This window comes from Tinamus guttatus, unplaced genomic scaffold, assembly GCF_059628265.1.
Source record: "Tinamus guttatus ecotype Peru unplaced genomic scaffold, ASM5962826v1 Tinamus_guttatus_pri_ptg000056l, whole genome shotgun sequence".
NCBI lineage: Eukaryota > Metazoa > Chordata > Aves > Tinamiformes > Tinamidae > Tinamus > Tinamus guttatus.
Genome location: NW_028288590.1, coordinates 2,023,710 through 2,135,504, shown reverse-complemented (window position 1 = coordinate 2,135,504; position 111,795 = coordinate 2,023,710). Strand labels below are relative to the sequence as shown.

Below are 111,795 nucleotides of genomic sequence, written 5' to 3'. Positions count from 1 at the left end.
TGGGTACTTGGTTAGGGACGTTTCGCCCGTTGCCAAGATTTAAAGACAGGACTCTTAGGAGTGAAGTAAAAGCATATTGCTTACACCACTTTTACCTAATACAATATAGTCTATTCCCCAAGCCCTTGTAACCAAAAGAGGAAAAAACAAACAAAAAAACTGTGTTGTATGAAAGCAAACTAGATTTGCTGTAATTCAATACTGACAGCCTTTTCCTTGTCATTTTTGTACAAGGAATTAAAAAATAGAAACTGAGTACATTAATATCTCTCAAACAATAATGAGGATTCATGTAAGGTTTTAAGTGGTTAAACTAAATATATACTTCACAGAGACAAAAGTTGCTCCCATTTAAGGAGCTTATGCTCCAAATGTTTTATCAGTAGCTCCTACTTTTTTTTTTTTAATTCTAGGAGCAATATGCAGGTGTAGTTTTACTATTTTATACATATGTGTATTTAAATTTTATTACTGAAAGATAACATTTTTATAAATGTGTTTGTGTTCCAAAGGCATTAAAATAAGGATGTATTAATAAGGAAAACACCTTTTCAAATTCTTCAAACTACTCCTAGATTTTGGGCTTAGGAGCATATTATCTCAGTGTGGGCTTTTAGCTCTGCTTCAGGACTGCTTCCTCTGGTTTCTATGAAACAGATCGCTTGCTTGCTTACATCTTTAGTTGAATGATTCGTTCAATATTGCTTTTTTTTTTCTTGTCACCTTTCTAAAGGAAAGAAAAACGCAGACAAACAGAGCACAAGGCATATAGAATGTAATTCTGGTTTCAATCAGCAGCCGCACATGCACATAGGAGGAACCCGGGGTTTATTCTCGGGCTCTTGCGTCAGTTTGAGATGAAGGTGAAGGCACTTGGTTCCTCCGGTGGGACGTGTCCCGTGTGGAACTGAGCACCCGCGAGGGCCCTGGTGCCCGGGGCATCTCCCGCTTCGCCCGTGGTGCCGACGCTGCCGGCAGGGGAGGCGCTCGCGGCCTTGGTGGACGGGTTGTTTGCCGAGCGCCTCATGGCTGCCTGCGCGTATGTCCCTAATTTCAAACCTCTGGGGAGTTTCTGCCCTGGCGCAGAGGAAGTGACTTCTTTGAGCTGCAAGTTAGTTCAGTCTTTGCTGCCCCGGCCAGCGCAGGGTGCTTGGAGGGACGGATGGCCACGCGGCTGAGGGGATCTGATGGGTGTCCCTAGCGCTGAGCGCAAGGCCCTGCCATCCCATCGTCAGTCGCAGTTGCTGATTAGACTTGATCAAACACAACAAGCGACACTTTGCCAGCACCTGTTTCTTAGTACGTAGCCAGGATCTCTACTACTCTCTTAGTGCCTTAGCTTCCTGAAAAGGGATTGACATTTCACTTCGGAGTTAGACATTTCATTTCACTTGAGAAATAGGGACCTCAGACAAGATATTGAACCTCATTCAGTCAGGGCTTCAGGCGGCGGCTGCTGCGCGGCGGTGGCCTCTGTGCCGGGCCGTGTGCTCGCGTGGAAGCGGAGTGACACTGTAAGCAATATTAACACGTTCGTGCTTTCGGATTTCACTTGGGCAGAGGCGGTATTGGCCACTACTAAAATGCCGTGTTTTTTAAACCCTGTTTTCTAGATTTCGGATTGCCTCTTGGAGGGAGGGGGGAGGGCTGGCTGATCATGCACCACTCTTTGTGCAACTTCTAAACTTCTAGTAAGTTTTTTTTTTTTTTTTTTTAATATATATATTTTTGTGTACTTGTTGCTTGTGCTTTATTTAGTAGTTAAATTGTGGAATAGAGTGATTTATTGTTAATTTGGCAGTAGCGGTTTTTAAAAACCATATACTGACTGAAACATGAGCCAGAGCTGATTGCTTTATTAAGCTAATAATGAATGTTAAGAGTACATATTTTCAGGATCATTTGCCTAGTGAGCTAAACATGTATTATAGGCCAATATTTTTTAAAATAAAGCTTGGTCAACCTCTATGTTACACATATTACAAGATATAGCACTTTCAAAAAGAAAACCTAAACCTTTTAAGAAAATTTCTTACAGGTTATGCTTTTTATTATAAAACCTTTTATTATAATTTGTTTCAAGTGCCATTAGATTACATATATGTAGGCCTTTGGTATAATGCTTTGTGTACAAAATGGTAGACATTGTAATTTTAAACAGGTACATTTTTACAGTGTTTTCTTATCAATTTGCTATATTGCACAGAACCAGTGTGTCTTTCTTAAGGGTTTTACAATGGTTTTTACTAGGTTTACATGTTTCAAACTACACTGTCTTCTACTGCCATTTTGAATACCAGTCAAAAAAGAGAATAAGTTATTCATCCTCGCCAATTGTAAACTGTGTCCTCTGGAGTTTCGGATGATAAACCGCTGCAGAAATATTTAACATGCAGTATCCGACACGGATTTTTTAAAAAATCGTATCCTATCATTGCTATGCTGCTGTCTGAAGTTAACTTAGGGCCTGATCCTGCGCCCATAAGCATCAAGGGCAGCAGGATTGCATCCTTGGTTATGTCTGTCTCATACACTGGTTTAGCAGCTCCCCCCTCTCTTCTTCCCAGTCTATAGATATGTCTCTGAAATACATGTACTTACCTGCTAGGAAGTAAATTGCATAGACGTAGCTGCCCGTCCTGCATCCTCCCAGTGTACAGGTACAACCACAGCTTACTCAGCATTGCACCCAGCAAAGAAACATTGCCCCCCTAATTCAAAGTGTCTTTGGATAGTCCCAAAGTTTTAATGTAAGAAGGGTGTCTTATTTTGTTGGAAGGCAGTGTCTTTTGATAACAGTTATCTAGCCCTGGAAGTGACACAGAACTATTGCTAATCATATGTAAACACTTTTCAGTATAAGCTTCAGTGGTACAGTTGAACCAGAGTGAATGTTTATCTCCTCAGAAACACTCCTGCAATATTGTTATATTGGATCATGCTGCTAATGTAACTTGGGATAAAACTCCTCTCATGGTGCTACAAACCTCCCTGTCTCATTCAGATGTATTTTTACCCATAGAAAAAAGGACTATACTAGACCTATAGTTGTATGATATATTTTTATACTGTGACTTAATTTGTCATTAATGAACTTTGTACAACACCACAATGTATTCATATGCACTTGCAAAAGTAAAATTTTGGACATGCAAATTTAAACGCTGACAGCCCAGCTCTTGTTCACAAAAGTAGAAGATGACTGTTAGTTAAAATAAAATGTGGGCTTTTTATATGGTGTGGAGTGAAGAACATGCTATATGTTACTAAAAGCCTTTGACGTTACATAAAATCTGGGAAGGTATATGGGGAATGATGACACACCCAAACCCGACTCGGATTGCTGAAATTATATTTTTAGCTAGTGAAAAAATTGTTTGGACTTGTATGCTAAAATGTTTTAATGATAAAAGTTTTGAGTCAAAAATAGAGAAAAATGAACACAGAAAACCCTGCATTCCAGACTGAATTTGTATATGTTTCTTGCATTTAAAATTTGCTATCCTGTGATATGGGAAATCGAGTTGCTTATCATGTATATGTACTTTAAAATGTATTCACAAACTACTGTTGTATTTGTATAAAATATAGACAAAAAGATTGCATATATATTTTTGTGTATAAGCTCTGTAAAATAGCAATCACATTATGAAGCTGCAGCAGAACTTCATTTTAAACATTCACATCCAAAGAAACAGACTATTTATTGTCCACATACCCTGATTATAAAATATACCTTGCTGCTATTAAACAATAGTGCTGCAGCTTCTTGTGGCCTACAGTGTTATGTTTGCTGTACAAAAATATGTGAACTCCACAAAATATATCAATAAAATTACAGAATGGTTTTAGTTAATGAATAACTTATGCCTGGCATTTTAATAGATAATCGTGATCTGCATGTTTGGAAGTACATTAAGTAATTTTAGAATACAGGAATTACAGTAAGTAATAATAGACTACATCCAGTTTGCTGGGTGTAATTACTTTGATTTTGCAAAGATATAACAGTGTTTCTAATTTATGACTGGTAAAATGTCAATTTTTCAGAAAATCTTACAGCATAAGTATCTGCATTTCATGATTTCACCAAGGAACAAATTGGATGATGCTAATTTATCTGTGACAAGACAAATCTGAATTGAGAGACGCGATTGAGCTTGCCATCGAATTGCACTTTGGAACTTGCTGTGAGAAATTCTAAGGTGAGTTTTGGGGTTTTCGCGGTGGGATTGGTCATTTGGGAGAAGCAGGTGAGTGATTCTCCGTCATTTTACATTACTGGAAGTGACTTACGTTGATAGCTGCAGTTTTGTGGTAAGTTAAGGAGGGTGGCATGTGTGGGACAGCGTGTGCAGCTCTAAATGTTACTCTAAGAAACTTCTTTGCATTGCCTTGTCCCACAGAGCTGCTGTCTGCCGGGACCCGGGCGGTCGAAGCCTTTCTGCGAAGTCTGGATCCAGCACGGTGAGAGCAGAGCTGCCCATGCCGACCTGCGGGCTCTGTGCTGCTTCCATGCAGTTGTTTCACTAGCACAGGCTCCTTGCCAGGAAAGTAAGAGCCTGGCATTTGCCGTGTGGCTGCTTGGAAATGCTGTTTCGTTTGCTTTCATGACTGTATTTTGTTAATATCCTTAGCACTGTCTGTGTTTGCCTGATTTTGAGTTCTGCTCTTCAGATTCTTTAGATTTCTTCCTGTACCCCAGTCTGAGATAAATTATTGTTATAAGGAATTGTTGGATTTTGCCTTCTCCCCACAAGGATTTTTTCCTCTGAACAGACCACTTCTGTGTCGCAGGTGTCTAGCTTGTTGGGGAGGGTTGACCATACTATCTTCAACGTGAGCCACACGCTCTGTAGATGCAGGAGGATGAGGTTCCTGTTGTCATTGCTCCAAATTTGCTTGATTGGTATAGAAGGAAGATGAAGAAGAATCCACAGTAGACCATGGAGGTATTAGAGGCTCTGCAAAACCATTTATTTCCTCCACAGACAGAAAACCACCCCGTTGTCTTGTTATCATTGCTGGCCTTGTCCCCGTTGCTGAATTAGCACATCCTCCTTCCACACCAACAGCGCCTGGAAACCTCACCAGTCTCTGTGATAAGCAGAAAACAGCCACATGAATGGATGATACCTACGTTATATCGAGAGATAAATCTGGGCTGAGCCCCTCTAGAGCATCCCCTGTTACCTTCAAGGCTTTCTTCCAAGATGTAGAGGAGGATTTGAATATGGATTTTTGTTTTGTCCAAAAAATAAAATTCTAACCATGACTAGAACCTTGAGTCTTCTTGCCATCATGTGAACTAGCAGGATCCAACAAGGAAGGGTATTTCATGTATTTTCCTTTCAACTTAGTGTTACTGCTTCAAAGCACAACTAAATTCTTCCCTCTCTAGTAACCAAGTGGGTACAAAGTCCAGGTGTCCCATCTTTATTCCTGGAAGAGTAGAGACAATAAAATGGTAAGTTAAGGATTTTTCTTGTGTGATAAGGTCCTCTCAAGCTCTGTTGAGTTCATTTTCTCATCTTGCTTCTTTCCTAGGGAAGGAAAGGGGTTATGCAGTGTTGAAAAAGACAGCTGGAAAGATCAACGAAGTTGTACTGAACCGCAAGCATTTTCCCCCCTTTTCTCTCCCTTCTAGCCACCCTTCCAAAACTCACATTTGGAAATGCAGTACACAGGCGACGTCTTGAGTGAAGAATGAGACTCCAGTGTCCTTCAGGAATGGGAAAGACCACTCTAGTTTCCCCCTCACCTTGCTTTTTGCCTCTCAGATAGGAGCTATGCCTGGGATGAAGAGAATGGATCAGAGAAGCCTAAAAACAGTGATCCAGAGCTGCTGCCAGAGGAGCAGGAGCTGAGCAGCTACGTGGTCTTGACTTCCCTGCCTTGCAAATCAAAACATTCTGTTAAATCGGAGAGAAACTTAAGTTTTCCAAAGTGGCAGTTGCTGTAGTTAGCACAGCAAGACTTTATGACCATAAATAGGCAGCAAGCAGGTCAGGAGGATAAGCTCTATAATAAAATTTAGTCTGTGCTTAAAAGTGTTTTAGAGGATTATTTGCTGCATATCTTTATTAGCTACAGCATTTAGCAAAGAAACAGCAACTTTGTATTTCCATTTTCTGACACCAGTGGATATAGTGATATTAAGAGTGACAGACCATGGAGGTGGTAGGAAGTAATCTGTTCCAGCTCATATCCCAGGTAATTCAATACACACTTTATCTACGAGTAATCAGTACAGACTGTAACACCTTGCCTTGTATTTATATTTCACAAAAGTATACTTGTTGTAAAGGCCTGACAGTCTTCAAATAATGTTTTGAGGGGCACATGTATCTTAAAAATGTAATTAACAGTTGTGTACTCATTCTCACGCAACAACCTTGTCTCCTTCAGGGATGTTTGTGCCCTAAGATTACCAGCTAGTTTGCCTAAGAGCCGACTGAAAAAGACAGCAGCCATGGCTGAGCACTCGGAAGACAGGACTGTGCCCGTGCACCCTGTGGTCGGTGTAGAAATCATTTGCATGGAGCTTCCAGAACTCGGGCATGTCGCTAATTTTAACTGTTGCACTAAAGTGCAAGAGAAGAAGTGTTCAGAGAAGAATCTTTATTGTGTCATTTTCGTATAATCAATATGAGCTCTGCTTGACGCATGTAAAATAATGAAGAGCACTAAAATAGTGAGAGTTCCAGAAAATCCATATATTGCTTAAGCTTTTATATATTTATGTGCATGTATATATGTATATGGGGGAAGGCAAGCAATCAAAACTGTAAACGTTAAGAAATGGGTTTTGTTTACATCAAGTAGTTAAAAGTATTGGTGTTTTACAAATGCCAAAGTGGGTCATGTGCTTTACAAAGGTATCTCCCAGTTAACACAACATTTGGTTCCTCAAGCAAGTTGGAAGGGTTTCTCCCAAATACCTGATTAATCTACGAGGGACAGCAATTTATCTGCGGGGTGCACAGACTTCTGCAAGGAAGGTGTTTGTCAGCACTGCTTATGTACTCTTAGATACAATTTCAGTAGAGAAGTTTTGCCGGCGATGCAGTTGGAATCAAGCTCGTCTCAGGCTTACTGCTTTTTAAGTTGTGACGCACAAAGTCGTCGTTAATTCCCTAAGTTTCCTCACAAGTGCTTAAATTGAAGGTAAAAATAAAACAATCTTTATGGCTGGGGAGGGGGGAATGCCATAATCAAGCAATATCCAGGCTATAATGTAAGAATATCAAATATCAAACAAATACTAATGACAAGTAAGCATAGGCTAAAACCCCAAATGCGCTGATGTCCATTGCCAGCTAAAAGCTGTGTTTCCTCTGTGACTTTCTCAGCACGTGGCTTGTCATGCCAGGGAAGTGCTGCAGGATTTCCCGTAGGTTTCTGTGCGTCACTCAGCTTCGGCTTGGTGTAGTTCTGCAGTTGTTTTACGGCAAGCTTCTGCCTGCTCTCTGGTGCCAACCACATCACCACGTTGTCACACTGCACAAAACGTTAAGTATCCTCTCACTCATGGCAGCCTCTGATAATTTGCTGGCGCCAACAGGGTGCCCAGATTATTGTTTCAAAGCCAGTGAATTCAGGTGCCCTCCTGCTCTTCCCCCGCTCGCAGCGCCCTGGAGATGGGTTACAGGAAGCTGCGGTGCTTGTGGCAAATGTGTGTTTTAAAGAGAAGAGGACCTGCAGCTGGGTGTTCTCGGGGTCCCTGGGGCTGCAGGAGCATCCTGCCCTTCCGCACAGGAACCCAGCCCTGGGCAGCAGCATTAAGTGGGTTGTAGCTGGGGGAGCCACTGCCGCCAGCGCTGGCACCATCCCCCGGGCCCTCGGCTGCAGCAGGCCGTTTCTCTTACTAAACATTAAAGCTGTTTTCTAGTCCCTAAGCTGCAAGTCTCAAATTCCACCGTTACTCTTTATCTCCCTGTGACCCAGCAGAGGCCATTAATCAGCTTTGCTACGGGGGCAGGACTGCAGAAGCAGCCGCGGACAATTTTGGTGCACTCACTGCACGAGGGGCCCGTCGTACGTGAGCAGCGGCCCTGCCGGGGTGGCGACCTGCCTCGCGTGGCCAGAGAACATCGCTGGGCCTCAGAGCCTGCATTTCACCTTGCGGAATACTCAGGCGTCGCTTTGGGCTCCCGCAGCTCGTCTCGCAGTGTGTTTTTGTGAGTGTGATATTAATGCCCAGCAGCAGGGCCCACATTGTGATTGCTGGTGCCTGGGTGGTGAGGGAGGCCCCGAGACCCCGGCTGCCCTGCTAGGGCCCTCACATAAAACCCGGGCACGCAGCGCGAACGAGACCCGCTGCTTCCTCCTCCGCAACGCGCAGAGCGACCTCCCGGCGGAGGAAAAGAGTAACAGGCAACTGTTTGGCAATGTGTGTCGGAAACCTGATCTTGTTATTTATAAACTAGGGTTTAATCTTTGTAAGTGTTTGTTATTATGGCTCCGTTCTAAAGATCAGCTGTAAAATAGTGGCACAGTTCTTGCAGATTTGGTTGTTCTTTGCATTCTGACTCCTTTACAGAAAAATTGGTTGTATTTGCTACTCCAAAGTGTCACTTGTCCCACCAAAACAACCAAACTCTGCATATGAACTGGATTCTTTCCTGGCCTGTGCTTTTAGTCAAAAAAAAAAAAAAAGAGGTTTGTCAATGGCCTGACCTCAGAGCAAGCTGTGTATATGGACCAGCTTTACATAATGGTGCTGCTTCACATAATGCTGCTGCTTTCACCTGTGCAACTGATTGTATCGGAGCTGCTCCCATGCACCTCGGAGTATCGCCTGAGGTCAGTGAGGTGCGAGTGCAAGCAGCATTTGGACTGAAAAATGCTACATGAGCAAGAAAAAATGTAGCTTCATCATCAAATCCTAAACTGAGATCACAGGCTGACAGTAATTGGAGAAAAAAAGGAAAACTTTGATTTAAAACAGAGGAAAAAAGATCAGAAAACAGGCTGAGGAAGCTTTTTTTTTTTCTGTTTCTTTTTCAAAGTAGGACTGTAATTTAAGTACTTAGGAGATAAATTTGAGTCCTTTAGCAAGATTATAAAGTAATTTAGTAGAGGAACAATGCTACCTTTATACTGTAAAGAAGTTCCTAGAAGCCACTGAATGCCCAGACCTTGAAGGGTTTGCTGTATTATCCACTTCACAAATGCTCAAAGAAATAAAGCCGTGATTGGAAGAATACAATTATACACTCTTAAACTCTCCAAAATCAGTCCCAGATTCCAGTTCCGCTCGTTTCATGATTCAGGCAAAAAAAGCAGCAGTGTGCCGTGACCAAAATCAAATTGCACTTCAGGAGTAAGGCACATGGGTGTTCGCTGCGTATCCTTGTTGTGCTGTGTTATATCCCGATCAGTTTGTTTGGCTCCGAGTCCCTCGGCGCCTGGACCATCTTCTGTCATGCGAAGCAATGAACGATACGAGTAACCGGCAGTAACAGCCAACAAAGATCTCCTGATCCATGATTGAAATAAAAACAGGTGTGTGGGGCAGGAGTGGCTCTGCGCTCCTCTCAGCTCGGAGCGCAGACTGGGCTGAGCAGCTGCTGCAGCGTCAGGCTCACGGAGGGGTTTTTCTCGCAGAAACACGACACGCAGCCCTGCAGCACACCCCTTGCAGCCCCAGGTTGTTGTCGCTGGAACGGGCTGCAGCTTTGCGCCGTATCCCCCCATTGTCATTTTTAAAAGCCTCTGCTATACGTTTGTTCCTAGTGACCCTTTGGGCTGCCAGGGAGCAAAAACATGCCCCTGTTGCTGCTGAAGTGCTGTGGTTTGTGCAGCTCCCCTTGTCCTTGCGCTACTTCTATGGTGGTGGGGACACGGGAGCCGCCTGTTTGGAGGCATCTTTGGGTGCTGTGGGTGGCCCGGGAAGGGCAGCGTGAAGGGCCCCACGGGAGCCAAGCGCAGCCGTGAAGCACAACAAGGATGTCCCCCAGCGCCCACGCCACGTGGGATAGACTGGACCGTGTCACCGACTGCCTTGCAGGAGAGGCACGTTTATTACGAATGTAACTCTGGTTGGTTTAAAATGTGCTTTAATTGCAATCACATTGAGAGAAATTCCATGTCCCCCTGCTCCAGCCCTCAGCAACCAGCTTGAGAAAAAAGCATAAGTTGAATTAAGTTTCTTTAGATCCCAAAATATGTCCCTCTTGATGTTCAAAATTGAATTCAGTGGATTCCCCAAGAACAATGCAACAGCCGTGCCATGAATTCCTTGCTCTCTCCATGACATGGGTTTGGGAGTCAGCAATGCTATGGGCTGAAATATGAGATGGGAACAGAAAGGTTTTTAGCAGAAAAGGGTAACAAAATTACTAAGAAAAAAGGGACAACTAGAAAGAATGGGAGGATGTGGATTTGGGGGAAAAAAATGATATGAAAGGTCTACCTTATCCTCCCAAATGAGACTTCAGACAGAGAAATGTGGGAAGAGATCTGATAGTGACTCTCTGTTTTATGAGCTGGTGCTTGTTACTGCGTTGTGCAGCATTCAAAAGCCCTACACAGGCTCCTATAGCTGTCTGCTAGGGCCCTCTGTCCCCACATCCTTCTCCCCATTCCCTCAGCCAGCCCTCCCTTCCAAGCCTCCCAGCTACCTTGGTCTCATGAAAAGAGGCTGCAGCAGTTACACTTCTCCCACAAGAAGGCTGAAGTTCTTGGAGAATTTATAGCAGGTGCTCAGGCCTCTGCTGGCTTTATGTAGTACATGTAGGCACCGAAGCCTATGCAAGAACTATCCCCCCAATCATTCTCAGCTCACCTGCCGCAAATACATAGAATGAAAGAGGCACCTTCTGTTGTCTGGAAGTCCTGTGGTCTGAAAGTCCTGTTGACCCCTAGGTCTTTACACTCTACTAGCTGGCAACTCCTATAATGTATTCTTAACTCTTACTTATCTAAATTCTCCCAACTAATTTGTCTCGCATTAACAGGTGATAGCTCAGATTGCCTGTTCTCATTCATCTCTACTCCAAGTCATAAGTTTGCTTCCCTGTGAATCAATTAACAAACTTCTCTCCCGACAGACAGTCGGCATTTACTGTGTCCTGCAGAGGAAACGGAGCCATCATTTGGCTTCATCCTACTATTATGGCCAGACCGGAGCAGCTGAACTGGTCCCCCTTGTTCCAGCCATGCTTAACTGCAGTTCTCTGTGAAGGCTCTTTAGTACAGGTAGTCACCCTTGCCACAGGCTAATCAAGTACCAGCACTGAGCACTTCAGCTGCCACCTCTCACAACGACTTGAGCTGTTTGACACGTCCGACAGCAATGGCTCCTGCCCAAGCAGGGCGAAGCGCGTTCATCAGGCGCTGTGGGTGATGTGCTGCTGGGCATTTGCTGGAGGCATTCAACAGACAGAGTGTCTGTCTTTTTTCCGGAGCTGACAAGCTATGTAAAATACATGTGAGTTAATACATTTCGCTTTAGAAACCACTTGCCTCAACACTTGCCTTTAGAGATTTACTGAAGGACTGGAGAAGAATGTTTTCAGCTGAACCTGATTGGGATTACACTAGTTTTGACAGATGCAATTCATCTGGGAGATGGGAAGAGAGGTTAAAACAGCCTTGGAAGGTCCTGGAGGCTTCTTTTCTTCTTTCTGTCAGGGGGATTGTCTAGTCTTTTGTCTTAGTGACTGCCTTTTCTTCTCTGTGTTGTGTTATGCCATCACCTATACCTCTCAGTCGCTTTATTCCTTTGGAGTTTTCCCCATCCGTGGATTTACGACCCTGCAGCAGCCCTTTAGTGATCCCTGGTAAAGATGGAAAAAGCTTCTTAGGGGGAACCCCTTCACTCAGGACTCGCCGCCTGCCCCCACGCCTGGCCTGGTGCTCCATAGATTGGGACCAGCTCTGCCTCCTGCAGCCCCTCGGCTCTGGGGGCTTCGGCTCTGTCTACAAAGCCACGTACCACGGTGCAACTGTGGCTGTGAAGCAGGTGAAGAAGAGCAGCAAGAACAGGCTGGCATCGCGGCAGAGCTTCTGGGCTGAGCTGAATGTAGCCCGCCTGCAGCATGCGAATGTGGTGCGTGTGGTGGCTGCCAGCACGTGTGCTCCTGCCAGCCAGAACAGCCTGGGCACCATCATCATGGAGTATGTGGGCAACATCACCCTGCACCATGTGATCTACGGCACTAGCGACACGTGGACACAGGGAGAGGATGATGAAGGAGGGTGTGGAAGAAAGGGCCTGAGCATGGAGGAGACTGTGTTTTATTCTTGTGACATTTTGACTGGCTTAGCCTTTCTTCACTCGCAGAGTATCGTGCACTTGGACCTCAAACCTGCGAACATCTTCATCACTGAACAGGGAGTGTGCAAGATTGGAGACTTTGGGTGCTCCCAAAAGCTGGAGGACGGCTTGTCCCCGAGCCCCCAGGTTTGCCAGCAAGGGGGCACGTACACCCATCGCGCCCCCGAGCTCCTTAAGGGGGAGCGGGTGACCGCCAAGGCCGACATCTACTCCTTCGGCATCACCCTGTGGCAGATGGTCACGCGGGAGCAGCCCTACGAGGGAGAGCGGCAGTACGTGCTCTACGCTGTGGTGGCCTACGGCCTGCGGCCACCCCTCAGCGCCGCGGCCTTCCTCGGGGCCCCCGCGGGCCAGCGGCTGCGGAGCATCATCAGCTGCTGCTGGAAGGCCAACGCTGAGGAGCGCCTGAGCGCGGCCCAGCTGCTCCCCAGCCTCCAGGCCCTCCAAGGCAGCCGCTAGGGAAAATTCTCCCTTCTGAGTATCTATCACCGCTCTTTTATCGGTGATTTCTTTTTCTTATCCCCTTGGCCTGCTTGAACATAATGAATTTAGCTTCTGTGTGATCTAAAGGCTTTGTTGTAGCCCCTGCTTTTTTATATAAAGGAAAAAAAAATGCTTTGTTATGAGAAGATTATAAATAAAGAGATCTAACAAGAGTATGTTATTATTGTGAGAGGGGATAGAAGCGAGGATGAAGATGTTGGCAAATACAGCTTTATTTTTTTTTTTCTGGTTGTTCTGTTGTCTGCTGTTGTGCCCAGGAAAAAATGGGGAAGGTGACGTGCAAAAAAAAAAAAAAAAAAAAAAAAAAAAAAGCTGTTTTCAAGTAAGTGGTGAAGTACAAAAAAAGTGCTGCTTCTGAGAGGTTCTTGGTACAAAAGAACTTTAGTATTTTCAAAATATGAGGCATAAGCAGTGCTTTAGACTTGCTGCATTTGAGCCTTTCCTCTTTATTTTCCAGGAAAGTGTGCATCACAGAGCAGTGGATGCACCAAGACAAATAGAGACAGTCACTGTTTCTCTCCCGCTTTTAGATGTACTTAATTTCAGTAAGTATGTTGTTTCTGAAACGGAAAATGTAAACTCTCCAATCTCCCTTTTGAAATAAAGGACCTTTTCAGCTAAGGCTATTAGAGGTAAGCAGATGGATGAATAACATCTTGTGCTTATATAGAATTCCTGTGCTGTCAGGTGTCTGTCACAACTTGTTAGTTAGTCTACTAGATGCTGTTGTGAACTGGAATAGTGTCTGAAGTATCATAGAAGTATCTTGTATGAGTAAACTCTAGGTTTGGGAGAAAAAGAGGTGTTTAAAAAAAAAATCTGTAAAATTCATGAACTTGAAGTGAGATATGTAAACACAAACCCCTCAGCTCTTGGGGGCTGGGTAGGGGGAAGAAATTATTTTGCCTTTCTTAATCCAAGATCGCTACTACATAAGATACTCAAAGTAGTCAAATAGAAGATCAATTAAAGTACTAATAATTATATTCTGCCAGTGCTTAAAACATACACTAATGAACTATCCTCTGCTTGTGTCATTGTAACTATTAATGTTTTATCCACTTTGTCTTTTCTCGTCTGGCTGTAAAGTGTTTGAGACTGAATGCTCTAGGCAAGGCTGAAGAAAAAGCCTGATCCTTGATCTGTCAGAAATGATAATTACAGATTTGTCTAGATCTCATCCCTTATCTAGAACTGCAAAGATCTGGCTGCTGTAATTCATAATGCCACTCCTCAGACTCTGCTCCCTGATGGAGATGGGAGAAAGAGTGATGTTTCATTTAAGTTATTTTTCATCTTCATTTCCCACCTGATACTCTCATTCTGGGTGGAGGGGAAAAATCCTCAAAGAATTGAACCAGTTCCTTATTTCTGGCATGCATCTGTTCTAGTCCCATGAAATCCTGGAAATGAGTGACTGAATTTGAGATGATTCTATAGGTCTTTATGGTATTTAAGCTGCTCAAAGTTACTGCTTTATAAAGCTTAACTATTTCTTGCCTGCTGAAATAATAAAAAAGATATAAATGTTGGAATAGATGTATGCTCTTCCCTTTAAAATAATTATACTAGAGAACAAGATTTTTTTTTCACATTGCATAAATTCTTTCAGTACATCATGACTATCTTATAGTGTTATTATCTTAAGTCAGATGCCTTTAAAAATGATTAAGGGCATATAAGAAAATGTCGGGTAAAGTCTTGCCTTAAATCCTTAAACAATTTTTTTTGTTTTGTTAGTTGTACTTTGTCATTCTTGCCAACTGATTGCTTAAACTGCTAAAAACTTTGTATATTGGGGGCTTATCTGGGCATGTTTCTACTCTTCCCTGTAAGTGAATATTCTATCATGACGTATCAAAATGGATTCCTTGTGTCCTATGAAGGTATGTGGAAGACATGTTTATACTCATTGCTTCAAACTTGCATTGCTGGAATATTAGGTAAAAGACTAACAGGATCTTTCTCTGGAAATTCTTTTCTATTGCTGTATAGTCTATGCACTCAATGGATAGAATATTATAGCCGAAATAGTAGCGACAAACCCTTTCCCAATCTTTCCCAGTCTTCAAGAAGCTCTTGCAGCTATTCTCAAAACATCGCTTCAGAATGAAGTGTTACCTTGTTCATGGTAACTAACTGAGATTAGGAAGCCTAGGTGCATTTAATAACTATCTACCTCTAATATGACCTTGTATAGCACAACTGTTCAACTTTGAATATTCAGGAAATGCTTCAGCATCAATAAGTACTACTTGAGTCTCTGAAAAATCAAATTCCATTAAAATTTTGTTAACGCTTGGTCTGAAGAATATTGGGTGGCCAAGAGGCACCAGTCTTGCAGCGCACGCAGCTCTGCAGAGTCTCTGCCAGTTCTGCTGGATGCTCTTCTGAGAATTCTGCACAGAAGAACTGAAATACAGGCACATCATAACCTACTGTCACAACAGTGATCTTATTTTTTTTTTAATACCTTTGTTAAATTCTACTGTTTGATCTTTTTTGACTGCACCTGACCAATGGTTTCATACTAATAATCAAAGATCTCTGGCCTGATAGGTCAGAATCCATCCTTTTGTATGCAGTAAGGGCCATTTTGCCTGCTGGATCACTTAACACCAATCTATCTTGAATTTCATTCTGCCCATTTGTACTTGGACCTTGCCCTTACTGTCCTGAATAAATTTATATGCAAACTTTTTATGGCTCCCCCTTCTTGTTTAGCAGTGTGGTGAACAGCACAGAACCCTGTGAAACCCCAGCTGTGGATTTTACCTATGTGAAAGAAGGGGCATTTACTTTTATGCCGTCTTCCTATCTGCTAGGTTATGCAGTCCAGGATTTTTTCTCTTCGATATGTCCATTCCATTCCCCAGTGAAAGTTTCTTTTTTTTTTCTTTTTTTTTTCCAAAAGCCTTTTAAAATTCAAGGAGAATGTATCAACCAGCTCCAAATCTGCTTGCTATTGGCTCTCTCCCTCCTAAAAAACTCCAATACAATGCAACACAAGCGTGAAGCACAACTCCTTACAGCTAAAGCAATGCTGATGGCTCCTAAGCAGATCATATCTCTGTATGTGACAATTCTTTTAATATAGTTTCTACTAATGTACTTGATACAGACATCAGTTTAATGAGTTGATAGTTTTTGGTTCTCTCTAGAATTTAATAAACAAGAATATTAAAAAAAAAACATATTTGCTCAGTCCTTTGGTAACAAAGAAAATTCATTTCTTAAAATTTAAGTGAGGTTTCTCTATACTATTACTAAGACAGTATCTGTTTTACTCCCTTTGTTTATAAAAGCAAGGAGAATACTGCCTAGCACTGCCAATCTATTACTCTTCACTTTTTTTTTAGTTAGTCCCTAGGCAAGGGGAAGAAGTCTCCCACTTCCAGGCCCCAGTCCTAATGGTCCTAACTTTAACCACCTCAAAAGCTACTTGAACACAGCGGGGCACAAGCAGTCCAGGTGGTTTCTGGAATATGAGAACTTGCTGCCACAAGTGACTGAGAATGGGAGATGTTCTCCTGAACCTCATACTTAGGACCAAGGATGAACTGCTTGGGATGTGAAGGCTGGGAGCAACCTTGGTTGCATTGACAGCCCAGGATCCTGAGTAGAATATCCAGAAGTTCAGCAAGGAAAAACAGAGGAATAGCCCTAGGCACCAGGCTCGCAGCTGTATGGCATTGCAGAAAAGGTTCTGCGAGTTGCAGTGAACACAAAGTTAGCGTGACCCAGGAACATGTCCTTGCAGCAAAGAAGGCCAACAACCTGCTGGGCTGCATTAGGAAGCATGGCCAGAAGCCAGTATCCCCTCGACTCAGCACTGGTGAGAGGACATCTGGAGCACTGTGGCCAGTTTTGGACTCTGCTGGAACAAGCAATGCGTGGACATGCTGGGACAAGGGCAGCCAACAGCCGATGAGATGATCAAGGCCTGGAACATCCGTTGTATGAGGAGAGGCTCAGGGCTGGGGTGGTTCAGCCTGGATGGGGCTTGGTGGGGTGAGGGGGTCTTACCAATATGTATAAATAGGTATTAATGGGAATGAAGGGAGGTAAAAGACAAAGCCAGGCTCTTGTCAGCAATTTTCAGTCAATAGAGCCAGTAACCACAAGTGACCACACAGGAAATTTTATTTAAAAATAATTTAAAAAAAGTACTGTGAGATGGTTGAACACTGAAACAAGTTGCCCAGAAAGGCTGGTAAGTCTTCGTCCCTGCAGATGTTCAGAGCTTGCTTGGACTTGTTATTGAGCAACCTACTCCAGCTGCTTTGACAAGGGGGATTGGACTATATTCTGTGATTCTAAAGTAAAAGCAATAACTTTTTGAATTTTAGACAGAAAAACATTTCTAGCATGGGACTATTCTCCAGGAACAGCAAAAATGCAAGGAACAGACTTTGATTCTTTGCAATGACTTTGTGGTCTGGGGAGGGGGGGAAAGGAGGCGCCTGGCTCCAGCTCAGAATTCTGCATTCATTAGACTTTTCCTGAGTCTGTCTAGAAGCTACTTCTTGTTCATTAGCTCTTCTTCCTCCTATGTATTTAACACAGCTCCAGACGGGTAAGACAAGGTTGTAAGTCAGGAAAAGCTTTAAGGGTTACACATGCCTGATTTATCCTCTTCATTTCTGGGCTATCACTAGCAGGTGACCAGCCTAGACAGAGGAACTATTGAAGACCTGGAGACTGTGCTGCAACCAAGTATTTTATTAACATCTTCTAGTGCTTCCCAAGCCTGAAGTATTTGCAAAGCCCATGCTGCCCCAGTCATCCAGGCAACCATTGAGAGGCATCTGTTAGAAAAGATGCATAAGGGGTTTGGCTGGACCGACATTCTTGTCCTCATCAGCTCTGTGGGGTCCAGCAAATTCTCAAGCACGGGGCTCAACCTTGCACCGATTCGGGTGATGTAGCTTTGCTGTACATTTCGCACGGTGGTATTTTAATGTGTCTGTAAACAGTGCCCTCTAGCCCCTGCCAGTCGCATACACCTACTCAGTGTGCGAGTCCTCTGGCACTTGGGTTCTTCCCTGACTTAGTACTGGAGGACTTGAACAGTGGCAGGACTTCCTCAGGTAAGAGGGACGGTGTCTTGAGTGTGTTCTGGGGAAGGAACAAGGTCTCATTTGTCCTGGCTGGTGAAGGCCAAATCTCTTTGTGTCTCACAAATAAACTTGCTTTTGTAATCACCTAAGAGCCACCGTGTGTCTCAGCCCACCACCACATGTCCCTTCTTCCCCTCAGATGAGCGTGTGGGAAACTCCACAGGATGTTGCTAAGAAAGAGATTTTACCTAACACGGAAAGAACCGACGGACCAACTAAGAGCCTTCCTAGCTGGTGCTGAAATGGTTTTATATGAAAACTAAATTACTTCTTTTCTTCCTAACAAACAATTTCCATGTGCGCTCCAGAATTCTGGAAAGTTGTACAATTTCAAAATTACCTTAGCAGACAAGTGGTTAGAAGGAGTTAAGAAAAGACAGCCCCAAGCACGGAAACTGCATAACTGCAGTAACAAAAATACGTTTCCAGGATGACTAGGGAAAAGGAAGGAAAAGAAAAAGCAAGGATTTGAAAGTGCAATTTTATCATGTTGTATTACTTTTGATTTACTGTCCTATAGCTGTTACTGAAGGTTTAGTGTTTTTGGTTGCCAAAATCAAATATCAGTGGATTAAGAAATGAAAATTGAACATTCACTTTCCAATAATACTAATAAACAGTTAAAAGAAAATAATAAGTAAGCAGAAACTGGTCAGTCTTGGTTAATAAATGGCAAATTGACAAATTCTACATACTCTGTAAATTATTATCAACACACAAAATATCTGCAAGGTTTTTCTGTTTCTTGCCTTGCTGATTGCACTGTGTGTGAGTTATGATGATGATCAGATGTCTGGACGCAGCACTTGATTGCGATACCTTATGAGACAACACAAGGGATTGAACAATGTGTACTAATGCACACAGAATACTGTCTCTTTCACCGAAAAATAATTTTTCTGTTATATATGCAGAAAAACTTACAAGTTTGGAGCTCATTTCTCCCTTTCACAGCCATGCTTCTGTTTCCAAGAAATAGCAGAACCCAGTCCTGCATCCCTAGGTATTTCCGCAGGCGCCTGTGCGGGAGCGAGGGCTTCCCCTGCAGCAGAGCGCCCGCGTTGGGAAGCGCGGGAGAAGCGGCTCTCCCGCCGAGCCCCAAAGGGCTCCCCGCGCACAGAGGCACCTCGCGCGCGGAGCAGCAGGACAAAGTCCATGCTGGCTGCCTCAGAACGGCCGTCCCCTAATTAGACTGTTTCAATGCTTTTTGTTACGCAAGTATTTTGCACGTAAAATAAAAATCTGAGCTCGCAATGATGAAAAAGCACTGCTGGGAAATACCAGCAAAATAGGCAATTCTGCTGTGAATTTAGGCCACCGCTGAGGAGACTCGCTGTAGTCTCCCCCAAGTTCTTCTCTCAAAGAGAACGGCTGAATCTTTTGCAAAACCACAGCACAAACCCTGCAGTTGCTGTTCCTGCCACTCAACCACAACCTCTTCATTTCTAGTAGCGGGCTGCAGCTGCCGCTTTGGCCACATTAACTTTTTAGAGAAGTTAGCGAGCCCTTTGAAATCAAAACTTCTTAATATTTGATGCCTCTTGGATCAGTTTCCTGTTACATTGTGCTTCTGAGCAGCTGTTCTGAAAAATCATAGCATAATGATTTCTTCAGCAGCTCTTAATTCCCGCTTCTAACACACATCTTTAACACCAAAGCATCCCCTTTAGTTCCAGATCCTAAGTTTTATATAGTTATTCCTGTTTCCGTCAGTTTTTGAGTAATTTAACTTCCCTAGTTCACCCGGGATTAGGTCACAACAGGAGAAGCACCACTGAGCTGGTGTGAGGCTTTCTCCCCAAGCAGACTGCAGCGCTCAGAGGACACATCTTCGGCTGAAACCTATGTGTAGTCTAAAGAAAATTGTGGGACGCAACCACCATCCTGCTCTAATGGTCCCTTACTACCACGATGGTGATAATGTCTTTTACGAATCTCCCTCTTGCCATCTATAGAAGCACCTGCCAGCTTGTCCTAGTGCTCAGAATTATTCATCATCTAAAAAGCAGCTGGTTCAAGACCATCATGAGGAGGGACCTAATCTTTCTGGGATCAATATTTTTTTTTTAAAAAAAGGAAACACCTGATGCAGTGTCCTGCTCTGTATGTAGAGGATTGTCTTTTAACCAGAAGCCACTGTGAGGTCAGAATCATTCATTGAATTATCCCTGCTCCATAATGGAGGCCGTGCAAGCACCATGAAGCAGTTTGTTCCTCCTCCTTCTCACAAAAGAATTAGGTTAGATTGAAATTTTCTTTGGAAGAGAAGCTTGTGATCAGCAACTTCCTAACAAGGCTCTAAAATAGCAGACAAAGAGTCATGGGCAAAAATGTATGAGGACCTGGAGCACATATATCGACAGGCATAAATTACTGTAAACTGTATGTAATACGCTATAAACTACTTTTCCGTCTTCAAGGATGGACCTATAAAACCAAGCAAACACCCTGCTGTTAGTAGCTTTCCACGAAGCCTTTACAGGAGGCAGGCACAAGGAGGAAGGACAACTCCTGGAGCTTTTATTAGCACGTAATGTGCTGTAAGGGTTTGTAGGCTCTGCTATACACCGCTAGTTTCCAAGTGCACCATGTAGGAAGTGCCTGCAGAAGGCAGCGAGGGAAGCGCACCACGCTGGAGCAAAGCAGCAAGAGTCCCCGAAGCCATTTCCACTCCACCTGTTAAAAAACATTCAGTAAATTCAAATAGCCAATTGAATTTTAGTTGAACAGATGCAGCTTCACAACATGCTTCGAACTGTCACAGAATCTTCTTGAACTGCATTTTTCCAAAACAAAACATGCGATGCTGTGTGGTATTACCTGAAGTGGCAAGGCTGGATTAGAGAAATCTAGGTCGTTTGGAAAACTTTTTATATGATTGATCTTTATGCAAAGGAAATCATCCCAGGCGATTTCCAAAATGAAAGCTGGATGCCACAATACCACCTTAGCTTGTGCATCCACCTTTGCTGCCCTTATGTGACTGATGCGAGGGATTTTTTGTACAGGAATCACAGAGTCCCCCCTAGATAACGTGGCCTGGATAACAACAGATGATAGGGCAGGAATGTGAGTGTAAACAGTTTGTGTGAACAGGGTACCCTCACCTGGCTGTTCTGGGAGGATGTTTGCCAAAAGAACGATAATGCTAAGAAGAAATTAACAATGCTAAAGTTTGTTTAAAACAACTATCAGACAGATTAAAGAGTAACCAGGGGATTACCAGAGCCTTTTGAGAAAAAGAGCCTGCTCGAAGAGTAACGCGAGGGTGTGCGATTGCGAGGAGCAGCTTTGGAGTGGAAGAGCAGCAACAGGAGGGAGGTCCAGGCAGGCACCAGCCCTCCCGTGGGTCCGAGCGCTCCCTCTGCTCGGGGCCCGGCGGGAGCTCCCGCGCGTGTCCCCGCCAGCAGTGCGGGGATCGCGGGAACGCCGGGCCCGGCAGGGCTGCAGCTCCCGCGGGCAGCGAGGGGAGCGGCGCTCGCTGCGGAGGGCAGCGCTCCGTAAGCCACCCTTCCGCAGGGCACGACCCGTGCAGAGCCTTGGGCAAGTAGAACTTGCTAGGATTAGTTATAGAAAGCTGTTTAGGACATTTTGTCTGCGCTTTTTAACGTTTCTTCGGTTTCTAGTGTTGTATTTTATCTGCTGTATTGCAGATACCAATCTGCAATAGGTAGTTCTCCGAATGCTCACAAATTACGAGTTGCTAATCAATAAGCCACTTAAATCTTGCTTTGATTTAAATCATGTGAGTTGAGCATTTTTTCCCCTGGGGAGGAAAAAAAGTTCAGTATTGTCACCTTGGCAGTAACAAGTGTCACATTGGTAAAGCAAGGAATAGAGAGGTAAACCCCTTCTCAAAAAAGCAAGAGAGACAAAATTCCGCAATTTTAGAAGGTCTGAAGACCAAACTACTGAAATATTGAAACTATTTCAGAACGAATGCAAGTTATATACTCCTGAAAGCAGTCCAGATGCACAATTGTAAGTTCGAAGACGTATTGCGGTGACACACCACACGTTCAGCACGGCTGGAAGTGCTGCAGCGCGTCAGCAGCGAAGTCTCATGGCGCTGTAATTGGTGTCAAGAGAAGGCGGCAGCAAAGGCTCGGGAGAAGGTCCTGGGAAGCCAGGCTCTAAGCAGACCCACAAGCAGCAGCACACAAGATAACACACAGGAGTGTGTTATCTGCTGGGGGAAAAAGTACGTCTTTGTAAAGAAGGAGAGCTGGGAGGGTAATTGTGAGGCTGATTGTGCCCGTTTGAAAGAGACTATTAGCAATATTTGTGGTAACTTTTGTCAAGTGCGAAAGACTTCTTCAAACTCCAACCGCTCTTCTTTATTTTTCCTGAATCAGAGGTGTAGTCCACGGCTTCCTCAATTATGTAAGAAATGAAAGTTTCCTTATTTTTATAGGGTGAACTTTATGCTAGTAATAGGAAAACTTAGGAACGGACAGGCTAGATTAGACCTCCAGCTGTGGGCTTACGCACAACACATGCTACCCATCTACCTGCAAAAATAATGTAGTGACCAGTTAGCCACCCCACATTTAAAAAGGGGTATTTTCAGTTCAGCTGTGAGTTCCGGCAGAGTTCCAGTAGCTGAGGCAGCTGCGGACACAAACGCAGCTCGCTCCAACGTGGAAAGCACAACGGGACGTTACCTTAGCAGGTCCTGCCCTCCCTGAAGCAAGAACCCGCAGGAGACTCCAGAGTCACGGTGCCGCAGAAGAGCTGCAAGGTGACACAGAAAGATCTGTGAGGCAGGGGCCAAGCGGATCCCAAAGCCTTCCTGGAAGCCTCGAACAGAACTTCCAGTTGATTTATTTATTTAATTGGACATATCCTGTCAGCCTGCCAACGGCCTTAGGTTCTCCACCGCCTGACCATGATTCCGTGGGACTTCTCGATTTGCACAGCCTGTGCAACATGTTCGTGGTTAATGTGGCCCAGAGGGGCCACCAGAATTCAGCGTCCATGAGAGAACAACCCTTAAAAACGCTGAGGTGCAACGCGAAATGCACGCAGGCGGCCACTTCAAAAACAGTCAAGCGAGTATTGCAGCAAGTGCTGAGAGACAAGCAGCACATTCCCACTCGGGCAGGCTTCTACCTGGATCTCTGGGGAACTAGGACTCTAGCACTACACAAACATCTGGAAGATCTCCTCAAAGACCCTTAATGACATGACCAAAAGACAACAAAAAACTAATTAACGACAAGGCTAAATGGATTTAGGTTTGTGGGATACTGGGCCATCTTTATGGAGGTATAATTTGCTGCAGTCACAGGAGAGAGAAAAAATCCTTCATAGAATTTTAGAAAAATAGAAATAGAAAAATAACGAGATTAAACAAAAGGGCATTCAATAGCTAAACAACCAGACAATCATTCCTTTAGCACAAAATAAGGATACTCAGGCTAAAACTAGCAAAGGAAAAATAAATAAAATAAAATAAAATAAAATAAAATAAAATAAAATAAAATAAAATAAAATAAAATAAAATAAAATAAAATAAAATAAAATCTGTTGATCCATGTTTTTGATTTGGAAAAAAAAATGAATTGGCATTACTATAACCTAGCCTAGTGGAAAATACATGAATTACAAGATATCATTAATACTTACAGATTATTTCTGAAGGACCACCTGATCAAGGTGGAAGGACAGAAAACAGTAGGAATATATTAAAAGCAAAGTAGAAAAGGAGTCAGAAATGGTCATGAACACACACGGATCAATGTTCTGCATTAGAAATCATTAACTCACACAGAAACAGGATGCCTTGTTTCTTAATCTCCGTGTGATATGAGGAAAAAAATCCTGGAAGCTTCATCTAAAAAGCACATGCCAGGAGTGCATTACATGTCCGAAGTCACAATCTCAAAACTGAAGTAAAACGAATTGGGAATAAAAACCTGCACTGAAAATAACGCACAACCCAAGGCAAACAGGTACAGCACAAACCATGAATGGGAGGCTCCGAACTGCAGAAAATTCACAAGGAAACCAAGAAACTCTATTGGCCACAGGTATTTACCCATGTGAGGAAAAGGGAGGAGTCATCTTGTAGGTATACCACAGAAAGCATAAAGCTTAGATAAGTATTTCTGCTCTAGAAGAGATACAGTCATACCAAAAAACTCTAACAATAACAAAGTAAACCCTCAGCCACAGGAACTGAAGACTTTTTTATTATTATTTTTTTTTAATATATAAATCAGCAGCTCCAGGCTACTTGCTTCCAAATCTTTTAAGAGTTAGCAAAGGAGACTTCTGTACTGTTAATAGGGATTTTCTGTAAGTTTTGAGAAATGAGGAGAAGCTCAGGGAAAAAAAAAAAAAAGAGAGAGTTTCAAAGAAAGCCAAAGTGATGCCAGTATTCCTAATAAAATAAAATGGCAAGAGTTTTGGGAACTCACTGCCAATCCTGTAGTAATCCAAGGAAAACGTCTGACTGATGCCTTGATTCATGACCAGAAATAAGTGAGGAAATTATTGCTTAAATTACTCAAGTGTTAAAAAGAAAGAGAGAAAGACAAAGACCATTTTTCAGGTAATTAGAGCACAAGTTTGGAAGACCACATGAACAATGTGGATGTAGCAAACATTTTGTCAGCTGACTTGTTCTGTATGGAATCATGCAGTTCTCCAGTGTGGTGCACACAGGTCATGTTAAAGGAGTTAACATTAAGGTGACAGGTGTGTAACATTAGAAATAAATCAGATGCGTTTATAATTGAATCCTTCTGGGATCAGTTCTCAGCAAAATATTTAATGCTCTCATCAGTTTATCAAGAAGTAAGGTTTACTGAAAGAGTTCATAAAAAGCTCTAAGTAAATAACACAGAAAGATTGCCAGTTCAGAACCACGTAGATCACTGGAAAAATAAGCATTTCCCTGTGATCATATCACATATCTAAGAGTGATGAACAGAAACACTTATAGGATGAAAAACTTCCTCAGGAAGTAGTTGAAATAGCTGATAACAGAGTAAATGTTGGCTCCTTATACATAATTGAGTTCAAATGTGTTAATGGAGTTGTTAATCAGCTCAGGAAATAAACAATCAGAAAAAGATGGTGGTTTCAGTGCAGAAAGAGGCCAGGGAAATAGGACAGTCATCAAAACAGCTTCTTCAGCCCGTTCTCCTCTGGCAAAAGCAACCGCAACTTCCAGCCAGGCACAGTGGGATGACTACTTCTGAGTTCGTGCTTATTGCGGCTACTTTATTTATCACAGTAAAGCATCTCATTAAAAAGAAAAAAGTCATTAATACATTGGAGATGTCAAAGAGCAGATACAAATGCTGTTTAACACCAAGAGCTGCAATGTAATGCTTGGCACGTCAAGAAAATACCTTAAGGGCACAAGGTGTAAAGATCATAGAAAGACCTATAAAGTATTTGGTGATGGAAACAGAAATTTATGCGGGGGCAAAGGCAAATCTCATGCTGTTACCGCTGAATTACCATTTTTTTGAAAACCCGTGGCAGCCACTAAGCTTCCGAAGGCAGCTGCACTTTTGCCATCACCGTGTGTCTGTGACACACGAGACAGACCCACAAGCCGCCAAGCTAAAACGTTATTCCAAAAGCCAGAGCACGGCTGAACTAGGAGCTGGTCACAGTGACCTTACTAGAGGCCAAAATCACAGCATGGAGCTTTTCCTTCCCCCAGTTTGATAAAACTGGGAGGTAGCGACGCAACTAAAAGCGAGGATATTCACAGGAAGACGCTCCCGTGAGCGGCTGCTCGCAGCGCCGGGCCGCACCGCGGGCTGCCCCGCGACCGGCAGGGCCCCGGCGAAGCGCAGCGCCTCCCGCGCGCAGCCCGCGCTCTGCCCGGGCGCCCTCCCGCCGAGCCCAGGGCAGGACGGGGCACCGGGACGAGCCCGCCCGCACGGAGGAGCGCGACGCCACAGACCCCGGCCCGCCGCCAACGGCCGCGCTGCCCCGCGGCGCAGAGCCGCGGCCCGGGCCGCCCTCCCCGCGGAGCTTCCGCGTCCGGGCGTCGCGGCGGCACCCGGATGGAGGCGGCGCCCGCCCCGCCTCCTCGCGCCATATAAGCGCCCCGCGCGCGCCGCGGCCTCCTCTGGCCGCGCCGCCGCCGCCGCCTCCTGACTCACCGCTGTTCGCTGGGCCGCCCGGGAATAAGTCGGTCAGGAAGGGCCCGCGCCCGCCATGGTGAGTGAGGCGGCCGCCTCGCGCGCCACGGGGAAGGGGGAACGCGGGGCCGCGTGCGCCGCCGCCCCAGCGCGGCCTGCGGGCCCGGCCGCGGCCTGCGAGCGAGCGCGGCCCGGTCCGTGGCCTGAGTGGCCCCGCGTGCGAGGAGCCGCCGCGGCCTCGGGAGCGGCGGGGCCGGGGCGCCCCGCGCGTGGGGGACGCTCGTGCAAAGCGCGGGCGGGCGGCGGAAACGAGTGCGTGCAAATGAATATCCGTGCAAATGAATATCCGTGCAAATGAATATCCGTGCCGGCGTGTGGTGGGGTGGAAAGGAAGTCTGCGTGTCCTTAAAACCGGCTTTCCTTGGAGGAATGCGCATCGACGGTTACAACAGACGGATCATTTAGTCGGCCAGTGCACTACAACGCTCCAGCCACGCTGTCAGTGTTGTTTGTTATGAGGCTTGCCTCATTCCTCTGCCCCCATCGGTGCCGTCGGCCTGCGCTTGCACCCAGCTGCTTTTGAGCACTTAATGGCACAAGCTGCTCGCGTCAGGCCCAGTCAGCCCTGCTGGGCAGCTGCCCCTTCTCGGGCTCGCTCCTGGGTGACTCACACCGCTCCGTCGTTGTTCTGTGGGTGGCTCTGGCGCTTGGTTTATGGCGAGGTCAAGTTGCAAGGGTCTTCAAAACCCACCTGGATGCGACTGGGTGCTCTGTGCTCTGGGTGTCCCTGCTGGAGCAGGGGAGTTGGGCTAGATGATCTCTAGGGATCCCTTCCACCCTCAACCATTCTGTGATGCTGCGATGTAGAATCCTGTGTGTGTTTGGGTACAAGGAGGGCCAGTGTCCAGGTTGTTCCCCATACTGGAACATGGAGGGATGGATGGATGTGCTCGATGCTCCAAACTGCTCAGAAGGGCAGTTACCTCCATGTCGTTTGTACTTAGGCTAAATGCTGGGTCTAACTGCCCCTTCTGGCATGTTCCCAGCATTTCCTGCTATACCCCTTTGGTATAACTAGCAAGTAGAATAAGAGGTCTGAAGTGCCAGATTTTTTTTTAGTTTTTATTTTTAATGCTCTAGAGTTAGCTCTAGAGCATTAGAGTTACCTGTGTGTGTTAAGAGCTTGCATGTAGGGCTAGTGGTTGACCATGGCGTTTGATACTAATAGCTTCAATATTTTAGGCATTTAAAGATACCGGCAAAGCACCTGTGGAACAAGAAGTTGCAATTCATCGAATCAGGATTACTTTGACAAGTCGCAATGTAAAATCGCTTGAAAAGGGTGAGTGATACTTGTTTTTTTTTTTTTGTTTTGTTTTTTGTTTTTGTTTTTTATGGGGATAGGCTTTTAAGGTAATGAGTGATGCCAAATATAATGTGTTGAGATCAGTACTGACTGGCATTTACCTGTTTGCATTGCAGTCAGCTAGCAAAGCCACTCTAAAGGGTGTCATATGCTGATCAGTAAGTTCTAATTTTATTTTGAATAGAAACTGGCATTTGAGGTCTTCCATTGTGCTGGAAACTTCCTGTCATGGTTGCTAACTGTAGATAATGTACCCTGTGCCCTTTAGTTCTTGCAGGGGGTTTAAATGTTACTGTTTTGAAGTACGAAATCAGAAAGATACGATTTCTGGACTTGAACAAGTTGGTGTGACGTGTTCAGTTTATTACTTTAGCATTCTTTAAGCTCTTATTTAAACTTGCTTTGAAACTAGCTATGCCAGTGTTTTAATCATATATTGTAAATGTTACAGAATCATTGTTTGATGCAGGATCATCCATCTGATCCAGTTCAAATATAACTTAAACTTGTAGTAGTGACTTTTGCCTGTAGTAATGACTGTTGTAACATGGTTTTGTAAACCATGGGGTGACACTTTCACTGATTAATAGTTGGCTATGAGGATGATACTCTGACGTGAGTTACAGTGATCATTTTATACGCTATTCTGAGCCAACACCTCATCTGAAATCTTCTTTGCTTAAAACAACAACAACAAAAAACCATTAATGATCCTGAATCTCTGTTTTACAATTTTTAGTCTGTGCCGACTTGATCAGAGGCGCTAAGGAAAAAAACCTCAAGGTGAAAGGACCTGTTCGCATGCCCACCAAGGTACTTAAGCTCTCAAGGAAATGGGAAAAGCATGTTGTTTTTCTATATATGAGCACTTGGAATGTATTAAAAAAAAAAAAAAAAAAAAGGAAAATAGTTCTACTAAACTGAGGAGGGTGATGTATTTCATCTAGATCATGTACTAACAAATTTGACATGACTTAACACATTTGAGAAGAGTGATTAAGTGATGGCAACAAATATCGAAAACAGAAGTTTTTTGTCTTTATTTTTTTTTTTAATATGATTAAATTGAGTGTAGAGAATAGGCATTAAGAATCAACACCAGCGGAATATCTCTTTAACAAGTAACTCCCCAGTGATATTATAGATAGCGTGTAGTATTTTTAATTGGACTTATCTAGACAGTCCTCTGTGTACATCAGCTTAATATTGTGTGTTTATGATTTTGTTTCAGACTCTGCGAATTACTACCAGGAAGACACCTTGTGGTGAGGGCTCTAAGACCTGGGATCGTTTCCAAATGCGCATCCATAAGCGACTCATTGACTTGCACAGCCCCTCTGAGATTGTCAAGCAGATCACTTCCATCAGCATTGAACCAGGTGTAGAAGTTGAAGTCACTATTGCCGATGCCTAAGTGATGGTCATCCACTTTTAATAAAGTTGATTTGCAAATTTTTTTCACTGTGTATTTTATATTTGTGCCTGTGATGACTTTCATGAAGTCTGACTGAGATCATAATGAAAATGCATGGGAGGACTGTGTCTCAAAGAAGAATACTTCAATTCTGAACACGAAGAAGATGAAACCTGGGCATCATAGTTTCTTTAGAGATTGGTGATCACACAGACATGAATACATAAACAAAGGCAACACTTAAATGATTAAAAATAATTTTTCCTTATAGAGTTGGACTTTGGTTAAAACTTTAGTCTGTACCCAGACAAACAATAGCATTAAAACCAATGTCTAGATAACCTACAAGGTTTTGAATCCCTGTTTTTGCCATGCAAGGCTGAACTAACATCTAACTTGAAGGTGCTTTTTTGTTTTGTTTAGTTTTGTTTTTGTTTTTTAGCCTATCACAGTGGAGAGATCCTCAGGATGTTACTTATAAAGCTACGTGTGCAGAGAGCATGTTGAATTTGGCAATTTTCTTAAAAGACTTGTATAGAAAATCATAATTTAAGGTGTGGAGCTCTAGTTCTCTTACTAGGTTTAGATTTCTGCAGATGGTACTATTAAAGATGAAAGGTGAGCTAATTTCTTATGTCAAGTAACAAAACAGCTATTTTCTTCGAGACTACATAGGGAACTTAGGGGGAGTGTTGTGTTTTTTTGCTTCTTTTATTGTTGTTCCTTGAGGGAACTTACAAGAGGCGAAGCCCTGAAGTAAGCGGAAGATCACAGCTTCATTTCACGCATGAAGATGAGGTTGCCATCCTAGTTTCTGCTCCAAGCACAGGGGAGACCTTGAATTCTAAATGAGTAACAAACACTAGGAAACCTGGGTTTGTGTGAATATTGAAATTCCAACCACATTCTCCAAGACCTTAAAAGGTTGCCAAAGCTTGAGCTTCCTTCCTTCCTCATGGGTATTCAAGAATCTCATCTGCCCACTCATCTTCCTCCTGTTTAATTTAGGTCTTGGAAGGATTCTGCCCTGGCCAGCAGGTTGGGAAACTTTGGTGGGAGGGAGGGAAGAGTCGGGCTCCTATGCACTGAGATTGCAGTTTTCTTGGGAAATGGCTTAAAAAGATTTCCTCCCGAGGGACTGTGAGAAGAGAGAAAAAGGTGTTGGCTCTTGTGCTGAGTGTATCTGGGGCTGAGCTGCGCGCTCTTGGCATGTGCACGGTCACTCTGTGTTTTTATTTCACCTTTGCCAGATAGGCTCTGGGGGAGTCCGTGCTCCTTTGCTTGTTTGGTGATTCAAATTGCTCCTGTGGAGTCACTTCACTGGGGAAAACGGATCCTGTCTTTCCGCAGATGCAGTTTATCCCGACGGTGGGTGCACAGTTCGCTTAAACCACCCCAATCCGCCTGGCGTTATAACCAAAACTTTATAATTGCATTATAGCAAATACAACATGAACATTTTGTGATTTTTTAAAAAAAATGCAAAATAAGAATACCATGGGGTGTCGCAATAGTGGCACCACGGCAGTCACAATAACTTTATCTCACTCTGGTGGAAACACGGGTATATAATTTCTATATATATATATTTATATATATATATATGCATGTTCGCGCGAGGCGCGGCGCGTTGCGCTGTGCGGCGGCGCCCCCTGCCGGGCGGAGCGAGGCGCCGCACGGCGGCTCCGCTCCCCGCTCCCTCCCCCGGCGCCGCCCCTGGGCCAATCAGCGCCCGGCTCGGCGCGCTCAAGTTGTGCCCGCACCGGGCGTTCCCCGCGTTCCCGCGCGCGCCAAGGTAGCGGCCGTTGGCGCTCGCCTGCTGCTGGTGCCGCCGCCATCGCCATGTCCGCCCCGGCTGCCCCGGCCCCCCAAGGGCTGGGGGGTTGTGGCTAGAGGGGCTGCCGGGCGTAGCCGCGGGGGTCCGGGGCGCGGGGCCGTCTGGGGAGCGGGCTGTGTCCGCGCCGTTGGCGGCGCGCGAGGAGAGCGCCCCGCCGAGGCAGCCGGCGTGCGCCGGCCTCGCGTTCTTGGTGTGCCCCGCCTGTGGGGTCTGTAAGGGTCCTTTGTGCCCCCACAATGGGGGCCTTATTTTCTTATTTTTTTTTCTTGTTTGCATACAGGTTAACATGATCCCTGTTTCCGTCTGTGTGTGTTTTTGCCTGTTTTCTGAGAAAGCTGTGCCTTATTTTTTTCCCCCCTTACAAATTCCTCAGCCTAGAACCATGGATGATGAAGGGAAAAACTATGTCTCTGCTGAAGTATCAGATATCTTGGATTCTTTTCTGGATTTTGGGGGTAAACCCTCACCCATGGAGTCAACTGTGTTGCCTGTCACAGAGGAGCAGGAGGTGTGGAAGGGTTGGGGAATATGTCTTCTAATTATGGCTTTTTCCTCCCCTCCTCCTCAATTTTTACATGTGGAAAATAAATCTTCAGTAAGAACATATCTTTTCCCTTTGCGTTGAAGATATGATTCTTCTGTTTATTTCTTGTTATTTACAAATGGGTCATATCCGATAGCAACTTAATACTATTGGCCTTGGCTTTTAGGAAAGAAGAATTTCAGTACTTAAGACTGTTTGGACCCTGTTTTTTTCTGGCTAGCAAGTTAAAAAGCTTATAGGTCCTTGGTCCTTGCATGCTTGGGAATAAAAGTGTCTGGTACTATATACATGTTTCTGAAGATTAAAAAATAACCATTCTTTAAAGGCTTCCTTTTTTTTAGAATAGTAGGATTTTCTGTGTTCTCAGGTGACTCATTTTGTATGTTCAGGCACAGAAAGCTCTGGAAAAGTCAGGTTAAATTTGTCTGATAAGTGAACAAGTTGCCTAGGTGGAGATATCTGAGCTCTGAGAAAAGAAGGTTGTGGGTATGGCTGTAAAAATCTCCCACTGCTGTTGCTGCACCTAAATGGGGAGGGAGATCCATGTGCAACAGGAACAGGACAAGCGTCCAAGTTAGTAACCAGGAGCCATTTTGTGATTGCTGCTGTGAGAGATATGAGGAGATCAGTGACAGGATAGTAAAAAAGAAGTAACCTGAAGGCAGAAAGGTGTTGATCTGTTAACTGAACGTGCTCCTCACAAAATGGAAGTACAGAACTGCTAAGCAGCTCTTAGAAAATGCAGCTTAAGTTCAGTACACAGGGTGACCAGGAGGTGGAAGCAGTGCAGTTTAATCCTCCAACAACATGGTTTTTAAAAGTCATGGTGTTGGCTGGATTTACAGAAGAACCTTAATGGGGATGCTTGAAGGAAAAACACGTAACTTGAGGATGCTGGGTGGTCAAGAAACAGATGACAGCTTGAAGTTTATGTGGAAGGAGAAATGGAAGCAATAAGATAAATACTGTATCACAGGAGTATATGCCAATAAATGATTTTGAGGATGTTCATTTCTAAAAGTGATGATAATAACATTCTTTTTTTCTTTATGAATAGGCGTATCAACCTTTGAAAGTCTTCTTGAGAGTAAGGCCCTTTTCTATAGCAGAGCTTGAAAACAATGAATCTCAGGTCAGTTGTAGCATCAAGACCAATTATTCTTCTGCCCTGAAAAACTACTTGTAATGTAAAACGGGATTTTTCACTTGTAAAAGGTGTGTTTACCACTTCCAAATCAAATTAGTGGGCACCTGGGTAAATGACTTTTAAAATTAAATCTTGCAGTAATGTACTTGATGTACACATACTTGCACCTGCTCCCCCTACCTGTAGTTCTGCAAAACTGCATTGGTACCTTCTTCAAAAGTTGGTGTTACCCTTGGCTCTGTGCCGTGCTCAAGTAACAAAGGGGCATCATGCAAGAGGTGATGCCCTTTGAGGCAGAATTCAGGTTTTTGACCCTTGAGTTCTTTTGCAATGTTTGAAGGGGTAAATGCCCCGTGCTGTCAGTTTTGGATAGATGCTTCAGTGTTTTGTGCACACACAAATCTCCCACTGTGAGCCCTGATGAGTGATTTGTTTGTTTTTCCTCAGAATGCACGTCTGCTGCAGTGCATCTTCTCTCTATCAGTCCTGGTGTTGGAAGACCTCAGAGTCTTACTGATAAAATTTTTGCTGCTGACCCATTTGAAGAAGGATTTTAATATTGGTCTGATCTTTTAGCTGATTTGTTTTTCGAGGCTTGCTTAGCCTGTGGTGGATTTTTTTTTTTTTTTCATATGTAGTTCTCGTCTTGCATTTAATCTACCAAAACTGGAGCATTTTTATTTTCTTCACCTGCATGCCTCTTCCAGAATCTGCCTTTCTTCAGGCTTTTGTTGTTCTGCAGTATGGCCTGATACAGTGTTTGCCATGCGGAGTCATTCTGCAATCTGAGGTGACTGCAAGAATAAACTGAGCTGCAAAATCAATGTTCTATAGGTTGCCGCTTTTCCCTTTCCCCTTTGGAAAGGGAGACTTCCAAATACCCTGAAATTAATCAAGCTACTTGTGCAGTCCTCAAATCAGGGAGTGTAAATGTTGTGGTTTCTTAAAATTAACTATAACTAATCCTCTTACTGTTCTTGCCTTCATGTAGTTGTTCGTAAAATAGTTGATCTTTCTACATGTTAATTCTGTCTTGAAAGCTGTATGAAGGATTTCCTTCTCAGCCTCCAAAAACTCTGAATCAGTCTGCAAGAAATTTCATCTTTCATGTTTTTCATTACAGAATATCTTAACTATCAGTTGAATTTGTGAGAAAGGCACATGGTAACAGATTGAAAAAGCTTCTCACCTGTGTAATTGAGTTCTCAACTAAATTCTCTTGTTAATTTCTCAGGAAAACATCTTTCCTCCAAATACATAATACATTACAACCAAATTTTCATATATATATATATATTATATAACTTTTTTTAGGATTATGCTTATTTTTATATACACACCCTTTTTTAGGTTGATTTGACATGCTCTGAGTTAACTCACCTGTTGTTGCTTACAGAGACAGCAACTTAAACAAGGTTTAAGGCCAAAGATTAATTTTTTTAGGTTTTCTACAACTGTCAGCCTTATCTGGAGAGTATAAGGGATTAGAACATGATGCAGGCAAAGCAAGCGTTTGGTCTGAGTTTAGTATCCACTCTTAAAGCTTCCAAACCAATTGATTAAGCTGCCTTCTTGAAACTGCTGGTAAAAGTGGTATTTGCTATGTGCATGGTGCACACAGATTACCAGCTCTGGGTGGCCTCTAAAACTCAAGATTTGCTAGCAGTTGATAGTGTTTGATACTTCAATTTTTTTTTCTATTGTTTTGGTAGTTCAGGTTTTACTTCTGGCATCCCCTCTGCTGTATCTTAACTAGTTAAGTGAATGCTAGGTAATTGTATCTAACTTAGTTGAGAAATGGTGATCAAATAAGACTTGAAACTAATTCGTGTATCTTCAATACTGATGCCATCTTGTGTCTGTCAAAAGATTGTGCTTCAGGTCAGTTTTATTTTGTTAATGCTCTTCATAACTTGTTTCCTGAAAATTATTCAAGCGGGGAAACTAATAAATTTCTACGTATCTTTCTTTAGTTATAGAGTACTGTAAGCCAGAATCATAATGTGCTAGTATTCAAAAAGTGTCTGTAAGGAATTTTAGAAAAATGCTAGACCTCTCAGAAAACTTCAAACAATGGCTTTAACTTTGAATTCTTTCTTGTGAAATTACTATCTCTGCAGTTGTTGTGTAGCTCCAGTAAATGCATGGAAACACTCTTTTTTCCTAGGAAGAAAGTTATCTTAAATAACATAGTGTGATGTTTTGTTTTACTTTGCCTTTTTTTAAGGGTTGTGTAACTATTGAAGATTCTCAGACAGTAACTCTTCATGCACCCAAAGAGTCTTCTGCAATGAAAAACAGTGAAAGAGGGATTGGCCATTCTGTCCACAGATTCATGTTTTCTCAGGCAAGTCTTTATCATAACTTTACTTAGGACTTTTTTCTTTCCATTGTAATGATTAAAAATTGATTTTTTTCTAGTATGTCATACAAATGTGATCTTTCATCTTTGAATTATGTCTGGTACTTTTTGCCTTAAAAACAAAAATGCAGACTGCTGATTATTTACTTCTGGGTTGTTAAGGAAGCTGCATTACAATGGAGATGCCTGTTAGGTGAGACAAGGAAGCCTCTTGGAGTGTTCTGTTGTTTTTGATTAGACGCCACAGAAGTTTCATGAAAGCGCAGACTCGCTGTGGCACTGCTGTTTCTGCGTGACCTCATCTGGGAAGTGTTACATGAACTCAGATGCTCAAAGGACTCTCTGTGAGCATGTGCTTGGCGATGTAGTTCTTCACTGAAAGAACTAAACGCTTGCACATTTGACACTGGAAATATTTTTTTATAAGCTATTACCTATTGCAAAGCTGTTCTTCCAGTATCAAAAGATAAACTGCTCCATGCTTAGAGGGTCACTTAAACCATTGTAACTGCGGATCTTCTCTGCAACTGTGGATGAGTGTTACAGAGTTAAAAACATAGCTCTTGAAAATATCCCCTGAAAGGAATGTGTTCAATCACATTCTGAGCAGTTTGTTAGGAGCAGGGAGGTATTCAAGACTAAGTGCAAGGATGACTGCATCTCAGAATTAAGTAGGCATCCTATGGTAATCCAAAAGCAAACTTTGAATTAGAAGGAGTGCAGGCAAAAGGCAAAACTAAGCTGTTATCTCTTGCTCAGCTTGCTCTGAAAAACTGTACAGTATTATTCAGTGTTTAGTCCTATGATGTGTGTGTATACATACAGATGCATATATATGACTTTTTTAATACTCATTTTTTTCTTTCTCTGCTCTTTTTTTCTCACTCAAGGTTTTTGGACCAGAAACCACTCAAAGAGAATTTTTTGAAGGCTCAATGAGAGAAATAGTAAGAGCATATGTTAATGGAGCAAATGGACTTGTGTTTACCTACGGGGTTACAAATGCAGGCAAGACATTCACTATCCAAGGTATGAAATGCTTGCCAAAAAGCATATATAACAACCAAGTCAAAATCCATTGAGAAGTCATTGTCTAAATCTTACATTTTTATTGTCATTTTTAAGGGTCTTCAAAAGATCTTGGTATTCTGCCTCGCTCACTTGATGTAATATTTAATCATATAAAGGGGAGACAGTACTTGAAGATGAACTTTAAACCGTATTTGAGCAATGATGTTAAGAAACTGGAAGATGGACAAGTAAAACAAGAAGAAGCCATAAAAACTGCCATTCTTGCCTCGCTGAAAGAGGTCAGTGAGCAATACTCTACTACTTACCAAGTGGAGCTTCTTAAGCTGTTCCTTTCTAGCAATCAAATTAATCTTAAAACATCTGCCTAACTGTTTAAAGTCCTCTAGTTTTATCTTAATCTACAATATGCCTACTTTCTGAGCCTTGAAAAATAAGATAACTCCTCACCTCAGGTGAGCTCAGGGTAAATTGAAAGAGCTTTCTGCAGCCATCAGCACACAATTAAAAAGGCAAACAAAAAGATTCACTGAAAAAGCCAAAGCCTAAATTTCCATAGGGGAGCAGTTGTGATACTGATTTGATGCTATCCCTTGAAGAGAGCGAGACCTGTCTTAAAAACCAAGGGAATCTTTTGAATGAGTTCTTCAGGCTGGATCTCTAGATGGTTGCGCAAATTCTAATACTGATTAAGTGGAGATGGTGACGTCTTTTTAGCAGAGAAGACAAAGTCTCTTGTGGTGGAAAACAGCCTTAAATTAGAGGCTCACAGACTTTTAAATTTGCCTTAGTTCCATACAGATTTTTTTCCCCTAATACATCAAGCAAATGGAGATGTCACCAAATTACTTTCCTAAAAGGACTGCAGCCTGCTTCTGGGGATTGTATATATCTAATCAGTAATTCTAGTGTCCAGAGACTCCAGACAGAATAGAAGAATCTTTCCTTTAGCAGGCTTCTGTTTTCAGTATATCTAGTGTCAGGAAACACTCTATTGAATGTGTGACTCCAACTGGAGTCCACTGTGATCCCAGTTGCAAATTGTCACAAGATGTCACCTTTTGTCCTTGTAGTCTGAGTGCTTTTATTCTAGTAAGCCAGAAGTGTGGGCGCATGGGTTTAACCTAAAAATGCATTAGTTTCAGCTTATTATTCAAAGTAAGCCTGAATGATTCTGGGTAGTATAGAATTAATGATTGACTTTTTTTTTTGTGTAATCTTTATTACCAGCATTCTTAAAGCAGTCAAAGTTGCTCTCAAAAAATATTCTTCTGCAATCAAAATTATATGTGAGGTTCTGCTCTAAATTCTATTACTTAATTTAAGGTGTGAGCTGAACTTCATTTATTCTGAATCTAGTTAATGTTTTTGAGGAGAGGCCTCAGATGGAAAATGTAAGAATTTAAAGGTTGCATGTTTCTTTTCTGAGTGTCTAAAGCTTGCATGTGCTCTGCATGTGCATATAAGGGTAGGAATCATGAAGAAAAAAGAGTCAGTCAAGAGAGGCAGTGGGTAAATATTTTTAGATCCCTCAAGAAACCTATATGCTTTTAGGAAAGAAAGTAGCAGCTCAAGGTACAGGTGGTCAAACACTTTATTTTGAGTGTAACTCTTATTTCACACTTTCTTCTGTTAAATAACTGGCTTGATTAATAGTTCAGTTACTGAATGTTACAGTAAATGGTCTGATGCTGTACAGTGAAGAGCAAGCAAGCCTCAGTGTCAGGAAGGAAAACTAAAACGCATATAGGAAGTGATGTGGGACGAACTTGCCTATTTCGTCTGTGCTGATGCTTGTAGCATCTGTTCTGTGATGCTTCATGTCAATAGCTCAGCCATCGCCAGCACTGAAGCTGTGGTTCTTCATGGCTTGTGAATAGCAACACTGTTCTAATGCCCCTTTAAGCTTGTAATTTGAGAGTGGATAAGGCTTCATGGGATGGCTTTTGATTTGCATGGATTTCTGTAGGCCTTTTTCCCAGGTTCAACTTACATAGTGTTCAGAATGAATCCACTGTTTCTTTTGTTCTCTCAGCATAAATAGTTCTAAATTACTGCAGTATTTAATATTCTTTAATATTTTACTCTTCATGTTCACTTTCAAGGACTGCTGCAAGAGCTTGTCGTGCATACTTCACATCTTCCGTTTTACTAGTTCTTTTTACTGGATTAAACAATTCTTTTTTTTTCTCCTGGATTAAAAGCTGCTTTACTTGCAGTGCAATTCCCACCTCTCCTCTCTTATTCCCTGTCGATTGTCAGCTTCTGCCTCTGGCAAACAATGTCAGTTTTTGTTCCCACTTGTTTTTAGAGAGTTGTCTTAGTGGTATTTTCTATATTAAGTCTCATGATTTGAAGACTAGTAGAGTGACATACCTAATTCACTCAGTTTTGTTGAAATCTCTTTAGAATTACTTAATCTCTATCATGCACACAAGTATTTGTGGAATTGTTTTTATACTCCATTTTTGACATACCTGAGTCCCATACCCTGCTTTATAATTGTGCTCAGTGCTTGACAAACAGGACTAATAAAAGTCCCTGCTAGTGGTGTTGCTTGTAACCACTCTAGCAACATAAATAATTGAATATATTGCCAGTGCCTGTCTCTGCAAAATGGACACTTTTTAAAAAGAATGGCTACGAAATCTCATGTGATTTGCATCTAAAATGCAACAGCTGACTTCTGCTTATGAAAACTCAATTTTGGATATTGCAAGTGAGTAATTTAGGCTTACTAGGAATTGCCTAGTGCTGCCCATCTGCATTATAGTAGATGGAGTGTCATATCTGAGACTTACTGCTCTCTGAACATCTGACCTCTGCTGTACTGTAGGGTGACTCCCTCTCAGGATTGTTTTTTTTTTTCTTGTTATTTTTTAGAAATAAAGGTGAATGTCCTAACAAAAGTATACACTGGTGTATACAAAAGGGGATGGGGTGAGAGAGGAAGGTAGCAGCTGAAGAGGCAGGAGGTTTTTAAATAATTTTGTTGATGTAACAGAGTTCACGGAAGGGCTGTGCTCAACAAAACTGTGCTGTTGTCCATACAGGACTTCTTATGGCTTCTTCATTGGATCATAGGTATTGGCTTATCAGATCTTTAAGTACTTTGTAAAACAATCATTTTTCTTTGAGCTCTTCAAATAAGTTTGACTCACCCTGACAAGCCTGGCATGAGCCTATAATTTTTCAAAAAGTTATTTGTTCCAGGCAAGCAAATAAGAAATCTGATGCATTAGTCTCTTTTTCAACCTCTCCATCTTCCCCCTCCTGACTAGCCATCTGCCTCTGGAAGGCTCTTACTGCTCTAGCTCATCTGGTTTGTTGAAATACTGTTCAGATTTATGTAGTAGTTGATAAAGGTACTTTGGAAGTTATGGTCAGGTAGAGGGTCTATTTCCTTGTTTCTCCCTGAACTGTAAAGCAGGTCTCATGTTAGCAGCAATTAGCCTCCAAGACAGACCGCTAGGAGTAGCAGGAGGCAAAAATTCCTGTGAGGAAGGAGCCTTTGTGGAATTTAGGTTCATTTCACTTGGAGCAGAAGTAAGGCTGGCTTAATATTTAATGTTACTTGAATATTTAACTCTTGAATACTGGAGTTACTGTCATGTTTTATTTTTCTTCTGCTGTTCTCATAGTCTGTTCATCTGGGTGTAACAGCCTCTTATTTTCTTAAGGATACAGAAAGCCTCCTGAATACTATTACAGATGTGTCCAATTTGGAATCGGCTTCATCCACTTTGAAAAGGCTGCCTTCTGATTCTCTAGGTAAAAAGTGGAAAAATTCCAACACAAATATGAATAGAAATTCTGGAATTTAGGAATAGAAGTGGGTAACCCCAGTAGCAGATTTTAAAATTGCTATAGTATACACAAAGTGCAAGATAAGCTTGCTTTAAAAAAAAATATTTAAAGTGGTTAAACTTGGGAGAGAGAAAGAATGTAAGAAATATTTGATGTCTTTTGTGCCTTTTTGGGGGAACAGGGAGGTTTAGCTCTGCAAGGCTAATGGGCAAGCTGTAGAAGCTTGTGTGGGAGGAGGAGGGAATGGTTAAGAACTTCCTCTTGTGAATATTCTGGTTATGGATGGCTGTTGGCAAATACAACCTGTCTTCCATAAACTTGGAAGTTATGAGTACAGTGCATCTCTTGTGCAACACATGTATACTAGCCTACCCTTTTAAAGGGTTCTGCACACTGCTTTAGTATCAGAGTTTCTTGAATAAGATAAGGTTTATCAATAAGATGTTTGATCATTGAGCTCTTCTCTTTTGGTTATCAGAAACAAAGGGTGTTCCACTTGATGTATATAGGACATATATACCCCAAAGAATGCAAGCATCTGTGTGGATTTCCTTTTATGAAATTTATAATGAATATGTGTATGACCTACTAAATGTACTGTCTACATCAAAAAATCAGAAACGCAGAGTCTTAAGAATTTGTGAGGATCAAGGAGGAAATTCTTATGTTAAAGGTAATACTGCTCTATGACTTGGGTGGTTTCATAGGATTTTTACTGGTGATCAGAAGTGTCTGTAAAAGGTCTCTTTTCACAGACTTAAAGTGGATTAACATTCAGAGCACCGAAGAAGCCTGCAAAATACTAAAGATAGGAAACAAGAACCGAAGCTTTGCATGTACTAGAATGAATGAGCAATCAAGTAGGAGGTTTGTTCCTCTAATTCTGTGCATACTCTGCCTTTCAATGGGGAGAAGGGGGCAGGAGAAAGGGGGGGGGGGGAAGGGAGAAGATTTTAGAGCATCCTCTACAATGAGCAACTCCTCAATTTAAGGATTGTCTTAGTTTTCTTCCAGAAAGGAAATTTCTTAATAAAACTGGACTGATCAAGGTGGTTGTGAAGAGACTGGACAACTGTAACAGTAGCTGGAGTTCTGTTGCAGTTCCTGGCTTTGCACAACTAAGAACAGTCACAACACAGCTCCATTTTGGAGTGCCCCCATGGCTGCAGGGCCTGGCAAACACTAATGGAGCTGAGTGGCAAAGGCTGTGCAAGGGAGTAGCAAGAAAACCTGAACAATTCTAACTGCTGCCTTGGCAGGAAGGAAATCTAGAGTTTAGGCAATCTAAAGCCTGTCAGTAGGGATACAGGAAGCTGCAAGTCTTGCATTTTGTATTCCTTCTAATAATTTGTCCTTTAATGTGTGGGGGTGTCGTGTTGTTTTTTTTAGTTAATACAATCACACTGTTAAGGTTGCTCTGAAAAGGTAATACAGAAGGGTATGACTCCTGCTAAGGCAGCTGCCATTACATTTCATGTTATGCTTCCTCCTGAATTTCACTCAAGTATCAAGCATTGCAGAAAGGAAATCTGTGCTTTTCTGGTGGAATTTCATGCCTAGAATATTTTTACTTTTGCTCCAGAACCACTTCACTTCTAAATTGTATTTTTTTTATAAACTTCATTTGATTAAATTTGGCTTAGTGCTGTCAGCTAAAGCCCTGCTTTAAAACTATACTTGAAAACTATATCTTCTCCAGTATGTACTATATGGTTTACTGGATAAACTGAGGACAGAGCACTTTTATTTTTGGAAGTTTCTATTTGGTTTAATACAGCAAATGTCAATTCTTTTGTCCTTATAGCTTGGTGGTTAAAACAGAGCAACTATGTCTTAAGTAATAAAAATGCAGCCTGAAAACCTGAAAAATGTAAGAACGAAACATTTAAATGTGTGCAAGTTCTAGGCATAATTACAGCTTCTAGATTTCATGTGTTTTTTTTATTATTATTTTTTTCTTCTGTATAAAAAGAAACGAAGTTGCAAAGCATAACTCTTATTAATGGCTGGATGAATGCAAAGGTAACTAATGTAAACTAGTTAATGAATTGCTGTTAATTTTTCAGCAGTGAACTTTCTGTAGCCTACAAATTTTACTTTGCTTCAGTGACTGCTTAGTTTTCATAATTCTAGTCATTAACAAGGACCTCTTTGCATTCCAGTCACAGCATATTTTCAATCAGGCTACTGAAGTTAACTGATGAGCATCAGCCACGTGTTCTTGGAGTCTCAGAGTAAGTTAATGCTTTAGTTAATTGACAAAAGCTTTAGAAAAGTTGCTAAGACATAAACATACTAAGCTGGTGGGCTTTCTTTTAATAGACAATTCCTCTGAGAAGGAAGTCAGAAGTGCACTAGCTACATAAAGCTGACAGTAAACTTAATAGGCATGAGTAGAAGTGTTTTCCTACTCTTTTTCTTAAAGATTGATTGAAAGAACCTTGTTAGTAATTTGTAATTTGGGGGAGTGCATGTGTATAGTCTTAAATGATCAGAGAAGGCTCTGGGACAAAGCAGTGCTATGTAGTGTCACCCTATTTGGTTAAGTGGAGGCCAAATGACTGTCTGACAGAAGCTCAGCTCTAAAGCCAGAGTGCAGCAGCTAGTGCTGAAGATCTCGTGTGGATGCTAGGCCAGGACCAAGAGTGTCTTTGTGCTTTGGGACCAGGTTTTAGTTAGTTTATGGTTGAATGTTTGAGTCTGTTTGGTGTGCACCTGGAACACAGTTTCTAGCTGATATGCTCTGAGACTTCCTGGTGCTGCAATGAGTAGCACAGTAAAAGGCACCATCAAAAGATTTGCTTCAAAACTGCTCTTTTGACCCGAAATGCTGATGTGGGTGCTCCCTGAGAGCAGTGCTAAGTCCGTGCTGTTCCCTGGTCCCTTCTGATTTACAAGAAGTTACTTAATGATTTGGCCTGAAGCTGTCATAGCCCTCAGGGTGTTTTTGTGTATATTATTTTCTTTTTCTGATTAATCCATCATTTATCTTGAGATGGGGTAATGACTTCAGCTTTGATTCAGTATGTTTTAGTTCAGTCACAAAAGACAAATCTGAAGGAATTATATCTGTGGAGTAGAGCTGATGATAAATAAGCACCTCACAGTGAGATAATGGCTTTTAACGTCAGACATAAAGTGATAAATACTCAAAATCTGAGGAAGTGACTGCTGCTGTGTTCTCTGCCATTCCCTTTCCCATGTATTCCACTGGCAGAGCCAGCAGCAGCTGCTAATTGTAAGACAGAAAATTTGGATGTTGATCAAAAAAGGAAAAGCTCTTCATCTTGTTTTGAAAAGGATTGAGATCATATGATCATACCCTTTCACTTAGTTGAAATCATGCATTACTAGTATATATTAATATATACTTTTCAACTATGTGAAAGGATATGATCATATGTGCATGTTCTATATAAATCATATTTATAAGTATGTATAGGTACGTAACAGATTATGTAAGCTAACTAATTTCCGAAACTTCTTGTTTTTTTTTTTTTTTTTTTCCCTAAGAGCTCAGTTTATATTGAAAGCCAAGAATTCCCATTATTATTTGGGATAGTTTTCTCTGATCATAGTTAGAAAGCCTTGAGTAGCAATTCAGTGTCCTGAATTTAATAGCATGTAATTGCTGCAGCCAGATAAAGAGCTATAAGCTATAAGAGCTTAACTTCTGGCCCTGTACTGAAGTATATCATCTTCTGGCATTTGTTTCACTGCTGAAACTAATGAAGGTGAAAGTCAAAGTGCTTTTGTAGTGTAGCACAACTGAGCACAACTGTTTTGGAAATTCTTTTTGTCTTGGAACTGGTTAGCACTTGGGGTTGCATTAGAAGTTAAGTTCTTGACCCCTGCAGGGTTTTAGATGAAGTCTGAGCAGACTTCTTCAAATGCGCTAAACTGTTGTAGGAACCACAAATCTTCTCAAGAATAAACATGTGGGGAAAATATTTTGTGTGTTGATATTCTAAACACTTTGCATAATGCTTCAGAACAAAACTTCAACATTGAAGTGTAACTTCTTACATGATCTAGGTAGACTTGAAATGAGTCACTTGTTTATGCTTTAGACTTAGACACGCAGTTCCATTTTTCTTTTTTCATGTTGTTTAGAAACAGTTCGCATCAATTCTGGTTGATTCTTTCATGCAGGCTGTCCTTCTGTGACTTGGCTGGGTCAGAGAGGTGTAATAAAACACAAGCCTTTGGAGACAGGCTAAAAGAAGCAGGGAATATTAATAATTCTCTTCATATCCTTGGAAAATGTATTGCAGCATTGAAGCAGAATCAAAATCCAAAGTAAGTAACTAGTCTCAAACAGCACGCTTAACCTCCTAGCCTAAAACCTTGTAGTATGTTGTTTTTCTGGGCAAGATTTACAAGATGAGAGGAATGAAAATGCAAATCTATAAAATCTTATTGGCCTTCATTGCAGATATCAGTTGAATATCTGAAGTGAACATTCTTACTCTTACTGTTTGTGGAGAATGTGGAAGGGTAAATTGAAAACAATGGAGAGCTTCAGCAAAGCATTTAAAAACCACATGTATTCAGAGATGGGGCAATGACCTTGGTCTTTGGAACAGTTTAGGCTTGAATGTGAGAATCCTCTGATAGATTAAGCCTCCTTCTTCAAAGACACAAAGAGGACTAAGCAGACTTATGTTATCAGAGACCTTTCATATTTTTTTTGTTGGAATTCTATTATTCTTTTCTCTCTAAGGATGAAGCCAAGCTATATTCCATTCAGAGAAAGCAAGTTGACTCGCCTCTTTCAGCCCTTCTTCTGTGGGAAGGGCAAAGCTTGCATGATTGTGAACATTAATCAGCGGGCGTCCACCTACGATGAAACACTGCATGTCATGAAGTTTTCAGCTGTAGCCAAACAGGTAGGTGAGAATCTTCTTTTCCTGCAGTTCTGCCTTCTGTTCCTAGAGACTTGGGAAGTGATTGCATTGTGAGGACTTCAGTCATGGGAGCTTATGATGTGTCGCGTTAATTTTTCAGCATGTAGCTGTTTCTCCCTTTCGGTCTTTCTCCACCTCAAGCTTATTTCTTAGTGGTAAGATGAGATAGCCGCAGCTGTCTGTGGCTTGCTAAATTCTATACCACAGATGATTGCTTTTTTTTTTTTTTTAAAAAAAAAAAAAACTTTCAGATATGACTGGTTATACTATAGATTTTAGCAAATGCAAGGTCTTGGTGTCTGAAGTGCTGTGCACTTGGATATGTTTGATGAAGCTCAAAACTTGGACAATTAGCAGTGCTACCAAGAAGTGGCCTTTTTTTCTTATTTTGAAGTCTATACAAGATCTTTTGTGCTAAAGAGATTGTGTGAATGATCTCCTATGCTTTTCTTATTTGGCTAGGTGCAAGTTACTAATACCAAGCAAAAAGTAGTAGTTTTGTGTAAGGAAAGGTTTGAAGGTAGTGTGCTCCTCTGCTTCAGAGCTTTTATGCAAAAAGTAGCTCTGCTACATCTACATTTTTCTGTGCCTCCTGCAACCAGTCTCCCTTCAAGCTCATGATTTGGGAGTGATGTCTGATCTTAACCTTTTTGAGTTTCTCTGGAATCTACTGCTTGGAAAAGCTAACTTAGTGGGGTGGAGGGGAGAGGTGAAGCTGGTGTGCTTACCAGCAAAAATGTCCATTTCTAATTGAAAATTGTGGATTCACTCTAAAACTTTTCAAGTCCGTAATGACATGTCTAATCTCAGAAGTAGCCTTTTATTTATTTATTTATTTATTTATTTTAACCATCGCTAGCTGCAAATTCCATCATAAGAGCATGCAAGCTTCTCTGATTTGTTTTATGGCAAACTTTAAAATCCTTACTTACTAGAGTGACTTGCGGGGTCCTTGTCCTACCATTTTAGGGAGCAAATGTTTTAAACTGAGAACAGGTTTTTTCCACTGATCTTTCAGGAAACTACACCAAAACCTGGCCCTGCCTATCTGTAGGGGAGATAGCAGCTTTCTAGATGTCCATATTAATTTTGTCAGTGTGCATTCTTTCTAGCTACCCTGCTGTTAGAGTATTGGAGCTTTATATCGATAGCAATAGATTTTTGTTTGCTAAAGGCAGATTGAGTTTTGTTAACGTTCTTGTAATCATTAAACAAAATGTAAATACAACAGTACCTTCACACCACTTCTTCCCTGTGTCAGAAGTACTGACAGCACCGATAACAAACCAGAGCTGACCACGTGGATTTGTGGGGTTTGTTTATTTTTTCAGGTAATCCAGACAATCCTACCCCAAAGTTTTGGCTACTTTGCCCCCAGGCTGATGGGAAATGATGGCAAACCTATCATGAACTTTGATGTTAACACCCCTGTAGAAGATCTCCCTGGCAGTACTGACCCCTCTGAGGACGAGGAAGTGGACATCACCATTCTGAGCCATGAGGTAGGTAGCATCTACACAACTGCACACAGGAGAGTCCCTGGTATTGGCTCTTATATTAAGAACCTCTACTATCAGATGTTCTGTAAGCTCTCCCATGAAATCGGTAAACTTCTGTTTGTTGTTAGAGCCAGACTTAGCAGCTTAGCTGTGAAGGAGCAAATGTAATTCTGGGAGGCCTTTTTCAGCTTGTAGTCACATGGGGTGCTAAAACCTGGACTTGGCTCCTTGCTCAACAAGAAACATAAGGAAGCAGTAAGTCTGTTCAAGGCACAACATTACCTAGCTGCTCACAGTCTAGGGATCTCGGGGACAAGTGTTAAACTGTGGCATTTTAAAAACAAATGTATACAATCTAATGGCAATGAACAGTAAAAAGTCAAGTAGGCTTCCTGCTAAATGGTTTTACAAGTTAATATTTAAATACCAAAAGGTATCAACATGTAACAAATTGGCAACACTTTTTGATAGCAGAAACCATCAAGATTGGAAAAGAAAAAAAAAAAAAAAAAAGTGATCTTAGCAGGAAAAAAAAGTGTAGTCAAACTTTTTTAACCTTTCATCCTTCCACACCTTGAAAACATGGGTTTGTAGAAATGCTCTATGAATGTCTTTATTGATCAATTGCTTGTATAGATCCATCTCATTTGTTGTGCATATGGAACTCCCTTTTCTGGCTTGTGTTCTGATGGGACATATTTTAAATTCAGGATCTCTTGAAAACTACTGAGAGCCTAAAGGAAAAGCTAGTTGCAGAAAGGCAAAGCAAACTTCTTCTGGAGGTGACGATCCGTAGGGAGATGGCGGAAGCGATGTTCCGGCAACTGCTGGAAACGGAGGAAACCTGGAGGTAAGCTGGCAAGCCTGGACAAGACGGCAGGATTCCATATGCGCACACACATGTATATATGTGTGCATGTGGCACGAGGAATCACACTATTTAGAGAAGTTAGGGTTGGCTGGTTTTGAAGAGTCTGCAATCAGCCTCTTCCCACACGCAGTGAAAGCAGTGATGTTTTTGTGTTGTGTTTTGTTCCATTGCTGATCTAAAGTTACTTGGAGGTTCTCTTGAACTTTCTTGCTGACAAGATGCAAAAAGCTCTGGGTGCTGCTCTGAGGCTGTAGTTATTCTAAAATACATACTTGGGCAGGTGAATGAGTGTGCATGTGCTTCAGGTAGGTGCAGTTGCATGTCTTCCAGCTGTCCTGCTGGCTTCTTGGTCCTAGGTGACTTAAATCCTTATTATTTGATTGTCTAAATTGTTGTGGCTCTGTGCATTGATGTTGCTAATTTAAGGATTTTTATCAAGTGTGTCCAGATTCCTCTAGCTGAATTTGCTTGTTCTTAATTTTCCTCTTAGAAATCACTTTCCTGTTTGACTTGGTGCACAGAGATTGAGGCAAAGTTAACTTGCCAGCTGAACACCCCATCATCTAACACTTGCCTGAGCCTAAAATTATTCGTGTGCCTCTGGTAAAGAGCACCTGAAATAACCTCTGATGTTTCTCTGTAATGTTCTGTGTCTAGGCTAGGGATACTTTAAAAATTATAGCAGGATTATTGCATGTGTTTTTTATAACTTGAAATAATCAGGCAAGGTGAATTTTGTGTGTGTGTTTAATTAAAATTATTTTTTAAAAAGTATGAAATAAGCTTGAACTATTAGGTCAAGCAGGTATAGTCATACCTACCATTACTTGTTGGTGGGCTATTTTTAAAATAAGACTTCATTTGATAGCTCTCCTAAGACATAATACAAATCCTATAGCTTAAAATTTAGAGGCTTTAGCAGTCCTGGTATCACTCCTGGATGACTGTTATCCACGCAAGCACTCACATGCCATCAGTGTGCCCATGGAATGGGAGCATGGCTAGAGATCCTGCTCATGTTCCAGCTGAAACTGAAGCAAGGACTGCACTTAGACATTTCAGGGTGAGTTTGCTTTTGAAGAAAGTTAAGAAATGGCTGGCCTTAGTTCCTGGGGAGAGTTTCTGTGCCCTTCTGTGATAAGGGCCCTTCTGCAGGCCAGGGAGTCAATAGAGGAACATAATGTGGTAAGAGCATCTTAAAGTTTCTTAGGTGCCAGCTTCCTGCTTGTTTGGTTGCTTGTGTCCCATTGACCTAAACTTGGTATTTTTGCATCTATAAAATAGGAATATTAAAGCTCAGTATAAAGTCAGAATTCATACACTTGGTTTGTGAAGTGCTTGGATTATGTAGTATCAGTCCAGGCAAGTGCCTAAGACCTTTTTACTTGAATAAATGTATCTTTATTATGGCTGTTAACATCAGCCTTGTTTGGAGTCCGAGTTTGCCATGAGAGCTCTAGCTGCACTTAGCGGGTGAATTTCTAAGGTGTCCTCTTCTATGTGAAGAGAAGCAATATCTCAGTGCAGTTCTGTAGGATTGAGAACAGAAAGGGGAGAAGTGTGTTGCTTGCTACCTAAACTTCCCTGCCAATGATCAGATCTGAGAACTTGGATATTGCCAGGAGGGTGTGTGTCAAACACTTGGAATACTAATGCACTAAAAACTTACATGTCCTCCTCAGCAACCGCTTGGAAGATATGAAAGACAGTTTTGAAGAAAAACTAGAGAGCAAGTTTGAAATGTATAAAGAAGCCATCAAGAAACACGCGTATATGTGTGCAATGGAACAAATCGAAGATCATTATGTTCCCATAGAAGAATTTCTAGCCGAGCAAAGGAAAGTTGAGGTATGATACGACTACTGCTGTATGTATGAGGTATGATACGACTACTGCTGTATGTATGAGGTATGATACGACTACTGCTGTAACTATTCCAAAAGTGAAATGTGCTACAAAACAGAGGCAAGACTTGAATTATTCCTGCAATGAACCTTTTGCTTTAGGCCTCTGTGTAAGGGATTCTCACCCTGCTGCCAGCAGCTACTCTAAGTAGCAGGGTCTGAGTTTCTATGAGATCTGCTGCCGTGGGGTCTCGCTGGCTTCTGAGACTCCCACTGCACACAAAGCTAGCTTGTAGCTCTCACACCAGTGAAAATGCCTCCTTAAGCAACAGCTTCAGGTGGGAACAGCTCCAGATGCACTTCAGAAAGCTGTGGAAAACCTCCTTTGAAATCTTGAGCCTTGTTGGGTTGTTTGTAACTCCCCCAGGCTTGCCCCCTCCTGGGTGGAGGGCTGACTGCTCCAGGCGAAGGACCAGACTTGTGGGTCCTTGTTGATGCCCTGCTCCAACGGGAGAGCAGAGCCACATGGGGAAGGGGCGAGCAGCTTCCTTGGTGCTCCGGGCCCTGCTGAGGGGCTGCGGCCTCGGCCGGAGGGGAGGGCAGCTCTGCAGCACGTGCTGGCACCTCCTGCACCTGCTGTTAGGGCTCTGTGCAGGTGCTGGCAGGCAGTGCTGCAGCGGCGTGCGGCCTCTCTCCCTGTTCCTTCACACCCATCTTTTTATGGCAAACTCTGTGTTTTTGCACATACATTGCTGTACTATTCAGATGCTGCATATCTGAGTTTCCATCAAAATATTCACTAGATATTAACTCCTAAGGAGGACTCCTTAACAGTTTTAATGAGCCTTTAAATCATTCCTCTGGCTTCTGTTGGATGACTTTTCAGCAGGGGGCCTTTTGCATAAGCAGAATTTGTAGCCAATGAGTCTCCCCACTGGAGGGGCAGGAGAGATTTTGGCCTCTGATTGCTTTCTGATAAATTAGTCTGAGATCATTTGTAAGTCTTAATCCTAACTTCTATCTAGGCAATTCTGGATCTCATGCTTAGACAACTTATCCTTATTATTTTTCTTTAATCCTTACTGTACTGTAGAACATAGGGATGGTGTTATTCATCTAGAGCATAATCATAGCCCAGTCTGGTTATGACTTTAGCAAATTGGCTTAGAGGGCAATCAAATTCACTCAGACATCTGCCTGTGAACCTGTGTGTTACCCTTTGCTGAGGGATTTTTCTTTCTTAGAAGTAAACTGAGATAAGCTGGGCTGCTCTCACAAGGCAGACTTAGCACATCCTTGCTGTTTGTTAGGTCAGAGAGGGCCCCTAGATTCTCTGCTTGGCCATCTCTTATTGAGGCTCTTTCTCCATCCACTTCAGAGTGGAATCAGGGAGAGAGGAGGAGGGTGAAGGGCATTTGATTTCTAATACAGATCACCTAGATCTTGCCCCTTTAGACTCAGCTTTTATGGTCACTTAAACTCCCAACATATCACTTGGTGTTCGCTTAAAAATGTTTTAAACAGTATTCTGTCTAGCTATAGTCTCTCTAGTCCCTCTAGCTACATGGCTGCTGCTTGCTCAGCCTCACAGCCAGTGCAGTGGAAAACTCGAGCAGGATGGAATTGGGTAGCAGGTTAGGCAAGGAGCTGAAGTGCTGCAGCTGTAGAGTTCCAGGTTGAGGAAGGGGAGCACTGCATGAGCCACGTGCTTCAGAGCCAGGTATGCAGCTGTTGTTGGTCCTGAGTCCTGGCTGATCTCTGGGCTATCACACTAACAGTCTGCTGGTGCCAGACAACAGTGAGGAGATGAACATTGGGCTCAGTGGGGTGTATTTGGCTTTACCAAACTAACTGGCTGTGGTGTTTGGCGCACTAAAGCTTCATTTGTGCACTAGGGCAGCTTTTGAAGCACTCTGGAAAACTTCAGGCTGGAGGAGTTGACTACTGTCCTCTGAGAGGAGCTCATGATCTGAGTGACACTCTTTACTGTAACTTCTCAACTCCAACCAGCATAACTTCCCCTTTAAATTATTTGAGAACATGTGATACAGGTGATGTACGGGTGAAAAAAAATGCAGTCAAGGTAAGGAGATGCACTTGAGACATTTTACCCTGTACCCTTCTTTTTTCAGGAGAGAGAGAATAAAATAATTCAACTGGAGAGGCAACTTGATGAACAGACAGGGAGACTGTTGGCTCTGGAAAGCCCAAGTTCAGATACACCAACTACAGAAAGTCCCAGGGAATTGGGTAGGAATCTGCTCTGGACTTTAACCCTTCATTCACGCTGGGTGCTGCATATAAACAAGATTTGTTGTTGTTGTTGTTGCCTGTAGATCTTATGAACAGGAAGATGAAGAGGGCTGATGAAGAACTGCAGAAGCAGTGCAAGGAGAAGGAAGAGGTAGCTCTGCTTGGCATCAATCTGGGGCTAGTGGTCCTGGCCTCCTGCATGGCCAGCACTTGAAGATCTGACCTTTAGACATGAGTATCAACACTCCTGCAAGGGCAGCAAGTTTATGAAAGAGCCCTTGTCCAGCTGCAGCCTCTTGGCATGAGTATGGCTGTGCTCTGCCTTTGCTCTAGTGTGGAAAGGCAGGCGCTGCTGTAGATGGTTGCATGGTGACTACAGTGGGAGTTGGGGGAAGGAGAAGATCCATCTTCTCACCAGAACGTTGCTGCTGTTACAGCCTTGGTGCTCCCCTGCCTGGCACGCTGCCTGCCTAGGCACCAGGGAGCAGGATGACAGTTCAGGAATCTGATAACAACTTGGATCTAGATCCAAAACAGTGCCTTAAGCCTGTCCTTGCTGCTAGTGCTGAACTCCCCTCCCCCTTAAACTCTAGTAGTAGGGAATCTCTCATTCCTTTCAAAGAAAAGGTCTTTGGTCTGCATAGCATGTAGAGGTGGAAATCACAAGCTTCAGAATGCTACAGAAAAGAATATTAATCACTTCTGGGTATGCATTTTTTTCTACACCTTGAACAACCTTAGTGTTAGCGTGCAGTTTCTCGTGCTTAAAGAGGATGGGGAGGAGGCAAGAGACTCGAGTCATGCTCTGTCACTGCCCAGAGTCACTCCTAGTGCAAAGCAGGAGTAGGAGATGGAGAAGCAGTCCCAGTTGGTTCTAATAAACTCTGTAAGTGGAAAGTGAGCACAAAGCCTTTTCTATTGAAAAGAAATGTACTCCACAAATATCTTCCTTACCAAGTGTAATGTCTCATTTTATGGCCCTGGCATTTGTTTTTGACTCCTGCTGTCCAGAGCTCTACCACAACTTCCAGTTCCAAGTTTTGATGCTAGAGAGCAAGCTTGGCTTTCCCACTTAGCGCACTGGGCAGACCCATGAGCTTCAGCACAGTGGCCCTTGAATGTACCACAACGTTATCTTTGACCAGAAATGATGGGCCAGGACACGGGGGTTTGAAAGAAGCAGGTTGAATCTCAGCTGCTTTCGTCTCCATTTGTTCTGTTCAGTACTAATCACTCAGAAATGCTTATTGTGTTTGTATGAGTTTTGATTCTGAACAAAACTCGTAAAATATCCTGTCTTGAACTTCAATGTGTGTGGGGGGTTTATTTTCAGCTTATAAAGTCTCTGAAGTTTAAAATACAGAAACTAAATGAAGCCCTGCTGGAAGCTAATGAAGGCTACAGGAAGATGGCAGAGGAGACCAGCAGACTGAAGCACATGGTCATGCTTAAGGTTGGTCAGCTCTTTAAAGGAGACTTTTTAATGTGGCTTGTGTTTAGTTTTATATGCACACTTTTATATGTAAAAGCACTGCTCAGGCTTATTCACAGCTTTAAATATGACCATAATGCTTTAACTTGTTTTCTTGGGCTTTTTCTTCTCCATCCCTAATTCCTTAACCCGAGTCAGATTTCACAAACCTTGTGTCTCACTCCTTGACTCTTTCAAGACAAGCTCCCCTTGATTTAAGGAACAGACGCAGTGAATTAAATAACTTTGTGGCATCTTTTGCAAGAGTTTACAGCACAACTTAGGCAAGCACAGAAAATACTCTTCAGAGCTCTTCTAGAAAAGTCCCTGAGCCATGAGGCGCCCTCCAGCACAAGAGGCAGCGCGGCAGCCCCGCCGCCGCAGCGGGAGCCCTGCGCTCCAGGCAGGGAATGGGCTCCCCCGTCGCAGCGGGGCTGCCTGCAGGGCTCCGAGCCCCTGCGCAGGATGGGGCATTTCTGAACTCCTGCCGCCCCTGCAGCCTGCCTGTGAAACGAGGCAGGCATAAAGCTGCAGATAACGCTGAGCGTTAAATTGCGTTCTGCATGTTTTAGCTCAAGTCTGAGGCAGCAAATCATTCATCTTGAACTTCCAGAGTCTTGGAACCAATTAAAATGAGTCCTTTTTAATCACAAAAAATAGAATTTTGTTTATAGAATCTCTTGAAGAGTCTGGCCCCTTGAAACATTTATTCAGTCCTTTCTAGTAGAATTACAGCTATGATATGGCATTTGATTTGATCAATTTTTGCTTTCAGTAAGTAGCTTGCAGTTTAAGGAAGAAAGACTGCTTTTATTTGGTTCTTAGAATAACTGAAGTTCTTTACATGGGATGGCAAGTGTTCGTGTCAGCTGCTCCTGTCAGACTTTGCCTCTAACTAGAACTGATGTCCCCTCAGTTTGCTCTAGTCTGAGTTTAAAAAAAAAAAAAAAAAGTGTGGAGCACTGAAGAGCCACTTGGAGTAGTAATAGCTGAGGTATTCACTGGAATGGTTAAATCTTAGAAACAGTAACCTGTGTCTACGGCAAGGACTTTCTAGAGCTGCCCTCCCTAAAGCGTCTTGTCTCACAGGACCAAGAAATGAGTGACCTGCAGACCTGGGCTAAACGCGCGTTTGAGCTCGAGGAAACGGTGTCCTCCCTGCAGCGAGAGCTCGACGAGCGCAAGAGGCCCCTGTGCCTGGAAGATGCCAAGCAGCAGAAGCCCAAGAGAGGCTTGTTGGCCAACCTGAAATCCACAGTGGCTGCCTCGGCCGGGGCCTCGCTGGGGAAGGGCTGGGGGAGGCGGGAAGACTCCCCAGCCCCTGCCAGGAGGCAGGTGCTGCCGCCCAAAGCAAGAGAGTAACGAGCAGGGGCTCTGGGCCTGGCTCGGGCTCGGGCGCTGCTGCTCGCTGTGAGGTAGGTGCCGCGTGTGCCGCTGCTAGGAGCGTCCTTAACACAGCGCCGAGGCACAGCCGGGTAGCGCTTACAGACCTAAACTCTGCTTTTAAAATTGAGGTGAGGATGTGTTTTTAACTGCTATCATGGATTTCTGCATTGATAAATGTGTGACTTATGTGAACAGCCATGTTCCTCATCTGCTGCTCTTCATGTTTTTATATTAAATGCCCATTTCTGTGGGGGGTTTTTAGAATCAGGTGGCTTGGAACCTTTACCTCGGGTACTTCAAATAGGTTGTTTCTTTAATAATAGTCAGGCTTTGACTTAAACTGCCATCTTGAGATCAAACTGAGGCAATTCTTAAAAGGTGTCAGAAGGAAGCAATGTGAAGCTAGGGCTTGTAGCTCGGTGCTAGTTTTTCAGCCAACTTTTGTATGGAACCTGTTTAATATTGCTTGAAGCTTCACTAAGAATGTGCTTGAATTTTTAAATATCTAGTTATAATAAAACTTTCTGTCACTAGATTATGTTCTCTTTATTTGATGAAGGTGAGAAAAATCACTGGAAAGTAAGCTAAGGGAAGATGCCCAAGTTAGAGGCTAAACCGCCCCATGGTGAGTGATGGTTGATTTTTTTGGTTCCATAATCGTGGCTCTGCTTACGGCAGTGTTAGGCGCACGGCTGGGGGAGGCGAGGAGGAGGAGCGCGGTGTGAGCAGGGCCCTGGGCGGCACAGGAGCCCCCGGCCCTCCTCCCTGCTCTGCCCTTGGCTGTGTCCCTCTAACCCGGCTGCAGAGCAGGGCCTGAGCCAGGCCTAGCTGCCTGTCTGAGCTGCCTCTGCCTCCAGGGCTTCAAAAGCCCTTTAATCCCTAGCACTGAATTCCTGAAATATTCCCCTCCTCTCACAGAGAGTATTCCAGCTTTTGCAAACACTTTTGTTGTAGTGATACAAGGCAGTGAGCGCTGATCTCTTGACTTGGTTATCAAACCCACCTTGCTCGAGGGAAAACTGAAGCATTTAATCAGCACAGGCTTGGGGCTGCTTGGGATGCACGCCACTTCCCTGCCCTGAGGGCCTGCACACATTTATGTAGCACTCGAAGCACAACCTTGTTCACAGAGCACCTGCCCTTAGTCTGCACCCTCCTCCTTCCCCCTGCTCCCTGGTTAGCAGCCAGAGGGGCAGACAAGGTGAGTGTTTGAGATGCCCCTTCTTAAACTGAAAGGGAGCCTGTGCCGAAGGGCACAGCCCTAACTGTGCCCTCTGCCAAGTGCTGCAGGGGCCAGCGTGACCCTGAGGAAGGATGTGAAGCTGTTCAAAGGGCAGCTGAGGACAGAGTCCTCCTCCCTTCCTGCCCTCTAAGCAACACAATCAACCTCAGGGCAAGAGGCAGAAAGAGCTGGCTCAGTCCCTTTCCACTTCTCCAAACTGACTCAATGTAGGGAAAGCGGAATCCATTTTCATTCATAACAGCAAAACAGTGTTAGTGGCAACGCACAGATGGTCCCGTGTTCAGCACCAACCGCCTGCTCCAGAGAGCAGCAGCCGCGTGTGACCCAAGCCATTGTGCTACAACATGCTTAATGTTTGTGTTTATTAAAATTAAAAATCACCATCCATAGAAACAATATTTACATAAGTGATAGTCTGCTTAACTGCGTGGGTAGCTGCAGGAAGCCCGTGGAGCGAGAGGTGAGGGCCCCTGGTGCTGCAGCCCTGCTGAAGCTTCATCCCAAGGGCTCCAGGCTTCTCCCGAGTACCATTTGCTTAAGGAAGTGAGGAGGGTGCTGGGCTTTAACAGCAAAAAACTGTCACTTCAAAGAAATCCCTGCCCTGTAGTTACACTGCAGTTGCACCAGCTCAGGGTTGGAGAAGTCATCTTGCCCGAACAATCTGAAGTAGGTAGAGCGTAGCCAAATGCTTCAACTTCTTGTTAGGAGTTACGGGTTTGCGTGGTAAGCAACAAGCCTCTAGTGTCCCTGCAATGTAACTTGATGCATTATTGCAAATTGTCCTTGATCACACTAGAACTAGTTTGGGCTTTAAAAAAGGCTTTAGGTTAGTTGATTAAAGCAGCAAAAACACAAGGAATATTCTTGAATAATCATGACCATTTAAAAGAACTAAGCTGAACACACTTTCCCTGGTACCGGCTTTAGTGAGTGCGCGGAGGACGTGAACGCCCTTCGCCAGCCTGTGCTGCCCCGGGGGGCGCCGGGAGCGGCTGTGAGGGCCCCGCGGGCTCTGGCTGCGCTCGAGCGGCGGCGGCTCCAAACCGGCCCCAGAGCCACCGGCAGCAACGCGGCGGCGGAACGGGGTCTGCTGCGGTGTCAAAAACCGCCTCCGTGGCCCCTTCCTTAAGGAAGTCTTATACCTTTTAGAAAGTCTCGGAAGAGGTGACCATATCCACGTACTAATGTGAAATAACAAGGATATAAAAATAATTTCCACATTGCTTTCTTTTGAAAACAGCTGTTCGTGCATCTCCTCATCCTTCATAAAGGTCTCCTTGGAATGTATTCCTTCACTTTGAGCTGAAAATACTTTGTCAACTTCTACCCTCCTCCTCCCTCCCCACCCCAAAAAAATCCTTGGTTTGGGATGTTTCTGCGTATACAAAACGCAGGGCATTTAAAGAGAACTTCAGCCTTTAGAGGCACCAAAGAAAAACATGATTATTTCTCTGCAGAATGACTCTTTCGTTTAGCATTTCAGCCTCTGCACGTGGTTAAGACATCCGAACTGGCAAAGTGGTTGCCCTGAGCACTCTGCCCAGGTGCTGCTCTGTGCCAAGGGCCTGGGCCAGCGGCCGGCGCGCTATGGCTGCTGCTGGTACTGCCCCTCCGTGGCCGTGTAGAAGTCGTCGAGCACGCTCTGCAGGTAGTCGAACGTTGGCCTCTCCTCGGCCTTGTCCTTCCAGCAGGTCTTCATGATATCGTAGAGCTCAGCCGGGCAGGTCTCCATCCGCGGCATGCGGTACCCGCGCTGAAGCGCGACCATCACGTCGGAATTGCTCATACCTGACACAGGAAAGAAATGGGAAAGATCATTTTGATCTCCGACTCCTCAAGAAACTGTTTTTCTGTTGCTTGGGTTTTTCCTGTGTCACCCTCCTCTCCCGAGCTGCGTCGCTCCTGCCCTGCTCGCTGGGCCTCCCCGGCCTTCGCATTAACACCCCGGCGCGGACGGGGTCTGCCACGATGGCTTGTGCAAAACTGCTGCAAGAGCCTGAGCATCACGGGCACGGTCTGTTCTGCGACTGGCCATTTCCTCTCCTTTCCCCTCTTACGGCACAAAGAAAAAGTCTTGCTGCCTGGGGTGAGTTTTGCCCGTTCTGCCCTGCGTGGTTTTTCCCTGAGGATGAGCCCTGGTCCGATCCCTGGCCTCAGCGTCACCCGCCTGGGCACGGACGCCGGGAGCCTCCGGCTGCTCCGCCGCGGTGCACGTCCCTTGGGCCCCGCGGTGCCCTCTGGTGAGGGTAGTGTGGGACCCCTGTCTCTGTCCCTGCCCAGGCAGCAGGGGACACACGGTGGCCCCGAGGCCTCTAGGACCCTGCTGCTCTGTGGTAGGATCTCCACACAGCCCATACAACTTAGTTTTGTAGAACTGCTTTGGCTATCTGAGATGACTGCACTGCTTTATCAGTAAACATGGACGTTCTGACAACTATGGTGCACAAACTGCATGAGCAATTTTTTTCCTTGGGAAGAGAGGCGGCAACACAACAGAACACAGTGGATCTCCTCTCACTTCATTTTGAAGGGAGAGGTTATTTCTAAAAATTTGTGTAGAGAAGGGTTAACATTAAATAAATAATTTGCAGGAATTTAACAATAGGACTGACCCAAACCTTGGCTCAAAAACCTTCCAAGGTCAGTGTGACTTCAGTTCAAGCCTTTTGGCTTTAACTTGTTCTAGAAACGTGAGCCATGAAATGTGGTGCTGGACCAGAATGCCCACGCAGGACACATGCTTTGTATTTCCCAGGTTCCATCTCTGAAGAAGGCAGAGGGAAGTTCTGCCATGTCTAGACACAAAAATATCTTCTAGAGGACAAGAGTGGAACGGGATATTGTCACTATTGTCACAGAATAAAGCATTTTTACTATAAAAAAGCAAAGCAGAAGACAAAATAAATGTAGGAAGAAGGTTGCTAAAGCATTTTTATGGAGTATATGTTAATGATCCATACTAGACATCTGAGTGGTGGAACTCAGAGCAGCACCACGTGCAGGGCGCCCCAGGGCTGCGCCTGCGCTGCAGAGCCCCGGCCGGCTGGTGCTGCCGGGCGCTGCCCTGGGGGGCTGGATTGGGGGGTCGGGCTGTGCCCTGGGGGGCTGGTTTGGGGGTCGGGTGCTGTGCAAGGCTGTGCTCGCACCTCGTGCCTGCAGCACCGATTCTGCTGCGTGCTGCAGGCCCAGGACAAACACGCTGCTTCGGCAAACTTGCAGGACGCCGGTTTGTGAAAGAACCGCTTCAGGACACACGACAGAACTGGGAAGCCCTTTACCCCTAGTGCGCCACGACTGTACTCGCATACGCGCTGGATCGGGGTTGTTTGCTTGGTAAGCACAACAGCTAACCTGTCTGCCCTGGGGTCCAGCTAGTACTTTCAAAACAGCTACTTATTTAACTTTGCCAAAACTTTTCCAAAACTACTTTTTTTTTCTTTAAATGGCTAGAGAGTTAACTGTTTCATCAAGCTACCCTGTGGTCAGTAAAATGCATTGGTGTTTCTGACTCTAATGACGCCTGCACCCATCTTGCAAAGAAGCTAAGCCCGGTGCTGTGGATTGGGGCTCTGCTCAGCGCTGTGGTACCTGGTGAACGTCATGGGCGAAGAGCTCTCCTTGTGGCAGAGCCAGGGAAAAGACGGGAACCCACTGGTGTGGGAAAGGAATCCCTCTCTGGGAAGAGGTGTATCTGGTAAAGAGCACCTGATACAGCTGGAATGCAAACCTGGATGTTTCAAATATTTTACATGCTGTATAATCACCTGGGATTCACTTCTGGCCACCAATTCAACTTGCCTGCAAAATCGGATTGTTTCCTGTTTCAGGAGAGGTTCCTGAAAGTCCAGCCCCGCTAACTGCCCTGAGGGTCTCAGGAAGGAAAAGAGCGGGCTGTAAGCACGGAGCCCCCACGGCGCCAGGTTCCTGGCTGGAAGCGCTTCCTGCCAAGTCGCCTGCTTTGGTTTCTTTACAGCAGTACTGGCTGCTTGTCGTTTTAACTCAGACCATTTCATATCTAGTTCTAAGCTGAATCCTTTCTACTTAATAACTGAAAATAATGTTTTGAAGCTTTCCAGTTAGAGCTGAAAATCATTCTATTATTGCTGCTATGATGCCTGCTGGTTACAGCAAGGTCACTCTTGCAAAACCTCCCACCTCTCTATGTGAAATAAACTTGTCGCCCATTTATTTTGCTATCCTGTGGTTCTTCAGCATCAGCCCCATGGGCTATTTAAGATCCTGTTCTCATTTGTAGTGGAGGTCTCTTCCAGTTTTCCACAAGCAAACACTTGCAAACTAGTAAATACTCCCAGGCTGCAGCCCAATGGCTTCTCCCTCTGGCTGCCGCCTGACGGCTGCATCCTCAGCACATGGCCTATTTATGGGGCTCATAAAAATTCTTCCGTGTTTAAGAAATTATTGCTCAGCCTTCCCCTAGGAGGAGACTTTCCCATGCTAGTTAGAGCAGTCTGGTTGACGGGTTGATTTTGTTCATGAAACAGAAACACGGCACCTGTTTCCCGGCGCGAGGAGCGCGCAGCCCGGGCGGCCCTTGGTGCTCCCGCAGAGCCGGTCTCGAGGCGGCTCGTGGGGCTGTGCGGGACGGAGGCTCCTCACGGCAGCCGCAAACAACCTGCATCCCGTCCCCGCGCAGGGACGAGCTGGGAGCCGGGCAGGGGCTAAGGGAGCAGCCCAGCACCGGGAAGACACAGGTGTTGCTCCCATTTAGAGGGCACTGGGGGAAGCTCTGCTACCCAGTCACATATTTTACCAAGAAAAAGCCCGTGAAGATGTTTAAACATTGAGCTGTGCAGGCAGCCCTATCACCTCTTGGAGTTCAAGGAGGCTGCTTTTGAGCCCAAGTGCTTTGCTGGCCTGGAGCCTTGTGGGGCAGAGAGGCTCTGCTGGGCTCTGCCTTGTGTGTGAACCGTGCGGAGGGACGGGGTTTGTTCTTCTCTGCCGCCGCCGCGGTCTGTGCAGAGGCCTGGGCTCCGCGTGCCCAGGAGCGCAGAGCCTCCCGTTCCCGCTCCAGAGTCCGGGACCACCCGGCTCTGCCTCCTGACTGCTCTGCTATTTCGGGATGCAGAATTCCAGCTGTGCATCAAGTGCTGGTGAACGTGTTTTCACTGTTTAAATAGCAAGAGCTGCTGCACTCCAAGCACTGGAAAGCCTCTGCTTGAATGAAAAGTGTGACCTCCCTTTGCTGCCTGTGTCCTCAAGCTGCTTCTCAGAAGTTGCTCCACTTGTGAAGGTGAGATGAGCCGCGCAACTGAATGTGGCTCCGCTTCCCCCATCTGCCCACCAGACAGGAGCATTCCAGCTAACTTTCCGTAATCCTAAAAGCTTAAATGAAGGCAGTTTGCTTGCCAGATAATCAGCCCTGTCTGAGATATGAGACATCTTTGTGCACACAGAACTATCCTGTACACAAGCTGTTCCTCTATGCTGAAAACATTAATTCATATTTTGTATAGAGATTTTTTTTGAGAGATGCACAAACACATCATAACCATTTCACAGCTACCCGTTACTCATACACTCCACTGTTGTCTCCTCTCTGAGCCACACTGATCACCAGCAGTAAGTGTTTCCAGTGGCACGTCCACACTTGTTCAGGCTCTGCTTTCATTCTTGTTTAGCTTAGCTAGCACTGACAAAACACAGTCTATTCGCTGTGAAAACAGACCTTTTTAGCACTTTCACTTAAAATGTTTCATATTCTCATATTTGCCCACAACCACCACCTTCACCAGCACCCCTCTAGCAGCAGCCCTGAGCCCCCAGTGTCACCTTGCTGCTCACTACCAGCTGCTGCAGAACTCAGGGGCTGTGACTCTTACTGCAATTCAGTATTTGCTGCAACTGTAACTTCTTTTGACTACATAAATATATTTGTCTATTTGCTAAAAATTGCCACAGAGACGCACATGGCTCATGCACACAGTGACTCTAGGCTTTGAAACACGAATGTGACCTGCAAGACGCACTTTTCTAATCATGGCTGCTGCTACTGTCAGGCACCAGCTCTTTCCCTGGGTATATTTTTTATTTTAAGAGAACATCAAAGTATAAACACAATGTACTAATAACACACATCCTTACCTGGATAGGGAATCTTTCCATACGTAACGATTTCATACAGGAGAATCCCGAACGACCACACATCAGATTTAATAGTGAAGGATCCATAGTTAATTGCTTCTGGTGCTGTCCACTTAATGGGAAACTTTGCCCCTAGGAAACCATATGTTCTCAGTCAGTCAAAGGCAGATTTAAACACTATATCAAGCCATTAAAAGGTCTTAAGTGACTTATCTATGGTATCCCCAGGTGAGCAAAGGTATCAGCAATTCCTCTTGCTCAAGAGTTACCAAAAGAAATGGGCTGCAAGACACATGTTACCAGGCTGTAAGCCTGGTGTCAAAGCTGCAAATAAAACACTTGAAGTTACACTGGATCTTTTGACTCTTGGGTATTGTGAATTTTTGCCCAAATTATGCTAACCAACTATTTTCCCTTCTGCCCAGTGGTCAGGGAATAACACAGCGTGCCCATTGGCTGGGACTCTGCAAGACTTTCTTCGCAATGAGAAAAGCTGGTTAGAGAAAAATCCATCTAGCTTCAATGTACACTTTAAGGCCTGTGTACACACATGGGCTACAAGGATGATCAGGGGCCTGGAACATCTGCCCTATGAGGAGAGGCTGAGGGAGCTGGGCCTGTTCAGCCTGGAGAAGAGAAGGCTGAGAGGGGATCTGATCAGTGTCTGTAAGTACCTCAAGGGAGGGAGTGAGGAGGATGGTGCTGGCCTCTTTTCACTGGTGGCCACCAACCGAACTGAGGTTCGGCCACAGAATGGTAATGGCCACAAACTGAAGCACCAAAAGTTCCACAGGAACTTAAGGAAAAATTTATTAACAGTGAGGGTGACAGAGCACTGGAACAGGCTGCCCAGGGAGGTTGTGGAGTCTCCTTCTCTGGAGATCTTCAAAAACCCGCTTGGATGCCACCCTGTGCCACATGCTCTAGGTGACCCTGCGTGTGCAGGGGGGTTGGACTAGATGACCTCTAGAGGTCCCTTCCAACCTTAAGCATTCTGTGATTCTATGATTCTTGTATCAGATTCTGATATTTGAGAAGTCTCAGATACAAAAGAGTTGTCAGCTGTATCTCAAAATACCAGCTTTCTACTTAACTGACTCCAAAATATCCCCTGTAAATGCAAATTCCCTCTACCTAAGTAAGACAAGTTCAAACAGGCTCCTCAGGGGATACTGCCCTAGCTCTCAGGCCATGAAGAGTAACACGAACAGGTTCCCCGTTTTCAGCCTCCTGTGGCCGGCCGGCACAAAGTGCCAGCTACATTAGGAAACTCCACTCAACACCTAAACTCAAAGACAGGCACTTTAGTGTAACGCAGCATAAAGAATTTACAACGTGAAAGGTTTGTTTAAGCACTATACTACGCTCAGAGCTAGGTAAAAGCCCCAGGTATGGGTTCTTTACCTTTGAGACCTGCTTAGTCAGGGCCTTCCCGCTGTACTCCACTTGAATTACTCTTACCTAGTGCTTCTGAACAACCCATCTTCCTTCAGCCTCAGCTGTGGCGCGTTGTTCTCCCTCCTCCTCCCTTTGATTTTCTACTATTGCCCCACATTACCACAGTTTCCATCCAGACCATGTGAAAATATTAGGTGCCTTTAAAACGAAAGCCAGGAAAGCCAGCCACGAAACAAGCTCAGAAAAGCTCTAGGCAGTGACCCTAATACAACCTGTGCGCAGAAGCTCCGTTGTTTGCTTGTGTTTTTAAAAACACGCTGGCATTACAGTGCTGCCTTTAGAAAGTTATTATGGCATCTTCTGGAATCCAAATAATCTTTAGACAGAGCCTCACTGCCTGCCAGAGACTGAGGCTTTAGAGACAAAAAATAAAAACACAAACCTTCTCTTGCTGTATATTCGTTGTCTTCGATGACTCTGGCTAGTCCAAAATCAGCTATTTTGCACATCAGCAAATCTGAGACCAGGACATTAGCTGCTCTCAAGTCTCGGTGGATATAATTTTTTCTCTCTATGTAAGCCATCCCTTCTGCAATCTGTAACAGAAGAAATCCTGCTTTTGGTATTTCACTATCACATAGTGACACTCACAGTGCTGAACGCTCTGCTTGCCCAATGTAGCTGCAAAGCCTCATTCTACCACAAATTTTCCTTTTCCAAATTAACAACAGGTTATTGTCCAAATAATAACGAAATGGAAGGTACAGATGTTCCCCTAAGGATTGATTAAGCAACGGTGTAGACAGAGAAGAGGCAAAAAAGAAAAGCAACCCCCCCCATCAAAGAACAAAACTTTCTTTTTACCTAGTATAAGCCTGGACAATCAGGAAGCAGCTACTGAGCAAGGTCAAATAACTTCTTGTTTATTTTCATTTACAACAACAGGCATCTGCTCATAAGTGAAGAGCATTTGGCAAGACCCTGCACTTGGGTACTATCATCACAAGTAAACTTAATTTCTATTTAAGCAGCGAAAATTAATTTCCAAACCAAATTAAATGTAAATATGTCCTCACAACACGCACTGATGTTTTTTCTTTTTTTCAGTATTTTTACGGACTATTTTTATTAACTTTTTTTTCTGAAAATGAAACAATAGGATCTAACCTCAGAGCGATAAAACTCCTGAGTACATAGCATTCTGGCCAAAAGTTTGATAGGAGATAGGAAAGAAAACACTCTGTGGTCAGTTCTTCTCCACCTTGTGTGACTCTGCGGATAGGTCATTCCTGAGCCAGTCTAATCTGGCTACAGCTGTTACTGCTAAATGTCCGTGGGTGACAGGTTTCTGTATGTCCCCCATAGCGTACGGCGAAGGCACGGATCTCTCAGGGATGCTAATGCTAACATAGCCAGACGGAAGGGTCCTTTTCCAGCAGCAGCCCCTTGCCTGCCCGTAGAGCAGCTGCTTCATCACCACGACAGATGGAGAGAAACCTTCTCAGCGAAACCTTCCATGTTTCATCTCTGCTTTGAAGCAGATGGGAGCACCTAACTGAACTTTAAGAAAACATTAACGCTACTTTGCTTATCCATTTTAAAAAAGTCCCCAAGGGGTATGACAACTACACACACTATCTCTTACACCACCAAAACCACACAGTCTTTGTTCCTCTTTTTTGTTTTAGGCAATGGAAAAATATAACCCCTTTCTCCCACAACTGCCTCTTTTCTTCAACCAATACATTGCCACTTCTTCAGCCTAGAGCTTCACATTTCAGTTATACAACACACAGAGGTTCTCATGCTACCCCAGAGGAAACTCTGTGATGAAGAGGAGTTGCCTCCCTCCCTCTCTTCCTCCCCACTGTGATTTCTTGGGTTTGGGGAGGCAAGAGAAGAGAAACTGAAGATTTTGCTCGCCAAACAAAGCTGCAGTTGCACTGTCTGGCTTGGCAGGTACAGCTGAAATGCAAACAAGTTCACCAATGTCACTGAAAATACATCAACAGCTATGAAGGAACCAGCTTCCCTCCCGCTTCCCTGCGCATGCTCAACACATGGCCGAACTGCTGACTGGTGAATGAGGAACCACTTGGTGAAAGAGAAGTTTGTGATGGTGGGTTTTAGTTTCTATGCCCTAACAGCTGAAGCCATTGGAGACACCAAGTTTTAGTTCCTCCCATTTGTGCCCGACCCACGGAAGTCACTGCGATTAGTCACAATTTAAGAATGTGATACCAAACAACACATTATGTTTTCAGAAAATACAAACTACACTTCCATAAAATCCCAGGGCAAGGGTTTGGGCCACACTGAACTGTGCAGAAAACCAAAGATTCCAGGTATGTACAAACACTTGGGCACCCAAACAATTCCCAAACAGGGAAAGAATAGTAGCAAAGCAATTGTGAGTGGGAGAAGGAGGGGAAAACACAGGAATGGAGCAACTCAGTTCAAACACTCCTGTTAAACCTTTGCTTGCAACAAAGGTTGTTGCAACAGTAACAACAAAAAAGAATAAACTAATCTAGGAAACAGTGCCAGAACCCACATGTTTACTGCCTATGGTAATTAGTGGTAACCAGTGACAAATTGTCAATGTCAAAATGTTCAGTGAATAAAAAATTCTGGTATTCAGGTGAACAAAAGTAACATATGAAAGCACCCTGTCCCCCTGCTCTAATGACTATTTGTACCTATCTAGACATTTTAGCTATACCTGACTACTGGTCAGGAGAAGGACAGGAAGATTCTGGGGGGTTGTCACTTATTTTCTGCCTACACTGCACAGCTGTTACTATCAAAATGAGATCACTTTCCCCTTCCCATTTAATGAACCACTGACATGCTTCTAAAACTACCTACGTTAATTTGTTTCTCAACAAAAAAACACCCAATTTCTACATCCTAGAACTATGTACACAGCATAAAAATGACAAGTAACTCTTGGAAGAAACAAGGCACAAGGCATATCTCCATAAGACACCTCCATAGTGCAAAGTTTCACCTAAAAATCACACAGTAAATCAGTCAGAGCTGAGTTCTGCCTTGAGTTCTGCTGATTTGCTGTGTGATTTTCAACTGGTGATGCTCTTTCCGTTCCAATTCTTCCCATCTGTAAAACAGGGCAAGCAAATGGCCAACTTTCCAGAACACCTAGGTGTCATCTCAAGATGAGTACAGGTTTAAAAAAAACTGAAAGAAAAGAGGAGCAAAAGCACTGACTAAACAGCGTTGCTGGAACAAGTATTTCATACTTTATGACCAGTTCTTTGTACTTTCTGAGGTTGTTTGGAGAACATGGTAAAAGTAGCAGAGGACTTGCCCACGCATGAGGAGCGGACACTCAACATTCACTGAAAGGCTACACCTCCTGCAAATGAAAGGCACTTTGTCGCACCTGCTTGGTGAAATGTCCCTGCTGCAGTTAGGCAGCAGACAGGGCCGGGCAGTTGTGGTCTTTCACCTCCCACCCTTCTTTCAAAAGGGGAAACGCTTTTTTTTTTTTTTTTTTTTTTTTTTTTTTTTTCCTTTTTACTACATAGTTAGGGAACTTCTGGATTCCTCAGTTGTTTCGTTTTTCAATCCACGAAGACATCTTTCATTTCAAATTCCTTCGCGACCTTCTTTCAAACAAGACATGTTTTCAATACGGTTTGCCAAGCTGCTCCTTAAGACAGAGAGCAAGAATTATGGTAATGCTGCAACATAACCCACATGTATGTTTCTAGGCTATATGTAAAAATGCGGTGCACTGAAGAGACCAGAGAAGCTTGTTTAGGCTCAGCATGATATATTGTTTTTATATCACGTTGAAAAATAAAGCTGAGTGAGCGGGATCATGAAACAAAGTGGAATGGAAAAGAAATGGAATGACAGAATGGCAATAAAACACAACAATTTCAGGAAGACAAATTTCAAACAGCCTGGAGGAGCAATATGTAGAACCTCATGGGAAACAAGTCTTCAGGAAGAACTACAAGAGCAGGTGCAACCATAGTAATTGTAAACAAAGTATTCAAAAAGAACAGTTTGGATAAGGTTTATATGGTTGGAAACACCAGCAAATGGTGAGGTTAGATTACAAAAATATCCCAACTGTGAGAGCTGGAACTGGGTTCTAACAAGTCTTTTGAATTTGGTGATTTATGAGACACCTGAAAATTGTGCGTAAAACCAAAGTCACACATGTTCACTTGCAGGCAGGTGAGTAAAATGGGGAAAATGTACTAGATGAGTCAGTATTCAAAGCCGAGTCTGGCTTTTATGTGGGTATAAATGAAGTCCAATCTGGGGAAAAACAGAGGGTGTGCCCTATGATTTGTGAAATATTGGGAAACACTGGGTAAGACGGTCCCAGTCCTTTACAGATGTATTTCAGCTATGCTCTGAAACAGAAATCACACAGAAATGCTTACTTTGCGATAGTTTAGGTATACTTTTAGATATTTCTTTTTGCGTTAATAAATGTGGCTTTTTACTCTTTTCAAGACCCATGCTTGAAAGCTGCAGGGGGGAGCGCAGGCCGCAGACACCGGGGCCCTGTGCCCGAAGGCAGCCTCAGAACTGGCCGCACGGCGCTGCAGCTGCCAGAGGACTCGCAGCGGCCACCTGGGCCGTCCCGAGGGACCCATACGGCCCAGGACAGCCTGGCCACAGCCCCTTCCCCCTGCCTGCCCTCACCGGGGGAGCCCCACGTGCTGTGAGGAGAAACGGCGGGTGAAACAGCGGGGGCGGCCCAGGAGCCGCGTCACAGGGGAGGCCGGTGGGAAGGCGTCGCGGCGCCAGGGGTTATCTGCAGAGGAAGGTCAGCAGAGGAAACAATGCAGCGTATCCCGAGGCTCGGGTTGCTTTAAACTCAGTAATTCTCAGTTCTTAAGAGAGCGTGTCCCTAAGAAGAGGCTGCAATTCGGAGGGATTAAAGCTGTATCGAAAATCTGCATTAATATTAACTTTATTATTACTCTAATGGCATTGTAGTCTTAAAAGGAAATAAGGCAGGGGGGATAAGAAATAAATTGCAGATTGCAGAAAAATTAAAGTAAGTATCAGCGTTTTATGGAAAAGGAAAATAAAAAAACCCAAACTGTTTTTGTGATACAGTTTTGACTAGTTTGAAAAGCAGAACTTTAATATGTTCAGTAATTATTCAGATTATTTTCTGAATTCTCAAATGCAGACAGTCTATGAACAGCTTTGCATGAGATGCGTCCCCAAAGCATGCGGAGTTTATAAATGCAAAAGCTTCACTGAATTTGCACCCTACACTTTTAGCTGATTTCATAACACAGAAATAAGTAAGATTTTGAGAAGTGCAAAGCTTTTCTGATAAATTAAAGTAGCCCTTGGGCAGGGCACAATGTACCCACTAACCACCAGAGCTTGTTAGTCACCCTGGTGAGGGAACTAATGAGGCTACCAGCTGCATGGCTGCTCTGCTGGGAAAATGCCGGAGCTGGTGGACAGAGGGATGGGGTTTGCCCAACATTTCAGCTCACAGCTGGGAAGCTGCAGCTCATAAAACCTTTGGGCTTCCCCAGCCCAGTCACGGAGCTGACAAAGCACCAGGAAATGGCCCTGTTGGTAAAGCCAGAGCTGCCGCCTGCAGCACCGTGGAAGTTGCCCGATCAGCCCATGAAGCTGCTGCCCTGCCCTGCGCACGCGCAGCCAGTGCAGGGAAATGGGTCGGGCTTTGGTCTGCTCAGGGAAACCGGGTTTTGGTCTGCTCAGATTCCCGATTCTGTTCCGGGTATAGTGTGTATTTGCATTGCCCAATTCTGCTGAGTTGAGCAGGATTTGCCCAATTGTTTTCTATCGTAGCAAGCAGTATTTGCTGAAGACAAGTTTGCGAAACACTGCTTCCTTTAAAACACTCTCATTTCAGAGACTTCACGCAGTTTTCTCTAGAGGCCAAAATTATCTTTGCCAGGGCACAGCTAATACTGGGTTTTCCCACCCCCCTTCACACACACCAGTAAAATACAGAAGAGAAACTTCAAGTCTTTCAGAGAGCAGATGATTTTAGAAAATGCGCTCGACCACCTTCTGAGCGAGAAGTTTCTTGCCATGTTTTGCACAAGCCTAACTTCAGAATTTGTGAATGTCAGCACAGAGGAAAAATCCTGGAGCCCATAGGTGTTTGCTAAAGTAGGCTTTAAATTTCCAAGTGTAACTAAGTAAGCCTTCAGCTACTACTGCTAAATTGGCAATCAATGAGTCCACAGACTGAGCTAACAAAACAGCAAAGCCAATGTAGTACAGTAGAAGAATATTTGCTTACTTGCTTGAAAAACTTTAATTTTTAAGATGTTTATTTTATCTAAAGTCCTTGTTTTTTTTTTTTTTTTGTTTTGTTTTTTTCCAAAATCAGAACATTTTCTCCCCTGTAAACTGGGAAGATTTCTTTCAGGATTGTTCAAGGAAAAGGCTTAACTAATTCAGTGATTGTAGCACTAACTTGTCCCACAGTACAGCACTCTTTTAACACGGATTTGAGAAAATGGTTTTAGCAGAAGGTTCAAGTTTGAGGGCTACTACTTTCTTCAGCCATCTGTTAAACAAACAGACCACATCCTCCTCTCCCCTTCTCCAATTTCCAATCCTTCCTTATCTGACAAGGCCATTGCAAGGTGACAAAGGCCATTCCTCTGGATAAAAAGGCTCCCTATTAAGTGGAACCGCTTCCTGCTCATACTCGCCACATGGCAAGCCCTTTGCTAATGCGTTTTTCTGCCACACGTAGCATCCTCTCAGAAACTTTCACTTTGGCAGATGTGCTGTGTGCGCACACGTGGACACAAGCGAGCTGGCCGCGCTGGGCGCCTGTGAGCGACACAGTCTAATGCAGCATCACAGGAGAGGTATAATCCGCAGCTACCAGTTGTTGCATTTTCAGCCTTCCAGAGAAGCTGGGTTAGGCTACGAAAGAGCATTAGCAGCATAGTGTGAATTAGACAGTCGTGCAGAATTCATGTGTGTATCAACCAAGCTAAAATACATGCCCGATCTCATTTAAATAGTTCAGCATGGAGTTTGTCGCCATGCCTCTTCTTGCACTTTCTGAGACATTGCTTGTCAAACTTCCTTCCTCTTAGGCTACACAGGGAGGTTAACAGTAATGATGTAAGGATAAACACCATCCATTTATAAAAAAACAAATATGCACCAAAAATGAGAGCATATTTTATGTTCTCCTATTTTATGTGTAGCCAACATTCTTGAAGAGTGTGATCCACAGGCATGCAGTGAAATTATCATTATCTTAGTAGCAGGCCAATAAAGTTTGAAAATAGGTGTGCTTGACCCTAAAAAACAGTGAATTCAGCATTCACAAACTGTTAGGGTTAGAAAAGAATGATGAAATTTGTTTGTTGTTGCATCTTCCACTCTGATAACTGTTGTCTTTTGTGCACAGAAAGCAGCAAAATTCCTGGTCTCAGAACAATATGCAGCCTGCAAGTCTATTCCATATAGTCCTGCTATTACAGAATGATACTGAAGAATCTTTGCAAACGTACTTGAAGAAACTATGAAGTTCTTTCTGTCAATAAAAAAATCTATATCTCTATTCCAAAGTTTTCTTCGGTCCATAGTTAGAAATCCTCAAAGAAGGGTTAAAGATGGCTCTGCAGCTGAATGTATGGCTTGTCCTCAGACACTTCCCTTGGTAGCTGGTCTACATCTTACAAAAGTGAGAGGATTCGCGCACTACCTGCCCCCATAAAGTCCTGGCCTCTGAGGCTCAGTGCAGGAAGAGGCTCTAAGAGAAGCTACTGTCAGATCAGGGTGACCAGTCATGTCCTTTTGCAGTGACTCAGTCCTTCAAAAGCTCGTAAGTGAGGATCACAGACCTCTGCCACCTTGGAAATGATGTACACAAGCTGTAATCAACTTTCTTTTTTGACCTTTCCCCTCTATTTTTTTAACCTTTTCAAATCTTGAACTTCTGAAAATGATGCACAGCTTTAAACCGTAGAACATCCCTGAACTTCAATTAAAATGGTCTATTGTAAAGCCACTTGTGCTTTGCTCTTCACATCCTGGATCTCATACTGTATCACTACTCAAGTGTTTTTCTCATTATTTTCTGCACTATTTTGAAAGTTACATAACTTCTTTTTTCCCTCCATCTTTTCTGTCCATTGTTGTTCATATCTCCCAGCCAAGACTTAGAACCAAGGTTTTTCCACACCCACAAAACTTTTATCTCCTCTAAATTCTCAAGGACAAGCTATCCATAGAGTTCTAGAAACTTAGTAACGTGGTAACCTGCAGCTGTACTGAGACAACTGCAGCAAAACCAGCTCTGAGTATTGAACCTATGTCTTTGTTTTCTAAATGTAGGTCTTCAAGTTAACGAATTTACCAAAGGCAATAACCTCAACTTCCACACACTTGATACCTCAAACAATATCTACATAAAGCACATGAGTTCTAGTAAATCTGTAATAGATAGATATTGCAATAGCTACACTGAATACCTGTATAACAATGTACAATACATAACAACATACAGCTACATACATTTATATAACAATAGTTATATTGAGTAGTTATATGACAATGTTATAGTGAACATTTTGGCATAAATCATCTATGTTTTATTATATCGTTTAATATTTTTCTTGCCCTTGCTAATGAATCAGCAAATTAGTACAACAAGTTACAACAGTCTCTACAAGTCTAATGCCTATTAAAAGAACAGGAAAACTGGTGAACCAATATCCCATTCAAAATGCCTTCATTATTTATTAGTAGCATGAATCACAACTTGCAGGCTCTGTTCCCTGCCCATACCTCCCTAGACCACTCTGCTCGTCACTGTCAGAAGCAGAATACGGGGCTCTAGTCTCCCTTGATGACTTACAATGTCACTCCTGATGTGACAACTATTACGTAAAGTGACCTATGAGCCTAAGATCCAACCTTTTCTAGGAGGCCCTTGATATGCACATCACTCTGGTTATATATGACACGGTATATCTGGCATACTTTGCAGTAATGAGCAAGGTTCATACATCAGATGATAGCAATCTGAAACATCTTTTGGAAAGACATCATTTATTTCAGAGGAACTCTGAGACTGGCAGTGCTGTGCTGAGGTTAACAGAAAGGTTTGATGAATTGTCTTACCTTAAAAAGAAAAACTGACCCCTTTATCAACACTGCTGCAGCAATTTGCAGAGCCCCACTCCACAGGGCCTCTGTTTACACTTTCACCTCACAGCGGCTGAAAGCGAAACAGGCTTTCCACAAAGAAACATGACTGTCCCACTGTCACCCAAGATGATCATTGCCAATATCTAAGAAGTAGCTCCAACTTTGCAGGCTCTTTTAAAGTATATTTTTTTCTATTTACTCCTTTCAATAACCTTATTTATTCAGATCAAAACACCTTGAAAATGAAATTATTTGTTAGTGACAAAATTTTTAGGATCATTGCCCAGCATGAATTTCAACCCAACAGATAAATAAAATCTCTTAATTTTGAACATAATTCTTAAAACTTACCTGAGCTGAGAAGTCTATTAGCTTTGGAAGCATCAATTTACTTCCTTCATCACTTTTCAGAAAATCCAGCAAACTCCCTGTCAGGAGAGAGGGAGCAAGTCAGCATACCTCATTACCAAAATAAAGTTAACATCAGTCTCGCAGTTTTCTGGATCATACATTTTTAACAGTGAATGTTTTGAGGCATTTTCAAGTTGGCTACAACGAGCTGCAGGTTCTTTACATATTCTGATAATAGCCGTATCCAGGTCAGCATGTTGGGTGTCTAAGTTCTGCAGCTTTCCAGGTCGCCTCACCATGCCATGCCTTAGGTCAGTGGTGTTAAATTTGATAATTACCTTGTTCTATGGCCTATCATAGAACAGCTTTCTATGGCCTAGAAAGCTGTCTAGGATAATCACACATATTAATCCTTTCCAAGTCATAAAGAATAGGTTACTGTTGTTTGTTTATAAAGTCATCAGCAGACCTGTTTGACAATAGAATAAAACAAAAACATCATTACCCAAAACAATATGAAGAGGAAGCTTCACTTATTCTGTGTAGTGCTGCTCTAAAAATGTGCTTTTCTAGCGCAGCAGCAATCTTGCATGAGTACTCATTACTGCCTCATTAGACAGATAAGTATCATCTGTAGGGCTAAAAAATAAGGAGATTTCTAAGATTTGCTTTAAATAGAAAGTGTCTTGTTATGGCACCAGACACCAAAGTTAGGTAGGGAACCTGCAGTAACTAGAGCTATTTGGTGGGTTACGGTTACACTTGAAACATTTCAAAAATCATTCATCTAAAGAAGCCTGTAAAAATAATCTACTTAACAAATGCAGTGACGAATTATAAGATGAAATCCTCCTAAAGTCACCCCCTTAAGATAGGTGCTTCTTCCAATGACATGAAAAATATACATAAGAATAATGCTAAAATCTAAAACACTCTTTTCTTTATTCCTTTCTTTTTTAGAGAAAAAGGATTGTTTCATGAGAAGTGCAAAAACTCTTTAAAAACATTGCTTACATGTTGTTGTGTTGTTCTCACCTTTTGCCATGAATTCCGTTATAATATAAATAGGCTCTTCTTTAGTCACTACAGCATAAAGCCTAACTAGTTTGTCATGCTGAAGGGTTTTCATGAGGTTGGCTTCCTCCAGGAAGGCTTGCACAGACATCGTTCCAGGCTTCAGAGTCTTCACCGCCACTTTGGTACTATTAAGATAGTAGCCTGAAACAAGCAAGTGTGGTGAGTGCACCCGGGGCCTCGCTGCACAGCACAGCAGCCTGACTAGCACGTAAGGCTAAATTTCACTAACGTTGAAGAGCATGAAAGCAAGCACCCAGATTTAGCACGAGCCACCAGGAATCCCCTTATACTTTGCAACAGATACATCAATGCGGTGAACAATAATCCATCTTCTATTTTTCTAAAACATTCATCTGAAAAACATGTATTAGAAAAGCAAAATGCAATGCTTAATACAGTTTTACTTTATCAGAGCTCATAAGAAAATATTCACAGAGTCAAGAGATGTGTTTAATGACTGTTTGCATAGTTTCAGAATCTAACAGATTCCAGAGATTGCTTGCAAGGTTCTGGAAGATCTTTAAGCACCATGACTACAGCTACTTAGTGCATACCAGTCATATGCTAACAGTCCTTTCTGTAGTGCTCTCTTCTCAAAACTGAACCTTATGGTAAAGTGGGATCAGATAAACATTCTCAACAATAACAAAGATGTGCTGGCAGGACAAGAAGCCTGCACTGTTCAGGGGAAGACTTAAACCATAATAATTTCTCATCACAGTGCCCTTGTCAAGAGTGGATGATACTATGGCCATTTTTTTTCTGTTTATTAGACATTCTAATATAATATTTGAATTATATAAAAAAATACCTATAAATAGAAAAACAATGAAATGTCTTCTCATCAAAATATTAAACATCTAAAAATAGCAAGCATTGCTCCTAAGTTTATCTGGCAAAGTCTTTGGATTTTTTTTTTATTTTATTTTTAAAGGGAAAAAAGGACAGAGACATCCATAAAAATGCAACTCCTCCCAAACACTTCAGATTTACAGAATGTTTTGGGAGTACAAAATGGCCCCCTTTGCACCCTACCATACGCATTTCAGCATTGCTGGAACACTTCTCGGAAGAGGCAAGGCTTCCATAACTCAACACAACTGCTGCATTTCCTTACTCAACAGCAATCTGGGCAGTGTTACCACAACATAGGTACCTCTAAATTAAAGCCCACAATTTCCTAATACAGTTTTTCATTTTAACATAGGAAATCTGTGGTAAAGCAAGGAACTAATCCTCAATTCCTAAATGATTTCTCTAACCATTTTATCTCCTATCACTTTTTTTTTTAAAGACCGGTCATCAGCTGAATAAAACCAACACTTCTGTCACAAAATAAGGATCTTTTAGAGTACTTGACATTTTTTTTCCAAGCACAGAAAGGTCAATTAAGTGTAATAAAGATAAGAAGAAATAAAAACTTCAGGTCAAATCCTGCCACTTGAAAGCACGAACTGTTCTTACCTATATAAAACAAGGGTTAAATACATCTCTCTGTGCTTAAAAAGCAGAAAGCTCATTTTTAGAGTTTCTACTATTCCATCCCATGCCCTGGAACAGGTACAGGATGGAATTCCACTTCCAGTTAGTTCAATGCTCAATTTATATTACTAACGATATTCACCGATACTGACTTCTGCAGGAAAGCAGTCTATTCCTGACTCTGGTGGTAACATACAGAGCAAATTAGTTGACAAGAAGGTTATAGATGTTTGATCCTGATCTCTCAGATTCCATTATTTTATCAATCACTGGGAAAAGAAAAATGAAAGAAGGGTGGGCATGAACTAACCGTGTTCACTAGCACCCACAGCGGTGCCTGTAAAAAATGAACCCTTGGCAGCTTGACAAAACTGTAATTCTTGTCCTCTTTCCCTCATGTAGGATAAGTAAAACAGCTGTTAAATTGATTTGGACTGAGAATCAAGCCAAAATTGAATGCTTATGGAGTATGAGACCCTACTTCTTCAGCCATGCAGATGTCACCTGGCTGCCAGTGGCAGAGAGCCACCAGGAGTGACGCATGGGAGGTGGCAGGGTGAGAATGCGGGCAGGGTTGTATCAGGATGCCATGCGGAACAGCCTGGCGCAGGAAGCATCCACTAAGGATGTGTTTGTACCCAACCAGCACACCAGTGCCCTAGTCCCCGTGTGGGGTTATTCATTACCACGAGGCCCTCCCTCGGGTGTCCTCACCAAGGCGCTGTGATTGCACAGGCACCGCAGACTGCAGCTTTTGTGCAGGCAGAGGGAAAACCTCTGGCCTCAGGGCACCTCGGGAGGTGACAGCAAATTTAATGTTCCAGCTGTATCAGAGAAGGCTTCCTCCGGTGCACAAGCTGCTGTGGAAATGTGTGCCTGGAGCACTGACCCGCAACGTCAGCCCCATCTTGGGCCGTAGCTACACCTCTAATCCCTCCCTTGGCTTAAGTGCACCTGGCTCTAGGTCTAAAGACTTGTGTCACATTATTTGTTGACATAAGATACAAATGAACCTCTGCTCAGTTTGCCACCCAAACATGAATTCAAAACGACAGATAAGCACAGAAATTCTTGCTTACACCTCAAATATCTCAAAAAAAAAATTCTTTGCAACTAATATCCAGCCCATGCATGCAGTGTAGAATACTTCCATGATAGCGAGGAGATGCACCAACAAGCATTCCTAGTTTATTTTAAATGCTTTTTAATAACAGTATTTATAGTATGATTTTCTCTGCTTTTTTTTTTTTTCTAACAGCTACACAAGAAAAAGTGTATTACTTACAGATATTCTAACTGGGGCTATACTAAATGAGAGAATCTTTTACACCTGAGATGCAAGCAAAATGTGGCTCATTAATAAAATACACCATAATGGCTCCATTTGGGTTGTTAACTTTTCTCTTAGCCCTTGCTTGAGAATTCTGTTCATGGATTATTAATGCCACTGAGTATTATAGTTCACATCATATCAGGGCACACTACGAACAAAAATGCATAAAACATTGGCCTTGCTCTTCCAGTGCTGCTTTGGTCCATCACGTGAGTAAAGAAGCTGCCCAAATGTACCAGTCTCAATAGTCTAAAAACATTCTGTACTATGGCAGGAAGCAGGAAGTGTCTCTGCAGTTTGGGCTTGTGTTAAAAATTAAATATGATGCAAGCAGAAAAAAAAAAAAAAGATACAAACCATGATATGAAAGTCTGGGGAATCTGATCAGCTCTTAAACAGAGCACCATGTTCTCCACCTGTTAAAATGCAATCCTTCAAAACCTCTTAAAGTTGCCCTATTTATTTTTGAGTTAATTATGATGATTTTGACAGTGTATGTCCTGGACAGCCATGTTGAAGCTAGATTTTTGGATGGGCTTAATTGGGCCAACCTGCTATATGAATTTGTGACAGACAATAGTGATGAGATTTCCAACCAGATCTCCAGGACTGAATGGTTTTGTGAACAAGTCTAAAAAATACTGCTTCTTCCCAGCTTGCAAGCTCAGAGGGTACTTATGGCTGGCCTAGAAAGAAAAGACTATACAGGAGCTGGCAAATCTTCACCCTGCAGTAACAGAATTACCTCCATCTTCTCACCCCTATCCCTTCTGAAACAGCAACTCTTGGTTCCCTTTAGCAAGCTGAAAAGTTTTTGGCAATTTAGCCATAGAATGAAGTTCAAATCCAGTTCACACTACTGTCTAAACTAGTAATTTTGTTCTAAATGAAGTAAATTATCAAGAGACTATAACAAGTAGCTTTTTTGGTCTAATGACTCTAGCTGGTCATTATGACAATAACCAGTGTTTGCTGAGACCGTGAAGTGCCGAGACAACCTGCTACCTATTTTACAGCTCTGGCTTCTTTAGTTCTAAGATTCACAATGATTCTGATGAGAGAAGATCTGTTCCATGCAAATCTCTTCTCTGGCTTCAGTAAGAAAGCAAAGAGAAGAGGAAACACGGTGAGCAGTCTCATAGAGCAGTAATTTCTCTCACAGAGTAGCAATTCAGCTACAAGCAAGGGTCAAGCCCAATTTGAATGGTTAAAAAAGAAAAGAAAAAAGATATGAACAAGAGGAAACATCTTGAAACTTTCTTGAAACACCCATTTTAAGTTTTATGTGTGGACGTGCATGTGCGTGTGCAGAAGTAGCCACTTCCCAAAATGGTCTACTTTGTCAAACAAGCAATAAGATGCTGCCACAAAGCCTGTCACTGCATTTCAGTGCCAGCTAATTTTTCTTGCCCTGGCTTATTAGACAAAAAACTGCACAATGGCTGGCACTTGTCTTAAACAGTATGTAAAATGTCATTCATGCATATCATAGCTAGAGGCTTTCTTCAGTATTTTCTTATGAGAGCAGATGAAAGGCCAAATTTAGCTATATTATAGAGATTGTGGCTTGCACTTTAGTGTGATTTATATCAAAAAATATACTTATGGTTGCATTGCAGCTTTCTGATTGACACTGTAATCATGTGTCAGACTTGCCCGTCAAACAGCATCACTCTGTGCTTTACTTAATGAAAGCATCTCTTCAAAACAGTGAGATTCCAAGCAGTGTGTTCCCATTGGACTTCTGCACTCCCGTGGGTCATGAGAACCCACTTCCCAGCTTTGCATCTTCTACTGAGCCTAGGGTTACACTGGGTCACTGGGAAAGGTCCTACCTACAGAATTACAAATAATAATCGACTTATAACAATTTTATTGATTTTTCAATAAAGCCGCTGGAAAAGGGATTCAAAGAGAGGTCAAGAAAATTATCTGAACTGAAAAAAGGTCATAATGAAGGCACTTGGTTTATCTCAGATAAGCCAAACCAGATGGTAACTGGTAACAAGTGCCCAAGTAATGAATAATACAGCGAATGTGTAACATGGAAGGCAGAAGAATGCTCAGCTCCTGAGCAGACTGCATGTCGCAAGCAAAGCAAGTAAGTGCTTCTTGCACAACACGTGACTAGACGGTGGCCAGAGCCTCTTGCCACAGGAAGTCTGCAAGGCTACGAAAATAGGACATTTTTAAACGGATGGCAAGGCTACTTACGATTGTGATAATTAATGCTAGCATTTTGGCAGGGTATGTATTTAAATTTACTACTTGTAGACCCTTTCATTCCTACAGACCTGCATTATAATTCACAGCAGATTAATCTGCAATCTCCTTACTTCATAAGTAAGGACGTACTTTCCAGGCAGCAAACTGGTAAACTATGATCTTGGATTAAGCATCTCCTTGTTTCACCCAGTAGGGCAGGCCCATGCACTATATATTCCAAGCCTTTTCTTTAGAGAAGTTAAATCTCTACCAATCACTAAAAGAGATAGTTTCTATTTCAAATTCTTTACCACTTTTTGGTTTGAAATCAAATTCCAAGATGTTTATTGATTTTGAGAACCAGAAGTCAGTTCTATAAACCTCTCCTTTCTCCACAAAAGACAAACAAAATCTGCTCTATTTGACCCTATAAATTACATTGCTTTTTGCTTCAAAAAATACCAAAGAACTTGCTGCCTTTGTCAGATGTCTGTCTGTCCTGTTTTTATAAGGATATTGAACCACGTTGATCCCCAATATTATTCTGAATGATTTTGAAAGGGTACCACTTTGAGCATTTTTACTTAAATAGCTTTTATAACTTATTAACTTAAATCAATTATAACCTTTATAACTTACTTAAATATCATTCTTCAAAGGTCTAAACTTACCCATCCAGACTTCTCCAAACTGACCAGCTCCAAGTTTCTTCACTAATTTAATTGATTCCCGTGGAATTTCCCATGCATCTTTATCCCATGGCTTTTGAGGTTTAGGACTAATACAAGCCTTTTCTAGCTTTCTGCATAAGCCATCTGCTTGTTCTGTTTTTAAAAGCAAAAACAAAATACAAAATCCATTAAACTTCCCTGCCTCAGATGTCTTGAAACAAAGAACACACAATTGAAGACACGCAGCAACCAGCTCAAAATCTCTCTCTTTTTTTTTTAATTTCAAAATCTATTTTTATTTGTATTTATCAGGTGCTCTGATGGGCATGAAAAATTTCTATTGTTTTCACATTAAATTGTTCTGTCATGAAATTCAGTATTCAAAGCTCAAAGAGTGATTTAAGGGAAATGTGGCATGCATCTGAGGTAAAAAAGGTTCAAGCTACCATCAGATTATTATTATTTTCACTACTATTAGTACCAAATAAACAAAACACAAGATCTAATTTCTGACAGTATGTTGATGAAGATGCAACTTGGGGTCAGACTTGGACCCAATATTCTGAATTTGTTATTAACTTCTCTTTTAGCATGGTTTCAGATATGTTTGCACACACAATCATGCAAGCATAAGTAGGTCATGATTAATTTTTCAGTCACTGAACAGCTATAACTTAAATACAAATGTAAAATAAAAATCAGTTTTTCAAGCTGCACCAAAGAATTACCACAGATGTTACAATTCAAAGAAAGGTCATGGCTAAGTCCTCATTTTGGCTTTAAAAAAAAATCAAAAACCTGTCTTACTAACAAATGTTTTACAGTCTCCAAATTCTCAGTTACAAGATTAAAAAAAAAAAAGTACATAGTGGTTCACCAGGAAGTCATATGTAATGAAAAGTCACTTTTGTAGCTAAGAAGTAGCTGGAAACTTATTCCTCCCTGCCCTGCCTCCCCTTTTTTTGTAATATTGGTACCACTCTATGTAAGCGCACTAACACTGCTTTCTTTGAAGTCAGTGGAATTTTACGTCCTCAAAAACTGCATTCACAAATATATATATATATAAATGTATATATATACAGGAAGATAAAAATGCTTCCACAACTATCAACAGATACAAGAAAACATTTACAATATTACACAAATAATAAACATTATCTATTATCACAGATACAAATTTACTATCAAATGCAGAATTCATTTATTTACAATGCAGTCCATTCTCTTTCTTCTCTAGTTTCACATCAACAACGCTTTGATGAGTTCTTTTATAAAGCTATTCTTTGTTTTACAGCAGTATACAACAGATCACTATCAGCCCTAACGCTGCTTGCTAACAAGGCTACTTTGGTTCTAACCAATTTCATTTCATCTTTGATAACACCCATGCCAGAGTTATTCAGAGAAAAAAAAAAAAGGCACATAATGGCTGCATTCTATTAAGTAATTTACTAATTGATTTAACTTACTTTGATAATGTTTGATCATATCATTGATGTTGGGAAAAGTTATTCTTGGAGAGATATAAAAGCCTCCATTGTCTAGGCTCCTAATTTTGTAGTGCTTAATAACATCGCCATTCTGTGGATCGTAGTCTCTTACAGACAGAGAATAGCTGCCTGTGAACAAAGAAGGAATGATCATTAACAGATTATAAGCCTGTAGTTTCCAAACACATACTGCTCCAGATAGCAGAAGTATCTTAAAAAAATTAAAAAAATATAAAAAAACACAAAAAAAACCCTTTATTTTATTTCTTACTCTGCTATTTCCTCAGAAAGGATTTTGCAATCAGTACAAGGAAGTTAGCTAACGGATGGTGCTGAACTGAGCCCCAAAATGCTGTAGATGAACTTTCTTTTCCAATCTTATTCAAAATGCTTATGAGTTCTATAAGCCAAACTCTTCTGTGACTGATGTCCCACTGCAGAGAGTCCCACTGATTGAGTGGGATCATATGGGAAAGCAACTCCAGGGTTATCTCACTAGTCTGATACAAGCTAAAATTCAAAGATAAGCCCAAGAGCAACACACTCAATGCCCCTGGCACCCTGCCAAAAGGTTACTTTGGAGGTGGCTTGGGGCATTCAAGAGGGAAAGAAGATCTGTTTGTACCAGGGACCCCAGCCGCAGCAGGGATTTAAGATGGGCAGCAGTATCTATCTTAAACTAAAGAGTTCTTCCCACCTATACAATTCTTGACAATTTTCTAAGGATATGAAACCATGTCAGCCCCTTCTTTCCCCCCACTCACAGATCCAGTGACAGAAGGGGATAGAAAGAAATATTTTGGCATTGTTTTGCCCTACTCCCAAGCAGGCTATGCTGAACTTTGGCCCATGGCTATGGAGAGCATAGAGCATATCATGGTGGAATCAAGGTACTGGAGGAGAACCCTCATATATTCCATTGAAAGACTCAGTTGAAGAGTCTGATGCTTTTCGTAAATATTTCAGTACAAAGAGCAGCCTCTGCAGTAGAAATCCTTATCAGAAATTTAAACAAAAAAGAATCACCTACAATGCAGAAGTGTAAATTCTCATCATGTAGTAAACACACATTAAAACTTGGAACGACAGATATAGGCTACATAATGGAAGACTTTATAAAAAGCAGCACCTACTATTTACAGCTAACAAGGCTCTCTAGTACAGGAATCACAAGTGTTCAGCAACCTCTTCATTCATTGCTGCTCGGCAGTGTAATGGGCCCTATGTAATTCTCTTCTCTCTTTCCCTGCTGATTTTCTCACCCTTCTCGCTTCTGTGTAATTGCAGTGAATTCAAACAACAGGACATACAGGGATAATTTCATATGCAGGCACTTGATGCAATTTCGTAAAGACAGTCCCAGGGTCCAAGGTAAAGAGTCTCAATCGCCTACCTTTTAACGTTTCACTTTCTCTGATGAGGAATGCTCCAGGACCATTCCCAGGAGCCAGGAGTTGTCTTTCAGCATCTTTTCGGGTTATGTCTTTGAAGAACCACCTGAAAAGTATTTCAAAGATTAAAAATTTTCTCCTCATCCTCAAAGGGCACAACACTATAAAAAGGACAATTGCCAATGTTCAGAGGGTAGAAAAACCTACTCTTCAGTTTCCAAGGTATCTATTTTTGCTACATAGTTGCTGGGAATGTAGCCTTCTTTCCTTGTTGTGAGAGATTTTGCTTTCCACCATTCTCCTTGCCTGAAAAACAGAAACAGCAGTAATATTCCAACTGAGTGAAGGAAAACAATTAATTCTTATTCAGCAGCTGCTGTGCCAAGGGTTTTGTCTGGTCTGAGGAGGGAAAAAAACCATCTTTCTCTGAACTGAAACCCCTGTAGAAACTTCGGCTATTTTTGATCAATAACTAGGCACACCTTTGTGGTTTCACATACTATGGAGATGTTTCATAATGTTCATATACTCCTCTTCTGAGTACGAAAACCAAGAAATTATGAAGGAACTTAGACATGGCTAAAGAAAAAACTACAGTGCAATCAATATTGTCATACTTACTCCTCAATGACTTTCAATTTTTCTCCTTTTTTGAAGGACAAGTCATCTTCGTGGATTCCATCATAAGGATACAAAGCTACTACAATGACTCCATGCTCCTCTCTTTCTACAAAGACAGAAATCAAAAGGAATCTTCTCTTATTTCACTAGCTCATGTGGACCTAGTGCACATCAGTAAAACTCTTATTAAAGCATACCTTCAGGGATGAATCTCTGTCCTGGTAAAAGACATGGTTCTGGTATTTCCTACAACAAAATGCATCTTTAATTAAGCAGTTTTAGATCTTCGACATTTTATTTTAAGCATATGTAAGTTAAAATATGTTATTCTTCAATTGCTTTGAAATTATCTTATATATCTTAAATGTTAGTCTTTTCTGACCATTGCTTAAAGTGAATTATAATGCAAACAGACAGTAAGTCCCAACTAGACTTCAAACTGAACAGCTCGGACCTGAGGAAGGTATGAAAAAGGTATGGGGAAGTTCACAGCCTCATGGCTTTTGCCAAACAGGCTTTACACAACATAGTTCAACAGAACAGTTACCGTCCTGATGCTAGTATGAGGAGCTAAAGAACTGCAACTAACTGTCAGGACAAAAAGCAATTAAAAACCAAAAACTTAAATGGTTCTTGTGATTTGTGCGCATTGATTCATAGCACAGTGAGTCCGCAGCCCCAGATGGTGACACACAAGAGAAGAGTGTCACTCACACCTGCACAGAATATGGCTCCTGATTAAGGGCAGGCAGGAAATGCTACTTCCTCAGCAGAGTGGAGAGGATGGGGAACAGGGGGACAGTAAATCTGAAAAACATCACACCAGCTTTATAGTCCATGGGATTCCCCTGCCCAGCATCCTTTCTTTCCATGGCTAGACATCACATGGGGTACTTCCACTGACTTATTCCTCTTATACCACACCGCTCTTTACTTCAAAACTGCATCCATTAAGTCCTGGTTAAAGATCAATTTTTTTGCCTTCAATGAATAAAAGGAAATTTCACTAGAATGGGTGAAGAGTCTAATACATACAGACCTTGGCCTGTATTAAATAGAATGAGTTGAGTTATTAAGTAACTTCCCTGTAAAAGTGACAGTATATTCTATATACTGCACTTCTTTGGAAATACAGAAGTGGTGCTCCTGTGAAGAAACCTGATGCTCTTCGGCTCCTAGCAGCTTAGGATGCAGACTTTTCAAACATCAATGTTATTAAAAATATTTCTAAACTGCTTCAGAATTTTTTGAAGCTGCCTAATATTCTATCTAACATATGAAACTACATCTAGAACAAAAATGTCCAAGGATTATTGCTTTCAGGCAGAAAACTATGACAAATATAACAAAATAATTGAGCAATAAAGTGACAGATGCTTAAGAAAAGCATTTACTCTTTGAGGGTGAACTGCATGACACTAAAAGCCAAATGATTGGTTTGAATTTTTTCATGCATGTGTTTCTGATTGAAATTTAAGTTATGCCAGTCATGCTTTGATCTTTCTACTGGAATTCTCCCCTGAGACTATCTACTTACTGGCCTTGACGTTGGATCCCTCACATAAATAGTTCGTTCAGTTTTACGTACTGGTTGATTCTTGATATCTAGCCCATCTCCATGCAGATTCTCTTTCCTTTTTGATTTTATACATCCCATATTTCCTGTTGGAAAAAAAAGGTATTAAACAAAAACATTATACCATGAACCAAGCAGTTTCCCATGCAATCATTTAGCTTATGTAACAAAAACTTACTTCCTTTTCATCTACGACAGCTCACAAGGACAACATCCGCATGTTAGGAGCACCAGCTACAAGTTTTTTTCCCTACTGCAAAGGAAGAGGTGACTTCTTGTCTCAATCTACAGATGAATTAAATGCTACAAAATAATTATATCCCAGCCAAATGCTTCTAGATTTATCACGTTTTCTCCTCAGAAAAAAAACAGGCAACCCTTACATCCTGCTGATATTTCTGTGAGTTTCAGCTCAAATATAACCAAGCCACCTGACAAATGACCATTTTGATAACACCTTTCAGTATGTCTTAGGCTCCTTTCCAAGGTATCACACAGGAAATGTTCCAGAGACTCCGGTGTAATGGTTTTTTAGGGAACCTCCACTCAAAATTTCCAGTCCAAAAAGTGGGAATTGTGTTTGGAAGTGCCCATGCCTGCAGAGACATCCTTTGGTTTGCATACGCCAGTCTAAGAGGGAGCTCAGCTTGACACAGACCCCTGCCTCACACGATGACCGGTGCAGCCCCAGCTCCCTGGGAGATGCTGCTACCAGGGCCTTCAGCCGAGGATCTCCCTTCTTCAGACAGGCCTCCACGATCAGTGGAGGTATCAGTGAGGACAAATCACCACATAAGGGTTTCTCCTGCAATACACTCTAGAAAGATAATCCTACTCTCTGCATGTTCACCCATGCCTAACCAGCTGAGATACTGCTGCTAGCATCTACATGACTGGAACCCGACTGCTAATCCCATCATGTAATTACACAGTCCTGGAGAAGCATATACACTACGTCATTGCTATATTCCTCCCTTGCAGGATAATAATTACAGACACTCTGCAGAGAATCTGCTATGAGTGCTTTTCAAACCCCTTCCTCCTTCATCTCTCCCTCCTTTCAGGTCAGTGCTCTCAATGCTGGTGTTTTCTCCTGCAGACACATGCTCTCACTCCCCCCGTCCTAGTTAATCTTTAAAGCAAATTCTTTGAAAAACAGTTTATAACCTAGAATAAACACTCGGTACACACACAGGCACAAGGAAAACAGCCAGACAAACAAAAGCACATTGCTATGCCCTACTCTGCATCGTTCATTTACCATGATAATAAAAAGACCATCACAGTAATCAATGAACACAGTATAGCTGTGCTTTTGCAGGCACAAATGTTTCAGTGGCAAGTTGCCTTACACATTATATTTCTGTAGAAAGGAGAAGTCCAGGTCCACATTAAGACTTGTATTTTTACAACAATATCACTAATGATTATAAAACTAGCAAACATTACTGTAACAATAAAACAAGACCTAGATGCAGCAGTCCTATGTGACAAGTTTCATTTTCACCTGCCACCTTCATTTAATATCTGATACTGCTATTGAGGAAGCACCACTTAATGACAGGAGCTTTGTCCTATACAGGAGCTGAACTTCTCCTAAACTCTGCTGCCTCCTCTCATTTCTGCAAATTATCTGTCACCCATTGCCAATAAATCTTGGGTGTCCAGAAAATGGATTCAACGTCATGAGAATTCACTGTTTCCTTTTCTTCCTCCTAATGAATTAAAGAAAGAAAGAAATCACACAAAAAAATCAAAAGCTATCACATTGCACATCTGCATTTTAAATGCAGAAAAAGAATACAGTTTCCTATTTATTTTCTATATTAATATGTCAACATTTTCACCTAGACAGTGAAGACATGGAGCGGATCTTCAACCAGGACCTTCTCTTAAGAGCAAAAATCCCTACTCCTTGATTTGCACTAGACAGCTGGGAGCTCAGTATCTATCCACCTGCTCTAACTGCAGAACAAAGTATTCAGCCATCTAAGTGCTAATGTTTTTACTCTTGCATAATCCTGCTTCTACGGAGCAAAAGCTAAAGTTAAGGACATAATGTAATTTGATCCAAATTGTGAGACAAAAATCCCTTAGCCTATTGCTGTAAGAAATCCTGAGGATATTTTTACAGACTGCAACTTGCCCATTGCAATAAAATTGTTCTTACACAGATTTTTTTTTCCATTTAAAGAATATTAACAGCTTTAATTTAAGTCTGGGTGCGATTCTGCTGGTATCATCAAGGTTAATATTTGTGACAATAGTGTCAGCACATCAGGAACCACCTAGTCCCTCAACAGGATTCTTGCATGTGATATTACACAGATAAAATGTGTGAAATGCAGCACATGTGATGGAAGCAAAAAAAAGAGACGATCCCGAGTCTCATCACAAAGTACCCTCTGCTCCCATGCACATGAAAACCCTTAGTCCTCAGGGAACTGATGATATTTCTACATTAGCCGATAGCAATTAGCAAATAGCCCAAGAGCAGCAAATTTATAGAGTGAAAAAGCTGATGCTGCTTCTAAGGGCCTTATTGCATGTTCGTTCCAGCAGGGCCCCAAGGCTGAATAAGCAGCAGTGCCAAGAGCACTGTAAGTGCACTCCTGCACTGGGACTTCCGAAAGGGATCCAGTTCTTGCTCTCCAAGCCCACTCCATACTGTGAACGAAAGCTTAACAGTTGAAAAAATATGTTAAACACTAGAAAGTGGATCAGTAAGCACATGCTCTTTTGACGCAGTGAAATTAAAGACTTTTTTTGCACTCTTCAACAGCTACTAGCATTTATAGAAATTTAAGAGTCTGTTTTGTAAAACTGTGTGCACTGGCTTCCGGACTTTACATTTAGATTTCTGCCAGTCCAGCCCTATACCCAGGACAAACTTACCTGTCTGCATTTCAGCAGCACCACACACCTAATTCATCCCAGCTGCAGTGCCAGGTGCACTGGGTTCCACGGCTACGTTACATATTTTATAGTTAAACGCCCTGCAGTTCCTGGCATGGGTTTTGAAGAGCAGTATCCAAGTAAAGCTTGGGAGGGTCAGTATCAACTGCAGGCACTGACAGGGGCTTCTCAATCACCACGCATTAAATAATGGATTTCACAGTGATGGACTTCAAAATACAAAATGCTACACAACCATCAAAGTTAACTTCATTGACATCAAACCCTAGCAAACATATAACCCTAGCATCCCCCCTCTCCAAACACATAAAAAGTGCAAGCATCTTAGCTTTTAGAGCACTTGTAAAGGAAAATCTTAAGGGGGGAAGTTCCTTCACGCATAAACAAAATATTCTGTGTTTATTTGCATAGCTCTCTGCTGCCTTATCATAGTGAACATCAAGGAAGTGCTTTGTGCACATACAAAAAGAAAGAATACAGCAAACTAAAAGCTATCCCGAGAGCGTGGTCATCTTACATATGGAATTATGTTATTGTTCTTCGGAGATAAAAATAATTTAGACATCAAAGGAAATGCTGCCAGTCCCTATGCAGACATTACCCATTCTAACATTTCTATGATAGAGAAGATACTATTTTTATCCACACTTTTCATTTACTCTTCTTATCCATAGGTCTAGACATGAAAGCCAAATATTTATTTAAAAGAAACTATAGAACATAGTAGCTAACTTTTATAAACACATCTAAACAAAGCAACACATCGTTTCTGAATAAAAAGCTTCATACAATAAATACAAAATGTAAGGATACATACCTTTATTAATGTCTACATTGTGCTAACAAAAGCCTGACTTTAAGCATTTTTTAAAAACTACAGAATTATCCACAAGAATTATCATAATAAGCCTCTTTAAATAGGTTGTCGTATAGGCAACTTTGATGTTTATAGAGAACTTAAATTTTCTACTTGAATCCCCTATTATTTGACCTTTTCCCCCCTGCTATAGCAGCACTTGACCTTGACTTCAAAATAGAGTAAGAGGGGAGAAACTAGTGCAACCTGCATTTTTCAACGTTAAAGCTGCTGTTTATCCAAGACATCCTGTTGCTTTACACACCTGTTGCTCTAGTATTAGTAATTTACCTCAGACTTCATGCTTGCTGCTTCAAACAGTCCAAGATCTTATGATCATTGACAGTCCATCCACCATGAATAGCATCTGAGGTCTCATTTCCTCCAGTGCTTATCTTGGGTTTTGCTAAAACTGAGAGCATTCTTCATTCTGCTCATGGTCACAGCTACAGGCATCCTTATGAGTCTATTTTAGGGAATATTTGTGGTCAAAAATTGTCTCCTAAAACAGCTTAAGGTCTTGTGTTCATAGAAATGCTTCACAAATTCTCACGGATTTTTTCAATGGTTTAGAGCAGCTTTATACATCCTTATAGAAAATGTTATTTATTGCAATTAAAAATGATTATTTAGTGGCTTATTTTTAAAATCAGCTAAAATAGATTATACACTGGCATTTCCAATAACAATATCTTTAAGGAATTAGAACTATCATATTGTGTATATACACAATGTTACCCTATTCAATAAACATGTATTATTCAAAAGGACAGTGTAATGAACACCAGTGCTATGGGTGGAGTAGGCTTTTAACAGATATACACATATTTATTTTAGCATAATGCATAATACTTCATATTCAGTTAGAAAGTTTGAGCATTAAACTCATTTAGCACATAGAATTTTCATTTTATTGTTTGCCTGCCGCATGACACCTGTGAAATATCATTAAGCAAACAAAGCAAAATTGTTTCTTAGCCGCACAAGTATCACAGAGTAAAGATGTGCTTAAAAATGAAAGGGAAAATCAGGAACCCAAACTATTCTGGGCTATTGGGCTGCGCTCTGTGCTGGAGCTCCCAAGGCAGGAGGCAGCCACCTCCAGGGCACCACGGCGCTGCTTCCAACACACACTGTTCTTAAAACTGGAACTTCCAAGCAGCTTGGGGAGCAGAGGAGTAGGCCATTTTATTTGTAACACCTCTTTCAAAAGCTGAAAAGAACATCTCCCTCCTCTGTTTTAAACTTTTCCCACTTCCATTCTTTTTTAATCTTAGGGCCAGCAGATCTGCTGTTTCTTCACATCATGATGTTTCCAACCGATGCCCCAAATCACACTCTAAGTCTTCTCTGCTTCCCTGAAGCTCAAGGGAAAAATACCAGGAGGAAGAGGGGTGGTGAGGGGGGAAGATGCTGGGAGGAAAAATCCTAAAGGCCTAAAGGCACCTTGTGCAGAAGCACACGTGCCTGTTGGGCTGGCTTTACCCTGCTCACAGCACTGCTGCCTTTGCCCACTGCAGACCACACAGCCCCATCCAGGCAACCCAGGGGAGGTTAATTTGGAGTGCAAGAGCGAAGCTCTTCTGTGCGAGGACCTGTTACTAGCCCATGCTAACAGTAACTGTGACAAAAACTAGCTGGCTGCTAGTGGAAGAATTAAACTGGATGGCCGCTGAATAGAAGGGGATAGTTGTTCCTTGCCTGAAACAATGTGCTGTTTCAAAAGTGTTCAGTTTTGGTTGTATTCATCCCTGTTCTTATTACGCAATTCATTGTTAAAATAACTTCTTTTATTGTCTTAATGTGAATACCAACTTTATGGTAATTTTCATTAAATTAGGCTCTTGCAAAGAGAAATCCTGGGTCAACTTTTATTTTGGGCTTGGCATTAGAGACCAGCTGAGCAACCATGCGCAGCTTGTTCTTCCTTTGCCTTTCTGATGAAATGGTTCTGCATGTATCAGTCACACCTAACCAAATATATTTTAATCTCCTCTTTATTTATTTAGCTTATCTCTATGGACTCAGATTACAGCATCTATAGTTTCCCAAATTTTAATCAACCCAGTTTATGACTCAGGAGCACAAAGGCAACATTGAAAGGCATTCAAAAGGCAGCACAAACAGCCTGAAGCTACTCAGTGTTTAACTAGAACACAGGCTTAACCTCCTGTCTGCCCATCAGACCCAGGTATTCCTATAGCAGAAAGTAGGTAAGAAGTAGATTACTGTGGGATTTCCTAAAAGTGGCTCTCATTTAAGTCAAACCCTCAAATTTTCTAAATTTACTTTTATAAGAGCAAGATAGCATAGTTATTAAGTTTATCAATCATGATTAGGAGACAGGACTGAAAGATTTTTTGTGGAATGTGTTCTTCTCGGGGGAAGAACAATTATTATTGCTGAAAGGTTTCAGGCCTCTCCAAATCCAGCTGGATTAGAAAGTGTCTCCTAATTCCCAGGTTTCTACGTGCCTCTGGGCAGATGAGGACAATTAGCCTAAATAGCTCTGCCTTCCCTCTGGGGATTAGAGAGACCAGAGAGACCCCTTTCCGTCTCTTTCCTAAGTTTTAAGGACCAAACCCTTTCAATCTTTGTTTTTTTCCCCTCTCTAGTCATCTCAGGAGCCCTTTTCCACATCTGTTTCAGTTAGAATTCATCCTTCTTAAGGACAACAGACTGGAGGTGGTCATGGGCTTCACGATGACTTTCAGAAGTGTCTCGTAACAAGCAGTGTTTCTACTTCCCTAGGTCTACAGACATGCACGGCCCAGTGGATTGCAGCCGTGAACGTCATGTTCACACTTCCATCACACTGGCCTGTTCTAATCATCTTCTGATGAGCTGAGACATCTGAGTTTTCAAAAGATTTGGCTTTGAAAGCTTTATCAACAAGACTCTTCAATGATTTTTTCTTCATTTTTTAAACCAAATCAACTAAAGCGTTTTTAGCTCTGAAACTACTCCCTAGGTATCATAACTATTCTAAAATATTCTTATTAATTATACCAGTCCTAAAATAATGCTGATTTAGTGCTATTAAATGCAGCAATCCATCATGTCTCATTTCCGGGAATAACTGGGCCATACCATCATTAGTTGTACTTGTTCCAAACAATAACAGGAAATCAAAGTATCTAAAATAACAGTTTCCTGCCTTAAGAAGGTATGTGGGGGAGGAAAAAGTCCTTTTCTAGGCTGCTAGGAGAAACAATCAACCAAAGGGCTTCCCTGAAATTACAACCTTAGGCAGCTACTACTGCCAAGGGTTTGGGCAAGAAGAGCAGACAGCCACTGCTGCCCCTTTCAACTTCTTTCACAGTTCTCTCCTAAGCAGCTGTGGCCTGTTGTGACCAGACAAACTAGTTTTTTCCATGCTATTTCCCCTTATTCCTTTTTGATTTTCCCAAATCAATTACAGGAAACATTAGCCTATCAACACTTGCATTCCTATTGCAGTTCAACATCTAGTTTTGCACCAGTGATTTCTGTTCCTGCTCTTTGGGGCTCTGAATCCCGACATTCTTAGACAAAAATATCTGTCTAGGTGAAATATTCGATTAATATCATTCTTCTCCTACCCACTCTTCTGCTGTTGAGTGCTCTGTTTCACAAGAGGGGTAGGACTATATAACATTTATAACTTTAGTGCCACTTCATAGTTGGTTATTCAAGTGATTCAAGTCATTGCACCTCAAACTTCGACGTGTGAAGTGGTCAGACAGAGCTACACAGAAGTTCGATGTGGTCAGGCAAGCTTAAGGATTATGGATTTCCCTTCACAGCCTTCGAAAGAGTCATCAGGGGGCTGCTCTGATAAAGCGAACTGCATCGGTTCAGCTAAATAGCTCCCTGTGTTCAGATGATAACTAATCCACAGACCAACCTTCATCTGTCTCATCTTTAAGTGTCTGGGAAGAAGAAAAGTTTGTCCAATGTGCATCTAAATGATGTCTGATCTTCGCTGAAACTCATAAATGATACCATAACAGATAGGCGATAATTATCAGTGTAACTGGCCGCATGAAAGGTAGCTCTAATATGGACTGGGGGAAGAAGAAAGGGAAAAAATACTCTATAATTTATTGTATAAAAATCCACCGTGTTTTTTGCCTAAAATGGCTAGAAATTTGTTTTCATAGAGGCATTTTGCCCATGATACAAAAAAAAAGGAGTTAAAAGAGTGAAAAGAGTTAATGGCATCATAAGAGCACAATAATGCTTTAAGCTTGTGAAAGGATGAAAGGATGAAAATAAACTTAGGAAACAAAACGTTGATTTGAAATGAAGCACAATATAATTAATATGAAATTCTGATTTATTTTCTTCTCTGTTCAGTTGAATAAAAGTACCAAAAAAGCAAAGAGTTAATAATTCAAACAAGATTGTAATTTTGTTAACATTGCATAATAGACTGTATGTATTATTAAAATGCTCCAGATTCATTTCGCTGGTATTTTTGGCAATGATTTGAAACTGAGTCTTACATTTAAGCTAACATCTGCTTTCTGACCTTGTAACACTCGCTTCATTTTATTACAATCATTTGCCTGAACCGCATCCTTGCAAATTTTGAATCAATATCAACAATGAATTAATTCATTTTACCAGCCCTACAGCAACCACATCTTCCATTTCCTCATTTTTTCCCCACTGTTCTCTGTCTTTTGGAGATAGTGGAAAAGGTCAAATAACATCTTAATTTGTCCTAACAAATAATTTCCCCAAATTTCAAACCAAAGAAATACAAAATATGGAATGGAACAGAATAAAACTGTACCAACATGTTAACCAGCTTACACAGAAGGTTCCCAAAACACTTTACGGCTTAAGCAGCATCCACACTATATGTAAAAACGTTACTTTCTTTACCAGTAAAAACTCAGTAATGCCAAACAACAACTCCAGCCTCCATCTCCAGCTGAAAATCTGGCCAGGCAACTATGTTAAAGAGAATCAAAAACGTTCCCTAAATGTTAGCAAGTGTTCCACTCAGCTGACAAGCACAAAGAAACGTGTCTGCACTCCAGGTTCGCTGCCTATAATTTGCAGACGCTGTTTTCCAGCTTTAAAGTTACCTTTCTGTGAAGAACAGCAGCGCAGCAAGGCTTGGATTGTCCAGTCTTTGCTCTGAGTGTTGTGCATATTAGTGCCCAGCAATGGTAGAAGATCCTTCCCCCCTCCTTTTTCAAGACTAGTGTAATCAGTGTGGCATGAGAAAATGAGAAGTTACCCATAAAAATGACAGCACCTTGGAGCAAGTCCAAAGGACTGTATGGAGATTCACAGATCCTCCTAACAAGCCACATAACAGAAGAACGAAAAACAAAAAGCCCAACTTTACACATTTTCTTTCAAGAACATATATTTTGAGCAGTCGCAGCTTGTCCTAGAGCTACACAGGCCCCCTTTACTGTTTGTGCTGGGCCTTTCCCAACCTATCCATCCATAACCTATCCTTCCCCAATCCCAGTCCTACTTATCTGGCTCCTTGCTCTCTCCTTGCACACCTACGCTTTGCCTCCCAGTGTAAGGTGCACAACCAGGGTGCCTAGATCAGTCCCAAACACCTGCTTTACACACATAACGTTTTTACTCAAATGTTGTGGATTCCAACACACCTGCCAATGGATGCGGAAACAGCGGCACAACCAGCAAACAAGTTATAGATTAACAACTTGCACCAGCTCCTTTGCCACAGCAGACACCTCCATTTATACCATGATACATGAGAAAAATTAGAGCAGGCTCTTCCTGTTCCACTGAGCCTTGGAAGCACAGATGGGAGGAAAGGAGCAGCTTTATAAGGCTAGTGAGCTGGTGCACAATTCAACTGACTTTCTAACATCGCTATCCGGCTATATCCCAATTCAGCATCTCCAAGCAAAACCTGTTGCTCTGCTTGCCCCTTGCTCAGGGTGCGTGGGTAGGTGCCCTTGCTGGTGGCAGCCAGGGCCTGAAATGTTGTTACGGTAACACAGGGCAGTGCTCAGGCTCCATGTGCCTGGAGGAAAGCAGGAGCAGGACATTTGCTGGGGAGACTCCTCGCTAGCCAGTATCACTAAGGAGAAGAGATGGTTATTTCTGAATAGGGCCTCAGGCTAGACAGGCATGCGGTTAGTAATAAGGTCTCTTTTCCAGATACGGTCTTCTGCTTTGAGATGTACACGTACTTCAAACTCACAGCAATAACTGATTGCAGAGGCCTCAAAGATCACGAAACTATCACAACACGTCAATGAAAACATGATAAAGGACAGCCAGGTTGCAGTCAGTAAGCCCATGCTAAAGGCTTTGTTAGGGGCCCCATGGAAATATTACCAGTTCTTGTTTGGGCTTATATTTGGTTGTCAGGTGTGCTTAGTGAAATAAATAACAACAAATAACAACATAATAAACATAAAGCATAGAAAAGTATCTATTGTTATAAATAACTATAAAAATATACATCATATAGTTTAGTGAAATAAATACATTACCGCTATGTAGGAATTTACTTAAACAAACAAAAACAAACAAAAAACCCTAACATGAATAGGCCTTAACTCTCTGCCAGCCTGGTCATTTTCTAACCCTCATCACTTTTATGGCATGGGGCATTTACCTTCCTGCTCCATTATCCAGGGGTCTTCTTATCTGCTGTCATCTCTATGCTTAAACGCTGCCACCTGTTAATGCCAAATGTGTGGAACGTGCCACTCTCACGAGAACAGTCTTTGCTATGCCTCAAGAAGCTGTTTGAGGCTACCTAGAGCACTAACTTTCACAAATGAGTCACAAGAGAAAAATCAGATTTTTTTATCCTCTTCAAGAGACAACACACAGTCCAGCTGCAAAGCAAGTCACTTCTCCAAGAGCAGCCTACTTTGTGTTTTGTCAGCTGTTCTGCCCTGGGCATTAATACGCACAGAGCAACTCTTCTGAAGCACAAGCCACTGTACTGGGTATGTGATGTGAATTTCAGAATGAGCTTTAAAGTTATATGAAAATTTGGGGTTAAATAATTCATGCTGAGGTGGGGGAACACTATTACTCAGGTTCCTGGAACTTTGTGACCTTTGGTCATTTTTAAGTTGCAGGAGGAAGTTGCAAGAGTTCTTTAAAATCAGGCAGTGACCAGAATCCAGAGGCAGTAAATTACCTGAGCAGAAATGAAGCCCTGTGTTATTTAATCTTTTTGGAGATACCAGACAAACATTCAGCACTAACAGTATAAGCACGCCCATTAAGAGCCACTGATCTTATCTGCACTGATAAAGGCAGCAGAATTCCCTTTACTTCGGGGGTGTAAGATTGTGCACCATGTTCCGGTACTTCATAGTCCTATTCATGACTTGTTCATTTTACAGTATGTTAATTTCTGTGTTAATTATATGGGCATGAATCTAAAACACTAATGTTCCAGTTGATTTCTTGCCCAGCTATAGCTAAAGAATTGTTGCAAGTGGCTACTATCATATAATAAACACCATATGATATGGAATTTGGGGTATTTTTTGGATTAATTCCTTGAGATTAGGGAATTTTGTGGATACCTATGCACTGTGCCTAACCCTACCAACCCCACCCTAAAGAACGCAAGCTGCCAGTGGATCAGGTCTGAAGATCTGGTATGTAATGGCAGAAATAAATTTGACACAAGTCTCACAAAACTACCTGCTTAGTCCAGGGTAATAGTAAGAATGTAAACAGAAATAGGTAACTGAATGAACTGGGAAGGAGAATTCACATGCAAGTTTTGAGACATACTTTTTCACACTTCTGGCAAACATGAGAAGTTCCTTAAAAGTTAACCAAGGATAACTATATGACATTATTCCAATTTTCAGAGAGAAGAGGAGGGAAATCTGGAAAATCTTTCTTGAGACGGGATGGTGAATAACTGGTATCACAACTCACTTGTATTCATTCTTTCCATGAGAAAAATCTTCTGCTAAGACACACCTATAATCCAAGGTCTCTATTCCTTAGAATAGAGAAGATCCTGCAACTGACTGCATACAAACCCTGTACTTAAAGGAACTCTAGAAATTTTAGGAGACTTGGGCAGAGCCTTTTAAACAAAGTGCACAACCTTGGCCATTAAGAATTACGAGCGTGATATGTGATGTTGGTGATTCAGACTCAAGGTAAATAGAGGCCCATGACAAGAATTATTTCCATATTTGTACAGTAGATTTCAAGGGTTTTACAGCACTCTTATTATGACCCTACTGGCTATTCATTAAAATTTAAAACCTTTATAACTTCAGATATCAAATATATGGCTCATAAGCAGGCTGCCTATTGTACCAAATAACATCATCATAGACTGTAGGCAAGCTCTGTTGCTCACAGGTGAGTTCTGCACTCTCAGACTGCCCAACTAACTTTCCAAGCAAGAAGTAAACCAGCATTCACAATGGTTACTAAGCTGTTTCAAAAGACTGTAACAACTCCACTATAATCCATCATGTGAATTCCATGGAATTAAGTATTGTATAAGGAAGACATCTGAAAAACTAATCGCCCTGCTTCATTGTTAGGCATGCATAAGGGTTTTTCAGGACATCATAAACCATACAAGAAAAAGTGTAGGAGTGGAGGGCTGAAGACTCTGGGAGGTCAGAATTGGGGCTGTTGCAAGTAAGTATAACAAAAATAGAGAAACAATGAGATAATGGAAATAAAATAATCAAAGAACTCAAAGAGTGACAACTAATGGGTAGAGAGAATTGCAGCCCCTAGGGAAGCACATTTTCTCAATGAACATGACAAGATACAGCACACAATAAATGTAATGTAGTAACGTCATTGAAGCCGTTCTCAAAGAAGCAGTGACTTTCCTGTGCTAAACTACACCAAATGCCTTGCTGGTTTTGCTTTTATGACAAGAGCAGAGAAAAGGATTTCTCCTTCTTCTAAACATAACAAGAAAGGACTTGTGCAGTACACTAATATATTACAGAAGAGAATATCTGATTCAAATAAGCTGTTCAAATGATGAATTTCACATTTATATTCAATGCTCTCAGGCTTTCTAAATGCTCCGCCTAGGGCAGAAACATCCCACCGGGGACACCTCTCTCCCACTCTTGCACAGCACCAACCAAGTCTCTTTTCTGCCAGCGCCTGCTCTGCTGGCAGTTGAGTTGGCTCTACAAAGCTTCTACTGCCTGCTCAGTGCTCACGTGCTTAAGTTCCCCTTTCTCAAGTTTCTCTTCGGGGCACTGAGCATATGGGGCATACTGACATGAGGGAGCATTTACACACAATACATACCCTAGTTAGAAAGGTCTTATTGGCTGTCTGCAGTAGTACAAAGTTGCCCTTTAAGGAGGTACAGCCACCTTTAAGCTCTGTAAAATCACGTCAGGTTGGTAGCTAGAGGACTTCACACCTCTACAAGATGGTGGGGCCACATGTTTCCTTACAATGCTGGGCAAGGAGATTACAAAAGACAAGTAGATTATTAAAGATGCTGAAGCTTATTTTGCGGAAGAAGAAAAAAAAAGGGAGAGAAAGAAAAGCTGCTATGCAGAGATCCAGTTTAAGAGATGAGGTAAACAGCTCCTATCACAGACAGTCCTTAAGACAAAGCTGGAGATAAGGAAACAACCAAATATTATTGTTGAAATAAAAGAACAGTGGGAGAAGAAAAAATGAAAGAGTTGGAAGGAGGGAGCACTGTTACAGTGGGGAAAAGGTTCAAAAGGTTCCTCATTTTCCAGGTAATAGAAATATATATAAATATATATATAGCACACTCTCCTAGTCAGGTCTAGTGGGAGTACTGCTGTCCACTGCCAGCCTGGCAGAGTCAGAGAGGCCACCTACATGCCAAGAAAAATGGGCTTAGTATTCACCTTAATACGAGCCAATGCTTCTTCACTGCCGCCAGGGTCACTGTGCCAGTCTCTCTCCTCAGCTCATGCAAGTATAGATGGAAATCAGCAAGAGGACAGAGACCCTGCAGGGCAGAAAAGGGAAGACAAAGTGCCGTACTTGCAATAGCTGGAGAGTTGCTTAAAAGACAAATTTCCCTCCCCTCCCCATGGGCTGCACCACTTCTCTCTAGCCTTTGCATAACTTTTGCAATGGTAGCTCTGCAGTTACAATCTGCCCTGAATCTCATGTGCATGTCCTGCTACCCTGCCCCTTCCTCCCCAGCCCTGCAATATGTCTTGAACACGTCAAACCCAGAACATCCAACACAGGGTTTCCTCTTCCCTTGCCCATGCCCTTCCTGAGCACTTGCCAAAGACTTTCACTTCCCCAGCGGCACCGGCACCAGCTCTGGCAATCGCTTCACCGGGTCCTGCTCCCCTCAGTCACAGACGCTCAGGACACTGCTACGAGATCCCGGAGCTGGCAGCTTCAATAAACATGATAGATACACCACTTTTCAGATCCTTTCCCACTGATTTATGCTACTACAAAATATCACTATTATCAAGAGATGACCTTTTTTTTTTTCAAGAGATAAAAAGACCTATGTATTTATAAATGACGCCACCAGAATTCACTAAACATACTCACACCTTCTAATATTCATTTTGTTGGAAGTTCCTAGTCTAGTCATGTATAGAAAGAGCACACCTGGTCATCAACCAAATATACTTCATTAACTTCTATACTATACACTAATACTATATTATTTCAGCTTATGCCCAAGAAAAAACCTGAATATAAGATATCATTAAAGAAAGAATTACCAGAGTGGTTTGTATACAAATTTCTGTCCAAACTAATGAAGGAACCACAAAAAATAAGGCAATATGTATTTATATATATATATATATATATATTTAAAATATACGTTATACAGCAAGTTCATTTCAGGAAACTCACTTAATAGACTTTCTGTTGACAAACTTCCTGAAATTGCTTCCTGTTAAACCAACAAAGCTTGGTTTAACACAAAAGATTGGTTTAGCAAAAGTAGTTCAGAACAAATTTCTGAAAGTCCTTTCCCTCTAAACTTTTATCATCTCTGGCTTTAAGTAGTCTTCTAAAAGCGAGGAGACTGCAAAAAGCACCATTCTAGGAAGGCAGCTGTGTCCCAAACTTTAATGCCCAGGCTGAGCTATCAAATCCCTTAGTTTGAGATCATGCAATTTGCTATCATAGGGACGTCCAAGAAACGGCCAGTCACAAGAACCTGCAAAGAAAACACAGGGCTTCACGAAGCAAGCAAGTAACAAACTTTTTAACCACAATTTAGACAGGAAGAACTGGTCTCATGATAGATGCAGCAGAGACCATAAAGGAAGAAGGACATGTTTAACACTGTGAACTAAAGCGTGATAGCATGTGCGCAAGCACAGGAACAAACTGCAGGTCCTTAAGATGCCAGTCAGTATTTGCTGTTTCCACTCTTTCCCTAAGAACATGCACCTACTTGTTCTCCCCTTCGTCTTTCCCTAGTCTCCTCCTCCTCTCCCCTCAAAGAGTTTCCACCAAAATATCGCCTTGGTTCTGATGTCCAGCTGGCCAGATTAACTAATCTTTTTAGTGCCTGTGAATAATTGTTTAGGATGCAAAACAAATACAGGTATTTCAGGAATATTTGGTGCAAATATTTCTAACACAAAATGCATTCTGCCTTTAGTCACTAATGTGACCAACCCAGTACTGGAAATTACCAGTTTAATTTAATGACAAAGTCAACAGGAAACATATTTCAATTAAGAACATTCAGACTAAGGACAGTCATGCTGTACATGCTATTTTATCAGTAGAAACTAAATTTCCCTAAGAAGCAATTAAAGTTACAATTCTTCACAGTGTAGCAGCCTCCTGTCCTCATTTGCTTTACTGGAGATTGCTGTCATGCAAATGTGAGTTTATAATGTTAATTATCTGCAGTGTCTGCTGAGTCATGGCTTGGTAAGTCTCAAGTCCTTCATCTCTACTGTCTTTAGCAGCTGCAGGCTCATACACAAGAGAGGACATACTGGTAGGAGTAAAGCAGCAGATCAGCGACAGGAGTAGGAGTGTGGTCAGCAAGAAAAAACAATCAAACAAAAACGAATCAAACAAAAACACCTAATTCTCTGTGGAACAACTGGTGCTTCTACAGAATGAACCCATTCTTCTTAGAGATAAAAGTCCTTTAAATGTAAAATAACTACATAATAGAGTTACACTTTTTTTAAATTACATTTACACACCCAGCTTAATGGCTTGTGGAGAAGGCATCCCTGACTGCACACGGGGCTCACGCAGCCCTGAGAGCCCTGGCCAAGGGCTTCTCTCACTGCTCGCATTATCCCAGAACGTCCCGGATCCTTTAGGGACCCTCATACTGCAGAAATACAGCCTGCAGGGCTCCTACAGGCCGAGTGCTCCGAGTCCTATTCCACAGCTAACTTTCTGTTTGCTAGTTTAATCCTTCACACTATTCCTTGACTTCTCTTCTCTTTTTTTCCTGTGTTCACCACTTTTGCAAAGCCCCTGCCACAAGCAAGACCTGCTACTATGTGATGCTATTTATCTTGCAAGAGCCAACAAGGCCACAGGAATGTATCTGACTTCAATTATACGGATAAAATGGAGGGCAACAGCATAGTGAGTTTATATATTCAAAAACACATATGGCAACTTTCACATTTAACGAAGATCTATCTAATGACTGCTAGAATAAGAATATTAAGCAAAAGCAATAGGATCTAATATGCAAAAGTTTTGTAATCGACTTGCACCCTCAAAAAAAAAAGAAACATTGCATGAATCCATTGGTCAAGGTAATTTTGAGGAAAAACCCAAGGCTAACCCTACTCCCTGTGCATTACAGTGCAAAAAGGTCTATTTTCTCAAAAGAAAGTCAGTAAGTCACCATACTGGCAAAAATGCTCATTCTAAATCAGTATAATTTAAAATTTACATCTTTGCAGTTTAAAAAAAAAAACAGGTAAAGTAGATCTTTATCTTATTAAATAACCTAGTCTGTAGTTCATCAGGCTGAACAAAAAAAGCTGTAAATCTCAGAAGAGATCAACAGAATGAGAAATACGTTTACTTCAAAGTACTTTTTTTATATTCTTGCCCAAGATTTCACAGTGTCCTGTAAACAGCATCCAACAGTTTTTAGCTTGTTTCTGCTTTTTCAGAGGGAGCTATTTTATTCTTCTCATCTGCACTTACAATGTGAGTATTACTTATTGTAAGTATATAGTCTAGACATATAAAATGTAACTAAGTTACATCTACACTGCATTCAGTTCAAGGCTGGAAATAATTCACATAATTTAATTATCCTCTCTGTGAAACTGAATACACTTTCTCAAGACAATTTAGTAATTTCCCAACAAAAATGTAAGATATTCCCTTTTTCATAACTCTTCAGCAATACTAAAATAAAGGCTCAGCAACCTGTCGCTTATACTTTATGGATACTTGCAGCTAACACTAAGACACCTAAACTTACACAGGTCTTTAAGGCACCCTCTGGGATCAAACTAAAGAATTTCATTTCTGATTTGTATTTTGGTGTGCTAATGCGCATTAAGACTGGTTGGATGGCAAGGGTAGGAATGAAAAGCAAGAGATGAGGTCTTGATTTGAAGAAGAATTCAACCTTTCTGTTATGCATATTCAGAGTAATACGGCCGTATTACTGGCTAAGCAACTTTTAAGTGTCAATCGGCGCCAACAGGGAGATTATTGAAAGAGCAAGATGAATTCTTGCAAACCTGTTAAGTGCAGACACATAAAAGATGCATTTTCAACAGAAATCCCAAATGCAGAATCCTTACCGAAGGTGAAGCACCAGCTATAAAGATCTGGCTTGACTTTCAGATCCCAAATTAAATTTAGTAAGCAGAAAATCCCTCAAGGCAACTTCTTGGCATACAGCATCATTACTACAGCAGTCAGCAAGAAACACTATGCATGAAACATCACAACACTGTTTTCTTTTCTCTCTTTTAAGTGGAGGCACATTTGAATACACAGTGAAGAGGCAGCAGCCTTAACTTGGAAGATGCTCCAGAAACCCATCTCCTAGAAAACGCAGTTAACAAGGAAAGCCTGGAGGCTGCATTCTCTCTCTTAAATAAATCAGATCTACTGCCTTGCCGTAGGTCACAGGCTGCAGACCTGCAGCACTGCATTTCACTTGCTCTCCAGCACAGAACCCTCCAAAGACACCCTAGCCCTGAAGAGCCAAAAAACACGCTGGGCAAAGGCGCCAGGGTAAACTTTTCCTTGGAGAACTGCAAATTTATTGGGAAGAGAAGAGAAGAGAGAAGAGAGAAGAGAGAAGAGAGAAGAGAGAAGAGAGAAGAGAGAAGAGAGAAGAGAGAAGAGAGAAGAGAGAAGAGAGAAGAGAAGAGAAGAGAAGAGAAGAGAAGAGAAGAGAAGAGAAGAGAAGAGAAGAGAAGAGAAGGGAAGAGAAGAGAAGAGAAGGGAAGAGGACCTGCTCCCGCCGGGGAGGTCGCGGGCAGCGACACCTCCTCCGCGGGGCTGCAGGGAGGGCAGCGCAGACCCGGTCGCTCTCGCTTCTGGCAACCGAGGCCGTGCGGGGCCCCGGGCCGGCCCCACCGCTCGCTGCCCGGCACCGCCTCGCGGTCCTACCTGCCCGCGCCCATTAGCCCGGGCGGCAGCAGCCGCCGCCCTCGCCCCGCTGCCCGCTGCCCGCTGCCCTCCTCCTCCTCCTCGCCCTCCTCCTGCTGCTGCCGGCTGCAGCCCCGGCCCCGCCGTGAGGCGGCGGCGCCGCGGGGGGCGCGCGCCAAGGGCCGCGGCGCGAGTCCCCCCAACGGCCACCAACGGCCGCCAACGGCCGCCACCCGCTCGCGCCCCGCGCCGCTGACCCGCCGGGCGAGCCCCGCACTTACTGCGCCGGGTGCGAAAGTTGCGCAGCGGCCGCTCAGCTCCACGGTCCCCGCCGGGCGGGCGGGCGGGCGGCGCGGGCTCTGCCCGGGCACGAGCGGGGGACGCGCCGGGGCCGCCCGCGGCTGCTGCCCCGCGGCCGGTGCGCGGCGGGCGGCGGAGGGACCTCGCACTGGCTCGGGCGGCTACGCTGCCTCGCTCGGCGCTGCCTTCTTCTGCTTTTCTTTTTGCCCTTTTTTTTTTTTTCACTGTACTTCCTGGTATTAGGCTAGATTTGCATACGTGAGAGCACGGGGGGTGCGAGGGGAGAGCGGGGCCGAAGAGGAAAGAGCGCTCCGTGACCGCGGGGCTCCGGCGGGGAGGGAGGCGCGGCCGGGCCGGCGGGGCGGGAAGGCGACGGCCACGCGGGGGGAGCGGGGCGGCAGCGGCCACGGGACGCGGTGGGGACAGGGACGGGGACGGGGACGGGGACGGGGACGGGGACAGGTCCCGGCCCAGGCACAGCCGCCGGCAGGACCATCGTGAGCATCTCCAAAACTCAACTGCGGCGGCTTCTACGGCCCGCTGGGGCCTGGTTTGGAAGAAAGCAAAGAGCAAGCAAGTGAAATACAATTATTGTCATTTTCAGAAGGGCTTGCTGCCCTGTTGGAAGGTGAGAGTGAGACCTCAAAATCAACGAAAGCCCAACGCAGATGTCCCAGTGTGGACACCAAGCCTAGACAAGGCGGCGGAGAAGCCCCCCAGCGACTGGAGTTGAGGTGGGAAGTGCCACCGGGGGAAGTTTGGCGTATGGAGATTTTGAAGGGGGAAAATAAAAGCGCTGAAGCTGCCCACACAAAGTGCTGAGGGCAGCAGGGCGAGTCTGGGATACCATAAGCAAAATATTCCAAGGGACCGAGGTGCCTGTGACCTTTTTGAGGTCCTCCTGTAAGGTCTAACTGGAGGAGGACTGGCAGGACCTGGCCAGGACTTGCAGCAGAGCATCCAAGTAGCTGAAAGCAGCTCAGCATGGCTCACATCCTATGAGTTTAAGAGAAGAGCCTGATAAATGTCCAGCAAAGCAAATGGTTGCAACAGGATTTCCATATCTTTGGTGTGCCAAACACAGTGATGTGCAACAACTGCTGTGCTCCAATTTGTGCCGCAGTCCTGTCCCTGTGCTGGGGCTGGAGCGCAGAGGCCGCTGCCTTGATGCCACAGAAGATGAGGTCTCCAGAAGCAGTCAGGACATAATTTGTCACATTTCTAAACCAGCCCCAGGTGTCCCTGGACATCTCCAGGGTTGCAAAAAGTGGAAGGGAAAAGTTGCTTGTCTGCTTTAAACAGTATCATCAGTGTTCAAAATAATGTAATTCAGATAGTCAGAGAGTGTAAGACCAGATTTTAAAAAATATTGTAGGATGAGGTTGTTGGAAATTCTCCTCCCCCACTGTTTTTTAATTAAAAGTTGATAATGTTTTTCTCATTTTCCCAGACTGAAGTGAGGTTGTTTAAAAACAATAATAAAACAAGCCTTTTTTTCTGCTCATGAATTTTTTGCATAAAAGAATTTGTATTTCCTTTCTTTGTATAAAAAGGAAATGCCTAGTTTAATTTACATTGTCTTTGATTTTTTTTTTAAAGTTGGAAATTTGGATTCCTAAAGTCTATCCAAAAGTGAGTTACTTTGGAAATGCTATCTCTGTGGCTCATGAGAATGAGGCACTGGAAGTGCCCCATGCTTCCCTTACTTCTATGGGACAAGTTCCCCAAATTTGTATCTTCCTCTTTGGAAAGAAGAAGTAATGCAGAGAGCTCACATCTGAATTATCCTCCCAGCTTTCCTCCCCAGTTCCTCTTTCTCTTCCAATTTATCAAGTATTCTGCTTCTTTTAAAATCATCTTTCCCATATGAAAATGAAAATAAGTTTTATAAATGTCTAGAAGTCCAGAAAAATACTTTATTGTGTGTAATGTGATTTAATTCATAATAAATAAATAAAACCACTATTGAATTGTACTTAGTAAGCTACTGTGCAATATTAGATTCAGGAAGCACAGCAGAAGCTCATCAGTTCTGCCTCTGAAGAACTAATATGAAAAGAAGTTGGAGTAGGATGAGTATCCTGTGCTGTATACAATGAAGAAACAAAGACAGGTGGTTAAGGTGGTTAATATTATATTAGTCAACGTTTTATGCATCTTAGTTTTCTCTGATAAGAAGAATCCATGCAAAATTTACCTTGGGAACTGCAAGCAGCAAAGGAACTATCATCTCTGGCGTTATCTGCTCACCAAAGGGAAAACCAGAGCTGGCTGCAGCCTCTCTACAGCTCTACCATCAATCATGTTTTTTAAAATGTCTTTACGTTTAGATCAACAAAGATGTGAAGTAAAAGGAACTCGAAGTCTGCTGACTTTGACAGACACTGAAAGTCTGTCTTGCAGAAAAGGCTGTGAGTGCTGTTCGGCAGCCAGCGTTCATACTCTGCTGTGGATTTTCTGCTTTGGGAGCCTAATATAAATCATTCAAAGGATTCCCAGACTATTTCTCTACTAGTGAACTAAACACGCCTGCAAGACAGTTTTGGGGCCAATAGGCATTGAATCAGTCTGTGTGCTTGCTGTTAAATTCTCTTGGCGTCTAGAAGAAGGTGGCTACATGCAGACTTCTTTGAATAGTCTCTGGCACATGTTAAAAAACTTCTAGATTAGCTCTGGAAAATTTTTGAGAGTGATAGCTGGCCTGGGCCGGGGATTAGTCTAACAATTTATCAGTAGACTCAGAGCTCCAAGATCCAGGGAAGTTCCCATGGATACTGGGAACATATTCCTGGCATATAGCCCTATAGACCTTGCAACAATCCAGCTGATCCTACCCATGTACCTACGTGTTGCAGCCACCCAAGTCGATAGCTACTGATCCACACTACAGTCTTTGTTTGGAGTGTAGCTGTGAGTAGGATGTGGCAAAAAGCAGAAAGGGAGAATAGCTCTGAACAGTAAATCAAACTCTAGGAAAAGTTAGTGAAAAGATAGTGGATTTCTCATGGTAGGTTTCTGTTTGTTCACTTGTTTTTCTCTATGCTTTTATATACTCCTTAATTTCATAGCTTCTGAGTGACTTCTGCAATATCTTTGAACCCAAAGCAGAATGGCAATAGAAAAATGCTAGTGATGAAAATATAAAGGAAACATCCACAGAAGTATTTTGAGAGAAATCCCAAGGCACACTCATGTTCATTGAATGAAAAAGATCACTTTGTTCAAAAACAAGCAGGGAAGATTGGATTTTAAGAAATGAAAATCAGGTGATACAGACTTCTTTTTTTGTGTGGGGTAACAAAAAAATCGAGCAATATATTTTTGCATTCATTCGCCATTCCCTCCTTTCTTATAGTACCATGAGATTTTAGAGGAAGCTAGATTGAACCATGTAAGAAGAATATTTACAAATTTTATTCTCAGAAATGTGCTTCTCATATGACACAGGTTGTTTATTTTCATTTATTTGTTCAAAGAAAAAGAATATAGGAAAGCTTGAACAACAGGGTAACGTACATCTACATTTGGATATCCATCTGTTCCTCTTACCAGTTCCTGTTTGGAGCCTGGGAAAATAGTCTTTGCTACACTAAATAAAAATGAAACCAATGAATCCTGTTTTTTTGCTGTAGTCACACAGTGATTAACTGAAATGCACTATGTATTAATTTATAATCTTGAATGGTAGGCTAAAAAATTTAAAATGAATAAAATCTCTTTTGAGTAAAAAAAGCACAGATACCTATATCCAGTCAACCTGCATTTGACCCCTCCCTCAGATTAACACTACAGTTTGTTATTCAGTAGGTTAAATTTAGGAAAGTTGGCATCTTTCTTGTATTCAGCAGTCAGCCTAATGCAGCGTCTGTTATATTTTATTGCATTGACATTTTCTGGCTGTAAATCCTACATTCATCCTTATTTAGCTCCTCTTGCTAATTCCAGAATAATACAACATAAGAGAAAAACACTTACCTTGAGATTCTCTTCTTCTGAAAGTTTAGAAGAAGCTGCTGCTTCTGTGTTGCTCTCTGAAATATTTTATCTACCTGCCATTAACTTTTTATACACAGGAATTGTTTCATGAATGTGGGCAGAAAAAAAAATTGCTGGATATCAAACCAAATTGACCTTCCCAAAGCTTGAAGCCAATTACAGAACCTGTTACATGAGCTAGGTTGTGTTTGCAGCGTGGTATTTGTGAATATCCTACATCCTGCATGCATTCTACATAATATCTCGGATTACCTTTTTGTAGGAATCACAGATCAAATAAAAGATCTGCAGTAACATAAGGTAAATAATTAAAATTTAATTTAAGATTGATCTGATACTGAGGAAAAGGTCCACTCATTTCTAGATTCTAATGAGTATCATCTTATTCATACAGGCAAAAAAAGTGGAGAACCAAGGTTTTTTCATAGCTCATTCCTTCAGGCAATAACAAGGATGAGCAGGCAAGCAAGTGGTTCCAAGAGCCTTTTGCATTCCAAGATTTGAAAGTAGCCACTTGTAGATACTTTTATAGGTGTGAAGAGATTGCTCGTGCTATTGAACGATGTTAACTTATGCTTAATTTAGGAGACAATTTTATGATCACTAATATTAAATTACCTGTAGGAAGAGATTAGAACTAATTTAGGAGCCAGTCTATGATACCCCAAATTAGCAAGATCACAGAGTCATGACGTTTTTGTTTTGTTCTTGCTGCCTTCTGCTATGGGCACTGTGCCTGGTATCCCCAGCCGGGATGGGCATGCAGCCCCCATCTCAGCCACCCTATTTGACCTGAAATGTTAGCGCAGGGACAATGTGGTGTTTCTGGAGGCAGCCCTTGGATTGAGGGCTGTGGAAGAGCAGTTTTCCCTATCTAAGATCAGCCAGTTGCTGCAGGAAATTGCCTCACAGAGAAGCACCAGACCATCATTGGCAGCTCGTCTCTATGAGAGTTTAAGCCACTCCTGGACAGCTGCAGTAGCAGTAGGAACATAATCCTGTTCCCAGTCACGGTCTTACAACAGAATGAAGTGTCCCTGTGTCCCTGCAGCCTTCTTTTTCCTCAAGGATAGTGTAGAGCATCAGACAACATATGTGGACACTGAGTTACTGAAGTCAGATGTGGCAGCACTGAGGGAAGCATTAGGTACTGTTACAGTTATCAGTCCCTTGATAACTTGTTTTGTGGGAAGAAAAACTGTCCCTCTTAGCTGGGACAGAAGATAGAGACTGAGAAAAATGTTTCTTTAGTTCTTTGAAACCTACAACCACCTCACTTCCTGGTCTGTTGCCAGTCAGCCTGGGCTTGGGTAGGTGACATCTACATGCGTAAGCTAGTAGGTGACATCTAGCATCCATTAGGTTCTCAGCCTGCACCCTCTGTGGACATACAGGACATGTTGGGAGGCTCCACAACCCATAGTAGTAACATGACAGGGTGTTTATTCCCTTCCTCCTCACCTGGCACAGTTTCTCATGGGCAAGAAAGCCAAGAGAAGTGATAGAGCCATCATCGATCATTACAGATACTTTATAGCTGTTCAGCTCAGGCTGGCTGGCACTTACTGCTTTCATAACTCATGCCTGTCTGATGATCTGCAGTCATTCGAAGTGCGGAGCTGCTGCTGAGCCCCTTGGGAGCGAAGGGGCCGCCTCACACCCTGGTACTGGATGAGTCTGCCAACCTCTTGCTACCTGCATTTAGCATTGCCAGAACCTCTTGCACTGCCACCTCAGCGCTTCGGAAGGGCTGTGTCTGAGCTGCGCCTCCAAACTAGGCTCCCCTTTGCATGTTGTTTCCTTCATGAAAATTCAGAGAGCCAGAAGAGCAGATGGTGGCAGGATAGGAGTGTAACAAGTGGAACTAGAGCAGTCCCTCCACCAGCTGCAGCTTGTTCATTTCCTGTGGAAACTCTGAGGGTCAGGGACAACCTGTCTCATTGTTTTCTGCTCTGTGGCTGACACCTGTTTGCTGTAACTTGAAATTGTGCATATGTCGGACATGAGCAACAAGTCAGCTCTTCTCTGCTTTTCCTGTTCCCAGTTGCTGTTTCCCCCTGAAGCCCTTTGTATCCCATTCTTGGATCCAGGCCTTGCTGACTTTGAAATCCCAGCTGTTCTGTCCCATCTACCCCAGCACTGCAGCTCTCAGCCCCAGGCCTTGAAATCTTCTACATTTCAATGGTTGCATTCACCTCTGCATTGAGATTTACATCTAGCACTGACAAGAAAGCCCACAAATAAGACCCTGACCTGGAAACAAATAAAAAGTATAAGAGGTCAGTGGAAAACAAATGTAAAAAGAAAATCAGGTCATGAAGAAATTTGGACATGGTGGCTATTTCAAGACATAAGTAAACTGAGGGTATGGAAGACATTGCCGGAGTTTTTGTCTAGGGTTGGGGTGTAGCAAGGATCTCACTGATGACTACACAGTGTATCCTGCAGGCAAAGTGTTCTCCATGAGGCATTGTTCCTTGGCAGATGCTGAGCCTTAGGTAAGTCATCTGGTGTGGAGGTGCTTAGGATGGGACGTGAAGAAGTCAGGATGGCCAAGTTTGGTATAACAGGATCTTTGGAGGGAGGAGGGATTTCTGAGGTTCACTATGGCTGCTGGGATCCGAGACCTGGAAGACCTTCAGGACCATGATAGACAATGTGACCATGGTGGACAGGGGCACACCGTCAGGAGTAGCACGTTATGGTATAGGCCTGAGAAATCCCCAGGCACAGACTCAGAGGAATTCGAGAGTTAGAGATCTAGATCACATACTAGGTAGCCTGTTAGAAAAGCATTTGATAGCAGAATAAATACCAAAAAAACAGTAAACTATCCCAGGAAAAGAAGACCACTCCTGGAGCAGTTGGGAACAGACAGAACTTTTGGTTACTGAGAGTGTTTCCATTCTTCCTGGTTTCCTTTTCCATGGCAGGCAGGTCCTTGTGCTCACATTCCTCTTCTGCCTTAAAGGGAATGTGCTGACTTATGATGAAGGGAAGCCTTCACATCTCTGCCAGGGAGAGAGACACAGGCAACACCCCGCCTTTGCTTTCTATCCATTGCCACCTTGCATAACTATTCAGAGACTTGTCCTTCACCTTTAACTTCTGCAAGTCCCTTTGATGGCCTCACTGAAGCATCTGTGGGAAATGGTGAACTGTTTATTTATATAAATTGCCCACAGAGGTCCACAATGTAATGCAGTGGAAGTGGTGGAACTGGGATGGACAGTTTCTGAGATCATCAGGCTTGCAGTAGGCCTTATTTCAGTTGGGCTGGCAACAGTGCTTATCACAAAGGCAAGGCTTGAGGAAAAGATCTAATGAAGAGATCTGATATAAGACAGCAGCCTAGGATAAAATCTGTGACAAAGAAAGAACCTTGTGTTTGTGTGCACAGACACAGTAGAGATGGCCAATGTGACTGGGATCGTAAGTTTGCTGGAGACATCTGGAGATGATTATCTTTAAATAGACTGAACAGAGTGGAGACAAGAGGGCAATGGGATGTGGCAAGCTCTGGGAGACTCACTGGAACTGCACTACAACAAAACTAGCTTAGAATCTGTTGATACAAAGTTAAACCATCAAAACTTTTTACCTTTTGTACTATGGCAATTCTCCACATCTGCATCATAGTGCAGAGATGCACTACGGCATATATATCTCTGATACATGTTTAGCATCCATATTAAGAAATGTTTGCTTAACTGAGGTAATTTTCATCTGCATGAAGACAAATAGCACATACCTGTACTCCTTTTTTTTTTTTCCTGTGGTCTATTTTGTAAGGTAAAATTGTATTAAACTTAGTTTTCCATGAGAAGTCAAACAATTTACACTGCTACACAAGATTATCAGTACAACTATAACTAGCTTCCACATGTGCGCACATGGCTGTCACTAAGCCAGATCTCTTATTCAAAAAGAGCCAAACCTAGGGAATATGTCCTCAGAAGTAATCCAAGTTTGCTCAGTAAAAGAAAAACAGAAGTGAGCTCTGGAGTCCCTGGAGCACTAGAAATGCTTACAGTAGGCATGCAGATTGCAGGGCTAATCTGCTGTTTGCGTGAATGCCATTTGCTCAGGTGCAGCTGTGAGGGTCCTTGGGAAATGTACAAGCTTGGAGATAAGCCAAAGAACCAATCTTTTATTTCTTAACCAAAATACATACTACCCATTGATTCTAATCTAATTCTTATCTATTATCTAAGCTACTGCCACACAGTTCTTTTTTATAACTTCTGCTAAATAAAGCTAAATATAAAAAAATAGAGTAAATATTTTCTAGGGCCTGAATCTCTGTTGAGTGTTAAGTAAGTCTTTACATTCTTTAGCTCAATCTCAAGTTACAGAAATCTTAAGGATGATTTCCAAGTCTTCCATATCTCAGTAAGGCTATCCACTGGAACCTACAAGGAGAGTGACCAGCTGGAAGTAGCATGCCCAGTAAGGCACACTTGGATATCCTTCATCCTATCCAGCTTCTTGGATATCCTTAACAAAAGAGCTAAACTGGATTCCATCTCTTTGGAACTCAAATAGGACAGACCTGGCCAGAGGGTCTGACTCTGCATGTTCTACTTCTCTCTTTGACTTCCGATCTCCTCTTTACTTTGGGCTTTAGACTTGATGTGCTATGGAATGATACACTAGCTACAAATATTTTAGCTGCTTTTGTACATTTTATAACATTTTTATTTATAACATTATTATTTCAGTATAAATCAAAGTTCTGGAAAATAGCTGACATTTATTCACGTGATTTAAGTAGACTGATTAGTCATTAAAACAAGTAAGATGACAAAAGTGAAAAAAAAATCCCCCCCCCACCCCAGCAAAGGTAGAGACACACTTCAAAATTTGCAGATACAGCTGAAAAATATAAAATATCCATGTGGCCAAGTAATATAGCAAATGAGAATAACTATCAGACATTCCATATAACTATATAATGACTTGGATTTGTGGATAATCATGCAAACATTTTCTCTAAAAAGGCATGTTTTTTTAGAATGATGCACACACATTTTAAAACATGCTAGCTGATGTTCCATTACTCGGTGACTTTACTCAAAATGTCGCTCTGCTTTGCCATCACCTTTGCATGAATCTAAAGCGTTGTCAAGGACTGACATTACCAGGCCCCCAAAGTATCTGCATGCCTTAATGTGTCAAGTTAATATCTGCCAAGTACGTTGATGGGGTCAATGAGCAAGAGCAAGTTCATCTGTCAAGCTCATGATCAGAGGAACAGTTCACAGCACTTTCAAAGCAATAGAAGAAATTTCTTTCTACTAGTAACAGCTACAGCCCTGACAAACATTTCAAGCAA

At 42.5% G+C, this 111,795-nt stretch overlaps 4 protein-coding genes and 1 non-coding gene across 7 annotated transcripts; 4 read left to right on the top strand and 1 right to left on the bottom strand.

Annotated features, from left to right (window-relative positions):
- The first annotated feature begins 11,632 nt into the window (after window positions 1-11,632).
- Window positions 11,633-12,742, top strand: MOS (MOS proto-oncogene, serine/threonine kinase). The gene has a single exon (XM_010221580.2). The coding sequence runs from the start codon at window positions 11,693-11,695 to the stop codon at window positions 12,740-12,742; it is 1,050 nt and encodes a 349-aa protein (XP_010219882.2). The 5' UTR covers window positions 11,633-11,692.
- Window positions 12,743-25,951: 13,209 nt separating this feature from the next.
- RPS20 (ribosomal protein S20) lies at window positions 25,952-28,837 on the top strand. The gene is made up of 4 exons (XM_088540128.1): window positions 25,952-26,094; window positions 27,258-27,357; window positions 28,121-28,194; window positions 28,613-28,837. Exons 1-4 carry the CDS (start codon window positions 26,092-26,094, stop codon window positions 28,793-28,795), a joined length of 360 nt encoding a protein of 119 aa, XP_088396254.1. The 5' UTR covers window positions 25,952-26,091; the 3' UTR covers window positions 28,796-28,837.
- Window positions 27,973-28,038, top strand: LOC148595820 (small nucleolar RNA U54). Its single transcript, XR_015914414.1, has one exon. It is a non-coding gene; the product is annotated as a small nucleolar RNA U54 (small nucleolar RNA).
- Window positions 28,838-31,014: 2,177 nt separating the features above from the next.
- On the top strand, window positions 31,015-53,728 carry LOC104574106 (kinesin-like protein KIF20A). The gene is made up of 18 exons (XM_010221359.2): window positions 31,015-31,140; window positions 32,234-32,308; window positions 34,551-34,670; window positions 35,576-35,714; window positions 35,811-35,995; window positions 39,395-39,485; window positions 40,000-40,194; window positions 40,277-40,388; window positions 41,684-41,755; window positions 43,674-43,820; window positions 44,245-44,410; window positions 45,760-45,930; window positions 46,638-46,777; window positions 48,481-48,646; window positions 50,775-50,892; window positions 50,979-51,046; window positions 52,229-52,348; window positions 53,456-53,728. The coding sequence occupies exons 1-18, from the start codon at window positions 31,015-31,017 to the stop codon at window positions 53,726-53,728; spliced, it is 2,484 nt and encodes an 827-aa protein (XP_010219661.2).
- A 2,537-nt stretch (window positions 53,729-56,265) lies between these two features.
- On the bottom strand, window positions 56,266-102,524 carry LYN (LYN proto-oncogene, Src family tyrosine kinase). Of its 3 annotated transcripts, none has more exons than XM_088540148.1 (13): window positions 102,446-102,524; window positions 83,819-83,943; window positions 82,479-82,527; window positions 82,282-82,387; window positions 81,868-81,966; window positions 81,663-81,766; window positions 80,249-80,398; window positions 78,777-78,929; window positions 73,044-73,226; window positions 72,009-72,085; window positions 62,938-63,091; window positions 61,098-61,229; window positions 56,266-56,783 (listed from the first exon to the last, which is right to left on the bottom strand). In XM_088540148.1, exons 2-13 carry the CDS (start codon window positions 83,936-83,938, stop codon window positions 56,581-56,583), a joined length of 1,530 nt encoding a protein of 509 aa, XP_088396274.1. In that variant the 5' UTR covers window positions 83,939-83,943; window positions 102,446-102,524; the 3' UTR covers window positions 56,266-56,580. The 3 variants fall into 3 exon arrangements, with proteins under 3 accessions (XP_088396274.1, XP_088396272.1, XP_088396273.1); XM_088540146.1 differs by having other exon boundaries at window positions 83,870-83,943; XM_088540147.1 differs by lacking the exon at window positions 102,446-102,524 and adding an exon at window positions 97,446-97,578 and having other exon boundaries at window positions 83,870-83,943.
- Window positions 102,525-111,795: the final 9,271 nt, after the last annotated feature.

Excerpts from the sequence above, each read along its gene's own strand:
- MOS (XM_010221580.2), top strand. The coding sequence starts at position 11,693 with ATGCCATCACCTATACCTCTCAGTCGCTTTATTCCTTTGGAGTTTTCC.
- RPS20 (XM_088540128.1), top strand. Across the intron at positions 27,358-28,120 it reads TGTAAAATCGCTTGAAAAGG|TCTGTGCCGACTTGATCAGA; the intron begins GTGAGTGATACT and ends TACAATTTTTAG. Across the intron at positions 28,195-28,612 it reads CTGTTCGCATGCCCACCAAG|ACTCTGCGAATTACTACCAG; the intron begins GTACTTAAGCTC and ends ATTTTGTTTCAG.
- LOC104574106 (XM_010221359.2), top strand. The coding sequence starts at position 31,015 with ATGGATGATGAAGGGAAAAACTATGTCTCTGCTGAAGTATCAGATATC. Across the intron at positions 35,996-39,394 it reads TTCTTGCCTCGCTGAAAGAG|GATACAGAAAGCCTCCTGAA; the intron begins GTCAGTGAGCAA and ends TATTTTCTTAAG. Across the intron at positions 39,486-39,999 it reads GCTGCCTTCTGATTCTCTAG|AAACAAAGGGTGTTCCACTT; the intron begins GTAAAAAGTGGA and ends TTTGGTTATCAG.
- LYN (XM_088540148.1), bottom strand. The coding sequence starts at position 83,938 with ATGGGATGTATAAAATCAAAAAGGAAAGAGAATCTGCATGGAGATGGG. Across the intron at positions 82,528-83,818 it reads GGGATCCAACGTCAAGGCCA|GAAATACCAGAACCATGTCT; the intron begins GTAAGTAGATAG and ends ATTTTGTTGTAG. Across the intron at positions 81,767-81,867 it reads GATACCTTGGAAACTGAAGA|GTGGTTCTTCAAAGACATAA; the intron begins GTAGGTTTTTCT and ends AATACTTTTCAG.